This window comes from Girardinichthys multiradiatus, chromosome 9 (assembly GCF_021462225.1).
Source record: "Girardinichthys multiradiatus isolate DD_20200921_A chromosome 9, DD_fGirMul_XY1, whole genome shotgun sequence".
Taxonomy (NCBI): domain Eukaryota; kingdom Metazoa; phylum Chordata; class Actinopteri; order Cyprinodontiformes; family Goodeidae; genus Girardinichthys; species Girardinichthys multiradiatus.
In genome coordinates, this window is record NC_061802.1 from 37,095,015 (window position 1) to 37,239,193 (window position 144,179).

At 40.5% G+C, this 144,179-nt stretch overlaps 4 protein-coding genes across 7 annotated transcripts; 2 read left to right on the plus strand and 2 right to left on the minus strand.

Moving 5' to 3' along the window:
• Positions 1 to 3,295: 3,295 nt before the first annotated feature.
• Positions 3,296 to 40,534, plus strand: clocka (clock circadian regulator a). 4 transcript variants are annotated; one of them, XM_047375189.1, is made up of 22 exons: positions 3,307 to 3,533; positions 23,145 to 23,364; positions 23,469 to 23,569; positions 24,794 to 24,853; positions 27,230 to 27,378; positions 27,456 to 27,547; positions 27,633 to 27,722; positions 27,812 to 27,932; positions 28,041 to 28,154; positions 28,244 to 28,362; positions 29,858 to 29,940; positions 31,965 to 32,071; positions 32,174 to 32,321; positions 33,317 to 33,392; positions 33,476 to 33,617; positions 33,705 to 33,805; positions 33,908 to 34,018; positions 35,463 to 35,618; positions 35,766 to 35,975; positions 37,559 to 37,746; positions 37,894 to 38,134; positions 39,412 to 40,534. In XM_047375189.1, exons 3-22 carry the CDS (start codon positions 23,550 to 23,552, stop codon positions 39,577 to 39,579), a joined length of 2,496 nt encoding a protein of 831 aa, XP_047231145.1. In that variant the 5' UTR covers positions 3,307 to 3,533; positions 23,145 to 23,364; positions 23,469 to 23,549; the 3' UTR covers positions 39,580 to 40,534. The 4 variants fall into 4 exon arrangements, with proteins under 4 accessions (XP_047231143.1, XP_047231145.1, XP_047231146.1 ...); XM_047375187.1 differs by having other exon boundaries at positions 3,296 to 3,533; positions 33,476 to 33,805; XM_047375190.1 differs by lacking the exon at positions 24,794 to 24,853 and having other exon boundaries at positions 3,309 to 3,533.
• A 10,732-nt stretch (positions 40,535 to 51,266) lies between these two features.
• On the minus strand, positions 51,267 to 56,369 carry tmem165 (transmembrane protein 165). The gene is made up of 6 exons (XM_047375776.1): positions 56,026 to 56,369; positions 55,455 to 55,680; positions 55,189 to 55,364; positions 53,260 to 53,442; positions 53,065 to 53,170; positions 51,267 to 52,807 (listed from the first exon to the last, which is right to left on the minus strand). The coding sequence occupies exons 1-6, from the start codon at positions 56,164 to 56,166 to the stop codon at positions 52,731 to 52,733; spliced, it is 909 nt and encodes a 302-aa protein (XP_047231732.1). The 5' UTR covers positions 56,167 to 56,369; the 3' UTR covers positions 51,267 to 52,730.
• A 6,277-nt stretch (positions 56,370 to 62,646) lies between these two features.
• Positions 62,647 to 66,777, minus strand: srd5a3 (steroid 5 alpha-reductase 3). The gene is made up of 5 exons (XM_047375376.1): positions 66,494 to 66,777; positions 66,191 to 66,342; positions 65,933 to 66,118; positions 65,724 to 65,849; positions 62,647 to 63,131 (listed from the first exon to the last, which is right to left on the minus strand). Exons 1-5 carry the CDS (start codon positions 66,715 to 66,717, stop codon positions 62,872 to 62,874), a joined length of 948 nt encoding a protein of 315 aa, XP_047231332.1. The 5' UTR covers positions 66,718 to 66,777; the 3' UTR covers positions 62,647 to 62,871.
• A 5,979-nt stretch (positions 66,778 to 72,756) lies between these two features.
• Positions 72,757 to 102,728, plus strand: kdr (kinase insert domain receptor (a type III receptor tyrosine kinase)). Its single transcript, XM_047375397.1, has 25 exons — positions 72,757 to 73,029; positions 74,319 to 74,412; positions 74,506 to 74,708; positions 74,917 to 75,038; positions 77,527 to 77,695; positions 77,857 to 77,996; positions 79,015 to 79,189; positions 82,453 to 82,573; positions 82,717 to 82,886; positions 83,726 to 83,879; positions 86,478 to 86,595; positions 86,708 to 86,819; positions 88,080 to 88,415; positions 88,565 to 88,711; positions 88,803 to 88,928; positions 92,820 to 92,926; positions 93,306 to 93,441; positions 95,608 to 95,712; positions 95,888 to 96,001; positions 100,040 to 100,128; positions 101,787 to 101,934; positions 102,027 to 102,118; positions 102,222 to 102,344; positions 102,434 to 102,545; positions 102,625 to 102,728. The coding sequence occupies exons 1-25, from the start codon at positions 72,963 to 72,965 to the stop codon at positions 102,726 to 102,728; spliced, it is 3,384 nt and encodes a 1,127-aa protein (XP_047231353.1). The 5' UTR covers positions 72,757 to 72,962.
• The last annotated feature ends 41,451 nt before the right edge of the window (positions 102,729 to 144,179 follow it).

Sequence of the window (144,179 nt, forward strand, 5' to 3'; positions counted from 1 at the left end):
ACCAGGACATGTCATTTAAATCCCATATTAAACAGGTTTCTAGGATTTCCTTCTTTCACCTCCGGAACATTGCCAAAATTAGAAATATCCTGTAAACGAGTGACGCTGAAAAACTAGTCCATGCATTTGTTACTTCAAGGCTGGACTATTGTAATTCTTTACTATCAGGATGTCCAAAAAATGCAGTTAAAAGCCTTCAGCTTATTCGAAATGTTGTAGCAAGAATTTTGATGAATATTAAAAAGATAGATCATATTTCTCCTATTTTAGCTTCCCTTCATTGGCTCCCTGTTAAATCCAGAAAATTCTCCTCCTCACATACAGGTCCTTCTCAAAATATTAGCATATTGTGATAAAGTTCATTATTTTCCATAATGTAATGATGAAAATTTAACATTCATATATTTTAGATTCATTGCACACTAACTGAAATATTTCAGGTCTTTTATTGTCTTAATACGGATGATTTTGGCATACAGCTCATGAAAACCCAAAATTCCTATCTCACAAAATTAGCATATTTCATCCGACCAATAAAAGAAAAGTGTTTTTAATACAAAAAACGTCAACCTTCAAATAATCATGTACAGTTATGCACTCAATACTTGGTCGGGAATCCTTTTGCAGAAATGACTGCTTCAATGCGGCGTGGCATGGAGGCAATCAGCCTGTGGCACTGCTGAGGTCTTATGGAGGCCCAGGATGCTTTGATAGCGGCCTTTAGCTCATCCAGAGTGTTGGGTCTTGAGTCTCTCAACGTTCTCTTCACAATATCTTGACACTGGACTTCTGACATTTTGGCATTTCCTTCTCCCCAGTCTTCCTCCAGACTCTGGCACCTTGATTTCCGAATGACATGCAGAATTTGCTTTCATCCGAAAAAAGTACTTTGGACCACTTAGCAACAGTCCAGTGCTGCTTCTCTGTAGCCCAGGTCAGGCGCTTCTGCCGCTGTTTCTGGTTCAAAAGTGACTTGACCTGGGGAATGCGGCACCTGTAGCCCATTTCCTGCACACGCCTGTGCACGGTGGCTCTGGATGTTTCTACTCCAGACTCAGTCCACTGCTTCCGCAGGTCCCCCAAGGTCTGGAATCGGCCCTTCTCCACAATCTTCCTCAGGGTCCGGTCACCTCTTCTCGTTGTGCAGCGTTTTCTGCCACACTTTTTCCTTCCCACAGACTTCCCACTGAGGTGCCTTGATACAGCACTCTGGGAACAGCCTATTCATTCAGAAATTTCTTTTTGTGTCTTACCCTCTTGCTTGAGGGTGTCAATAGTGGCCTTCTGGACAGCAGTCAGGTCAGCAGTCTTACCCATGATTGGGGTTTTGAGTGATGAACCAGGCTGGGAGTTTTAAAGGCCTCAGGAATCTTTTGCAGGTGTTTAGAGTTAACTCGTTGATTCAGATGATTAGGTTCATAGCTCGTTTAGAGACCCTTTTAATGATATGCTAATTTTGTGAGATAGGAATTTTGGGTTTTCATGAGCTGTATGCCAAAATCATCCGTATTAAGACAATAAAAGACCTGAAATATTTCAGTTAGTGTGCAATGAATCTAAAATATATGAATGTTAAATTTTCATCATTACATTATGGAAAATAATGAACTTTATCACAATATGCTAATATTTTGAGAAGGACCTGTATAAAGCCCTTAATGATTTAGCTCCATCATATATCAGAGATCTGATTGTTCCATACGTTCCTAACAGAGCACTTCATTCTCAGACTGCAGGTTTACTGGTGGTTCCTAGAGTCTCTAGAGGTAGAATGGGAGGCAAATCCTTTAGTTATCAGGCTCCTCTCCTGTGGAACCAGCTCCCAGTTTTAGTCCGTGAGGCAGACACCCTGTCTACTTTTAAGGCTAGGGTTAAAACTTTCCTGTTTGATAAAGTTTATAGTTAGAGTGGCTTAGGTTATCCTGAGCTATCTCTGTAGTTATGATGCTGTAGACTTAGGCTGCTGGAGGACACAATGACTCATTCCCTCCACTCTGCTACATTCTCATATTCTCCAATCTCGCATTCTTCGCTGTTTTCAGCTTTTAACTCTATGTTCTCTCTCTGTTTTTTCCTCTTGATAGAAGCAACCTCTGAGCTGGTTCTGTGTTTATCTGTTGCACTTTCCTGGAGGGGGGCATCGTCCTGGCTTCTGCTGCCAACAACTTAATGCTCACCTTATACAGATGATACACTTGGTCCTGTCTTTTGATATTTAACCCCGTCTCTCTCTTAGACATAGCTAATGGCTGAACTTCGACTGTGTCTAACTGTAAGTGCTCTCTTTCATACTGGCTCAGTTAATCTGTTTAGCTATCATTCTCTCCTAGATGAAGCCACTAAAGGAACTACTATCATTATTGTTTTACTTTTCTTTCCTGTAGAAAGTACTCCTGGATCAGTGCTTCTGTGTTCTTTTTGTGTCTCTGCTCTGTTCTCTCAAACTCCCAGTCGCTCGTGGCAGATCGCGATGGCAGCTGCAAGTCACTGACTGGATGCAATCTGCTGGGTTTCCTTAGATAGAAAAACTTTCTATCTTTCAGTTTCACTGAATCTGACTGCACTGTTTGATAGTTAGGATGAATTGGAATGTATGTACCCGACTTGAAATCTTTATGATTCAATTGAATTGATTTGTAAAGTGCCTTGAGACAACGTGTGTTGTGAATTGGCGTAAATAAAACTCAATTGAATTGAATTCAAATGTTTATATTTTTCTTCATATTTAAGAATTATTCAAAATACATAGGAAAAAATCCTTAGAAAGGTTTAAATAATTTATGCATGAAAGAGTCGTGTAAAGCCTACAGTAAAGCTCTTAAAATGGAATATTTCACAAGTTATAAAGGAGAATAAATAAATTAGAGTGGCTTGTTTTCCACAGTTTATATAACCTTTAAGAAGTGTAGAAATAGCGCCACATTTTCCATCTACTTAATTTTGTGGTCAAACAGAGAACTGTGGCTCTCTGCGGTTTGTCTGTTGCCATGGTGATAATACCACGCTGAAGATGGGAAAACATTCAAAATACAACATTTTAAAAGCCAAGTGACTTAAAGACACTAACATACTCTGTTGAAGTTAAATATATAATTATAAATATAGTATTTATATTGAAAAAGAACTTATCTATAAATAATAAAATATCCACTTTGTATAGTGTAGTTTTTTACTACTATTTTTCCCTGTGAAAGAAAGAAAGAAAGAAAGAAAGAAAGAAAGATTGCATTAGCGGAATAATTAATGAGTGAAAGAAATTGGTGAAAGATTTAGTAGAATCTACAAACGGTCTTATTTCATAATACACCTGAAAATATTATAAATTCTTCCAGTATATATTTCATGTTAAATGATATAAGCAGTCTAAGTAACTAAGTGCTGTGTTTGAGTCTTCGCAGGGGCGTGTGTGTTTTCTGGAGAACAGCGGCAGGCCGTTTTGGCTCCAGTTCCAACTCCATCCAGTCTGCGCAGTCAACCGCCAGCAGCGCCACTGGGTGCTGGAGTATCCCGATGAAAGACTAGACTCCACGGAGGTAAGTGTGACGGTTCTACCCCCGAAGCCACTCGGGACTGTTGCATCTTATTTGGCGTGGTACGTGTATACTTTTAACAGGCTTGAACGGATTAAAAAAAAAAAAACGTCCAGCTTGTACCCGTTTAGTAACAGAGACCAGCCGAAGGCCCGGTGACCCACATTCTTATCTAATGCTAGCTAGCTAGCGTCGGCTAAAACTGGGTTAACTTGAGTGCATCACGTTTATGCGGACGAGTTAAATACAAACGATGTATTGCATGATAAAGTTGCTTGCCACTTATAAAAATGTTTCTCTTTAACCCTTCTACTTAACATCGGGTACTTGCGGGTGCCATATGTCGCTGTGTTGTAAACTGAGGAGCTATTGTTTTATTTCTGTAAATCACGTTAGCCGGTAAACTGGGTGGCGATAACAGCCCTCTAGCGGTCTCTTCCCGGTTTTGTCGGCCGGTGTGATAGATTAAATGGTGGCAAGATTAACTGGTTGAAATCTATGCGCACCGCAGATGTTTCGAAAGCGTAGGTGGCTGTGTTGATGCCTGATGAAAATATTCCCGACGTAACAAAACTGTTCGCAAAAAGTTAATCAGACATCATAGTGTCTTTCCTCTTGCTCACCATATGCTGTAAAGCGAAACAAACATTTTTGAGCAACAAGTCCTCCCCATTATGTAAATTCCTGAATGCAAATATAAATCCACGTATTATTCAAGACACACAAGTCTTTTGCACACAAGTGCAAATATGACAACCATGGAACTACTTCAGACACTGAGTTCTGCATGACCCCTGCAGGGTCAACCCAGGCAGCTACACATCATAGAACGATTAGGACGTGGAAATACGGTTTAATCAGAATCAGAAAAGCTTTATTGCCAAGTACGTTTTTGGACATCCAAGGAATTTGTTTTGGCGTAGTCGGTGCAGTACAATACAAATTAAACAGTATAAACATATCTACAATATAATGTAAATATATGTGCACAGTTTTAAGTGAGTGAGAGTAAATGTAGAGCAGTATAGGATGCAAGAGCAATACAACAGTGCAGGTGATCATTGTGCAAGTATGGCAGGAGTCCAAGCTGAGCGTTAATGGCGTCTCTTTCAATCGCAACTAAGCTGTGAATATAGCTAGATCCTTTACCATATCTGCAGTTCGTGAACTATGCTCACATTTGTGCCGAGAATAACAGTGCAACTGTATTTAGCAGATCCAACCAGATTAACTAGTGATAGTCGAGGTCCGCACGCAGATGTTTGTAAACTTTAGGTGGCTATGTCGTTGCCTGTTCAAAACCCTGCTAACGTCACAAATAGTTTGGTAATTTTTTTGTATCATGCAAACAAAGCCTTGCTTATGTAAGGGGAGCCCCTCAATTGCGCCTTCGCGCAACAAAAGACACATTGCTGCAGACTCATCACAGAAATTAGAAGGCTGCGCGATTTATATATATTTTACATATGGTTACTTACGTTACTATCAGTTTCACTGTAAGAATGTGTGGTACTCTGTTTTTGTTTAAAGCATGTGAATAAGGTATAACCCTCACTGGCGAGCCTATTTAATATGTCAAACGCTGACAGCAAGCATTTTTCTATTCCATAAAATAAACCTCCAAAAAAAAAAAAAAAGATCTAGATTCGAACTGGTGCCAGCATCAACTACCAGTTGAAATGACGCCGGGTTGACCACTAGACTATCATGGAGCGTGCTCCATAACCATCCCTGCCTGTTATCAGTTCGATATGGACTGACAGCTATTGATGCTTTTGAGAACAGACTTAGATCAACAGGTGACAGTCAGTTTAAAACAGTTACGAGAACATTTTGAGGTAATTTGGATGGAAAAGGGTAAATATATATTTCTCCCCGGTGTCTCTTACGACGGAGTATTAAGGTCACTTGATGAAAAGAATAAAGACGAACTTTATTTTAAGTAAAAGGATGAGAACAACATATCAATAGGTGAAGATGAAACTGGTGCAAAACCTGTGGTAGCAATGTCTGCTGTTAATGAGTTAGGAACTTTGGTATTAAAGAAATTATTTCTACTTAATCCTGTGGAAACACTTTAATCAGCAAAGGACCGCTATCCCGACATATCACTGACTGCGAACAGAGCAGTTTAAGCTTCTCATCCTTTCTTCAAACTATTCCCACTTTATTTTTCCAATTTCGAGTTGAAGTTCTTTTTCCTCACCATTTTCTTGTTATTAAATTCTAAGTTTTCACTTTACCTTGATTTTGTCATTCTGACACGAACACAAGCCTCTACAAAGGTAGTTTTTTTTTTGTTTTCTAAGAGACCTCAAAACGCCGTCCTGTGTGGTGAACTGTAACAAATGACATAAACAGAAACTTGATTTTTATTGCTATTGTTTCAGTCAGTATGTAATTTAAATATATCATATGAGGGAGATATGAGAAATAAAAACCCCAATCGTTCTTTTAAAACCTTATATTTTATTTGCCATGGTTTAACACTAATTTCAGGGATTAAGTAGTACTTTGGGATCTTTTTATGGCATCTTGCGATCTATTTCAATCTTCCTTTGATGATTTTCAAGCTCTCAAACAACACATAAAACCAGTATAAGTTCAGCGTAATTTACAAGCTCTGTGTCAGCGGTTTTGCAGATATTATTTCAAAAAAAGCAACATACAATATTAAAGCAATAAAAAGTCGTTTTAATTAGTTATTCTTGAGATCTTTATGGATAACCTATGGAAACAGATAGTATTTTGCAAACATTTGTAGTTCTTTAAGTTGAACTCGCATTGTTTATTTCCTGGTTCGGTAAAGGGGTCCTAAAAAGCCACACCCACAAAAACATCTGCCTCTACCAGTTGCCACCACAAGATAATCTCGCCACCAATTAATCTATCACGCTGGCATCGGGGCAGGGACAGACAGACCTGCTGCACCTGTATCGGAAACTGACAGGCGGACCAGACTTGAGTTAGATTTGCTTAACCAACAACATAATCAGCAGTCAGATTTCAAAAACTGTATGAGATCCAAACAGGAGTTGATTTGGAGGCCTTTAAATTTAAACATTACTAACATCCCCTCCATGTTACCCATGGTCAAATGTTAATACTTTATATGTCTAATGTTGGAGTTGATCCCAGGAACTCCTGCGTGTTCGTTTGTTTGGTAAAGCTAAGACATCCTATACTGTTACTAATAAAACAAAGTAATAAAAGAACGAGGAGGCAGTCTTTAGATGCCTGTACAGGGAGAAGCTCGTCCGAAATACTTTTGAAACTTCTGATTACTTCCCCCCGAACAGTAGTTTTTATTCAAAATCAAGGCGTGAACATGACAAAAATACATTACAAAGAAAAAACATACATTTTAATCGAGTTTCAGAGCTGTCTGGCACTTCTGACATGACTTTTCAGCACTTCCTGTTTTTCTACAAATATCTTCTTGTCATAGGGCAGATCTTACAGAGACACATCCAAAAATATCTTCTTGTTACTGAGCAAATGATATCCAAGTCAAACACACACAAATATAAGCCTGTCAGCGGGCCTTTAAGTTACACTCATTTTCTTATTTCACACATTATTAAACATACTTGAGCATAGCAATACAGATCCTTTAAGCATAGCATGAATATTTTCCAACACTAACATAACTGTTATTATAATTTACAACTGGAAAGTAATATCAGCACACAATCTAATACATTGATTGACTTTATACCTTGATGTGGCAGCTTGACTCTAAATAGTAGAAGTGTGTATGCTTAAAAATAATAAAATAAATTGGAACTGCACTATTTAAATAGTAATAAGCCTGAATTGTACCACCTTATTCAAAAAATGCATTAAAAATGAGAACTCCCACCATTTTTGCTCTATAAATGCATCAACCATGAGAATGTACCTTGATTTAGTTTTTTAAGTTTAATTTAAAGGTTAATGACGTATGCTTTGATGCAGTTTCCCAGTCCTGGTTTTCAAGGCCATCCTCCATGTTATAAACACGTCTATGCTTCAGTGCACCTGATCGTGGAAAAAGCCAAGAAAAGCCTAATCGGTGCATGTCTAAAAAATGTTTTTTCCTCTTTGAAACCCTTTTTTTTGGTTTCATGAGCTCAGTTATATACTGAATAAGTACAGCTTTGGTTCCCAAAGTTGAGATGGAGATCAGTAAATGATCCCCATCTCAACTTTGAACTGAGCAACAAACATATTATTGAAAAGGAAAGCTGTTTTATGTTAGTAATCTTGGAAGAGATAAAACAAAAACTGCATTTGCAATTAGGAAAAAGTAATATATTTGCCATTATATTGGTAGTAGGTGCTGTTTGTGTCATCATTGTCCCACTGTTTAATGACTTGGTAGTAATGTTTGTATACTCAACCAAGAGTTGGGGGTCACAAGTGTCTTTCCCTGTTATTTTTTGGACCAGAAGCTGAAAGGTTTAGAAGCTGCTGGAGTAGAGGTCGAAAGGTGTCTCCTTAAAACAGCTAGGCTACTTCTAAAACTCTGAGAGGAATTCATGACGTGGCAACTACGTCTAACAGCAGAGAAATTCCTTTGTCACACAGGATTGTTTGTGTCAGACTGACATTTTTCTGAGAGCTAAGGGAATGTTGTTGATCTTGAAGACATAGCAAGTCTAACTTAATGCCTTTGTCAGCGGTTATTTCTTGGCAGTTAAGGAAAAAAAAACAATCTAGGGGTGAAAGAAAATTGTTTAAATAAATGAAAATAAATATAATGAAAGTCTGCTCCATTGTGTGTAGTTTCTTGTTTGCTTTCTAAATTTGACACAATTTAAGTGGTGGAAATATTTTTCAGTATTACTCTCATTTGTACTCATGTTAGTTCTCTTAAGTAAAATTTGGGTTAATATTTTACACTAAAATGTAGTGTAAAACCACAAATATGTTTAATGGATCATTACTTCTAATAGTAGACATTAGAAAAATGCTTTCATGAGACCAAGGGATTATGGTTCTTGTAAACAGGAACAAGCTTGTTACAGTGAGGGCTAAAGTCATTTTTACACTTTGCTTTCTGCCTAAACAGGTTTCTCTTTATAAGTAACTAGGTTTCTTACGATACTACAATTCAAATAAGATACCAATACTAAGAAAAATACTTGATATGCAATACCATTTTTAATACTGCGGCAACATTTTTTGAAGGCACAGGGTTCTTTCTAGTTAAGAGCAAAAACCATGATTACGGTAATTACAATATCACAATATTTTAACTTCCTCAATGAGGGCAAAACTAATAAGTAGGGAAAATGCATCCATTGTTTAGAAAAAATTTATAATTTGAAAGTGTCACTTCCCTGTTTAGCCAAAACAGTAGACAAGATAACGCTTTATATAATTGTGAATATCCTTTATGGAAGTACGTATGTTTGATTTAGTCGTGAAAATTGTATATTATTATAATTGCTTACCTTTAGTGTGTCACTATGTGCTTCCATTTGCCCGTCAACTAGCTGTTGATACAAATGAATTTTACTACTTGGGGGCCAACCAGCGACGCATGGAGAACGTCATTTCAGCAGTGTGCGTCATTTCCGCTCCTTCTTTCTGTACGGCGGAAAAAGAACAGTGCGGCAGCGGTCGCCTTTCCTTTTGTCCTCTGTGTTTTTGTCTTTCATGATGACATGGACATCATGGCACTTGTAGATGATAGAAAGTACCGTTGTATGTCCAAGCCAACACCGATGTTACGTTGACTATATAATGAGGTGGGTAGAGCTGGCCGAGTTGCTCCGTCGAAGGTCCACTGGCCTCAGTGACATCGTCAACGGAATGTCAAAATTGTGAAATGATTCTTCTCTTGCTTCAAACCCGGCTGATGGCCCGCCCCTGGAAGCCATATACCGTACTGTGATTGGTAGATTCGTTCAGCTCTAGCTTGCTCAATAAAGGGACCTTCCAAACACAATGCAATAAAGTGCCATTCATAAAATCTCACAGGCCGCACTAACAATAAACTTTCATATCAAGGTGGGGCCACAAACCTTTGCCAATGGGCCGTGAGTTTGAGACCCCTGACTTAAAGCAATAACATAAAGGTTATTACAAAGGTTGTAACCTATCCATATTTTGCAGTTAATTTGATGCACTGAACCATGGTATCTGAGGCCACTCTTGCTAACATTGCCATAAGGTAACATTCAAGGCCTTTTATTGCAAACGGTTGAGGTCTGGAAGCGGATTAGCTTTGAACAGAGTTCAGAGAGATGTGAGTGATTAACGTTGGAGACCCGAAGCTGTACTTCTGCTTTTGCAGTGCTGCAAGAGCCTCAAGATGACCTGGAGGTTTTAGTTCTGATTCAGTAATACCAGAGCCTCTGTTCTGATTGGTATATTGTGTTCTTGTAAGTCTCAGGAGAATTCACCACAGTTATCTGTAATGAGGTGAAGGAGTTGACTTTTTAACAATAGCCTACTAAATTGTGCTTTTAGTCGCGGAGGTGCTAGGTGGAAAAAGTTTATTTTCAGAGACACCCGGTCTGGGCTAATTAAGCTGTTTGAATCTAATTCATTAAGTGCTGTGACAGAGTTGCTATTCATCCATGTTTCATTGTGTTCTATTTTTGCTCCACAATCTGTCGTGAAAATAGAAATATTAATCCGAGAACGATGTTGACTGAGTCACCAGAGCCCCAATTGTTTTCTTGTGTGAAGAAGCAGCAAGATGTATCAGGATTCTATGAATGCATGTGCTGGAAGAAATTTTGATTATCACTTATAACTATTGTTTGTCTGTTTAAGTTGTTGAAATATTTTTGTTTTGCTATGCTCTCCAAATGTTCATATGAAGAAAATCTGAATAATTCTGTTACAACAACACTATGAATCCATATCTTTCAGAACAAATGCAAAATGCCTTTTAAAATGACACAAGGTTTTAATGCCAGAAGTGAAAGTAATTTTTAAAAAAAGCACCCTTGAAAGGTATCCACACCAGCAAACACAAAAACAATATTAATCATATTTTAAAGTTGGATGTTATTGATTATTTCAATATTTTCAACTCTGGTTGTAGTTATATTTTATGATTATACGACATATTATTTCGTCCATAGCTAACTCGGGCATGCGCTGTGCTTTTTGACCCAGTTTTGCGTGTCCTTGTACTGTTTTCTTTGTGACATCCTTGCACTTACTCTAGCCAGCATAACAATAAAGCGAACTTAACCTTAAACTTGGCATGGATGACTTGTATAATTAACTTAATAAAAATACAATGCTCAAAAAAATAAAGGGAACACTCAAATAACTCATCCTAGATCTGAAGGAATGAAATATTCTCATTGAATACTTTGTTCTGTACAAAGTTGAATGTGCTGACAACAAAATCACACACAAATCATCAATGGAAATCAAATTTATTAACCAATGGAGGCCTGGACTTGGAGTCACACACAAAATTAAAGTGGAAAAACACACTAGAGGCTGATCCAACTTTGATGTAATCTCCTTAAAACAAGTCAAAATGAGGCTCAGTATTGTGTGTGGCCTCCAAGTGCCTGTATGACCTCCCTACAACGCCTGGACATGCTCCTGATGAGACGGTGGATGGTCTCCTGAGGGATCTCCTCCCAGACCTGGACTAAAGCATCCACCAACTCCTGGACAGTCTGTGGTGCAACGTGACGTTGGTGGATGAAGCGAGACATGATGTCCCAGATGTGCTCAATCGGATTCAGGTCAGGGGAACGGGTTGGCCAGTCCATAGCTTCAATGTCTTCATCTTGCAGGAACTGCTGACACACTCCAGCCACATGAGGTCTAGCATTGTCCTGCATTAGGAGGAACCCAGGACCAACCGCACCACCATAAGGTCTCACAAGGGGTCTGAGGATCTCATCTCGGTACCTAATGGCAGTCAGGCTACTTCTGGTGAGCACATGGAGGGCCGTGCGCCCCTCCAAAGAAATGCCACCCCACACCATTACTAACCCACTGCCAAACCGGTCATGCTGAAGGATGTTGCAGGCAGCAGATCACTCTCCATGGTGTCTCCAGACTCTGTCATGTCTATCACATGTGCTCAGTGTGAACCTGCTTTCATCTGTGAAGAGCACAGGGCGCCAGTGGTCAATATACCAATCCTGGTGTTCTCTGGCAAATGCCAAGCGTCCTGCACGGTGTTGGGCTGTGAGCACAACCCCCATTTGTGGACGTCGGGCCCTCATACCATCCTCATGGAGTCAGTTTCTAACCGTTTGTGCAGACACATGCACATTTGTGGCCTGCTGGAGGTCATTTTGCAGGGCTCTGGTAGTGCTCCTCCTGTTCCTCCTTGCACAAAGGCGGAGGTAGCGGTCCTGCTGCTGGGTTGTTGTATGGCCTCCTCCACATCTCCTGATTTACTGGCCTGTCTCCTGGTAGCGCCTCCAGGCTCTGGACACTATGCTGACAGACACAGCAAACCTTCTTGCCACAGTTTGCATTGATGTGCCATCCTGGATGAGCTGCACTACCTGAGCCACTTGTGTGGGTTGTAGAGTCCGTCTCATGCCACCACGAGTGTGAAAGCACCACGACATTCAAAAGGGACCAAAACATCAGCCAGAAAGCATCGGTACTGAGAAGTGGTTTGTGGTCTCCACCTGCAGAACCACTCCTTTAGTGAGTGTGTCTTGCTAATTACCAAAGATTTCCCCGTGTTGTCTTTTCCATTTGCACAACATCATGTGAAACTGATTGTCAATCAGTGTTGCTTCCTAAGTGGACAGTTTGATTTCACAATTACTTGGAGTTATATTGAGTTGTTTAAGTGTTCCCTTTATTTTTTGAGCAGTGTGTAATAAAGCAGTAGAGAAAATCTGCATAGCCTTTGATAGCAATGAATTTAAAATGAAAACCAGACTTTTCAGAAGGCTGGATAGTGTGTGGACATTTGAACTCATTCCTCAGATGTTTATAGTACACTCCAGTATAGTACATCCTAATTGTGTCAAGCACAGTCGGACCTTAGCTTCTCTCATATTGGGTAGATTGGTTTAGACAGCAGTATTTTTTATTAAATGGTGCAATTTGCATTCGTTTTGTAGGGTATTTCTTGTTTAACTGAGAAGGATTAATCCTAAAGGATAAAGGAAACAGCCTTTTTAAATTATAGTAAACAACGGTTACCTTCGCCAGGTTGTAAGTTAATGAAGAGTTAGGCTCAAAGTTATAAATCCAGATTTAGATTTAAAATAATTTTCATTCAACCAAGAAGTTTGTTTCTGATTAGAAATAAAATGCACAATGTTAGAAATAATCTATTTTAATGTCAAAAATATGTCATCATGGAAAAAAGGTCATTGATGCTCTTGTTCACAATCATTTGAAAAGCCGCTGAATTTATGCGAGTCTTCCTGCGTATCGGATTGCGTTCCTACTGTCTCCAAAATGCATGGGGGTGGGAGGTCCCGCTGTTGCTACTTAAAAGTTCAAGAAGGAACTGCTATTAAGAGCAGTCCTCTCAATTCTTTTGTGGCTAAATATTAGTTTTGCACTGAGAAATTAGTTGGTAACTGCAAATTATTTACTTAAAAATCACACAATGTGATTTTCTGGATTTTTGTTTTAGATCCCTTCACTCACAGTTGAAAAATACCTATTGCCCCTTTTCCACTGGCCAGCCCGGAACAGCTCCGCACGGCTCTGCACGTTGTGTGTTGCATTTCCATAGACCCGCTTTCGCTCTGCTGAAGGGAACACCTCCTGGAGGCGCGGCTTTAAAGCAGCGTGTGTCATGCTGGCCATTGGATCGGCTACATCAGCAAACACCTTTTCATTCCTTGTTGGCCCATCCAGCTGCCGCTGAATACTGCAGTCTCCTATGATCGCCAGAAAAGCTCGTTGTTGCTCCAAGGGGTGACTTTTCCGGAGAACTGTGCGGACTCCATCATATGTTTCTCTCTCTCGCTTGAATGCACGTTTGAAAATGGCGGGTTTTTGTTTTTTTTACGCTGGTCGACTCTTACGGGTGGCCGCGCCTACGGCCAATCAGTGAATGGCCGTTTGTCCACGTCACGTACAGTACCGACTCGGCCTCGCTTAGCCCTGCTAAGAAGGAGGTACCAAAAAAAGTAGGTACCGGTACAGAAAGCGAGCCGAGTGGAGTGGAGCCGAGTCGGGCCAAATCGAGCCAGTGGAAAAGGGGCATATGATAAAACTTAAAGACTTCTACATGCTTTGCAAGTGGAAAAACCTGCAAAATCGACAGTGTATCAAATACTTGTTCTCCCTCTGTATAGCAACAGTCTTTGATATGGAAGTGGTTTTTGAGTAACGAAGACTTAAACTTAGCTATTTTTAGTATCAGTGTGTCTAAAATAAAATCAGAGGAAGCCCAAAATGTGTTATAATTATATATATATATAAAAAAAAAAACATTTTCTATAGAGGCATGTTCATTCAGGCTACAACAATAGTTGTAGTCTTTGTTCTAAATTTGTAAACAATTTTGTGAAAAAAATAGCAAATTTTTCATATCACATGAGTGCACTCATGACACACCTTATGGGGGACTGAATTTACGTAGGTACGTAAAAAACACTAGTAAGACACAATCAGGCAGAACATGTTAGTCTCTTTATCATGGTTTTAAAAGGAAATGGTACTTCCCAAGAGATTCCCTTTTTCTCAGTGAGCAAAATGCAATAATCAAATTGGACTGTTACCATACCAACTTTAAATAGAAGAATTCAAAAACTGTATAAAAGAGTCAAACCCAACAATTACATTCTGACTAACAAGTTCACCTCCCCCTTAAGGAAATTTCTTAATGAGTACTCCCCTGTTTGGAATCGTTCTGTCTTTGTCTGGTTCGGTTTGGTGATTAAAAAAAAACTTTTAATTTTGACAATAGTTTCATAGGGTTCTAGACCCACAGTGATTATTGATTCCCCCATACAGCCTGTCATCCTCCTGAACCACACTGACCCACTTGGCACCAGGACAAGGCCCCTGGCAGAGGTCCTGCTCCTCTGAGACCTGCAGCCAACAGCAGTCGAGGGGCGTTCGCCAGTCATCGCTGCTGGCTTCTAAACCCTTCTTGTCTGAGTGCTGCCGAGTCAAAATACGATACAAAGCCTGCCCTTATATTTCTAGGCCTGCGGCAGTGTGTGCAGTAAGTTGAAACACAGCTGGCTGCCCACTGTTAACACTGAGGTTAGTGTATCAGTTCAGCTGCATTGTGGATAGTTGGTAAAGTTGTGGATTTATTAGCTTACACAAAAACTTATATTATTAAAACTTTGTCAGATTTATCTTTGAAGAAGGATTTTTATCTTTGATCTGATAGGTGGACCTTGAAACGGCTTCTCACATGACCTTATTGATAAAGCACCGTGTAAATGAAGTGTTTTTAATAATCATGATCTCCTTGGCAGACAGCCTTTTGATGGCTGGTTGTTATGAGTACAACACATTTTTCAGGATATTCCCAACTAAATCTGCTTAGAGGAAGATGTTTATCATCACGTGTAGGGTTTAATGTTGTAGGTGCTGGGTTTTGGTTTGTTTTGTTATACCTGGGTTCACTGAGAGTTCACAAATCCCCGGGTCTCAGGTATCATGGAGAGAAAACAGGGGTTGCTGTGCTACCAAACAAAAACAGTTCTCACTTAGCTGTGGTGAAAATGTTCATTTTTATCAAGGTCTAAGTGTACCACAATTCATAATAGCAAATACATATTTAGATTATTACTTAGCTGCACCAAAATTGATCTTGAATTTGAAACAAATGCCTAATTTACTACAAATATAGGTAAATAAAATGTCATAAATAAATGTGTTTGATTTTCCAAAAGCAGATTTATTTCGCTATTTAATAATACTTTAAATCATAAATTGTATCCATCAGAGTCGCTCACAAAGTCAGTTGGCAAGGCTAAAATTGCTATGGTCAAGATAATTGATCTGAAGGTTTAACCCACCAGATGTTAGAAAATATTTGACAAGAAACAGTGACAGATTAAGTTGCTTAAGTTTGACATTGCATCAACAAAGCTATGAAGTCTTTGAATAAATACTGAAATAACTATATGTGACTTTAACATGACTTCAAAAGTAATTGTAAAAATGTTCCCATTTATTTATATAACCATGCAAAATTGGATTCATTTATTTCCAGTATTTATCTTTGACACAGTTATCTTTAACAAATATTTTAATGATTTACACATTTATGACATTTTGGCACTCCAGAATCTTTTATGCATATTAGAATTATATAAATGTCGTGTTTTCAATAAGACTAAATGATTCATTTGCCAGCAAAAGTGAAAATGGAAAAGGACCCTTAGATTGCACAACAGTTAAGATTCCAGCAGGATCTGCTTTAGTACTCTTTGTCACCTGTGAAAGTTATAATAACTTCTTCATTACTATGACTTACAGACAGCTTTCTCAGGGGTTGCATGCACGCTCCTGTCATAAAAAAAACCGATTCGTTTTATGACAGAATAGAAGCGTGTGTTTGCAGAAAACATTGCCACTGCAGTGTCCCAGTATTTAGTATTTAATATTTAGTGACTCAAGTTCATGACAGAGTGGTGATCCCGGTGGTCTGTTCATTTTTCCGCTACATGACAGAGGGAGTGTTAGCTGTGGAGGAATTCATCCAGGTTATTTTTAGTCTGCGCAGCGAGGCTGGTTGCTGTGGTGTTGCCCGTTGGCACCGTTGCTACGCTGGCATCCCAGTGCTGGGTGTGGTGCGTTGCGTGACGAGAGGCGTCATAGATCTACTTCACAGTGACTCATATCCTCAGAGCTCTGCTGCCCTAAATCTGAGCTGGCTTGCACACACCCACATACATGCAAACACTCGAAGCATCCCACATTGCTCATTGAGCAGTAAAAAACAAAACAGAAAAGATAAGTCAGTCGTCTGTCAGAGTGAAGAACACTCTTTACATTTTCTGTGCTTATTTGGAAGCATTTGATGGCTGATGTATAATATTTCAGTTTTTCGGAACGTCTTCATCCCTTTACTTGACCGTCTGTTCTGTGTGAGGCTTCGAGGCACCAGGAAGTCTTTGTATGTTGTGTGGTTTAATGACAACACACAATGCTGGATGTGTGAAGGTACTTGGCAGGTAATGTGTTGCGCTTTTAAGGTTTTCATGTTGACAGCATGCTGGGCTTTTTGCTTAAAACGTAGAAGGTTTTGCCTGTGGAGCTGTAATTAAGTTAGATCGGAGGAGGAAAAGGAGAAGGGGGAAAGTAGGTCAATGGGCCAGCAGGTCAGTGAATCACACATGATATCATGGTTATACAAGCCTTGCTCTCCCACTTGCTCAACACTCACTCAGCAGTGAACATTTTTAATATTTTCCTTTCATCACTCATTTTCAATATGTATCACTAATGCTTTTATTTCGTTTTCCTGCATGTGGCGATTTTCTTTCCTAATCTCTTGTTATCTAGTAATCTCGGCCATTTTCACTCTGAGACTGTGGAGTCGAGAGTGAAAAGCTACCTGTGTTTGCTTGTCAGGAGAACCTAAGTAAGTTTATAGATAGTTTTTTATTACCATTCCCAACTAGGGCTGCAACTATTTTTTTTTAATGAAATTCATCATCGCTGTGTGACTGAACCTGACGCTTGGGTCACTTAAAAAATGCAAGCAGTTAATTGTAGCTACACTGGTTCAACGCAAGCAGCCGTACCAATGCTGTACATTTTAAAATACACACATCCTCCCTCTTGCTATCTCTACTCCGTCCAAAAGAAGAATTAATCTCAGTTAAGTTGACTTTTTAGGGAAACCAAATGAAGGAGTTAATCTTTCACTTAAACCTAACTTACTCTTCAGAAGCTGGCATTACAGAGAGGGCTGTAGGGTGCTTGTGTTTCAGATGCTCCTGCATTTGATTGATTTCTGTTGCAGACTCATGTTCCATATTACATAAAACAACAGACAATAATGAATAAAAGAAAAAAAATCAGAACAAGAATATAAACAACAATCTATAAAATAGGTAAAAATCAAAATTACTTAATCAGTGTATACACAGACACCTCAACCAGTGCTTTCTTAGACTGGATGGGCAACGAGAACTACTCACTATCGGGTCTGTGAGTGCTAAAATTATACTGTTACCAGAATCATCCAGTCATTCTCTAAAAGTAAACATTAACTTTCTTAAAAGTGCTTTAAAGGTGGAAACACCCACAGCTACAAACATCTGACGGGCACTTCCCCCTCTGGGCATCCCACAAAGGATTCTCATTGTATCCATGTATGCAACATGCAGCTTCTTCATGCTACGTTGCCTGCAGGATGCCCACATGGGGGCAGTATATAGCGGCGTGCAATAAGCTTTAAACAAAGATACTTTTACTGAAACTGAAAAGAAAATGGAAATTTAGCTATCCTGCTTGGTTCTACATATTAAAATAGCACTTTTAGCAGCATTGTACTGTATTAAATTTTGCACACCGTATTGAGTACAGATATTAAATAATTGCTGTAAACCAGCACAACTCGGACTGAATACTACCAGGTCATCTGCATGCATAAGATGGTTTATCAATGTTTCACATAGTATACATGCAGTATAACAGGTTCTCAGCTGTATGAACAAATCATCAACATATAAATTAAATAAAACTGCAGATAAGATCCCGCCTTGTCTAACACCATTGCCAACTCCAAAGGGTAAATTCTGGCTGCTGCAATCGGCCTGTAATTATCCTTAGAGCTCACTTTTCCAACCTTGTCGTTAAGAACTGGGACAAGCAAAATACCCAGCATTGAGTCTGGTATGTCATGAGTCATAAAACCAGAGAAACGGAGTACTAAAAGAGGATCTAGCCTTAAAGTAGTATGTTTTAAATGTTCTGTGGTAATGCCATCCAAACCACAGGCTTTATTGTCCGATAAGCTATGAATAGCTTAATTTACTGTCAATCTGTCAATATACTTATAGATGCGTCGCCGGTGTCAGGATCGTCATCATATGGTCAATTTTTATTTCTTTTGAACAATGCACAATAACGCAACAATATTATATGCCCCTGAAACTCCTTCAACCATTGATGGTAAAGATGGTTTATAGTTATTAAGAGCTTTCACCTCTTTCCAAAAATCAGTGACATTTTCACACAGAATTTTCCAGGTCAAAAAATCTGCTCTCATCATTTGCTCATTTTTAGATATAAAGCGAATATCGTACTTATATCTGGCATTCGCATATTTTTTGTGGTCAAATTCAGGTCCTTGCTTGGGTCTTCCAGCCATGTGCCAACATTTATAAGCTACACAAGCTTCATCCTGGTAGATGGTTACATGTTCTTTCCAGCCAGGTCTGACGTTTGCTTTCTCAGGCTCATTATGCCTAGCAAGGGGTTTACCACTTTCATACAGAGCAGCCACTATATTATCATACATAGAGTAAAGTTCATGTTTATGCTCAACATCTTTACACTTGACATCAATGCACAAAATAGTTTCTTTAGGTAAATAAATGTTGTTCAGATGGATATCTGTTATTTTAATAAGCCAAGAGGTCGTCTTTACTAAATGCAGACCAGTCTAATTTTACACTGGAAACACTCTTAAGTGTTATTATTTCTAGTGGTTGCAGCAAGTTGTTCCACATTTACATTACACCCAAAAGGTATATTGCCTGACACAGCTACCCCATACATTGTAGTCATGCTTTGCAATGCTTCAGGTCCGTCTGCTGTACAGATGCAATGGTCCAGCCATGATGTACTATGCCAAGCTTCACTTATCAATGTTTAGCTGTCAGTGGGCAGTTTGGTTGACATGATAAAATTATTATTTTCACAAAAATGAATAAAGTGGTTAACAAACCGAGAATTACTGTCAGACAGATCAGCATTAAAGTGACCCACAGCATATATACTGTAAATACTATTATCTTGGATAAATGCATTAATAAACGGCAGTCTGCTAAGTTATTCCTCCTCATTTTCACAGGATTCAAAGGGAGTATTAACATTACGAATAACAAAACTATTGTTATTCTGTGTATATTGTCAATGCACCAGTCTACACCCAGTCTAATGGGCTCTATCACAGGGTCTATTCTTTTGTCCCAAAGCACAGCACCCTCCCTGGTGTTCTACCTCTTAACTATAGCTGTGCTGATGCTGAAATCTCTTGTTGATTCTCCCACTCCCAGAAATCGTGCACTGAGATCATCGAGTTCTCCTTGGTCTTGGTTGGACAACCATGTCTCTTGCAAACATAAAATGTCATATTCTGCAAGCAGACTGTCCACAACAATCTGTCGGGCTTTATCCCCTGCACTCTGTCCCAAATGCAATCCGCGACAGTTGTAAGATGGCGCCTGAAGAGACATCTTCGTGTTATGTTGGCACCAGAGGGTGCAGTTATCACCCCTGCTGAATCCACTATGTTTGACAGTCCAAGGCTTGTTGCGTGGTTCATAATAGCGCCGGACCAGAGCCCCTTTTGGCCAGAATTGGCATTGTACATTTCACTAATCAGAATCAGCTTTATTGCCAAGTTTGTACATACAAACAAGGAATTTGACTCTGGTACACTTTGCTCTTTGGTTTTGTTTTTGTATTACAGAATATACATTGTCATTACATTATTACATTATTGTCATTACATTCATTGTAACCTTAAAAGAGCCAAACCTGCTGCACATGGGTTGGCACATATTTTCTGACAGATCACATTTCTGTTTAGATTCTCTCTAAGATGCCAAGAAACCGTTTCTGCATCTACATCTGAGGCACATTTAGTGTTGAACTCGCTCACTACTTGAGTTTTTATAGTTTTAATGGTAATCACAGGTCCCGTCCCAATGATCGATACAGGTCCAAGCCTCCTGCTGCGTTCAGTGGTAGCAACATGCATTCCTGAACCTGAATCAATCATCTTTGGCTTCCGTCGAGGCCTGCCCTTCTTAACAACTTTACTCCATCGAGGGGAGCACGTAAGGAGCTCCGTAACAACAGGATCCTTCATCATTGTATTTTCCATCAGAGCCCGATCTTGACTGCACAGCAAAATCTTGGGGCAAATCGCTGATGCGTTACTGGTCCCAATCCTCGAACCAGCCACTTCTCCAGCTTCCTGCCCCCTGTGCAGGCTGCCATTACCGTAGCTCCGCAACAGCCCCTTGGAGTGCTTCCCCAGTGGAAGGAGGGAAGCGGTCCTAGGCGCCTGATTGCTAAGAGCAACGCCCACAGACCGGCACTCAAGAGTAGTCACGCGTTGGTTGACCGCCGCACTCGGGCAAAACAAACAAGCATCATGGCTTCAAATTTGATTCATGAAATAAACCACTTTTACTTGTTGCCAGTTAATTTACAGCTTGGGTTGCAGTGTGGGAAATTTGCACTAGCAGGAGGCCAGGGGTTAGCAAGAGGTCGTTTTTGCACCTAATTGTCCATTGGACCTGGTGCAATTGAGGAATCATATTGAGGTTAGCACATTCTGCTGGTCTTGGTTTGCTTTCACCACACAGTTATGAAACAAACCAGACCTATTCAACTGGGCTAGTGTGTCTTGATCTGCTGAGCAAGAATCCTGGCAGAATACTTTAAAAAAGATTTCATTAATTATACATTCCAGTAATATCACTGTGACTATTTGTTTTAGTGTGTTTAAAACGTGATGTGCTGTAGTAGTTGAGCAGGACCACCACATACAGAAGCTAGTCCCAATCTTTGGACTATTGGTGCTCCTTTCCTGTCTAATAACTGTGATTAAAGGCCACAAAACTTCCTAATTAAATATACTTTTTAGCATGTTTTTTATTGTTGGATCACTCAAATCTTAGTCAACGCAGCATAGGCTTTGAGTGCCATTTTATATCAAATGGAAACACTAACCCCAACTTTATGCCTCAAAAAATCTATGAATATATACATATATATGTATTTTTCTTTTCTATATTCTGCTTAATTGTGTAGATTTTACTCACTTTGATAGTAACTATTTTCCATTCCCATGACAGCTTTATATTTTTTAACCTATCTGGGGAAGTGGCATGTAAGCCAGTGTCATTTTACATAATTTATTACACCTACAGTGTTTGTTCGTTACACTGTAGCAGTTCTTTGAAACTGCAATTGTTTCAAACCCAGCAAGTCAAGGAGTGTTATTATAATTAAATATAACTACACTAGATTTTACCACGGTCTCATTCAGCATACTTTCAGGCTACCGTTTAGTTCTTAAACTGTTTATAAAGTGCATATTCTGTATTTTTTACAATTATCACATTTGAACATCCATGGTAATGTACAGGGGTTGGACAATGAAACTGAAACACCTGTCATTTTAGTGTGGGAGGTTTCATGGCTAAATTGGACCAGCCTGGTAGCCAGTCTTCATTGATTGCACATTGCACCAGTAAGAGCAGAGTGTGAAGGTTCAATTAGCAGAGTAAGAGTACAGTTTTGCTCAATATTGAAATGCACACAACATTATGGGTGACATACCAGAGTTTAAAAGAGGACAAATTGTTGGTGCACATCTTGCTGGCGCATCTGTGACCAAAACAGCAAGTCTTTGTGATGTATCAAGAGCCACGGTATCCAGGGTAATGTCAGCATACCACCAAGAAGGACGAACCACATCCAACAGGATTAACTGTGGATGCAAGAGGAAGCTGTCTGAAAGGGATGTTCGGGTGCTAACCCGGATAGTATCCAAAAAACATAAAACCACGGCTGCCCAAATCACGGCAGAATTAAATGTGCACCTCAACTCTCCTGTTTCCACCAGAACTGTCCGTCGAGAGCTCCACAGGATCAATATACATGGCTGGACTGCTATAGCCAAACCTTTGGTCACTCATGCCAATGCCAAACGTTGGTTTCAATGGTGGAAGGAGCGCAAATCTTGGGCTGTGGACAAAGTGAAACATGTATTATTCTCTGATGAGTCCACCTTTACTATTTTCCCTACATCCGGGAGAGTTACGATGTGGAGAAGCCCCAAAGAAGCGTACCACCCAGACTGTTGCATGCCCAGAGTGAAGCATGGGGGTGGATCAGTGATGGTTTGGGCTGCCATATCATGGCATTCCCTTGGCCCAATACTTGTGCTAGATGGGCGCGTCACTGCCAAGGACTACCGAACCATTCTTGAGGACCATGTGCATCCAATGGTTCAAACATTGTATCCTGAAGGCGGTGCCGTGTATCAGGATGACAATGCACCAATACACACAGCAAGACTGGTGAAAGATTGGTTTGATGAACATGAAAGTGAAGTTGAACATCTCCCATGTCCTGCACAGTCACCAGATCTAAATATTATTGAGCCACTTTGGGGTGTTTTGGAGGAGCGAGTCAGGAAACGTTTTCCTCCACCAGTATCACATAGTGACCTGGCCACTATCCTGCAAGAAGAATGGCTTAAAATCCCTCTGACCACTGTGCAGGACTTGTATATGTCATTCCCAAGACGAATTGACGCTGTATTGGCCGCAAAAGGAGGCCCTACACCATACTAATAAATTATTGTGGTCTAAAACCAGGTGTTTCAGTTTCATTGTCCAACCCCTGTATCTATGAAGGTAAAGTGTTAACATTACCAGCTCAGGTGTTGCACGCTTGGAGCTTATATCTGATCTTATGCCTGTTTTTTTTCTTTTATAGAAACAGATGTTGCTGCCATGTACAACACCTGCATCCAAAGGAGACCAGAAACTCATCTGACTGACGTCCTTTTGCAAGCTTTCAGCTCCTTTATTGTAGAAACATTCAGTGACTCTCCTCCCAGACTGAAGTCCAACATCAACCACTGCCACAGCCCACCCACTGAGACTCTTCACTCATCCAGACATACTTTCCTCTCACAGGACTGGCTTTATTTTTGGTGAGGATATGATTTTGCTCTGCCCTGACTGCATTATATTCGGCAATGGTTTTCATTCTTTATGGCAACACTGTAAGTGGTTAATTTGCTCTCTTTCTTTAAAGGTTCATTCACAAATGTCTACCTCACGATTAAAAGACTACACTCCAACTCTGCAACCCTGAAAACCCTGAACAGGCTACAAAATGACCTCAAGCATTGACCGGTGAGATTAACAATTTAAATATATATATTTATTTATTCAGAATGCCATCAATTTGTGTTATAGTGAACAGTCCAAATGTTCTACATAATGATGTCCTGATCAAGATTATAAAACATATTTTATTAGGATCCCAATTAGTAAGAAAATACAGGTAAAGAATCTCAGTCTGATACATTATTAAAATCAATTTCACCTACTGCATATTAAGGACAGCGAGCTTTCTAAGTTTCCTCAGTATTACATGGTCTACATTAGTATTGTTTAACATTTAACTAGCTAACAGTAGAGTTGTCACTATACTTGAAGTTCAAACTTAGTTACTAATACTAAGAAGAACACTCAATGCCATTTTTAATAATGTGGAAATGTTTTCAGCAGGCATAGGGATCTTTCCAATAATTACCAGAAAAATACAACCAATTATCGCCCAACAGTGGTTTTATTGTCTTAATTGGTACAGAACAAATGCATAGTAGGCAGTATAGTAAACATTAGGAAAAGCAAAAATGAAAACGTGTTGCTTTACTGTAAAGCTAGTTGACAAGAAAACAGCTGGTAGAAGCTGGAGCTACTCATTATATTAAATCGCAGTGATCATCACAGTATCAAAGTGGGGGGAGGGGCGAAGACTCTGGGTGTCTGCAGTGCTGCTCTTCCAAATTGTATGAAAACACCCCAGTTTATATTGATTGAGATGGAAACAAGTATCTTCAAATATTATATATATTTTTTTCATGTTGATAATTTAAAAATTTCAGCATTAGTTTTGTTGGCTGGTGATTCCAGTGCTGGTTTTATTGTGCTGGGGTCTACATGTTTGTTGTTGCTAGAAATTAATTTATTGTAACCTAACAAACATTTTCTGTGGGTAGAATGAGTACTGGGCTGATTAAGTTTAGAAAACATTTTTTTTTTAATGTCTTTTTTGGGTGGCCTGTAATGACTTTGTTCTGGATAGCTCACTACTAGTCCTCAGTCAAAAAACATCCATGTGTGACTCTAAACTCTTGGTTCATAAACTCTCAAGATCTAATCTGTTGTGTACAGATGAGACTTCTGTATTTCATGCTGCCACTAATCCTGTAGAACTGTGCACAGAATGTCAGATAACTTCAGTTATGCTCCATCTACATTGGAAAAGTGTTGTTGTGCCCCACTGTAACTGAAAAGTCTTATTTAGGTGCTTATTATAGTGTTTAAACTGCTGTTTTGTCCACTGTTTAGAGATGACAGCAGCATTTTTGATGGGTTAATGGAAGAAGATGAAAAGGACAAGGCCAAACGGTAATAACCCCATCACACAATTGCGTTTCAGCCTTTTGTTGGAATGGCCCTGGATAGGGGTCGCCGATATGGCACAAATATTAAAAAACTATTTTATATACAATAAAATCAAAATCATGAATTTCCTACATAAAAGCATAGCTGTAAAAGAAAAGAACATAATTGAGCACAGAGGCTGTTGTGCATTTCTACACATATATTCGCGCTTGACACTATATTGCTGTTGGGAGTATGATTATTGATTGAATAATCTTGATCAATAATTATAATTACAAATCATAATCTGACGAAAATCAATTTCTTAACCATAAATCCTCATTTACGAATCGAGACCAGAGATGTTTCTGGTGTTGTAATTGTGGCTCAACGCCTCTGACAATTACAACCGTTAAATACTCCGTAATAGTTAATAACTATTGCCGGAGATGTCACTGTTTAATCGACCGTTTCTGCTGAAACGTGTGGAATTTGAACCTTATCTTGACTGACACATCACTTTTTGCACACAATGAAACACCAAACGCTCTCTCTTTATCTATGTGAATATTTATTAATTTTCACTTACTCAACATGCAAAATTCTACAAACACAGGGGTAACACATCTAAATAAGCAAAATCAACAAACGGTAGTGGGTATGTATTGAGTCAACCAGCAGTTTATGGCACTACAGACGAAGGGAGAGGGGGATATGAGTGGTGGCGAGTGGTGGGGGTTGGAGCGCAGCTCCGACTGTCCTTTATGATCTTCTGATCATAAAACTTCCCTCTAACTCCTGACCACAAAGGATTGATAACTTTTGGCGGCAAGCTAGCACAGTGAGATTGAAGACAAAGGTAAAATGGAGAATTTTACCATGAGGTCGTTTTAACAGTCCAGTCTTGCAACGCACCCGCGCTCAGATAGTAAACACAAACAGCTCTGGGGGACACGGCGGATCCCGATATTACATAACACATCAAAGTTTCAACAAGCAAGGTTACATGCACATATTATTCAGAACACATGAGATCCTAACCAGCGATTCTGATCGCTTCTACAACCTCTGACCCTGCCCAGGCCTTCTAATAAAGAAATAAAAGATGGGTTTTACTTGTGTCGTCTTCTTCCGAATGAGGGAATTCAAGCGAGGAAAAGTGGGGCTAAGTTAATGTGCGTCCACAATTAACTTTAGGGGAGAGGTCAGTCTTTGTCCTTTGGTCTTCTTGACAAAAAGGAAAAATATGATCTGACCATCAAAGTCGACTTGAAAATGAAACACGGTAGCGGTTCGTCTCTCCGAAGCTTCGTGTCTCCAGTTACGTGTTAACTCACATCTTCGATCGGCAAAGTGAAATCTCTGGCCTTCTTAGTTCAAAAACTTCAGTTATGAATGGTTCGTTGTCCAACGAGAGAGAATGAATGAAACTCTTCACAGAGTTCTTCTCTTAAAGTGACGCGCTTCAATCACCAGATCGGTTTCCAGCAGAAGGCGGCTTTTCAAACATGGGCGCCTCCTATATAGCACCCTATGACGTCAGACTGGGGACGCCCAGTCATATCAGTCGCAATGCTCGATGGGATATGTAGGAGCGGGCTGTCTTGGGTGCAAAATGGCCGATGCCATTGGAGGGGCACAGTGATGTCCAACAACGTGCAGATAATCCAATACTCAGCAAACAAGTGGTCCAACATTGCCAACTTGTCTCATGCACGATTGACATTTAATAAATACATCGGCATTCTAACAACTTAAAGTACACTGCCTAAAACTACATGCCTAACACCCAAATAATAATTTTAAATTTGAATGACAACACCACTAAAATAACGGCATAGCACACTGCTATATGTGCTATCACGGAGCACTGAAATATAATATCTAGATGGTCAGTGGATCCATTAACATAAAGAAATAAATAAATAGGATGTAATCAGACATGATGCAGCAGAACACTGTGAACTCCACCACATTCTTTTGAGTATACATGGCACTGGAGCACATCAAAAGCAGCACAAATACTTTAGAGACATGACAAGATATTATAACTTATTAACTTAACTTACTAACTTAAAAATAAATATTTTTTCATATGTAGACCCCTGTAACATTGATTCTTTTCAAAACTTCTCTATATGTCAAGATCAGTGATGTTAATGAGAGATTAGCTCTAAAAAAATTGCTTGTCTACTAGTAATTAAGGTTTATGCAAATGAACAACATAGGAATTTAATTTCTGTTTTGTGAACTGAGGGTTTATGACAAATCATTTGGAGACACAGGTATTGTAGCAGGGGTTTAGCTTCAGATCCATAGCCAGAGTTGACTCCTTTACACAACAGTCAAATCTTGTCATGAATCTAAAATCTGAGGTTCGTCTTGTTCCTTAATCAACAGCGTGTCCCGTAACAAGTCTGAGAAGAAACGCAGAGACCAGTTCAATGTCCTCATTAAGGAGCTGGGCACCATGTTGCCAGGCAACACCCGCAAGATGGACAAGTCTACTATTTTGCAGAAAAGCATTGACTTCCTGCACAAACACAAGGGTGAGAAACAGTCAGAATGCTGAGAAAATTGTTCAGCCGGGACCTTCTCTGACCTGCATGTTTTGTTTCCTGAACAGAAATTGCTGCTCAGTCAGAATCAACAGAGATCAGACAAGACTGGAAGCCTCCGTTTCTTAGTAATGAAGAGTTCACTCAGCTGATGCTGGAGGTAAGGCTGTTTCTGTGCTTGTTGAACTTCTCTTTCAATAGAAAAAGACATTCGCTAAATAAAGCTAAACATTTTTATCCTTCAGGCCTTGGATGGATTTTTCCTCGCTATTATGACTGATGGAAATATTATCTATGTTTCTGAGAATGTGACTTCTCTTCTTGAACACTTACCTGTGAGTTTTACCTGTTCACTTCAGCTTTTAACTTGATTTCACCTGATAGGTACATCACACATTTGAAAAACCCATGTTGTGTGTTTCAGTCGGATCTTGTGGATCAGAACCTTTTAAACTTTCTGCCCTCGGGGGAGTACTCTGATGTGTACAAAGCTCTGTCCTCACATGTCATAGAGGGAGAGACTCTAACACCAGAGTACCTGAAAAGTAACCTATCTTTTGTTTACTATGTTGTTTTCAGTATTCATTATTGTACTTGAAAAGTTGGTTTTTAAAATACGTTTTTTGGTGTATTTTATTTACTATTTTTATCAGCAAAGAATCAGCTTGAGTTCTGTTGCCATATGCTTCGAGGGAAAATCGATCCCAAAGCGCCTCCTGTGTATGAATATGTCAAAGTCATAGGAAACTTCAAATCCTTGAATAATGGTAAGATGTGTTGCACAAAGTCGCTGCCTGCGGTTTTGATGTTTTGTTAATTTTCTATTGTTTTAACTTTCCTTCCTTGTTGTAAATAGTGCCTAACTGTAACCGAAACGGTTATGAAGGAGTGATCCAGCGATCGCTTCACTCTACAGTTCAGGACAGAGTGTGTCTGATTGCGACTGTAAGACTGGCCAAACCACAGTTCCTAAAGGTGAGAGTCGATTTCTTTTCTTCTGCTAGATGCACAATCAGTGAATTGCTTTTGTTAGTGCAGGGGAATCCAGAAGAAGAAGAAGTTGTCTGAGGCACTTCGGTTTGACCTGTGTGATTATTTTGAGTTGTTAGTGAGGAACAGGTTAGCCTCTGCCATGCAGTAAACCCCCCGTCACCCAGAGTGGTGATGCTCCTGAACTGCACTACACATATTTTTTCAGATTATTTTTATTCCTCTCACAGTTATTAAAATGTTCTATTTCTTTTGTTTTTAAAGATGTAAAAAAAAAAACATGTTTCAGACTTTTTTATTTATTTCTGACTGTGGCAACAACAGTTTCTACATTTATGCTTAATAGTCGAATATTTAAGACAGCTGTTTGAAGAGTTGCAAATTAGTTCAGAAACAGTGCTTCTGAAGCCACTCTCACAGTCTTTATCTTCATATATAATTTGATATAGTGAAAAACATGTTATGGTATGTGGGTGCATACATGAGGAAATTAAGCACATTTAGGCCTAGTATACATCATGTTTTTTTTTTTCTCTAAAAATGGCACAATTTGAAAACGGGTTCCAGAGTGTAACGTTTTGGAAACATCCCAGTCTCCTTTGTGTAGATGGGGAAAAATGTGACATTAATGCGCACATGCACAGCACAACAGATGCCGACCAGTTTAAAACCCTCAGAACAAGATGTTAACAATATCAATGGCGGATTGCAGAGTACTTACTTGTGCTGCTGACTCTTTTGAATCTAACAATGGTTCTCCAACAAGGTGCTTCGCACATGTTGTTCAGTTGTTGTTGCGTAATGTCTCGACTGTTGCCATGTGAACATCTGTTCCATCTATAATTAAAACGTCATGTAGATGTTTTCAATGGGTGTATGTCTTGTAAACAGGCCTTAAGTGTAACATCAAGTTCGGTCTCTTCTATAAATAATGCGTGGCGGTAGGGCTGGGCAATTATAGTATTGTTTATTGTTGTTGTGAGAAGATTGTTAACATAATAAGAATTGTTATTTATTTTGGCAACTATGGACTCTGATGTTTGAAAACCTCAAAACTAACCCAGTTTTTCCATAGTTGGTTCCGTGAGTGCGTCAATAAATGTCAATGTAGTTGATCTGAAAATTGATTAAATGCTGGTATCGCTTGGCTGGTTTCCTATTGTAGCCTATTTCATATTGTAGCCTCATTCATGATTACATTTTTAAGAGCACTACTTGTGTTTTTGGGGCTTTGACTGCAGTGATATGCAGCCACAGCCATACATTCTTTTTTCAAAAAAAGGCTGTAAAAAACGTTTTAATTGCTTTTTATTGTCTCTTTCATCGTTTTTCCAATAAATACCACAACATATTGTGACAACGTTTTAAGGCCATGTCGAGCATCCTTTTAGATGTGTCTCTGTGTTTGTGTTATTTCCACCATAAATGGCCTTGCACATCTTCAGGCCTTAATGTGCTGCTTTATTCTTCTCTCTAACAGGAGATGTGTGTTGTTGAGGAGCCTAATGAGGAATTCACCTCCAGACATAGTTTGGAGTGGAAATTCCTCTTTTTGGACCACAGGTATGATCATTTAAACATTAATGATCACTATTCTTCTAAACTTGTTCTGTTTTCTGTTTTCTGTCATTGTTTATCACATGCATGTGTCACTTTTTCACCCTGGCTTACAAACAGTGGCATCTATTTTTTTATTTATTTTTTTTTATACATGCACGTTGTGTTTCCAGAGATAACAATTAAATATGTAAAAGAACAGTAGGCACAGCCTGAAGTGCAATCAGTCATCAGTATTTTCCCACAGTGATTTATGTGGCATTGCTGATGCCCAGAAACCTCACAAAAACCGTTTAGCCGAAGGGTCAAGATTCACGCTGTGCGACCTCGAGCTGAGTCCTCTTGACCCGTTTGCCAAAAACTAGTTTTATTTTCACCAGAACTGAACAGCATAGCTGTTTTTTTTAATTCTGCATACTCATAATATGCAGAGCAGCAGCCAGTCAAGCTACTTAGCTTGAATTGATTGGTATAGTTGTCGTGTGAAAAAGTAGTTGCTCTTATCAATTATAGGGCCCTACCTGCCAGGGCATGATCTTGTTTTTACATGCTGCTAACATTATTTAAATCTAACCTCAAATGTACAAAAGCACCCAACAGATTGCTAACGGTCATTATTACCTGAAATCAGAGCCGAAATAAAGGAGCTCTGTCAGGTGCTGCTTGTTAAATGCTCTAGATTAAATGATGACGGCTTTTGACAGCTTTGGAGAATGTAGGTGTGTCCTAATACAAAGCTTCAGATGACAGACATCATAAAGACTGCATGACCTGTCAAACAAACCAACGTCAACTAAGTTCACAAATTTTGTGCAAACTCTCACAAGGGTGAAAAAGTTTAAACGGTAAACCAACAGAACTTTCTTTCCCAAGCATATTTTGTTTAAAACTTCATCAGAAGTAAATTTAACAAACAGTCAAAATTCAACAGTTGAGTATAAAATTCGAACACATACATCTCCTACTGCTGTGTGAAGGACTTATGGGAGAAGATGACATTTTTACATAGTTGTCTGTTTATAGTTTCAACATTCAGGAGAAAGAAAAACAGAAATACTGACATATTTGCAAAATATCAGGAAAAATATTAGGTCATCTTATTTCTAGTATTTTGCTGTACCTAGATATTGCAAAGAAAATAAGTTTACCCAGTTTCAGGTCATTGGAAGAATTCATGTCTATATTAATTGATCTACAGCACAGCCTTTCATGTGCTGATTGCCAAAGAGTCATGTTACAGTATTAAATGTTCTGTTCTGCTGTTTCTACAACAGATCGCCTTTGTGTACATGAAATAAATTAGTTCAATTGGTTTGAAGAATTGATTCATGTTTAAAATAGATGCCCTTATGCTGCAGATTTGAGATAATTATAAAGAATTGAATACATTTGCTGGTTTGGAGTTAGATCTATCAAACGGTTCACACCATCATTTGTATGATGGAGTATTATCTCTGCTGCTTTTAACTAAGTGAACGAGTAAGAAACCCACCAGTGGTGGTAATTCAACATTCTGTGGTGGGCCAGCCATAAATAAAACTGTAGGAAGGAAAAGAGAAGAAGAAATAAACATAAATAAATAACATAGAAGACAGTCTGCTGTCTGATGCACCCCTACAAATAGCTTAGAACCACCTGCACTCATAAGTCCAACGGAAAATAACTACTTCAACTTACTGCTGATAAAGGTGGTTCTTCATGCTGTTGAATCATGGGGTGTACTTACTTTTTCCTCACAGTTTCCATTTTGGCCTCGTTGTTTTAAAAATGATAGCAGTGTGGAATTTGTTTGTATTTTGTGCACTTGAGGTTAGATTGAAATAATTGCATAACTCGTTGAGGACTAAATGGTTATTATTTTCCTCATATATGTGTCACACCCCAGGGTGTACAAACTTTATTTGGACTTAGTGAATAATGGCTTCTAACTGACCATAGTGAGTTGTTGGACCAGGTGTTCAGTTTAATTGTATGTAAAGGTTTACAGAATGACCCCCAAATTATTCATCCCACTACCTTGGTTTGTCCAGAGCGCCACCCATCATAGGGTACCTCCCATTTGAAGTCCTGGGTACTTCAGGATACGACTACTACCATGTAGATGACCTGGAGACACTGGCCAAATGTCACGAACACTGTAAGGGCTCCTCTGCCTGCAATCAGTATCCGGACCGCTTACCGACACCAGCTTCTTTTCGAATGCCCAAAGAATAAATGTCACTTCCATTTTTCTGTATAGTGATGCAATATGGGAAAGGAAAGTCCTGCTATTACAGGTTCCTGACCAAAGGGCAGCAGTGGATTTGGCTACAAACCCATTACTACATCACTTACCATCAGTGGAACTCCAGACCAGAGTTTATTGTCTGCACACACACTGTTGTGAGGTATGTGTCAGAGCAACATGATTTTTATCACATTATTCACAGTTATTCATGAATATGTATTGATACTTATTACAGTGGCCGGCAAAAATATTCAAACAGCTCAAACGTTTTCACATTTTGTGAAGTTATAACCACAGATTTCTGATGTGTTTTACTGGGATTTTTCCATAGAACAACACAAACCAGTGCATAATTCTGAAGTGGAAGGTTTTTACAAATATAAATTATGAAAATTATGACATTTGTACTGACCCACTTTTACTCTGATACCCCTAAAATAAATTTTATGCAACCATTTGGCCTCAGAAGTCACTACACTTAAAAATATGTTTTATTTTTTTTATTCTTTATTTAACCAGGAAATACCTTTTTAAAATGTAGAATCTCATTCACCAGAATATTGTAAATATTTATTCATAAAATGCCCATTAACAACAAACATCATTTCAAGGCACTTTACAAAACCCACAGATTCTATTTAAATAGTGAAATATAGTCTATTCCTGTACAGTTAATTCAAACTAGAACCAGAGACGTTCTGGTTGTCAGTATATTTATCCTATTACCTGAACAAACCATCCTTTTGGTGAAACATGGTGGTGGGGGTATCATGCTTTGGAGGTGCTTTTCTTCAGGAGGGACAGGGATGTTGGTCAGAGTTGATGGAAAAATAGATGGAGCTAAAAACATGGCATTCATGAAAGAAAAAACTGTTAAAAGCTGCAGAAGACTTGAAACTGGGGTGATAGTTCAACTTTTAGCTGAACAAACAACTTTTCAAACTTTAATTTGCAAAATTAAAAAAAATAGAAAACTTTGTCTTATTTTTCTTTCACCTCGAAGTTATGCGCTTTGTGTTTGTCTATCACCTAAAAACCCAATAAAACACATAAAGGTTCGTGGTTGTAACGTGACAAAATGTGAAGTTCTCGGGTTATGAAAACTCTTGTGAGGCACTGGACATATGGATTTCATCCAATGTCTCTGCTCTACAGCTACGCTGAAGTACGAGCAGAACAACGGCGAGAGCTTGGAATTGAAGATTCTCCCCCTGAGATCACAGCTGAGAAGGTGAGACATTTGCTCAGCATGTGTTCGCATTCTGTAAAGAACAAAGATGAGCACTGACGTCTGGTGATGCTTTGGAACACCAGTCCCATGATTCAGGCTCCGAGTCCCAGCTCAACGCCTCCAGCCTGAAAGAAGCCCTGGAGCGTTTTAACCACAGCCGGACTCCCTCAGCCTCATCACGCAGCTCCCGCAAATCCCCCCATACTGCCGTTTCGGACCCAGCCTGTGAGCACAATCTACACTGCTGTTTATCATCGCTAAATATATCCAAGAGGATGAGTTTCTGTTTATCTGATGAAATTTCTATTTCAGCATCGCAGATACGGATTCAGGGAGATAGAAGTACACCAGGTCGACAGTCTGTCTCTGCTGTGGAAATGACATCACAACGAAGATCGTCAGTCAGCAGTCAGGTCAGCAGAAGGGATAGTTATGATTTCTAAGTGACCTTGTCCTTGCCTGAGTTACAAGGCTTTATCTTTTGTAATTGTTATGAGTCACTTCTGTTTCTTCAGCAATCAATGAGCTCCCAGAACACGGGTCAGAACACGGCACCCTTCATGGTTTCACAACAATCACAGCAGCAGCCTCAACAACAGCAGCAGCAACAACTTCAAAACAACCAAGTAAGAAACATCACGCTTTTATTCAAAGATGATTATTTTCTCTGATCCATCAGCAGTCAGTTTAGTATCTGCTCAGATAGAGAGGAACCTTTGCTAAGGTGCTAATGAGAAATGTATGAATATGGCATAGTGCTTTGAAAAACATTGAAACATGTTTTTATTCTGCAGCCTCAAACTTCAATGTATTTTATTAAGATTTTGTGAATAGACCAAAACAAAGTAGTGAGTATTTTGGAAGTGAAAGGAAAATTATCCATGGTTGTTTCATCCACCTTTTTCCCTGATACCAATACATAAACTCCAGTTCCACCAGGTGCGTTCAGATGCCACCTGTCATCCATTAATCTCAGTATAAACCTAGCTGTCCTGCTGGTGCCTCAGAGATTTGTTTGTGAACAAAAAGCATCATGAAGACCAAGGAACACAGCAGATAGGTCTGGGAGAAAGCTGGAGAGACGTTTATAGCAGGTATGGACTACAAAACCAAATCCCAGGTGTTTAATGTCTTACAGAGCACTGTTAAATCACAACTAAAACTAAAACAGATATGAGAATGAACAAACAACAAAATCCTGCCACACATGACCATCCATCTAAACGGACAGACAGAGCAAGGAGAAAATGAACTAAAGGAGCAGTAAAGAGGCATTTGCTCACTGGAGGAGCTGTAGCCATCCACTGCTCAGGTGGAAAAATCTGTTGATAGGACAGGTGTTTGTCATGCACCCCACAAATCTGGTCTAAAGTGGCAAGAAGACTCTCATTTTATTCAATTTTCTCCATCCCTTGTGGAGGACAAACCAAACATGTGGAAGAATGTTCTCTGATCAGATGAGACCAAACCTGAAGTTTTCAGCCCGAATACAGTGGCACGTGGTGCAGAAAACTGATCACGTGCATCATCCTGAACACAACATCTCTATGGTGAAACATGGTAGTGGCTGCGTCAAGCTGTGGGGATACAGTTGGGACAGAAAAGCTCTTTGGAGTTGACGGGAAGATGGGTGGAGGTCTATTCTGTAACTTTCCGTTCAAACCGTTTGAGCTTTGACTGTTTGGCAAAGAAGAATGGGCCAAATTTCCATTTTCTAGATGTGTAAAGCTGGTAGAGATGACCACCAAAAGGGTCGCCGCTGTGGTTGCTTTACTTGTTCGGGTGGGGGGACTATGGATGCATACCATACTTCTCTCAATCTTCTATGTAAAAATGTTGAAACAAATCATCCTTTCCTTTCAGTTAACAGCTAAGCAATACTTTGTGTTTGTCTCTGACATAAAATCCAATACGATAGATTAAAGTGTGTGGTGGCAATGTGACAAAATGTTGAAAGGTTCCTGGGCTGTGAATACTTCTGCTTTGCAGCATTCCTGGTCTCTGTGCACACAGTGGACAGTTAGCACCTCTGTCTCTCTGCCATGTTTATGTGTGTCCACTCTTTGACAGTCAGTGCAGTATTCTAGCCAGCTGGAGGCCATGCAGCACCTGAAGGAGCAGCTAGAGAAGAAGACCAGGATGATCGAGGATAACATTCAGCGGCAGTTGGATGAGTTGCGGCAGATCCAAGTGGAACTGCAGAGCGTGCAGGGACAGAGTCTGCAGGTGCTGCTTAATTGTTGCTTTGACGTTTGTTGGAAAAGAGTATACATGGAACCACTCACTATAATTTATTGTTTCCTTTTCTGTTTGGATGCAGGAATTATTGTTCTACTTTTTCTTTTATATCTGAATTTGAGATGTTTGTCTCAGATGTTTCAACAGAATGGGGGTGAAGGACTAAACCTCACTTCTGCTCAGACTCTTCATGGCAGCCTTGGTCAGCAGGGAGGTGCACTGAGCATGCAAGGCCAGGTGGTCCCTGCAGCACCTCTACAGAACAGCATCCAGCAACAGCTGCCAGTCCAAGCCCAGTCCCAGCAGCAAACACTACTAAGGGACCAGAGCACCGCTCTGGCACAGGTCGGATAAACTATTCAATGTCTAAAAACATAATAATTACATTTTTTGGTTTGAAATAAGCATAAAACAAAAATCTGCCAATGGATCAAGTAAAGATTAACTTGACAAGATTTCTAGAAATAAGACATTTTATTGAAGCCTCACAACATAAAGGGAATCTTGACCATGAGCAATATTTTACTATAATGGTGAGCTTTTGAGTCTCATATTAAGCTTGTGATGCTTAAAATAACCAACCCCCACCCAAAAAAAAAAAGATAGCATATTTTTTTCTTTTGCAAGTCATCTTGTTTTAAAGTTTATTTAACTCCTTCTTAGTTCCATAACTGTGGCGATGCTCTGTATCCAGGTCCACAGCCTACTTTAATCAAGATTAGAAAATTGCATTTTAAGACAAATTATAAGTAAGCATTCCTGACGACTATTAAGAATTGCATTCACAGCATTATAAGCCTTCTCCAACCCATTTTCATCTTAGTATTTAACCAGAAAATGTAATAACACAGATGTCTTGTCATAATTCAAAACATTCCAACATTTTACAAAAGACAGCAAAAAAATAAAAGCTGTTCTTGTGCTTAAAAGCATTTATTTTAAACAGACTGACATTGCATCCAGTATCCAATGCAACCACAATACTGCTATGCTCTCTTTACAATGGCTTAGTCAGTTCACTCTTCAACAAAATAGATAATAAAACACTCTCAACAAAATAAAAAATGTTAACTGTTCCCTACCTAGCTTAAGCCAATATTTCCATGGATGCTGACAAGCACATTGATTCTCTTGTGTGAATTTCAATAATAGCAAGTACATTATAGTGAAGTATGACCTCACAGATATCATCAAATATCAATACCTAATTAGTGGTGAGTCTGGGTATTTAGACCAAACAATGTTTTAAAGCATTGCCAGTTACTTGTAGTATAGGACAGCATTTGTACTCATTACCGTTGGAATAATGTGGTGGAAGCTGTCCAGAGTGGAACAGGACAGAGAATGAAATATTATTTTAACTGTCTTCTTTCCAAATCACTTGGACGTTTGGTTTGATGGAAATTTATTACAAATGGCCACACTTATGGAAGGTTTTGCAATGTTGTTGTTATGCAGTTATCATTAAAGCAGATTTGTCTTAATTGAGGTAAAGTATTTTTCTTGAAACAAGATTTTTCATGTTTTACAAACCTCACGGGAGCTTCAAACTCTTATAAAATGTCAAATAAGGCCTGTTTCATTTAAGAAATGACTGAAAACAAGATGTTTTTAAAACTATTTGAATTATATTAAATTTGATGAGAGGTTTTGATCAGAAATTATAAAAATATACTTAGTAAGATTTTAATAATAATGCTAACTCTATCCAAAAAGTCCCCAGGCTGGGATTTAATCCAGGGACCTTGCTGCAAGGCAACAGTGCTACTAACTGTGCCACCATGCTGCTCTACTATAAGATTTTAATGAATATATGTATTTCACACACAGTCTTTAACTTATTCCCCTTGCCTGCCACCATGACTGTTAAAGATGTTTCCACAAGTTAGTTCTAAATCGTCACTTATTCAGGCTTTTTGGTTTTTCAGTGTCAGCACTCGACACTAACTCTGCAGCCTCAACAAAATCCCCTCCCTGGATCCATCTACAATACTATGATGATCCCGCAGCAAAGTCCAGCCAACATGGTTCAGATTTCCACAAGCCTGGCACAAAACACCGGACCCAGCACTCCAGCTGTGGCAACATTTGCACAGGACCGTGCTGCTCCAATAAGGTGATGAATCTGGTTTTTCATGGCTCGGTCCTTGGTTGATGATTATCGCTCCCACTTCAGTTGGAGTGGTGACGGCCGGAGAAAAATATTCAGACCCTGTTTTCTGTTGATCAAGCTAATACTTCGTGATCTGCGTCCACTTTACAGGTTTCCTACAGCTCCTCAGCTGCTGACTAAACTGGTCACGGGACAGATTCCATGTGGGGCAGTCATGGTACCCACCACCATGTTTATGGGTCAGGTGGTGACGGCCTTCGCTCCTCAGCAGGGCCAGACTCAGGCCATCAGCATTTCTCAGCAGCAGCAGCAGTTACAGGCACAGTCCCAGGTTTCAGCCCTGCAGGCGGGACGGGCTCAACTGGCCCCGCAGCAGCCACAGTTCCTACAGGTATGACACCACTCGAATTATTGGCAGCCTCTTATTTAATGTTTCCTTTCACATTTCAGTGCTGCACATCTTCTTCTGTTTTACATTATCTCAGAAATAGATGATCTTGTTGACAATATTTTATAAAGAGCTGTTCCAAAATATTTATACCCTCACAACGATCATGTTACAATTTCAAGCTTCAGTTTATTTTACTGGGATTTTACACGATAGACCAATACAAACGTAGTCCATAATTGGAAAGTGAAAATGAAAAAAGTATGGCATGCATTTGTAGTCAACACGACCTAGCCAGAATTTTGTAGGAACAATTTTCACTTTGATTACAACTGCAGGTATTTTGGGATATGTCTCTGCCTGCTTCGGCACCTATCTGTGTTGGTCACATCGGACTAGAACACGTTCTTCCACATGCTTGCTGTGTTTCCTACACGGCTTTTGGCAAAATGCAAACAGGACTCTTACGGCTCTATTCAACAATAGCTTTCTTCTTGCTACTCTTCCATAAGGAACAGATTTGTGGAGTGCACACCTACTAGGTGTCCTGTCAACAGATTCTCCCACCCGAGTTGTTAATTTCTGCAACTCCTCCAGAGTTACCATAAGCCTCTTGGCTGTTTCCCATATTAATAGCTGGTCAGTGTAGGTGGATGGTTTCCAGTTGTTCCATATTCGTTCCATTTATTTATTTTTTTATTACCAATTGATTGAACAGTGCTTTGTCCGGTGTTCAAAGCTTGGGATATTCTTTTATAACCTAACCCTGCAAGCTGTCTGCTGTGTTCCTTGGTCTTCATAATGCTGTTTGTTCACTGATGTTCTCTAAAGAACCTCTGAGGCCTTCACAGAACTGCTGTGTTCATGCTGAGATTACACAGGTGGACTGTATTTACTTTTGAAGGCAATAGGTTGCAGTGGATTTTATTTAGTGGAATCAGAGTAAAGGGGTGTGAATACAGATATACACCACACTTTTAAGAATTTCACAATTATTTGCTACATTGTTTTTGTCAGAAAAATGCCAAAATGTTGACGTTTGAGGTTGTAATCTACCAAAATATGGAAAGGTTTTAGGGGTAAGAATAATTTTACCAAGCTCTGAAACTTTAATATTCCTGTTAAGAACGTTTTTCAGTCATTTAACCCGTTCAAGTTCAACTGATGAACTTGTTTAGCTTGTGAGATGATTACAAACTATTTTGTTTGACTGTTAATCAAACATCTTGTATTAAATTGACACTTTCTTTGTCATATTAATCTAAATGTTGTAACTCTAGGCTCCTCGGCTGCTTCATGGAAACCAGTCCACCCAGCTAATCCTCCAAGCAGCGTTCCCTTTGCAGCAGCACAGCACCTTCACTGCCCCGGCCCAGCAGCAGCAGCAGAAACAGCAGCAGCAACTGACTGCTCACCGACCCAACGGTCTGTCTACTCAGCCACAGTAGCTGATTGAAGTAAAACTCAGACATGGAGGTTTTGAAACATCATTGGTTCTACAGAAAACACAGATGGGGTCCTGCCTCTGAGGCAGAAAAGAGACTGATTAGAGACCGTCAGGCTACTCAAAACGACCTATTGTTTGCAAAAAAAAATTCCTAACGGGAAGAGTTTAGCAGAGAACCGGGACTGGGCTCGCTATGACTCCGCCTTTAGATTTGGACCACTATGGATTTAGGGTTTTATCGTCAACATCGCCTAGCAGCGCAGCAGGAGGATCAGGCGGTTTGGATGTTTATTGCTGTTCTTGTGTTTTCTGTATAAAAATAATTATGGGTCAGAAAATATTTTTATGAATGTGGTGTAGATGATAGTTTAACTGTACAGAATATCATGTGTAATATATAATGTAAATATACAGAAAAAGAAATACCTAATATTTTATATGATGCATGAAATGCATAGTTGTTCTTTGCAGCTTTCAATATGCATTTTTTTTTTTTTTTAAAGGATTCTAAGAAAAACGATCTTAAATGCTCAGAGGGTCATGTTTTCCAACTTGCTCTCTCCCACAGGGAGGTGTTTGTGCGTCTGCATAGCAGACAAAGCAGATACTGTTTGTTGTGTCCCATTATTTTAATTCTTGACCATTATTTTTCGCAGTTTACATCAACTGTTCAACTGATGGGCACATTTTTGTCCTTTTTAAAAGCTGTGCTAAACATCCAAACAGTGGAGGCTGTAAACCCTGAGTGTCAGATTTTGTTCATGAAATACAAACTACCTACTACCAAGATGAAGCTAAAGCAGCTGTAAGATTTGTCATCACTGTCATTCATATCGTAATTTATTTGTCTCACTTCTTTTCTGATTTGTGCTTTCAGTCTCTCATCTCTGATGTGTCATTCTTCAAATTGCTCTGTTCCACATTTCTAAAAATATATGGAAATATTTAAAAGGAAATTTGTCCCGTGATATTTTGTTTTGTTTGCAAATGGAAATACGTCAGACGTAAACAATTTTCTTATTTGTACCGTCATTCATCTATACTCAGTTATTTAGACCTTGGAAATTCTTATATCATATACATCTTAACATAACATATCTTAACATAAATGACTTACCTAAACTGACAGGCCTGGCAGGGAGAGCATTAGTCAGAGAAGCAGCCAAATAAAACCTGTGGTAACTCTGGGGTAGCTGCAGACATAAACATCTCAGGTTGACAAGACAACTATTAGTTGTGCACATAACAAATCAGGTCTTTAAAGGAGAGTAAAGCTTCTGTTGCCATGAGCGGACACAAGAAAAGGTGGTCTGATGAGACAAAACCAAAATTAAACTTTCTGGATTACCTGCAAAAGGGTGAGAGCAGCATCATGTTGTGGGGTATTGCTTTAATTCAGGAGGGAGAGGGAAACTGCTCAAGAGATTATGGAAAAAATGGATGGAGCTAAACATGGGGCAAGCCTGGATAACAACCAGTTACAATCTTCAAATCGTTGTTTAGAGACGCTCTTCATCCAGTCTGACAACATGAGAAATTTTGCACGTGTATGTGAGCAAAAGCTGTGAAAGGCATAACCCAAAATACTTGAAAATCTTCACCATGAAATGCTAGATAGATAATTAGTTTGAAGATATGCAAGTGTCCTTTCGCATCTCTGCCTAACGTCTCGGCATGCTTGTCAGATTTTAAATGGACATCCAACATGACATCAAGATGTTTTATTCTTCATTCCTGTCAATGATCAGGCTCCTGAAGGAAATAAAGCTAACATTTAGTGTGAGACATGGCTTTTCAAACCATGCTGCAATACACTCATTATTTTGAGACAGTTGTGTTGAAACAGATGCTACATATAAAACTTTCATCATCATAAACATGGAAACATGCACCAGGACACAAAAATGACAGCTTAATGTATAATGTGCCCTTTCTTTTGCTCTGTAGTTCTCCAATAGCAGTCAAATATTTTAACTTTACATTATTTTTCTTTACACAGCAGCATAAACACATAGACCCACTTCCACTTCAAGATGAAAAGGTCATCGAGACTCACTCACATTGCAGGGACCGATCAAACACCTTAACTGACATCTCCCTCCTGGGTATCCAGAATCATTCTGGCTCTGTCGGATTGATCCTGACAGCCTTCTCACCATCTGATCTTATTCACTAGCAGATGGCTCTGTGGCCTCTGCTGTAATGGGGAATGATGCAGTGAGCTAAGCGAATGGCCACAAAGTGCTTAACCTTTGTTTAAAGATGTTTTCTGATACTGCTAAGCATCTCCGGAAGTTACTGTACCACTAAAGTCCTACAATATCCTCTATATTTGCAAAAATATTTGCTTGTCCACCTTCACTCACATTTGAACGTGAGTGAGAGCCCATATTTAATCCATAGGGTTTAGTTTGCATCTAGAGCGTCTTCAACTCTTCTAGGGCTTTCCATAAGGTTTAGTGTTGTGTTTTGTCGTTAGTTTTGACCATTCTTCAATAGTTTCAATAATTGATGAGGTCAGACAGTGATGTTGGTTGTGAATGCCTAGCTCACAGTCTTCTCTAATTCATCTCAAAGGTGTTTTATCAGGTTGAGATAAGGACTTTGTGCAGGCCAGTCATGTTGTTTCACACTGCTGTACAGCCATGTTGGAACAAGAAGGGGCCATCCTTAAACTGTTCACACAAAGTTGTCGTCGTCGTCTTCCGCTTATCCGGGACCGGGTCGCGGGGGCAGCAGACTCAGCAGAGACGCCCAGACGTCCCTCTCTCCAGACACCTCCTCCAGTTCCTCCGGGGGGAGCCTAAGGCGTTCCCAGGCCAGCCGAGAGACATAGTCCCTCCAGCGTGTCCTGGGCCGTCCCCTGGGCCTCCTCCTGGTGGGACGTGCCTGGAACACCTCCCGAGGAAGGCGTCCAGGAGGCATCCGGTATAGATGCCCGAGCCGCCTCAACTGGCTCCTCTCGATGTGGAGGAGCAGCGGCTCTAGTCCGAGCCCCTCCCAGATGGCCGAGCTCCTCACCCTATCTCTAAGGGAGTGCCCGGCCACCCTACGGAGGAAGCTCATTTCAGCCGCTTGTATCCAGGATCTCGTTCTTTCGGTCATGACCCAAAGTTCATGGCCATAGGTGAGGGTAGGAACGTAGACCGACCGATAAATTGAGAGCTTTGCTTTTCGGCTCAGCTCTCTCTTCACACAAAGTTGGGAGGATGAAATCGTCCAAAACCTCTTGGTATGATTAAACATTAAGAGTTACTTTCACTGGAACAAAGGGGTCTAATCTTAACTCCCAAAAAAACAGTCCCACCTTATTATTGCCCCAGCACCTAACACTTCACACAATGCAGTCAGGCCGAGTCATTCTACTGAAAGCCACCAAACCCAGACTCGTTCATTTGATTGCCAGATAGACATGATTTGACACTAAAGAAAGCCCATTCCCAATCACTTACCATGATGGAATTCATTGAGCTTCTTAAATCAGAATCAGAATCAGCTTTATTGCCAAGTTCGTACATACAAACAAGGAATTTGACTCCGGTACACTTTGCTCTTTTGTTCTGTTTTTGCATTACAGAATATACAAATTTACAATGTACAATATACACATATCTAATAGAAAAGGTGCATTTGCAACATCTGTATGCTGTTGTTTTGTACTATATTGAATGTTCAACAGAGAAACAGCCTGGGGGAAGAAACTGTCTTTGTGGCGGCTGGTTTTAGTGAACAGTGCTCTGTAGCGGCGGCCTGAAGGTAAAACTCTGAACAGTTTATGTGCAGGTTGTGTGGGGTCTGCAGAGATTTTGGCAGCTCTTTTCCTGACCCTAGAACTGTATAAGTCCTGGATGGAGGGAAGGTCAGCCCTGATTATTCTCTCTGCAGTCCTGATTATTCGTTGCAGTCTGGACCTGTCCTGTTTTGTGGATGAGCCAAACCACACTGAGATGGATGAAGACAGGACAGATTGAATGATGGCAGTGTAGAAGATGACCAGCAGCTCCTGTGGAAGGTTGAACTTCTTGAGTTGCCTCAGGAAGTACAGTCTCTGCTGGGCCTTCTTCCGAACAGTGTCTATGTGTGAAGACCATCTCAGGTCCTCAGAGATGGTGGTTCTTAAGAACCTGAAGTGGTCCACGGCCGATACAGTGTTGTTGAGGATGGTGAGGGAGGTGTATGGGGGTGGTGTTCTCCGAAAGTCCACCACCATTTCCACAGTCTTGAGTGGGTTGAGTTCATGGTAGTTCTGACCGCACCAGTATACCAGCCGATCCACCTGCTGTCTGTATGCAGACTCATCACTGTCCTGGATCAGTCCAATGACAGTGGTGTCATCTGCAAACTTAAGGAGTTTAACAGACGAGTCTGATGGGGTGCAGTCATTTGTGTACAGAGAGAAGAGGAGTGGGGATAGAACACACCCCTGGGGGGCACCAGTACTTATTGATCTGGATCGGGAGAAGATGCTACCCAGTCTCACCTGCTGCTGTTGGTCCATCAGAAAGCTGTTGATCCACTGACAGGTGGAGGCTGGGACGTTGAGCTGTGTGAGCTTCTGGTGGAGGATGTCTGGTATGATGGTGTTGAAGGCCGAGCTGAAGTCTACAAACAGGATCCTGGCATACGTCCCTGGGTGGTCGAGGTGTTGCAGGATGAAGTGTAGACCTAAGTTAACAGCATCATTTGCCGACCTGTTTGCTCGGTAAGCAAATTGCAGGGGGTCCAGCAGGGGGCCTGTGATGTCTTTCAGGTGCTTCAGCACCAGCCGCTCAAAGGACTTCATGACCACAGACGTCAGGGCTACATGCCTGTAGTCATTTAATCCTACGATGGTGGGTTTCTTGGGCACTGGGATGATGGTGGATCGTTTGAGGCAGGAGGGGACCTCACATTTCTCCAGTGATTTGTTGAAGATCCTTGTGAAGATCGGAGCAAGTTGATGTGCGCAGGCTTTCAGGCATGATGGGGAGACGTTATCAGGTCCTCCAGCTTTCTTTGTTTCATGCGCTGAAACAGCCTATTTACATCTTCCTCGGAGATCTTTAGTGCAGGCAGAGGATCTGATAGTAGGGGGTTGGTTGCTTTATGGGAGGAATTTGTTCCTGAATGGGATGTGGAGGGGATGATTTGAGGAGTGAATGGCTTCTTGTCATGTCTGCAGTAGAAGCCATTCAGACAGTTGGCCAGGAGACGACTCTGTTCAGGATGGGTGGGGGGGCTCCTATAGACATTCAGGTTTCTGAGACCAGTCCATGCAGCTGAAGTGTCACCAGTAGAAAGGCTGTTCTTAAGCTTCTCTTAGCTGCTTTGATCTCTTTTGTTAGTTTGTTCCTGGCCTGCCTGTACCGCACCCAATCTCCACTGCTGTGAGCTTCTTCCTTTTCCCTGCGCAGATTCCTGAGGTGTGGAGTAAACCATGGCTTGTTGTTCCCAAAGGTGCAGAAGGTCTTGGTCTGCACACACGTCCTCACAGAAACTGATGTATGATGTCACCACATCAGTTAGTTGGTTTAGGTCAGTGGCTGAGGTTTTAAAAACAGTCCAGTCTGTGCATTCAAAGCAGGCCTGTAGCATCTGCTTTGATTTCTCAGTCCACTTCTTAACAGTGTGAACCGCGGGTTTGGAAGCTCTTAGTTTCTGTCTGTAGGTTGGGATGAGGTGGATAAGACAATGATCCAAAAAACCCAGAGCAGCCCTGGTAACAGCATGATATGAGTCCTTTAAAGCTGTGTAACAATGGTCCAGTGTGTTTTTGTCTCTGGTGGGACACTTAATATCCTGTCTGTATTTGGGGAGTTCATTGGAGAGGTTTGCGCTGTTAAAATCTCCCAGTATTATGATGAAAGAGTCCGTGTATTTTTTCTCCACGTCTGTAATCAGCTCAGCAAGATGTTTTTCAGCAGCAGAAGTGCATCCATGCTGTGGAAAATATGAGCCGATTATAATAAACGAGGAAAACTCTCTCGGTGAATAAAACGGTTTACAGATTATGGAAAATGACTCCAGATCCGGGCTTCATGTTTTTCCCAGCACTTTTACGTCTCTGCACCAACCTTCATTTATATAAAAGCAGATTCCGCCTCCTCGCCTCTTCCCCGATAGCTCCGCGCTGCGATCCGCTCTGAACAGCTGGAAGTCCGGCATCAGCAGTGCGCGGTCCGGGATGTTTTCACTCAGCCATGTCTCGGTGAAGCTGAGAACCGCTGATCCGCGGAGGTCCGTGTTTTTACCGGTGAGGAGAAGCAGCTCGTCCATCTTGTTGTTTAGAGAGCGGACATTTGCCAGGTGGATTGAAGGCAGTGGTGTGCGAAGTCCTCTTTTGCGGAGCTTTACCAGCGTGCCAGCACGTTTCCCCCTCCGCCGCTTTCGGCGCAGAATCCCATATAGAGCCGCGGCTCCGCTTGCCAGGAGCTCAGTGAACCTCGGATCAATGAAAGATGGTGAAGTGACCCATTCTTTCACACCTGCCGCCATGGAAGTGAATGAAATACCTGAGTTCAATGATTAGGATTGGTGACCCAACACTTTTGGCAATGTAGGGTACATTTGACTTTAGTTCCAAAACTGGGAATTTTGTGCAAATCAGGCCAATTTCCATTGTTTTCTTTCACACTCAGGTAAAAATAATCAATTCATTTAACTAAGTGATGGTTTACAGGATGGTTTTAAGTGACAGAAAACTGTTGTTTTTTGGTCTTTCTCAGTTACAACATTACACACAAATGCATGCCACACTTTTCAGATTTTTATTTATCGAAAGAAAAAGAGAACCATCTATCTTTGTCCAGTTAGAGGCTACTTTGTGTTTGTCTATTGTGTAGACAAAAGAAGTTCAAAAGGTAAGAATGCTTTTGCAAGACACTTGAATGCCTACAGCTAATTTTTTCTCCACAAATGTTCCTCAGTGTTACAAGTAAAAAAATTTAATGACATAGCCTGTCTGTTTATGTTTCCTGCTAAATTCAGGAGGACTAGCAACCTTTTTCACAACTTCTATAACTGCTTGTCGATTTACTGAACGTGAATGTCTTGTCATACAAAAAACTAATTTCTATTGGGCCTCTGGCAAAGGTTTTTAAGCTCTCAAATCCCACTACTGCCACCTGCTGTTCATCTTGAGTTTTAACACCCTTTATATCGGCGGTTTTCAGACTGGTTTTCAAACCTGTTTAGTCTCCGTATTACATTTAAAAAAGAAACCAAAATGTTTTAATTTTTTTTACCTGCAAACCGGAGCCACACCCCCAGCTCCTCTGAAGAGATGGCTGTAATCTATTACTCGTACTCGTACTCGTCGTCTTCCGCTTATCCGGGACCGGGTCGCGGGGGCAGCAGACTCTGCAGAGACGCCCAGACGTCCCTCTCTCCAGACACCTCCTCCAGTTCCTCCAGGGGGAGCCCAAGGCGTTCCCAGGCCAGCCGAGAGACATAGTCCCTCCAGAGTGTCCTGGGCCGTCCCCTGGGCCTCCTCCCGGTGGGACGTGCCTGGAACACCTCCCAAGGAAGGCGTCCAGGAGGCATCCGGTATAGATGCCCAAGCCACCTCAACTGGCTCCTCTCGATGTGGAGGAGCAGCGGCTCTACTCCGAGCCCCTCCCGGATGGCCGAGCTCCTCACCCTATCTCTAAGGGAGTGCCCGGCCACCCTACGGAGGAAGCTCATTTCAGCCGCTTGTATCCGGGATCTCGTTCTTTCGGTCATGACCCAAAGTTCATGGCCATAGGTGAGGGTAGAAACGTAGACCGACCGATAAATTGAGAGCTTTGCTTTTCGGCTCAGCTCTCTCTTCACCACAACAGACCGGCACAGCGCCCCCATTACTGTGGCAGCCGCACCGATCCGTCTTTCGATCTCCCGCTCCATTCTTCCCTCACTCGTGAACAAGACCCCGAGATACTTAAACTCCTCCACTTGAGGCAGGAACTCCCCTCCAACCTGAAGAGGACAAGCCACCCTTTTCCGGTCGAGTACCATGGCCTCGGACTTGGAGGAGCTGATCCTCATCCCAGCCGCTTCACACTTGGCTGCGAACCGCCACAGCGCATGCTGTAGGTCTTGGCTAGAGGGGGCCAGCAGGACCACGTCATCCGCAAAAAGACGAGACGAAATCCACTGGTCCCCAAACCAGACCCCCTCTGGCCCTTGGCTGCATCTAGAAATCCTGTCCATAAAAGTTATGAACAGGACCGGTGACAAAGGGCAGCCCTGCCGGAGTCCAACATGCACTGGGAACAGGTCCGACTTAGTGCCGGCAATGCGGACCAAACTCCTGCTCCGCTCGTACAGGGACCGGATGGCCCCTAATAAAGGGCCCCCGATTCCATACTCCTGGAGCACCCCCCACAGGGCATCACGAGGGACACAGTCAAATGCCTTCTCCAGGTCCACAAAACACATGTGGACCAGTTGGGCAAACTCCCATGAACCCTCGAGTACCCTGTAGAGGGTATAGAGCTGGTCCAGTGTTCCACGGCCGGGACGAAAACCACACTGCTCCTCCTGAAGCCGAGGTTCGACTATCAGTTGGACTCTCCTCTCCAATACCCTGGCGTAGGCCTTACCAGGAAGGCTGAGGAGTTTGATCCCCCTGTAGTTGGAACACACCCTCCGGTCCCCCTTCTTATAAAGGGGGACCACCACCCCAGTCTGCCAGTCCAGAGGCACTGACCCCGACCCCAACGCAATGCTGAAGAGGCGTGTCAACCATGACAGTCCTATAACATCCAGAGACTTGAGGTACTCGGGGCGGATCTCATCCACCCCCGAAGCCTTGCCACCGCTGAGCTTTTTAACCACCTCGGTGACTTCAGCCTGGGTGATGAAAGAGTCCAACCCCGAGTCCCCAGCCTCTGTTTCCACCACGGAATGCGTGATGGCAGGATTGAGGAGATCCTCAAAGTACTCCTTCCACCACTCGATAATGTCCTCAGTCGAGGTCAGCAGTCTCCTGCCCCCACTATAAACAGTGTTGGCGAAGCACTGCTTCCCCCTCCTGAGGCGTCGGGGCCAACCGTTAGTCCTTCTCCATGGCCTCACCGAACTCCTCCCAGGCCAGAGTTTTTGCCTCTGCCACAGCCCGGGCCGCAGCACGCTTGGCCTCACGGTACCCGTCAGCCGCCTCAGGAACCCATAAGCCAACCACAGCCGATAGGATTCCTTCTTCAGCTTAACAGCATCCCTTACTGCCGGTGTCCACCACCGGGTTCTGGGAATGCCGCCGCGACAGGCACCGCAGACCTTACGGCCGCAGCTACGGGCAGCAGCATCGACAATAGATGCAGAGAACATGGTCCACTCGGACTCTATGTCTCCAACATCCCCCGGGATCTGGTCGAATCTCTCCCGGAGGTGGGAGTTGAATACATCCCTGGCCGAGGGCTCCGCCAGGCGTTCCCAGCAGACCCTCACTATGCGCTTGAGCCTGCCAAGTCTGTCCGGCTTTCTCCTCCTGCAGTGGATCCAACTCACCACCAGGTAGTGATCAGTGGACAGCTCAGCTCCTCTGTTCACCCGAGTGCCCAAAACATGCGGCCGCAGGTCTGATGATACGACAACAAAATCGATCATTGACCTCCTGCCTTGGGTGTCCTGGTGCCAAGTGCACTGATGGACACCCTTATGTTTGAACATGGTGTTCGTTATGGACAATCCGTGACTAGCACAGAAGTCCAATAACAAAACACCACTCGGATTCAGATCAGGGAGGCCATTCCTCCCGATCACGCCTCTCCAGGTGTCACTGTCGTTCCCCACGTGGGCGTTGAAGTCCCCCAGCAGAATAATGGAGTAGCCGGGAGGGGCACTATCCAGCACCCCCGACAGGGACGCCAAGAAGGCCGGGTACTCTGCATTGCCACTCGGCCCGTAGGCTGAAATGATAGTCAGAGACCTCTCCCCAACCCGAAGGCGCAGGGATACGACCCTCTCATCCACTGGGGTAAACCTCAACACAAGACAGCTCAGCTGGGGGGCAACAAGCAAACCCACACCAGCCCGCCGCCTCTCCCCGTGGGCCACCGCAGAGTAGAACAGAGTCCAACCCCTCTCACGGAGATGAGTTCCAGAGCCCACGCTGTGTGGAGTCGAGCCCGACTATTTCTAGTCGATATCTCTCGACCTCCCGCACCAGCTCAGGCTCCTTCCACCCCAGCGAGGTGACATTCCACGTCCCTAGAGCCAGCCTAAGCATCCGGGGATCGGGCCGGTGAGGTCTCCACCTTCGTCCGCCACCCAATCCTCTTTGCACCGGTCCCTCACGGTTCCCCCTGCAGGTGGTGGGCCCACTGAGGGATGGCTTCGCGTCTCTCGTGCGGGCTTGGCCCGGCCGGGTCCCGCGAGGAGCAACCTGGCCACCAGGCGCTCTCCGACGAGTCCCGACCCCAGGCCTGGTGGGACCCTGGCTCCGCCGTGCTGGGCGACGTCACGTGCCTCGATATTTTGTTCTTCATGAGGGATTGTTGAAGAATCTATTACTTTAAAGGCTAAAACTTTGGAATCGCTTAAAAATGTGAATTTCATTATTAAGACTGATGCCAAATTAAAAAAGAAGGCAATGAAATGCATTTATAGACATATATGTAAGTTTTTTATTGTTTTTCTGTCTCCACAAAAAGTATTTGTGGATAAAACCTATTAGTCATTAACATGCTGTAGTTATGATTAAAAAATAAATCAGGTATATATTTAGTTAAAAACTGTTTTTTCTGCCTAATTAACAGTATGTCATCTATCATGCATTTAAAATAGTAAAAATTCTGAATCTGACAGTTTTTTTTTTAACAAAATCCTTATTCTAATCTAAAATAAGTGTTTAAAGTGGAAAAATATTAGGATCTGTAGTAATTTTACATGGCAATGCAAGACAGGGGGAGCATTTGTTTGGCCACCAACATACTGAGTGGGTGTTTTTTGCTTTTACAACTCAAAAATAACTGCGTAGTAACCAGTGTTTTTGTTAATTTGTTACATCTCCCAGATTGTGCTGCTACCAGCACCAGTTAGAGCAGAAGTACTGCAAATAAACCAAAAGGTGATATCTTAGGTTGTTTTCCAAAAATGTATGGAGTGATGGGTATTTATTGTATGAGATGAGAAGTGGTGCAAAAAAAAAAAAACCCATTAAAAATAACACTGTAGAATTGATGATTTTGATAAGGGTTAAGCTGCACAGCTGTAGGTCCTCTTGTAGTTTGTTCCATTATAGCAAAATGTTCTTTTCCCCATATCGTAACTTCTGAAAGGACACGAAGTATCCCACTAATGTAACAAGGGTTTGAATGGAAATGTAACAATATTCTGATTTGAGGTTTAATTTCTACTGTTGAGTGATCTATAAACCCATTATTGATTTGTTTCGTGTAGATGTTACATCAGGAATGTTTCTAAACTGAAAGAAACAAGGGTGTTCTTTTTGTGTTTTGTTAAATAGTTCGAGGTGGAACCAATGTGACCACAACAAATTAAACCTGCAAACAAACAACAGGGAAACAGTGTTTGCTTGCAAATAAACCAGCTGTGTCATCAGCATAAGGACAGAGACAAGCAACCTTAACCCACATCATCTATGCAAATTGTAAAAAATAAAAAGTTCTGGACCTATCACACAGCCCTGAGGAACTCATTTAGTGACATTTTATGAGAGTTTTCTGGTCCTGTTTTAAGATTGGACTCAGTTTTGCCACCCAGAAATGAGACAAGTAGCATTTTATTAATCTTCCTAGGTTTATAGACATTTCTTTAAATCAAACAAAGGTGTATTTCACAGGTCGGTACAGCCTGTCAAATACTGACAGCACAACTGAAGTCCATTCATTAAAAACAAACAAAAAAAACAAACAAAAAGAAAATCACACCCCACTTACAGAAACCTCTACCACTGTCTACATGACGAAAAGAAATGAAGCTAAATAAATACACGACTTTAAATAAGGTTTTTAAGAAGTGGTGAGTCACTGATCCTTTACCTGATGTGTTTGTTTCTCATCGGCATTAAACTGACTTTATGATTTGGAGCGTGATACAAACAAGAAATGGTCAAACTGAGGAGGTTGATGACTGGCCATTCCTCATTATGAACAGCTCATTTTGATCATCTGCACTGGGAGCTATTCAGAAATAAAACATACCTGAAGAAGAGTGTGTGAAAAGTTTTTTTTTGTTTGAAATAAAACCAATATGTAAAAACTTTACAAAAACTGTGCTTACATGATACAGAGGTATTAAAGTGGTTTAGGTATTTCTCTATACGTAGACCTATGACAGACTTCCAGATTTTGCAACAAATAAAACATTTAAAATTGGAACAGGCATCAATATGTGCCTTTGTTCTACTGCCACGGTATTCTTGGCAGCGGGTTCGATTTTAATGCATAGAGGGAAAAAAAAGACATTTTAGTGGAAGCTAGAAATATAAGAGCAAGTCTAACTGACTGATGCAGACGAGGCAGCTGGTAGATCTGTCAATAATAGAGGCTCATATTAAACATAAAAATTTCCTTCACATTTAAAAACCAAAGAGTTTATGCTCAACAGACTTGAGGCTTCTTGCATAACACGGTACAGTACGGCTGGCCTATTCTAGATAAGTACCGTTGATACCAACACTCAGCAACTTGTTTACTGTTACAGTTGACCGAAACAAGGTACTCATGAATGAAAGGTACAGGAGATTCACTAGGTCTGTACTGTACCATGCAATTCAAAGATGTAAGTGTCTATAATGAGACTACAAAGTAGAGGGAGTATTGCATGTCAGGTTCAGTTTGAAAGACAGGGTAGAAAGTTGGAGGTCCTCCATCAGCTTCAACAAAGTGTTTCTCCATGTGATGTGAATAAAGCTCTTACAGAGAGCACAGCTACTCTTCCTCTTCAGGCTGCAGCCTGTTCCACCAGCCGCAGTAACTAAGTGTTTTTGTTACGCTTAATAAATGCTTCAAGAAGATTTCTGTTCCAAGATGAATCCAGAACGTTTTAATTGAAGTGAAACACATTGTTGAAACTGAGCAGCTGCACCTTCCATCAGTGTGATGTGTACATGTTTGAACCTGTGGGAAAATGCAATCAGACACCTGAAGTCTCTCTAAAGTCTCTTTACAGCAAATTGGCCATGTCTAACACTTATTTACATAACAAACTGTTTCTCTTTTCCACCAATTAAAGTCCAGCTTCTGGCTTGATGAACAGAGCAGATAAGGCAAATGCCAGAAAGACAATCCCTCCAATGATTGTGACTGTGGAGACAAGAACATCAATCATTAAATGAAACTCTGCACCATGAGGTTTTTTCCTGGAAACAGGTGCTCATCACTTCTCAGAATCTACAGAAAATTATACTGACATCTCAACAACCAATTTCAAAAAGTATAACTTCAGGTTTAAAAATATAAATAGGAATCTCACATTTTAAGAAAATGAAATGTTACTATGGAAGCACCACATAACTTCTCAAACAAATCTAACTGGATTATAGTGACAGAAAACATCTTACCTGTCCTCACGGATATTTTCTGAGCAATCATTCTTCCTCCAATCACAGCCAGTCCTGTACACAAACAGTGCCCAATTGTGCCACCTACTGCAACTCCAAATGGATTCTGTTAATTACATATGAAAAAAAACCCTCTTTAGATTAAATTAGGAAACAACAGAACAGTGATCTGCCAACAGCTGCACTGTGACAAACCTCTCTGGCAGCCAGGATAATGGTGGTCAGCTGTGAACGGTCCCCCCACTCTGCCAGGAAGGTAAGAGTGAAGGCTTGGATGAAGATTGGTGAAATTAGTGTGTGCCACTTTGACTGTGGTAGGGTGGTTCCTGTTCCCGCCTCCACATCTGCAGTGCCATTGAGCAGCTTTGAGCGCTGGAGCTGCAGACAGAAACAACAAGGATCACAACAAAAACAGTGTGTGAAAAATCTAGGTTTTATTCTTTGAAGGATGTGAACACTGTTACCCGACATCTCCACTGTAGTCAATAGCGGATTTAAGGTTTTAACTGCAGGCTGAGCTGAACGTTTCAGAAATAAAAACAATCTAGAGAAGCACACAACTGCAGATCTTCTCAGATTTGTTGAACAATCAAACAGAAAGACTAGAGGGCGGTAATTTTGCATGTTGAATAATAAACACATTATCTGTCTTAAATTGAATAAGTTTGTGTTGACAAAGCATCGCTGATACCATGCTGTTTCCCATGTCTAAATCAGCAAAGGAAGCTTCTTAACAGCGACTTTAAGGAAACAATCAGCACCAAGGAACCGTCCTGCAGGATTTTGTAGACATTTGCACATAAAAGAGCAATCATTTAATCCTCACATTCCCACTGCTTATGTACAATTAACATCAAACCCCATGTTAACCTCACGATTGACTGATTGAAGCCAATAAAAACTAAAATTCAAAGGTGATATTTAAGCTCTTTTGGACAGTTCTCCTGCTTCAGTTGGCTCATAAAAGCTGAGTCACAGAAAAAGCCCGTTTAAATGTTGATTGCAAACGGTTCCTTTAAAAGGCTGCCGAGTATGCCTTTAAAGAACGGTAATAATCAGAGATGCACCAAAATATCAGCAGGTGACCGAAATCAGATGATATTTAGCTTCCCTGGAGAGGTTGGTCAGAAATTCAAAAAACTTTACCGACCGATGAACGCAGTGTACCCATGTGCTGTGAGGTGGCGATAAAACACTAAACTCAAGACTTTGTGAAAGCTGTCACAGGGCGCAAAAGATTGAACATTACCCATTTCCAGTATGTGTGAGGTGTTTTAAAAAGGAATTTAAAGAAAGCACAAAAGGTTTATGGTTTTTGAAAAATGGTAAATGGACTGAACTTATATAGCGCTTTTCCAGTCATACAGACCGCTCAAAGCGCTTTACACTAGAGCCACATTCACCCAATCGCAAACACATTCATACACCGATACGCAGATCGGTAGGCAACTTGAGGTTAAGTGCCTTGCCCAGGGGCACATCGACATATGGCAGGAGGAAGATGGAATCGAACCCACAACCTTCTGATTGCAAGACAACTACTCTTCCTACTGAGCCACAGTCGCCTCAAGGAAACCTTTCTCCGTCAGCGGTTCATTCAGGCTGCTACAGACAGATTTTGATGGTTGCTGGCCCATCACCAATTTGCACTTTTCACCCTTTATACCATTTTGGATGTTTTATGTCGGAGAAGGAACCGTGTGCCACAGAATATCCATCCGTACCCACCTGTGGGATGTTTTGTCCAACTGCTGAAAGAGCAAATTAACTCAATAGGTACAAGAAAGGTTGAACGTTTAACTGCAAAGTTGCTCTATTTGGTTCTTTAAAGCTTTCGAGCTCTGACTATTAATGGTTCTGTTCAAAGCTGAAATGTTGGCAGTTGTTCAGAAATCTCATCATTCAAGGGTCCACATTCTCCAGGGAAGACAAAGAGGGACGTGATGTCCCACTATGCTCTCTCTTTTACTGTAAATGATGGATGTTTGCTCACACCAGGAGGGCTTGTCAGAGAGTTCTTGAAGAAATTAGACTCAACTAAACTTGTATCGGAAGGGAAAAGCTTCATGTACAAAAATGTACATGCCATGGATGTATTAACTTAAACAGGCAAATTGTACTCACTTCCTCATCTTTCTTCTTGATCTCTGCTTGCACCTCCTCGAGTTCTTCCTGCCCTTCATCTGGGCTCATTTTCAGCCCCTCTCTCAACATGCGCACCCCAAAGATGGCAAACAGCGCAGTGGACACATAGTATGTGTAGATTCGAGGGATGATTGTGGTGGCATAGCCGAACAGTACTGAAAAGAGAAGGCAGGACCTTTTTTTTATTGCCATTTAGCCAGCAATAAGTCTAAAGTACACGTAGGTTAAAGAAAGCGGACACAAACCTGAAAGACAAGTCATAATCCCCAGAGCCAGCATTGCACCTGCCAGCACTGTGAGACGGTTATAACGCATGGCCATGATGGCTGCAATGAAAAACGTCTTGTCTCCCAACTCTGAGACGATGATGACGGAGAAAGAAGCCACAAAGGCATGGATAAAACCCAGGTTCCCTTTCCTGGAGCCATCCACGGTAACGATCGGCCCTACTGGATGGGGACTGGAGGCTTTCTGTGTAACAAACAAAACAACCAAGTTACAAAGTTTAGAGTAGAAATCAATACTGGATCCCAAAATCAGGTCACATGAGAACATAAATAGTAAACGAAACTCACGAAACTGTGGTACCACCTTAAACCAGCCATGATCCCTGTTTATCTGTGCTTTTAGCAATGGCTTTGCTGACACCGACTAGAAACTATAGAGAAAATTGGTCCACTGCAGAAGCATCCCACCCGGAAAACGCTCATATGTATTGATTAGCATGTGCTAATTCAGAGGTGCTAGCTGTTTCAGAGAAACACCCAACCGGACACAACGAAATATCAAACCGGGCACGAAAAAGAACCCTTTTACCTCCTGTTGGGGCTGCTCCTGTATTGTCTTCTGCTCTTCCTGTATGGCAGCAACTCCGACCGACAGCAACAACACAACAGCGAGCGGATAGAGCAGATTTCTGTTGGCTCCTCCATGTCTTCTCCCCACCAACACAGGCATTATTGCTGCCGAAAGCGACCCCAAGCGAGCTGAATGACTGTCTTCTTCCCCGGAAGTCACTTCATTTCGCCCTAAGCAAAACGAACAAACTTCATTTTGAGAAACTGCTCAGCTTGACGGACTGCTGGGTGCTAAACGTCACGGTGAAACCAACTGGGCCAACTCAAAAGGGAAGTTGCAATGTCGCTCCCGCATTTAGTTAACAAAGCCGACACCTGATTGGACAGCGTTCTACGTATTTGATGACGACCTGAGTGGAGAGCTTGGTGATTGGACGGTATCTTTGTCGATATTAGCTGACATTTAAAGGAGGTTTTTAATGGAAAGTTATTCAAACGGGTTACAAAAGTATGAATTTATCAGTGTTGGCTGTATGTGTGTGTGTGTGTGTGTGTGTGTTAGAACAGTACAAAGAACCTACAGTAACAATATAGGTGCATCTCAATAACTTATTTTATCAATGAAAAGCTTTTCTATTTATGAATTATGATGATTTCCCATTAAAAGCTAATCAAACACAACATTTATTTGATAACAATATTGCATTAAATCAATTAAAAACATTTTAATACAGAAATGTGGGCTTAATGAAAGGTCTGTTTAATACCTGCTTAACGGTTGTTGTCAAAAGGTACTTTTAATCTGTCTAGCCTCATTATTCACAGAGATGCACTCCTTTATACCATTTAGTGTATTTTCATTTGACCTCTAAATGGCTCAGCTCTATATTTGCATTATTGAGGGGTTCTGAGGCCAAGGGAAGTCATTGAATTGTGGCAATTTCTGGTGATTTTAACCATGCTTCACTCTCTGCTACACTTCCAACGTCTCAACAGTTTGTCAGCTGCTCTACAAGAGAAAACAAAACATTGGATTTTTTTTATGCAAATGTCAAGGACTCATACATCTCTACAGCAAGACCTCCTCTAGGCAAATCAGATCACAATCTTGTTTTTCTCTGCTCGAAATATAAGCGCCTTGTTCAGAGACAACCTGTAATAAAGAGGACTGTGAGAAAATGGTCACAGGAAGCTGAAGAAGCTCTGCAAGGTTGCTTTGAGGTTACAGACTGGGATGCACTGAGCCAGCCACATTGAGAGGACATCAATGCCTTAACTGAGTGTGTAACCGACTATGTAAACTTCTGTGTGGATAACATCAACCCCACCAGAACCGTGAGATGCTTCCCCAATAACAAACCTTGAATCACCAGTGACCTGAAGGACCTGCTTAACAAGAAAAAAAGAGCCTTCAGAAAGGGAGACAGATAATTATCTTGACTTTAAGCAACTTAAAGTCAAGATAAGAGACAGCAAGGAGGTGTACAAGAAGAAGCAGGAGAGCAAGCTCCAGCAAAACAATATCATGAACTAAACACATTCTTCAATAGGTTCAGTTTAGAAACAAAGTCAGCATCGTTCTCTCCTGCTCACAGCTAAAACAGACATCCCACCCTCATTTGACCCACAGCTTTCCTATCACACCTCAAATGTTTTATTTTCCACCTCAGCCATGGACCCTTCTGCTTCTACACGTTTGCCTTCAACCAAATCAGAATATGCTGATACTCTTACCATTCCTCTTCACGCTGTACACCTCAGACTACCAGTACAAAACAAACTCCTGTCATCTACAACTGAGAAGCAACTGTGAAGCCGTCTACAAGAACGGACAGAGCAGACTACTTCTTGAGGAAGCTTAGGACCTTTGGCGTTTCCACCAAGATGCTGCATATCTTCTATAAGTCTGTTGTGGAGAGTGTGATCTCTTCTGCCATCATCTGCTGGGGAAGCAGCATCAGAGCCAGGGTCTTAAAAAGCTCAACAAGCTGATAAAAAAGGCTGGCTCTGTTCTGGGGACTCCTCTGGAGATCATTGTGGAAAGACGGATTCTTCATAAAATGAAGAACATTATGGAGAACCCTGATCATCCTCTTCATGAGACTGTCCTACAACAACAGAGTGTCTTCAGTCAGAGGCTTCTTCAGATCTGCTGTAAGACGGAGCGCTACAGGAGATCCTTCCTGACCATCAGCATCTACAACGGCTCTTTGAAGAAACCTTCATAATATGAGCTACAACATTTCATATTCTTTTGGGATGAATAAAGTATTTTTGATTTGAATTAAAGTAATAATCTTAAATTGTATTAATGTACAAACCCCTGGCTGGAAAATTGTCAAATTTTGAACGGTAAATTACTTTAGATCTAATTATGTATTTAAGTAGAGTTATATAATAAACACTTAGCATGTATGCATTGTGTTTTACAAAAGCCACCATTTTTATGTTGTCATAAAAATACTAAGAAAAGGTATAAGTACTGTGTTTCTTTGAAGAAAATCTATCATGAACATAAAAGCAATATTGCTGTTTGCAAATCTAAGTAATGTTCAGTTTGTTTATTTTTATAGCCATTAAAATAGCAATAAAACAAATTTCAGAGCATATAATCAGTGATTGCCAATGAACATCAGACAAGGGCACTTATATTATCGTTTTCAATTACCAAAAACAGGTGTGCTATTAATGATTAAAATACACTCTAAGTAATGATGTCAACAAACACCAAAAACTGTTAGTATGGTCAGCATAGTTATTTTTGCTATTTGAAGAACATCCATACATGCTGCGCTTAGGGTTCAAAATATGACTGAACACAAATATTATGCATTGTTTAGCACATGGAAAGTGTTAGTGAAATACCTTTTTCAACAATCGGTTTTACATTGAACAGTAAATGATTTTTAAAGGCTGTATGCACTGAAAAAACCCACAAACTATGCTGATAAAACTTTTAGTCTACATGGTCTATCCCTGTTAAAGAATGTAAAGTGTTCTGTGAGTATTTGATACTTAAGTGGGATAAATAATTTGCCGTTATTACTAAAGAGAATTAACATTTAAATAGGAAAACATCAATATTTAATTATGCAATTTGTAAGATTATTTTAAACACCACAGTCCTACTTTGCAAATGGATCTTCAAACGATGCAACCATTACTGTATAAATGTTTGTGCAGTTCCAGCAGTCTGAACTGACCGGCCCGTTTCTCATTTAGTCATACTTCAGTTCTGACAGCATCACAGATATGTGACCCAGACAGCTCAGTTTACTGACTGGTTTCACATCAATGCTGGGTGAAAATGAGCTAACAGCTCTCTGAAGTAGGTGTTCATTTCAAGGAGTGTAAAGAGTTGGCATCCAGTCCTCTCTGGATCTAGTCACCCCAAAAATATCTAATCAAGACTGGTGGAGTTGGGAAAATACCTTTGTTGTATCTTGATTGTTTAAATATATTTTCTCAAATCTTTATTCTTATTTGAACAAAAATACCTTCTAGAGTATTCCAACATCTCTGAATAAAGCAGGCCTGTTGAAGACTGAACCAAAGTAGTTTTTTGTTCAACTTTAAAACAAGTACGGTAATGCAAGCACAGTATGCTGCTAAAGATGAACTAGAAATCAACTTAGTCCAAGCATATAAATCTTTTATTAGCCAGTGATTCAAGAGACTCCAACATTTAGTTGCTTTTAGAACTTCCAGCTGCTTTTCTTTCATTTGGAGCACTGTGTCTATACATGCATTGTAGTTGAATGTTTTTTATTCTCCATTTACATAATCCCTCGAGGATCCATTAAAAACAATTAACACTCTTTGACTGTTTTTCAAAGATCAAAGCTTGGACAGCTTCTATTTTCAGCCAGGAATAGACGAGGTTATCATCTTTAACCCAGTGGAAATTGCACCAGCCCTCTCTGGAGCTTTGAGGCTCTTTTAAAATCTCACATAAATGACTAAAGTGTGGGCCTGACTTTAGCAGGTGTTACTCGTGCTGGCAGCTTACAGCCCCCGATGTTTTGGGGCCCCCAAAATACTTTACATTAATTTCTAATCTACTGCAATTAATCAATGTTTTACAAACATAATTCTTCCACAGATGACTGATCAGTTCTTATCACTTTGGGTTGTTGTAATTTTTCAGATTTTGGTGCACATAATCAATATGCAACTTGATCAAAAATTGCCAGGAACTTCTGTCACTCGCTTCTGGACCCAAGCTCAAATATTATCAGGGTCCGAAATTTCTGTCCAAAATAGGGAGTCACAGTATTTTAAAATCCTGGACACAAAGTATTTCAGGGGTAAAAAAAAGAAGCATGTGTTAACATACCAAGTGGATTTTTGGTATAAAAGACCTTAAAATACAGTTTTGTGGTTTAGTTTAAAAATTCTAATGAGGAACAATTTATATATATTTTATGTCCAGGCCTGAATTTCCCACCACACCAGTTAACCTAAATAACACTCTTGACATCATGGCTTTTGGTATTCTTCTGCCCCCCCAAAGATTATTAATGGCCCCAATCAAGCCACTCCTTAAAACATTTTCTGGAAGCTCCCCTGGATAAACAGATACTAAAACCTTGGCCCCAATCCAACAACAGCAAGCTTTAAACTTCAAACCTTCTTCTTTGTTGGTGCTGTATGTCAGTGGTGACATTATATCGCCACACGCAGGCCTGGCATATTTACTGTAATATTTTGGGTCTTTTTTTTTGCATGCATGAAATGGTGCCATTAAATAGGGATTTTGTTTTAGAAAAGACAACCAAAAAGCTGGTTTTGGACTAAAAACAGTGGAGCTAATGAATACCTACAATTTTGCCCAAAATTATTCATTCCCTTGCAGATTTTTATTCAAAACTAACTTCATATAACTGATAGAAACCAGACTTCTCTTAAAAGACAAGATGTTGTAAAAGGGCTGTCATCTTTTTTTATAATTTATTGTAATCACAAATTTATTTATACCCTTCTCCATAATTAAGGAAAAGGACTTTACTTGCCTTAGAGCAATCAAACTGTTTTTATTTGCTGAAAAGCTTTTTGCAAGCTTCTACTGGTATTTATGATGAGTTTGTGAGGCTGGAAGCCCTCAATGTCAACACCCTAATCTTTAGCTCTGTCCACAGATTCTGTATGAGATTCCAGATGGGACTTTGGCTAGGCCACTCCAAAACATTTTTATAACCTTCTGTAGGAAGAGTAGGAAGCCCTGAGAGGCAAGTGAGAAAAAAAAGGATGCCTCCACAATGATCTCCAGAGGTTCCAGAGGAGTCCCCAGAACAGAACCAGCCTTTTTTATCAGCTTGTTGAGCTTTTTTAAGTCCCTGGTTCTGATGCTGCTTCCCCAGCAGATGATGGTAGAAGAGATCACACTTTCCACAACAGACTTATAGAAGATATGCAGCATCTTGCTGCAAACACCAAAGGACCTAAGCTTCCTCAAGAAGTACAGTCTGCTCTGTCCCTTCTTGTAAATGGCTTCACAGTTGCATCTCCACTCTAGTCTGTTGTCCAGGTGAACACAGAGGTATTTATACTCCTCCACCACCTCCACTTCTTCTCCAATGATGGAAATAGTTTTTGACTTATTCTTGTTTCTCTTAAAATCTACAATCATCTCCTTAGTTTTAGTCACGTTCCAGATGAGATGATAGTTTCCACACCATGCCACAAAGCGGTCCACCACCTTCTTGTTCTCAGCTTCTTGTCCATCTCTGATCCACCCCACGACTGCAGAATCATCCGAGTATTTCTATAGACGACAGGAGTCTGTCTTGTACTGGAAGTCTGAGGTGTACAGAGTGAAAAGGAATGGTGAGAGTACAGTCCCCTGTGGTGCTCCTGTGCTGCTGACTACCTGGTTAGACTCACAACCCTTCAGTCTCACAAACTGTGGTCTGTTTGTCAGGTAGTCTTTGATCCAAGAGATTGTTGAGGCCTCCACCTGAGTCTTCTGGAGTTTCTGACAAAGTAAATCAGGTTGAATTGTGTTAAATACACTGGAGAAATCAAAGAACATGATCCTCACAGTGCTGCTGGCTTTGTCCAGATGACAGTGGGTTTGTTGAAGCAGATGTATGATGGCATCTTCATCTCCATTGCCACGTGATAAGGGAACTACATGGCATCCTGATATGAAATGTGATTAGTTTAATATCAAAGATTTTTAAACTGAAGTGTACCGTAAGTTTTTTTTTTTTTTTAAATCTTTCTGGAGTGTTAAAAGAGCCATGCTTTTGTCACATCCGACCTTTGTTTTAGCAAATTTCTGTATTTTCGTCCAGAAGCCGGACACTGTCCTTGCAACACAAACCTGAGTGAGTCCTGCCTAAAATCTTACCCAAAAGCACGAACATACCTCCCTAATGCTAACTTGTCTTCACTGGCTTTCTGTTTCAAGCTCCTGTATATCTGTCTGATCTCCTGCAGCCTTATGCGTCCTGCAGATCTCAGATCTAAAGATCACCTTTTTCTAACTGTACCACTGTCCAGACTGGCACAGAGGTGAAGGGGTTTTCACAGTTGTGGAATAAATTTTCCCTGTATATTAAATATACAGGCTCCAAATCTTGCTGTATTTATTTCTGTATGACAGAGAAATTCGGTTTTGCTTTTTTCCCCTAAATCGTTTTAATGGTTTTTATGGTTTTTATTGTTTTAATATAAAGCACTTTGGAATCAACATGATGGAATTCTGTAACAAGGAAAGATATGCTGGCATAAAATAAAAGTATTTATGTTACGTTTTGTATTCAACAGGATCTGGCTGTAATGACAATATTGATTGAAGGTTCATTCCTTTTATTTTCTTTACTTATCAGTGTCTTCAGGTCTTGTTACTGTTGTAGGGCACTCAGAGCACAAAAGGTATAAATGCTCTTCTGTGCTTTGGGTATAACTCATACTTGCTAATGTAAAGGTCGTGACAAAGCTGTCCTGCCAGCGCCTGGCTGAAGAGCACATAAAGGACCACAAGCCACCAGGTGAGAGAGAGTCCGCCGAGAACGAAGCCCAGTGAGATGTAAATCAGCAGCTCGGCGAAGTAATGTGGGCATGAAACCAGGTCGAACCAGCCTCCCTCTGGCACCCTGTGAGCCAGAGTCTCCACTCTTCCTAAAAGCAGATACAAACAGTTCAGTACAGTGTTATTCCAACTTTAGATCAAGCATTTAGATTTTGCAGACATTTCTCACAGCAGTTTCAAGGATAACTCAAAATTTGAAAGATTCAGTTCAGATCTATTGTAAAGTCTCTCCAGCTGACAACCCGATAGCAGAATCTGGCAGTAAATGAGTGAAAACATGTATTTTTATTCATGTTGATAAATGTTGCTGCAATGGTATCTTTACTGCTTGCTGCCTACTCATGTGAGAGTGGCTGGGTAGCAGCACAAACTGAGGATCTAGATCTATTGACGCCATCCTATGCTTCTTTGTATCAGCCCATTATGTTTGCAAAGCACATCAATTGTATCTTTGTTGCCAGGCTTCTATTTTAATTTCAATACTTCTGTCTTAGTTTTAATCATATTTATTATATTTAAGAAAAAATTGTCTATTTGTCTAAAAATTATTATAGTTTTGTTTACATAGATTGGCATTTTCTAGTGTGACTGTTGATTGTTGCTCACCTTTGTTGTAAACCTTTATAAAGTACTCTTTGTTACATTTGATTGTTTGTTGTTGTGATCTGATTGTTAACAAATCCACTATTTAGTAACTTGGATGCCTATGTATCAAGTCCGTGATTTTATGTGATACAGCTGAGAGAATGCACTGAAAATGTGTATCTAACTTTCTTTGTTTAAAAAGAAAAACAAACATTTCATCGGTTAAATAAATACTTTTCTATGAACTCTTTGTTTAATGAAGAGTTTAGATCATTTAATTTGAGTTTAATTTCCTGACACATGATTTGTTCGTATTAATTGGAAGGAGAATAGCTTTAACTACACTTTTTGGGGTCAGGGTTTTGCTATTCAATTAAATAGTGTCTTTGTAATAAATCTTACGACTGAAATAAACTAACCTGAATTTTTTTAATACTATTTGATTATTTGACTGACTGACCGCATTATTACATTCAATGGAAATAGTGATTTAAAAAAGTAAATGAGTGTCACAAAGTATTTACAAAAACTTGTAATAAAAATCAACTTTACTAAATGCATAATCAATTTTTTATTAAAAATAATGTTCTTTATATGAAGCATGTGTAGTTTTATCAAGATTTAATTATTAGAAATTATTTCATGTTTTTCTGCTGGAAAGCATGATGAATGTACTTTATCCTCCTGTCTTGTCTTAGTAAGATAGTAGATGGTGCTAAATAGCAGAGATAGTATTATTGTATTAGCCAGATATAAAAAGCTGCCTATTACTTTTTATGTCACGAGTTCCCACAGCGGCTGTATCAGGTAATCCATGTTGTTGGACATCACCCCTCCAGATGAAAGGCCTGCTTTGTTTTTGCCTCCAGCAGCAGGGTTTCTCAGCTGTGAGAACCACTTGACAAATGTTTTGCTCCAAAGACTTACACATTAGCTAGGACATTTAATTCGCAGGTGTGTAACAAACAACCGAAGGGCTGTGATAACGCATTTCTGATGTGTTTCTCACTAAATGCGGCTATAGTCACAACAAGTTATCTGGTCTTTGGTGGAGGCGTTCAATGTGACCCAGCTCCTGGCAGAGGATGAGTCTGATATTTATTGTTTATCGTGAAAAATTTCTTATCATAATAAGAATTTAGATTTAACATGAGAACGATAAATTCCAATTAATGATGTTGGAAAACTCCAAAAACTGGCTGTATTGTTGGGATTGGTGCTTTTTCTATTTTCTCTACTGTTTGTTCCATGAGATCATCAATTAACATCAATAAACCAGAAAATATGATTAAAATGCAGTTACTGTGTGCATTTTTGTGATGAAAATCACACTTTATATAACTGATGTCCTGAAGAAGCCTATTTCAGCAGTATTTGTGGTTGTGGCACTATGATTGCTGTGACACGCAGTCACAGCCACACAGTTACCTAAAAAAGACTGAAAAGGTTATAGTTCTTATCAACAATTTTATTGTTATCATAAAAGCACCTCAAAATATTGTGATTTTAAGTCCATATTGCCAACCTCTAATGTGGTTATTGCGAACACAATCAAACAATTAATAAATCGCAATGAAATTCAGAATTACTGAAGCTTCTATTACTTTATGGTCAGTATTAACACTATATATATATATATATATATATTTATTTTTTTTTTGCCAAGAAATTACAACTAATATCTTGATAGCTTTTACCATATATGCACTTTCAAACTAAACTTTTCTCAAGGATATTTGCAAACTATTAAAGGATTTTCATGCACAAATTTTGATAAGCTGAAAATTATTTCCCCCTTTTGCATTTATGACAATAAATGTTATAGATAGCAACAGTACTAATAACTATACTATTTCAGCAGCAGTAGAGATAATTGTTTAATCTCTGTTTTAAATAAAATGATCCAAATTATTTTAAACTTTTTGTTTTAAAGTGTAAATACCATGATAATATGGTATTTTGCCACAAGGTTATTATAACATTAGAACTTCATAGCGGCAGATGCCTATGTTTTGGTGTTTCACTGACACCTAAAGTCTCTTCAGTCAATTTAGACGTGTCAGTAGTGGTGGAGTTAAACTCCATCACAGACTGACCTGATTTCCCCTTGCGAAGCCTGGCCAGCAGGACCGTAGACTGATGCTGCAGCAGAGAGGCTGCGATGAAGAGAACAAATCCAGCCACATGAATCCAATCCAATTGAGAGAGGAGAGTGCCAGGACCTAAAAAAGCAGCATAGGCCTTTACAGCACCATAGCAGAACGACATATGACAGGATTAACACAAGATTAGTAGAGGATCTAACCTTTTGCCATTTGATCCGAGCAAAGCACAGTCAATCCCAGCACCATGTAATACCCCAGACCAAACAAATACTGCACCAAATGCATGACCCCATCAGAAAACACGCTGACAAACAGACACTCCAGCAGCCTCCTGAGGGAGTGGACACACAGCAGCAGCTGCACCAGGACTGTGGCCAGCTGTGGGGCTGCAGAGAGGGGACCATCAGCAAGGATCAGACAGCAAATGCGCACTTTATAGAAAAGTTTAGGCAGTTTACCTTGGCCGTCAAAGCTGGGCACACCTGTTAAAATCTTCAACATCCCAGTCAGCCATGATGGGTAAGACTGCAGCTGGTAGATGAAGTTAATAGACAACAGCAGAAGGAAAACATTCCAGAAAACAGAGATGGCATAAAAGTGCCAAAACCACCTGTATGAACAAAACAGGCTTAAGTAGAGGTTTTATCCACAATAGTTAACGATATTTCACTTCAAAGACTCGTCTTATTTATAGTAAACAAACAAATAAGACACTATTAGTCAATATATAGAACAGTTTTGCTTTTTTGCCTCTCTGTTACCGTTTCGGGACGTCAAACACTCGAAGCCACTCTGCTCGGTTCAGCTTCTGTTTGGTTTTTCCGTAACGAATCAGATCCTGAAACAATGTAAACAAACTGGACTTCCGGTACAATCCCGGCAGCTGAGCTGAGGCTTTGTGGACGCAAAAAGCTACAAGGAAACACAGGGCCAGAAATAACCAGAAAGTATCTAGCAGACTAAAGCTGACTGAGCTCCAAGTCATGTTTGAGTTCTGCTGGGCGTGGACATTGTTTTGTGCAACGCAGTCAGCGAACCCCTGGAAAACGGACAGAGTTAATGGTTCCGCTGTCAAATCAAGTTCTGAGTTTGTGACTCCAGAGGGCGCCCTTTCGTCTTTTTTATCATGTCGCGTATTTTATCGGAATGTGATGGCTCAACGCAAATGAGGGCATGGATGTGAAGTGGATGAAAAATGATAAAAATCTAAAGTGTGTAGATATATATATTTATACAGCCACAAATCGTTTGGGACATGTCTGTATTATCTTTGCAAATCTAGAGATGCACAGTTCTTCAATGAAAAATAACTCAAATTCAGGCATATTGAATGGAAAGCAACTGTAAACATAAATTTTCAAGTCTTGACAGCAATTTTCAATTGGATTAAGGTCTGTGCTTTAACTAGGACAGACTAATACACAAATTAGCTTTGAGCAAAACCCTTCCATCCACCCCCAGTCTTATTGAGGTTTTTGCTCCCAGTTTTCCCTGTTTTTAGCTACATTAATCTTTCCATCAACTCTGACTAGTGTTCCCATCTCTGATGAAAAAAAAGCATTCCCCACAGCATGGTGCTGCCACTACCTTCTGTCACTGTGGGGATGGTGTATTCAGAGTTGTATGCAGTGTTAATTTCTTCCACAGATAGAGACAGAGAGTTTTGCATGTCTCCCAAAAAGTTTATGTTTTGTTTCATCTGATCAGAGCACGTTTTTGCAAATCCCAAACACCATTGACATTGACCACTGACATCCGCACGACTTAATGGAGGTTTAAGATAAGAAGTTCAGGTTATCTTGTCAAGCATATTTAGTGATGAAATAGTTTTTTTTTTACAGTACAGAGACAAGCCAAGCTTGGTTTTTGATTCAACCCTTTTTTCGTTTATGGAATGGTGAAATTATCTGAGAACAGTAATCAGGATATCTTATTGCCTGTAATCAAGGCGTACATGTCATGTTAGAGGTAAATACGGTTTTGTTCTCAGCTTGAGCTATATAATTATAAACAACAGATCCTTTCAGTTATGCAGTTAACCTAACATTTCTCAAGATGAAGAAATCAAGCAAGGTTTTCCATTTCAGAAGAAGATTTCAGTTTTGTAGAATGTATTTGTTTTTTTGCATATAGGTTTTCTTTGCGTACTTTTTCTATATATTTTTAGTGAAAACCGACTTCCACATTTCATTAGAGACATCATTTTTGTTATGCAAATGCATTTTTTCCATGCATGCATCAATATAAGCTACACTGGATTTTAAATCTGACTCTTAAAGACACCACCCAGTAGTATATTTTCTCAATTAATAACTTTTGGTACACTTATAAAACCACAACTTTGTGACAAAGTATGAATTATCTCTGCAGGATTTACAAAATACAAAATTTTAAGCTCAACAAAGTAAAAAACTGCTAAACCTGCTTTGTGCATATGTGTCTAGATGACATCACTGTAGACAGAGGAATCTAGCTGAATTTTCCTGGAAACCATTCATTGTTCCAAAATAAGGCTCTAATGTTTTGCAGGAGCCACACAGAATACAAGTAAATCTTTGATTGAAGATTCTGATAGTGGAGCAAGGACTGTCCAGCAAGCAGTAGGATGGGTCAAACCAAGTCAACGTCTTTTTATTTCACAGATCAGGAGCCCCTGGCATGAGTGTGTACGTGTGTGTGTGCGTGTGTGTGTGTGTGTGTGTGTGAACCGGTGGCTGAGAGACATCTTGTAAAGTCCACCTAACCAAATATATATAATAATAGAAATCATTTACAACCTCAGTTCCAGGTGAGCTTTGTTCTCACAGGTTGACCAGTCATCAGTGTTTATTCCCTCTTTACAATGTGACGCTCAAAGTCAGTTTGTTTGAGCGGAAAACCTGGCCTTTGAGACAGTAGATTCCAGGATGCCTCTTGGAGGAGCATGGTATCCTGTCTGAGGAAATATGGACTGTTTCCTGTTCTCTCCCCTTTCCTGGTCCCAGTGTCTTTTTCTTTTTTCTAGAGCCAAAAAATAGGACCCTCAGGTGGCCCTCAAAGGTGTTTGTTTAAATAGTAGTTGCCAAACATTTTATAAACAAAATTTTGAAGTATCCCATACTGACATATTTTAAGTAAATATTACAACAGTAGTTGGACTTCTTCCATTGTTATATTATGTCATTTTTTAAATTTTTACTTTTTTAACTTGGGGCTGTATAATTTGCTGGGATGCAGTTCAGATATGTTTTTACTCAGATGTTGAATATTCCAGGTGTCAAGTAGAAAAACCCATAAGTCCAAGTTGGGTAATTTTGAGGTTTCTTATCACACCCTGATTTCAAAATCCAATATGCCTGGCATGTTACAATTTAGTGATATGCACAGTAAACAGTTTTCACTGTTGAAGGTTTTTATATATTTTTTAAAATCTAAATAAACCTTCCACACATTAATACAAAAACCTCTTGGGTTGTTCTCATTGCCAAAAGTAGTTAGCCTGGTCACTGAGTATAAAAAGAAGCAGGTCCAGCTGATTTGAACTTGAAAAAAGAACCTGGTTAAATTGGATTAAGTGTTATTCCCAGAACCAAGTTTTAGCAGGGGTGGAGAAACTGTACACGGATTAAGTAGCCACTAATAGTTGCTGCTCATTTTCTGGTGTCTGATTTAGTTTGTGCTAGGAGTTCTTGTGACTTTTACATTACAACTCTTTTTTGGGACGTTTCTGATGCAGCAAAGACCGACATTCTTGAACAGCTCTTCTTTGGGGGGTGTTATTGGTTAGTTCTAATAAATTGTTTACCTCAAAAATAATTGGACCAAATGTCTTTTATGACAATCTCTAACAAATGCCCATCAGCATCACAAAATAAATAAAAAAAACAAAAACTGATACATTTAAGAAAACATTAACCTGCTGCAGCTGCTTAGGGCCTCCACACCAGCAGGGGTCACCCATGAGCTCTAGAATTCTCTGTAAAGTCAACAAATGTATGTTTTTCTAAAATCTGTAATTTTTATGCAAATGAATCATTCCTTTAGATAATTTTCCTCCACAAGTAGTTAGTATTTTGTTCTGAGCTCCAACAGTGTTGAATATTGAGAGAAAAAATGTTGAAACTGTAAAGGCATAAAAATATTCTTAATATGTGTTTTTAAACATTTTCCATGGAAGTGGTAAAGCCTTGCATTTTAGCAGCATTGTTCTCTAGTCTAATGCCCAGTCCACCCATTTTAATGTTTCCCTCACAACAATTTAAATGTTTCATACAAATGGTTTCCCTCTCTCTCAGTTTTCTCATGTAAATGTTTTGTGTTAATTTCTTTTGCACTGAATTGTGGGATGCTGACCATTAAAATCCAACCAGAGATCTGAGAATATAAACCCATGCAAGATGATAAGAAACCTTCTACAAGACTCGATCTTTCAATATGCGATTTTGATGCAAGTTTGAGTTTTGAGATAACTACTCTGTCAAAATGTCTCTGAAGTGGAGCCGTCTATTGCGAGTCAATTTCATTGAGATCAGAACATAAAAATGATACATATTTAGAAAATGTAATAGTTACCCTATACATGCAATCATGGTATGAAGAAAGTGCATCCTGCTGTGGCAGAAATTTAGTACTGAGTCAGGAAAAACAAGTACGTTGATTTTGAGTTTTTAGCTTGGGTGAAACAGACATGACCCATGGTTATACCGTCATGAGCAAGTTTTATACGCCCCAGCCCAGAACCAGCATCACCAGGTATTTGGTCTCACTGGATTTTATTTAGGGGTAATAGACTAAAGGGGCTGGTGCCACACTTTTCAGATTACTTGTGCAAAAAAGAAAAAAAAAACATGAAATAATTTTGCTTCCACTCCATAGTTTACTTTACTTTATGTTGGTATACCACATAAAATCCCAATAAAACACATTATAGTTTGTGGCTGTAAGTGACAAAATATGGATAAATATCTTTGCAAAGACACTGTAACGCTGGGTTAAATAATTTTGTAATCTGGTAATGGCCTGATTATTTTCATGGTTAAACCACAGAATGAATAGTGGACTTATTTCCTTTTTACCATGACTGTAGAATGTCTAACCCTTGGATAATTTGCTGATCCAGTCCTTTATTGACCTTTGCTTCTTTTGAAGAACAAAAAACTTAACAACTCTCTAAGGGCTCTACTATTAAAGCTATATATCTGAAGCAAAGATAAACATAGAAATCTTCCACATGAGCTCATCTGATTGTTTATACCAAGAAAAATGGAATGACTCAAAACGAAACCTGACAAAAAATGTCACAATTAGATCAACTGACAACATAAAAAGTTTACATGTGTAAGTCCACTCAAATTCTTTATAGAAACTTTAGATCAGTAAAGTGAATAAAATATACCAAAAAATATGAAGTATGAGGTATCCAGCTACACTGGCAGCTTCCTCTAACATTGCATTTCGCTGTTCTCCATTGGCTTCACTGTTTTAAATATAAACAAGCATATCATCAGCATACATTTGAAGGTCTGAAAACACATCTGGAGGATGCTTAATGAACAGACTAAAAACAATGGAGCCTAAAATGATTCCATGTGGAATTCCTGTTTTAATTTCTCAAGGATTAAAAATAATTAAGGATCAAGACTAATTATGACTTACTGTATCAAATACCTTTTTATGTTGCCCAAGATATTTTTACTGAGGAATTCTATTGTGTGCAGGTAATGGTTTATCTCTATGTGGTTTCTCTCTAATGATCTTCTTTTTACACAGGACTAGAAGAAGACTACAGGTCTATAGTTGTACCATTTTCTTCTTCATTTCCAGATTTTAAGACAGGTTTAATCAAGGAATGTTTCCATTTATTTTGGAAGTTTTCCAGTTTTATTGTAAGAATTGATAGGAGGAGTAAAACGCTGAACTAGAACAAAGTTTTTTTGTTTAGTTCTTTCCTAATCAAGTATTTCTTTTGAAGGCTTCAAATAAAATTGTATTTTCTTTGTCTGAGTCTGGGCCACAGTTCAAAGTAATCACATGATGCTAAAAGCAAATAAATTGTGAAAATGTTCATTTTGATTTAGTGAAAGCAGTGTTTTGCATTGAGGTTTGTGCTGTAACATGACAGTTGCATGAATATTGTTTGAGACACTGTGAATGGACTGAATTTCAATAAGGCTTTTCTAGTCATACAGACCACTCAAAGCACTTTTTAGAGCCACATTAATTTAGTTGCACTCACATTCATACAACAGTACACACATTAGTAAACAACTTAGGGTTAAATATCTTGCCCAGGGGCACATGTGACAGAAAGAAGCTGGAACTGGACCAACAACTTTTTTGTCTTTTTTGTTTTGGATTTCAAGACAATTATTCTTTCCTCTGATCTACAGGTGCCCTACTGCATGCATTATTGTTGTACACATAAATAAAACTAAACTAAACAATTGTCTGCAGCTCTGTAATTTAATTCAATTCAATTCAGTTTTATTTATTTAGCGCCAATTCACAACACTTTACAAAGTCATTTCAATCGAACCATACCGATTTCAAGTCGGGTACATACATTCCACTTAATCCTAATTATCAAACAGTGCAGTCGGATTCAGTTTATTATTCAAATTGGTTAAAAGTTTTTCTATCTAAGGAAACGCAGCAGATTGCATCGAGTCAGTAACTTGTAGCATTCACTCCTCCTGGATGAGCATTCTACCTAGACTCTGTTTAGATTGCATCACTTTTCTTGTATATTCGTGGCTTCTGCACTTTTTTCCTGCTAATATTTTTAACATACAAGCAGTTATTATATAAGGATTGGATTATTTTTCATAAACCAGCACAAAACCTAGGCTACATTAGCCTAAACGGATTAGCAAAGAAGACAAACATTTCATATTGAGTAAATTGAAAATCTCTTGGTAAAGTTCAATGTTTTGCCCCTCAGGAATAGGTTCAGCAGTGTTGTTGTCAGTATTTTATAATTTCAGATGCTCCTCCTTCCCTGCGGGCCTCTCACTGAGGCACCTCTCTGCATCCTCAGCAGCAGCAGTAGCTCAGTGAGAAACAAGCACAGGCGCACTGCACAGCGTTTTGACCACTGGCTGTGTCCATAACTCAAACTTTACCTGAAGTGGAATATACTGTAAAATCTCAGTGCCTCATGGATTCCTAAAGAGGCAGTTGGATACTTTTTTATTGTTGCTCTGAAGTTTTTATTTATACTTTGATGAGGATTCAGTCTTTGCTTTTTGTCGGATGATGAAGCAGGCGGTCTCAGTGCTTCTACTGCTGGGCATTATTCTGGAAATAACTGGTGTAGCTGGTAAGATGATGAAATAAAAACCTTTTAAGATACTCTTTTCTCTTGATGTTAAGCTGAATAAAAAGTGTCACACATGTTGTACTATGTCATATGAAAGTACAAGAAAAAACAAATTAAGTTTAGTTTTAACTGCAGTAGCAGTTATTCAACAAATTTAGACTTTTTGTCTTCTGTTTAATCTCAGACTGACTTTTATGTTGATGTTTTCTTGAGGTCAGATCATCCAAATTTAGCCCCTGTTTTTGGAGCATTTTCGGACATTCAGACCTGTTGCTAAAGAAAAATTATTTGTTACCAGTGAGATGTTTTTAATATTATTTCTGACATGGTTACATTGCTTCACATGCATAAAAGTGGCTCAAATTATACGATATGTTCTAAAAATCCTCTGTGTTGTAAAAGTTTTAAAAGTTTTTACAATTTTCTTTAACCCTTACTTTACCAGGAATAATCCCATTAAGTTTCCAAATCTCTTTGGCAATGGAGTCCAGAGTGGGAGAAAATAAATAATAAATCACAATACAAACAACTAAATTTAGCATTGGTAAATTTATGTTGTATTGACACAGTGAGTTAAATCTATAAACTTCTGCTTTCGTTTTGTAGAACATAATGTCACATGGTAATTTATGATCATTACTTTGCATTCACAGTTAAAAAAGTGTGTGCTGTGGTTCTGATTGGCCACCAATATAGACTTTATTCCATACAATCAAATGTGTCCTTTAGGGTCGCACAGGGAGGTGGTGGTCAGCCTATATCCTCTGTAACAGGAACCCCCACCTAGGTCAAACTGTGCTAGACTATTGAGCCTGACCCAGCCCATCTTCCCCCGCTTCCTGTTTTGACATAGCTTTCGCCATTTTCAGTGGCAGTGGAAAAAAAAATGTCCCAGAGCACCAGTTCAAAAACATAAGATACAATGGAAAATTGTTTTTCTAGATTGTGCTCTCAGTTTCTGCCTTACAATTCCACCTAGAAAACCCTGAAGGTCCTTTAGCCTCTACTTTATGGCTACTTCAATTTAGCCAGTCCTTGTTTAATCCAGAAAATATGCTGAAAAAAAACACTTTTTCTGCCCACATGTACTGTCCAGATTCAGCATAAGCAAAGACGTAAAAAAATCCCATTTAATCAACCTTAACCACATTTAGACTTCAACAGTAATCTTTTCTTTTTTCTTCCAAATTGGGGGGTTAAATCATGTTCGTTGGGTTTTACAGATTGATTTCATGAGGGCTGATTGTATTTTGAAACAGTTGTTTTTGCCATTAATTCTCGTTTTTCAGCCATCCAGCTGCGGTTTATGCCCGATCCACCAACGCTGAACACCTACGGCACCCACCGGATGAACAAATCTGACAACCTCGATCTAACATGCAGGTTTGTTAAACTTCTCTTCTTGTCATTTCATCCATCAGCTTGCTAATATTTCAGAGTATGCAGAAAAATCTTGTGTGTGTGTTGTTCTTCCAGAGGTCGGCAGCGCCTGCTGTGGTCCACCCCTCCTACGAGCACTCGACTCTCCACCAGTGACTGCAGTGGTTCAGGACTTTTCTGCCTGACCCTGACCATCACAAATGCAACCGTGAATGAAACTGGACAGTATCAGTGTTATTATAAAGACCTGAAAGTTGAAGATGGCAAGACAGCAGCAGGAGTTTATGTCTTTGTCCATGGTATAACTCCTTGTTTCATGTATTTTTAGGACGGTTTTTATTATAAAGTTAAATCAAAATCCATCCTACTCCAGTTAATGAAGGAAAAGCTAAGATAACACATTTGTTAGATTGTCTTAGACACCTTTCACATAAGTCATATTTCCCATTTCACTTTTTCTTAATTTATACTGAAAACATGTTTAATGATAATTTTGTTCCCTTTAAGATTCGAAGGTGCCGTTTGTGCCCTCTGAAAAGGAATATGAGGTAGTCTTTATCCGTGAAGGCGAGCGGGTGGTGATACCCTGCCGAGGCTCAGTGGAGAATCTCAATGTGACACTCAACACTGTAAGGAGGATTCTTTTCTGTTTTATTCTCTCCTACAGAAATTCAGAAACATTTACAACATTTAGCCATGTAGGGTGTAAAGTACTTCCCCCATACAGGGTTCTTCGGGTTTTCCTTGTTTGTCACAATTAAATATTTTACACATTCAAACTAATTTGATCATCAAATAAAGACACAAAAAGCAGCCTTTTTTCACACAGGATTCCATTTATTTATTTATGGAAAAAAAAGAAATCCTGTGTGAAAAAACATTTTCCCCTTAATCTAATAACTGGTTGTTCCACTCTTGGCAGCAACAACTACCATCAAGTGGCCTTAACTTGCAATGAGTCTTTTTACATCACTGTTGAGGAACTTCGGCCAACTCTTCTTTGCAGAATTGTATTCATTTAGCCACATTGGAGGGGTTTGAGTATGATCAGGTCGTTTTAGGTCATGTTACAGCATCGCAATTGTTTTATAAACCAAGTGCACTTTAGCTTAAGTTAAAGAGGTGTTGGGATTTTCATGGTTGGTCCATTTACAGCAAGTTGTTCAGGTTCTGAAGAACCTGTCCCAGACCACTACACTACTTCCACCATGTTATTATCAGTATGATGTTCCTTTTGTGAAAAGGTGTGTTCATTTAACACCAGATGATTTTTAGAACGGGGCATGACGGGTTTGTTTTATGGGATATTTTAGCCTTCTTCGGGTAGTCAGACTAGTTCTATTAAATTCATTTGCTAATTTTATTATTCTGGTAGTAATGAGGCCTGGGTGTGAATAGTCAAATTGACAAAAGTTTTGCTTAATCACAGTAAATTCCTTATTTAGCGAGAGATCAATAACTTTTTAATAGAGGGCCAAGTTGATTTGGAAAGGTTTCCCCCTTAAAATTTTGAAGCATCATTTAAAAACTGCTTTCTGTACTTATCTTTTCTCTTTATCTCCGTCTGATATAAAAATTTGTTTGAGACACCAAAATAACTTTTTGGTGTAAAACAATCGATAAGGGAAAAAATACTTTTTCACTTTACTACATTATGTAAATTACACAATGTCCCTTAGAACATCAAACCATTTTTTTGTTCCAGAGGCATATTTTCTGTTTTGTCATTAACTTGAAAGATGAAGGCATAAGAAGTGGTTTCCATAGAACATTAATAAAAAAAAACTCACCAGAAAACAAAGCTAAAATACATTATTGCAGTTTTTGCTTTAAGGTTTGGCTTTCAAAATTCTTTTAATTATTACAGTGTGATCGAAGCAGACACCTGATAATCATACATCTTTAAGCAACTCCAGTCCTAGTTCGTAACGCGGGGCTTCTCTTATATATTCTTAGTCTCCAACAGCACTTGGAAGGAATGAGGGGCTTTGTTTGGATCATTGGCACAGTGACAAAATGTTTAATGTGGGGAAAGCTAACAAAGTGAAAAATAAATTTTCAGAGTAAGGCTATTGCATCATTTTAAACATACCTAATAACATTTTGTCTTGTTACAACCATAACCTTCAGTGTATTTTTTGGGGATTTTATGAGATAAAACAACACAAAGTAGTGCATGATTGTGAAATGGAAGGAAAACATATTCTTTGCAAATAAAATTCTGAAATTTGTATTTGTTTTCATCTCTCTTTACTCTGATGCCCATAAATAAAAATTCAGTACTAATAATTGCCTTAAGTAGGGTTGGGTTATCAGAAAATATGCCAGGCTTTGTACATCTCTTGGAAGCGTTGTTCAATTTATCATCTAAAAATTAAAATAGTAAATACCTCTACTAAGACTTAAATTAAATTAACAAGATGAGGAAGGAGAGCATTAATTAGAGAAGCAACCAATCGGTCCATGGTAATTCTGAAGGATTTTCCACTTAAGTTGCAAGACTAAATACAACCATAAGAAGCAAACATGTGGAAGAAGGTGCTCTGCTCAGATGACACAAACTCTTTACCCTATATGCAAAATACTTTCTGTGGTGGAACAATAAAAGTACACACCCTGAGTTCACCATTATAACCATGATAAATAGTGGTAGCAGCATTATGCTGTGGGGTTGCATGTCTTTAGCAAGGACAGAAAGATTGGTTGGAGTTGGTGAGAAGCTGGATGGAGCTAAATACAGGGCAATCCTGGAGGAAAACCTATCGGGGGCTATGATAAACTTGAGATCACAGTGAAGGTTGACCTTTCAGAGGAACCACAACCCACAGCATACAGTCAGAGCTACAGTGAAAATAGGATTTCCCTGTCCCAGTTATAGTCCAAAAATAAATCTAATTTTGATTAGGCCTGGACACAACAATTATGTACTGCTACGTGCTGGATTATTACATAAAATCCCAATAAAATACATGGTAATTCATGGTTAAATGTGACAAAATGTGAACGTTTCAGATGTAAGAATATTTTTGCAAGGCTTTCTTTGCATCATAATGAAGGCTATCTCTTTCTTTATCTACACATTTAGTTTAAGAATAATGAACTTTCTCTGTTTGTCAGAATTACCCGATCAAGGAGATCCATCCTGATGGGAAGGATTCCGTGTGGGACCCCAAGAAGGGCTTCATCTTACCCACCCATCTGATAAGCTATGCTGGGGTTGTGTCCTGTCAGACTCGTATTAAAAATGAGACATTCAAGTCCCCTCTCTACATCGTGGCTGTTGTTGGTAAGATAAAGAATGACAGAGACATACGTAGATCCAAATATTACTTCTGAAAATGAGTAGGGGCTTTGTGTTGGCTGGATTGGGCCTGTTCTGAGCGTGTGTAGTCTCAGCAGAACAATAGCATGTCCACAACTGTTGTGCCTTCCCTCCCTTTTCCGCAGGATACAAGATTTATGACCTCACCCTGACCCCCGTTCAGCAGAGGCTGTCTGTAGGGGAGAGGTTGGTGCTAAGCTGCACTGCCAACACGGAACTTAACGTTGGCATTGAATTCAACTGGACTCACTCTGGAGGGGCCCTGGTCAGTCCACAAGCCTCTGAATCTACAGTACTGTTGTTGTAAATCTTTAGTGAACTCATGTGACACACCCTGGAGTGAATCGCTTTGACTCACTGAGAAGGACAGAGACAGAAATCAGAAAAGCTGTCCCTCTCTTCCTCTGTATCTTGCAAATATTTGTGACTTCGTGCTTTCAGGAATCCATGAGTCTATCTGTGCACCAGCAGGTGAAAGGTGACCACTAGCGTTTTATGCTCAGACTGCTTACAGTGGCTGATAAAAGTATTTATTGAGCCTTTTCACATTATGAGATAGAGCAACAAATATTGTACCTGACTGTGAATGGTGATGTATAGTTTTGAAAACTATACATCATGTATAGTTTTCAAAACTTGTTCCAAGTGAAAATCTGAAAAGTTTACAATTCACTGCGGGTCTTTTGGGTTATGTCTCCATCAGCTCTGCACATTAAGAGATTGAATTATTGTCCATTCTTCTATGCAAAATGAGTCAAGCATAGTCTTTAGAACATATGTGTATATTAATTTCAGGCCTATTTACTCACAGATTCTGAATTGAATTTAGGTTTGCACTTTGACTGGGCCGTTTTAACACAGTCTTGTGCCTTAGATTAAATTGCATTCATTTGGACTTGGTGATTGGTAAGAAAACATTTCACTTGGATTTTATTTCAATGTATGAGGGTAAAGTTAAGATAAAAGAACAACAGCTTTTACAGATTTTTATTTGTAAAAAATAAACTTTGAAAACCAGTTATCATTTATCTTATGCACCACAAGTATGCATTACTTTAGTTTTTGTTGGTGAAATCTGAAAAAATAAAAACACTCAGGTTTTTGGTTGTAAAGAAAATGTGAATAAGTTCAAGTGAACTCTTTTTCGAGGCACAGTGCATAAGAACAATGTATTTCCTTAAAAAAAGAAACACATGCTAACATATTTAGATTACTGTGTGGCTGTAAGTCATCTGTCTGTTTTAAAACACAAACTATCTGTTTGTTGTGTGTTCCCACATCAGAACTTAGGCAGTGGTTTCCACACAGTATCCCACAAGAAGAAGCTGTGGGACTCTCTGGAGCTGTCAAACACGCTGATAGTGGAGAATGTGACAGTGGATCACTCAGGAGATTTCACCTGCACAGCTTCCAGCGGACAGATGGAGAAAAGCGCCTCAGCTTACCTCACAGTTTTTGGTGGGTGCACTGAAAACATATTGTTGCATAATGTTATTTTGATTAAAAAGAGTCAAGAAATGGACCAGGGTGGAAGCAAATCCTTAGTTTGAAACACAAATGAAAGAGCTTGTGTGGAAATTGTTGTAATTTTTGTATTAGTGTTTCTCTTATCTGTGTTGAACAAACCTCGTACTCGTCTTACGCTTTATCCGGGACCAGCTTGCGGGGGCAGCAGACTCAGCAGAGACACCCAGACGTCCCTCGCCCCAGACACCTCCTCCAGCTCCTCCGGGTGGAGCCCAAGGTGTTCCCAGGCCATCCGAGACACATAGTCCATCCAGCGTGTCCTGGACCGTCCCCTGGGCCTCCTCCCGGTGGGACGTGCAGGAGGCATCCGGTATAGATGCCTGAGCCACCTCAACTGGCTCCTTTCGATGTGGAGGAGCAGCGGCTCTACTCTGAGCTCCTCACCCTATCTCTAAGGGAGTGCCCGGCCACCCTATGGAGGAAGCTCATTTCAGCCGCTTGAATCCGGGATCTCGTTCTTTCGGTCATGATCCAAAGTTCATGGTCATAGGTGGGGGCAGGAACGTAGACCGACCGGTAAATCGAGAGCTTCGCTTTTTGGCTCAGCTCTCTCTTCACCACAACGGACCGGCACAGTGCCTCCATTACTGTGGCAGCCTCACCGATCCGTCTGTCGATCTCTAGCTCCATTCTTCCCTCACTGGTGAACAAGACCCCGAGATACTGGAACTTCTCCACTTGAGGCAGGAACTCCCTGTTCTGTTCTCCGATATGTCTATCTAATAGAATATTGAGGCTACACAGAAGCACGTGTGAGACATCTCCATCTTAGCTGGTACTCCTTTATTTCGCTCCCCCCCTCCAAACACAATACAGCACAAAGGTTCCTATCCACTGATAGCCTGATACTACATCCCCCTTTCTGAATGGGATTTGTTATAAATGTCTGTATAAGAACATGTAGAAATGTAAACTTAAATAACACCAGAAAGATGCATCTTGTGAGATACCCAAGATTAACTCAGTACCTTACTAGTATTTTTCCACAGCAGAATGTGCTAGAACCTTAACTTGTTATTACTGTTTATTTATCTATTTTACACTAACAGCGCACAAACTTAAATCTCGTTCCAGTCACAGTCCAGCATTAGAACTAAGGTATATATAAATCTCAGAACATTAAAGTTATCTCTATAACATTTAACTTTAGCTACTAAAAGGGAGGGGTGGACTACCCAAATCCTCTATCTGAGTGTGGGGATTATTTTGCCCCATGCAGGAAACTCACTCAGTTCGTTTGAACAAATATAATCATCCAGATAGGTTGGGGGTCTCCTACTTCTCAGTGAAACTCGACACTCAGGTGGTGGAGTCTGATGGCTAACCTCCTGCTGGTCTTCATCTGGAACAGGTGTGTGTGGAGAATTGTGAAGATTTTCCCAAGTTTTTACCTTTGCCACAGTCCGGGCCACGGCACGCTTGGCCTCACGGTACCTGTCAGCCGCCTCAGGAGTCCCACAAGCCAACCACAGCCGGTGGGACTCCTTCTTCAGCTTGACAGCGTCCCTGACTCTATGTCTCCAACATCCCCCGGATTCTGGTCAAAGCTCCCCCGGAGGTGGGAGTTGAATACATCCCTGTGCGAGGGCTCCGCCAGACATTCCCAGCAGACCCCTCACTATGTGCTTGGGCCTGCCAAGTCTGTCCGGCTTTCCCCTCCTCCAGCGGATCCAACTCACCACCAGATGGTGATCAGTGGACAGGTCATCCCCTCTCTTCACAGCTCTCTAGTAGTCTGCCAGACAGAGAGCTATACATCAGATGGTTGGAGCTGTCTGGGGGGCAACAAGCAAACCCACCCCAGCCGCTGCCTCTCCCCGTGGGCCACTCCAGAGTAGAAGAGAGTCCAACCCCTCTCGAGGAGATGGGTTCCAGAGCCCACGTTGTGCGTGGAGGTGAGCCTGACTATTACTTGTCGATATCTCGCGACCTCCCTCACAAGCTCAGGCTCCTTCCCCCCCAGCGAGGTGACATTCCATGTCCCTAGAGCCAGCCTAAGCATCCGGGGATCTGGCCGCCGAGGTCTCCACCTTCGTCTGCCGCCCAATCCTCTTTGCACCGGTCCCTCACGGTTCCCCCTGCAGGTGGTGGGCCCACTGGGAAATGGTCTCGGGTGTCTCCTGCGAGGAGCAACCCAGCCTCCAGGCACTCTCTGACGGGTCCCGACCCCAGGCCTGGCTCCAGGGTGGAACCCCGGCTCTGCCGTACCGGGCGACGTCATGTGCCTCGATTTACTAGTCCTCATGAAGGATTCTTGAACCGCTCTTTGAATGACCCGTCACCTAGAGCCCGTTTGCCGTGGGAGACCCTACCAGGGGCATTTAAGCCCCAGACAACATAGCCTCTAGGATCATTCGAGCACTCAAACCCCTCCGCCCCGTTGAGGTGGCAGTTCAAGGAGGGGTTTTGAACAAACCTAATCATGTTAAAAGCAGGAATACTAACTCTGTGTTTCTTAACTGTGCTTGACAGAAAACTAATAACAGTCTTGGAGGATCTAAACTCATGCTAAAAACTCCACAACTGTCCTCTTAAATATTCAGTTTATTAAGGTGTAAATGTTTGTCTACAACCTGGAAAAGTATTTTTACTTTTTGATTCTTTTTTATAATTTGTGTTACTACCATAAACGTCAATATGCTTTAGGGCGCTTTAGGGTTTGATGTAATAGTGTACCACAAAGTGGTGCATAGTTGTGAAGTTGAAGGAAAAGGATACTTAGTTTCTACAATTTTCTGCAAATGGAAATCTAAAACGTGTTTACCCCTCTTTACTTTAATGCCCCATGCATTAAAACCTTTACAACTAATTGCTTTCAGCAGAAAGGACTGTAATTCAATCTCAATATCAGTACAGCTGCTCTGCAAAGGCGTCAGAGATTATTTAGATTAGTTATTTAACAAACATTATATTTTAGATTTTTATTTGAAAGAAATTCACACTATATATTTATTTTTCTTCTGCTTTGTGTTGGTCTGTCACATAAAGTATTATAAAATACACAGATAGACAAACACTGCAAATCTGCATTAGTTTAACTAACAAAACTGCACTGACCTGACAGAGTGTTTTGTCTGTCTTCAAACTTTCTGTTTATGGTTTGTTAGAGTTGATCTCCCCCATAAAATCTTCTGTGAGATTAGTTAAAATAGCAACTAAAAGAGAACAGTAACATACTGTGTTTATTTCTGCAGAAATGCCTTTTATTTATATGACAGAGCCATGGGCAAAGGTGTGGGAAGTAAACGTGGGCGATCAAGCACCCACGGATATCCCTGTCAAGTATTCAGCCTACCCTGAGCCCAACTTGAAATGGTATGTCCACAGCACAGAAATTGTTTTAACCTCAAATGAGAATAATTGCTACTTTGGATGCACTTCTTCAGCTAGATCTCTCCTACAATGTGTGAAAATGTTGCACAATGCATGTTGCAGATGGTTTTCATGTGATCCTTCAGGTTAAAAGATGGCCAAGCTCTGGCCAAGGATAACTATAGAATAAAGCACAAAGGTGATCTTCTCATAATCCGTGGAGCAACTGAGGATGATGCAGGCATCTACACTGTGGTCCTGACCAACAAGATCACTAAAGATGAACAGAGACGCTCCTTCAAACTGCTGGTCAATGGTAGGTATTCTTTGCATCTACACCATGTTGGCTTGAACTTGAAAAGGTACTGTAAAGTGAAAAAATACTTGCCCGCTTACAGATTTTGTCTGTTATTGCCAAGAACAAAGCAACACATCATGCCCCATTTTAAATACATTCAAAAACAGATAAGAAGCAAAGTCATCTATCAACCATTGACATATATTAGTCTGAAAAGGGTTCTAAAGTCTTTCCAGACTAATAGATGTCTGGAAAGACTTCTGGGACTTCAGGAAACCACAGTGAAAGCCATTGTCTACAAACCGAGAAAACATGGAAGAGCGGTAAACCTTCCCAGGAGAGGTCAGCCTACCAAGATTACTCCAAGAACTTATCAACGACTCATCCAGGAGGTCACAAAAAACCTAGACTAACATTTAAAGTGTTGCAGGCCTTCCTTGGCCCAGTTAAGACCAATGTTTATGATTCAACAAAAAGAAAAGGACTGTGCAAAAATTGCTCCCATAATAGAGTTTCAGTGAGAAAAGAACTGCAACAAGAACACAGAAACCTGCCTGTATGTGTAGAAAGACTTCTGGGCAAACATTTCGGGGACTGATGATGACAAAAGTGTCCTTTTGTGTGAAAGGTGTGCTCCCCGTTACATCCGGCCTCAAACAATTTTTTAACAAGAACATTGTACTGACAGTCAAACATGGTGGTGGTAGCGTGATAGTCAGGGGCTGCTTTGCTACTTTAGTACCTGGAGGACTTGCAGCAATTGATGGAACCATGACTCTGTAAGAGGGCAAGTACTTTTTCATGACAGTGTGTTCTGTCAAGAGACATTGGGAACTTGACTTTGTTGTCTTCTACAGTACCTCCTAAGATAATCGAGAAAGGGAGTGGCTACAGTGATGTATATGAGTATGGCAAAGGCACTACCGTGTGGTGCACCGCCCATGGTATTCCGACACCTGAGTACATCCAGTGGCAGTGGATGTCCAAGGACGACTGTCCGGCGGTCTTCGTGTAAGTCACCCTTTGTTTCTGTATGCATGAACAAAAGAAGCTGACAAGGAGGAGAGGACAGACTCGTGTTTCTGAATTCAAGCAGTGGGGCATTTCCCCTCATTCACTCCTTGTCAACAACTTGTTAATTTAGAAGAGGAATAGCTGCTGTCGTGATGTTGATAAAAACACGAGAAGGGACAATGAGAGTGCACTTTGACCTTGATGCAGATCAGCGGATGTGATTCGTTCCCATCACAATGTCCATTTTTAAAACAACATCAATTATTGAGACTCAGAATGTTCTCAAATGTGCTCAAACAAGAACTTGCACAACAATTGTTGTAATTTCGTCTGGTTTAGGTCGCAAGTTTGTCCACATGCATCCTGGACATTTTTGCAGTTACACAAAAACATCCCTATTGAATCCAGCAGTGTTTTGACAAGTGTTGATAGAAAGAATATAGCCTCTGTGCCTGTGAGATGACAAGGCCGGCAGCTCATTCCTTATCTTCTGCCTACACGTCCGAGTGTTTCCTTGGTCTGGATATATATTTCCTGTTGTTTCTATCTGAGTCACTTTACAAAGAAAAAGTGTTTCCCTGCTGGTGCTGTATCTTCTTTTGGGTGCATTATTTTTTTCTATTACCATTTAATTTTACAACTTTGTTTGTCAAAACACTCATACGTTTTCTATTTTTTCCACCATCTTTGTCATTGGGCATGGAGTGTATGTCAGCAGAAAAAGTTCATTTAAGAATGACCGAGTAAAAATCTAAAAAAAAAAATCTTAAGCGAAAGTATATAAATATAATTTAACCTTTTGATTGTAGAGATATTGTGATGATTTAAAAAAAATCAAGGCATGATCTGGTGTTTAGAAACAGCACTATGCAGTGACCTTTTGATGGCCACAAATGCTGGAAATTGTTCTATGCTTAGCCTACTCGGACTCCATTATTTTTGTAAACAGGCTTGAACATCTGGCTGTTATCTCTGGCACTTTACTGAATGGATTTTCCTCCTATTTAAAGGATAGGAGTTACTCTGTAAAGTCCAGTGCAGGGGTCTGCAACCTATGGCTGTAGAGCCCATGTGGCTCTTTAGACCCTCCACTGTGGCTCTTGATCATTTGGCCAAAAATGCTAATCAATTGAGTAATGTTTTAAAATGCAAAGGTAATTTAAAAAGTAAAGTTTTTTGCTAGGAGTTTTCATGCCATATATGCACAACATTTCCACAAAGAATAAAACTAATCATGTATTATGAACATTCTTTTTTATTAAGTAATTATTTTGTCAATAGGTTGCAAAATGCATACTTTAAAAAAAAAAAACGTCATTATTGCAGACAATGTATAAAATATAAAATTGTTGTTTAATTTAAAGATCGAAATAAATTTCCTTAAGTGTGTATTATAAAAACAAACTTTTGTTTAAAAGAGTCATGTATCTTTGTGGCTTTTAACAAATTTTGTTTAGGTGGACTGAATGCAGAAATGGCTCTTAGGGTTGTAAAGGTTGCAGCCCCTGTCTGGTGAATACTCCTTCATGAAAACTTTAAGTTGTGGGGTTCCCCAAGGTTTGTTCCTTGTTCCACAATAATTTTTTATTTTATGCACTTCTCCCGACAGGTATTATTGAGTCTTTTAATGAAACTTCTTATCACCAGTTTTATCTATTTCTTATATGTGCTTTTTAACCACACTAGCTTTATAAGTTATCCTCCTTGAGCCACTGTCTTGCTCTGATGAAGGGATTGGCTGGTTCATAATTACCTTTATCAAAATTCCAGTAAAATAGAAACAATGATTACAGCCCCACCTGAAATATATTTAAACATTAGTCAAGCGAATAATATTAAATCCACCTGTTTCGGTATTCATAACACTGAGGGTAATTTTTGATTCCAATCTAACTCTGGATTAACAAGTAAAACCTACTTTACTATCTTGTTTCTTTCAAATAGGGAACAATGCTAAACTCAAACCTGTTATGCTGTTCACTGAACTAGAAATAAGTTGTTTATTGTTTTTTGGTGCTTAGTTTAATATATTGCATTGTTCACTGGACTTGACCAGCAACACTGGAACGTTTACAAGTTTACACGAATGCCGTGGGCAGGTTATTAACACGTTCTAACAAGCAAGACACAACCATTGTCATTACCTACAGAAGACTGAGAACTTCAGTCAGTCAGTCAGTCAGTCATTTTCTACCGCTTATTCCATAGTGGGTCGTGGGGGAGCTGGTGCCTATCTCCAGCAGTCTATGGGCGAGAGGCGGGGTACACCCTGGACAGGATACTGAGAACTTTCAGGTTGTGGTTGAATCACTGGATTCTTTAGAAAAAGGTGTTAAAGATCTACATATATAGTCAGACATTTACCCAGGGTATATTCTAGCATTTTTATCTGTTTATATATGCCTTATCATGCTTGTTCTGACATGTTATTTTAAACTCTTATAGTTTTTATGCCCATGTTTTCATATCCTGTGTTTTGGATTTTACATATTGTACAGTGCTTTGTGATTATGTCTGTGAAAATTTTGTTATAAATACTGTAAATGGTATTCACATTTCAGTATTTACTGCATGCTGTTTTATTCTGTATATCAGGCCAGGGCTAAACAACATTGAGGAGCAGCTGAAGAACTGCACAGCATGGAAAAATATCACCATTAGCGGTGTTCACAACCAAATAGAAATCATAGATAATATTAATCGAGTTCAAAATGTAAGTAGTTCTCCAGTTCCATCCTTTTCTCATATCTACCCTAAATCTTTATTTTTTTCATTTAAAAATGTGGGGTAAAACTGCAAATTAAAATTAATTTCTTCATTTGTAGAAATTTATAAGCGCACTGAAGATTCAAAAAGCAGAGACCCATGCCCTCTATAGATGCAAGACTGCCAACAAAGTAGGAAAGGATTCCCGAAACATCTTTTTCCATGTCACACGTAAGTTTTTATTTTTTTGTTTCATGTTGTGTTTTTTGTGAGCTCAGTTAAAGCATTCACAATGCCTTCAAAAGTGCTCATGCTTCCTAAATGGTTTCAAAATGTGTCACATTAAAACCACAAACCTTTGGAACCTTATGTGACAGACCAAAACAAAGTAGTAACTGTGAAGAGGAACAAAATAAATGTATTTTTTCAGAAATAAAATCTGAACGGTGTGGCATATATTTGTATTCAACCCCCTGAGTCAATACTTTGTCAAACCACATTTTACTGCAGTCAAAGCTGTTACTCTCTTCTAGCTTTACACATTTAGAGCATTTCTGCTCATTCTTTGCAAAACAGCTTAAGCTAAGTCAGATTGGATGAAGGGCTACTAACAAGTTGTTTTTCCAGTATTACCCTATATGTAGCTCCATTCATCTTCCTATCAACTCTGACCCGTTTCCCTATCCCTGCTATAGATAAGTAGTTGCTGCTGCCACCAACATGTGAAGTCTGGTTGTCCACAGTGATGAGCAATGTATATTACCCCTAACATTTTGGTTGCAGGCCAAGAATTTATGTTTTGGTCTCACCTGACTAGAGCACCCTCTTCTATATGTTTGCTGTGCCCCATACATGACTTGTGGCAAACAGAAAATAGGACTTGTCATGGCTTGTTTTTTCAACAGCAGCTTTCCATTAAGGGCAGATTTGTGACGTGCACAAGTTATATTGTTGTTGTGTCTACAGATACTCCCACCTTAGTTGTGAATCTCTGCAGCTCCCCCGGAGCCACCAAAGGCCTCTTGGCGGCTTCTCTGATAAGCCTCCATGCCTGGCCTCTCTGTTCAGATGGATGGCCATGTCTTGGTAGTTTCCTCCTGCTCTCTTTTAGTAATGGCTTTGTTCTTGCCAGCCTTTATGTTTCAACAAACCTCTCAAGCCTCCTGCATAAAACCATCATATTCATACTGAAAATAAACTGCACACAGTTGGACTATATTTACTAATAAGGTGACTACTGTAGGCAACTGGTAGCATTTTGTTTGTGTGGGGGGTGTAGGGAGTAAAATGGACTGCATATAAAATTCAAAAAATACTTTTTAGACTTTGTGAATTTGTTTTGAAAACCTTGTATCTTTTGCTTCTACTTCATATGTTCTTCAACAGCTGTAAAATCCCAGTAAAATACTGTGAAGTCTGTATTTCAGTGACAAAATTAATACTTATGCAAGGCACCTTAACTTGTTTGATCTACAATCTGTACACCTTTAGGTGACGTTGAGGTGAGCATGTCTCCCTCCAATAAGCCCATGGAGCAGGACGATGTCATCCTGCGGTGTAAAGCGGACAATGTGCTGTATGATAAACTAGCTTGGTTTCGTGTTGCCAACCTGTCTAAGTCAGAGCACGCTGAGTCCACCCTGCCCTGTCGCTTGCTGACTCTGCAGCCCTTGCCGCAGGCCGTGATGTCCAGTCTGCAGGGCAACATCACCCTGGAGCTAAGGCTGCACAATGCATCCCGTCAGGATGAGGGTCTGTATGCATGCCAGGTGAAAAACACCAAGACGGCGAAGAGCACTTGCATTCTGCGCCATCTGTCTCTCAGAGGTCAGTGAAGATTGAAACGCCTAAAAAACAAACCATATAAATATTTTTGTTAAAGACAGGCAGAATAAATATTTTAATAAAACCTGGCCAATATCAAATTGTGCAAGTCATTGTCAATTCTCACATTTTACTTTGTATTTTTTGCTCAGATCTTGAGGCTCCAAGAATACTCAACAATTTCACTGACCAAAAGGTCAATGTGAGTGCGACCATCACTCTTCACTGTGACGCTGTTGGGACGCCAAACCCAAAAGTAGTATGGGCCAAAAACAATCACACAGTGGAGAAGAGCTCAGGTGGGTCAAGCACTGCTCTGCTGCCCTGCACACTCATCACTCCATACGTTACCACACTTATAGGAGCAATTTGTCTATCTGCTGCTTTCAGGGGTGATTCTGAACCGGAACAACCTGACAATTCAGCGTGTGAAGAAGGAGGACAGCGGTCTGTATACTTGTACGGCATGCAACACCCGTGGCTGTGATACCTCACAGGCCTATTTGAGTGTTGAAGGTCAGTTTGTGCCACAGCTAGTATCTGTGAGGTGTCTTTCCAGGATGATCTGAAGTCTAGCTGATAACAATAAGTCTTATAAATATGGCAGTGTAAGTCTTTACGGCTCTGCAAGTTGTTAGTTTTTGAGATTGTTTTTAGTGTCTCTTTGTAGTTGATCCTTTCAGTCTCTGTTTTCGTGTCTTTGCATGAAAGCTTTAAGGCCTCTATACTCATTGGACATCTGGGTCTGTGCACAGTTAGCCAGCTCGCTGATGGCCCATGGTTCCCAGTAGGAACAATTTTACAAAAAAGATTTGAGCCTTTTTTTTTAATACACCCACAAGTGGTTTATTTTTATGACTGACATCAAGATTTTCCCCCTTCACATAACACTTGTAAAATTTTTTGATATCAAAGAGCGCAAGAATAACTTTGCTTCCACATGACAGGAAGCTGGCCCAGTTAACACACATCCTCCTGCATAATTTTAAATCCAAAACAATGAGGAGACTGCAAGACAAAGGGAGAGGCCAGCCCTGCCCCAGCTTCAGCCTCTACTCTGTGCCTTTCTGTTCAAAACGCAGAGACGGAGCAAAAACAAGAAACAAACAAATACTCTAACTAGAAGGGTCTACGTGATCCCGTTCCCGTATATGGAGCCAATAAAGGAGCTCACTGATCTTTTCCAGGGAAAAGAAATCATGCAGTGTGACTGCTGCAATAAACATATGATTGTTGACCTCTTCTGCTGCCGTTAGCTCTGCCACAGCTGTCTCTTTTTCCACATTTTGTCATATTGCAACTCAACACAAAGTATTGCACAGTTGTTAAGAGGAAAAGAAAGAATGTAGGATTTTCAAAATTCTGTAAAAAAATAAAAATAAAAAAAGCATGCCAGGGATTGGTATTCAACCCCACTGGGTCAAAGGTTTCTAGAACCGACTTTTGCGGCAGTTACAGCTGCAAGTGTTTTGGGGTTGGTCTCTACCAGCTTTTCCCATCTAGAGAAAGTTTTGTTCATTTTTCTTTGCAAAATAGAAGAATAGTTTCAGAGTTTAAAGAAGGATAGGTGGAGCTTAATACAGGCCAACTCTAGAAGAAAACCTGCAAAAGACTTAAAATTGGGGCAGACGTTCACTGTCTAGCAGAACAACAACCGTAATCATTCAGACAGAGCTATGACAGAATAGCTCAGATTGAATGAAGATTATTTATGTCTACCAATTTTCAACTCTTGCCACAATGTCTCAATTGGATTTAGGCCAGACTTTATCAAGGCTATTGAAACATAATATGAATATGCTTTGACTGAAGCCATACCATTGTAGTTCTGGCTAATAGACTAATAGTTTTGCTGTCAACAGATTGTCCCTTCTGACCTGTAGCTGAAGTCTGCCAGTTTAGGTACATGGCAATGTCTTTGTATGTTTACAGTTGTTACAGTTGTGCTTCCTCCTATTTTCCAATTATGGATTGAACCGGGCTGAGGTGTTTTATAACTTTACCCTTCATTAAACCTTTTCACATCTTTATCATTGACCTGTCTGCTGGGTTCTGTGTTCTTCATGATACTGTTTGTTAACAAATGGTCTTGAACAAACCTCTGAAACTTTCACAGAACAGCTGTGAAATTAACTTACACACAGTGGACTCCAGTTACCAATTAGGTAACTTCTGACTGCAACTGGTTGCACTAGGTTAGATCAAGGGGTATGAAAATAAATGCAAGCCACACTTTTAAGATTTTATTTAAAAAACTGTTTTGAAACTATATGTCATTTTCATTTGACAGTACACTCTACTTTGTGTTGGTCTTTTGCAAAATGTACATTCAAGAATGAGGTTGAGGTTTTATTTAAGTTATTCTACCACCATACTGAAATTTATAAAAAACTTAATACCATTAGCCAAAATCAGAAATGTTTCTTATTCAACAGAAAATACTGAAAACTAAACACATACTTTAGCTACAGATAAAATGTATGTAACTATGTGGCTTCTAATCTACTTACAGGGGTTGGACAATGAAACTGAAACACCTGTCATTTTAGTGTGGGAGGTTTCATGGCTAAATTGGACCAGCCTGGTAGCCAGTCTTCATTGATTGCACATTGCACCAGTAAGAGCAGAGTGTGAAGGTTCAATTAGCAGGGTATGAGCACAGTTTAGCTCAAAATATTGAAATGCACACAACATTATGAGTGACATACCAGAGTTCAAAAGAGGACAAATTGTTGGTGCACGTCTTGCTGGTGCATCTGTGACCAAACAGCAAGTCTTTGTGATGTATCAAGAGCCACGGTATCCAGGGTAATGTCAGCATACCACCAAGAAGGACGAACCACATCCAACAGGATTAACTGTGGACGCAAGAGGAAGCTGTCTGAAAGGGATGTTCGGGTGCTAACCTGGATTGTATCCAAAAAACATAAAACCACAGCTGCCCAAATCACAGCAGAATTAAATGTGCACCTCAACTCTCCTGTTTCCACCAGAACTGTCCGTCGGGAGCTCCACAGGGTCAATATACATGGCCGGGCTGCTATAGCCAAACCTTTGGTCATTCATGCCAATGCCAAACGTCGGTTTCAATGGTGCAAGGACTGCAAATCTTGGGCTGTGGACAATGTGAAACATGTATTGTTCTCTGATGAGTCCACCTTTACTGTTTTCCCCACATCCGGGAGAGTTACGGTGTGGAGAAGCCCCAAAGAAGCGTACCACCCAGACTGTTGCATGCCCAGAGTGAAGCATGGGGGTGGATCAGTGATGGTTTGGGCTGCCATATCATGGCATTTCCTTGGCCCAATGCTTGTGCTAGATGGGCGCGTCACTGCCAAGGACTACCAAACCATTCTTGAGGACCATGTGCATCCAATAGTTCAAACATTGTATCCTGAAGGCGGTGCCGTGTATCAGGATGACAATGCACCAATACACACAGCAAAACTGGTGAAAGATTGGTTTGATGAACATGAAAGTGAAGTTGAACATCTCCCATGGCCTGCACAGTCACCAGATCTAAATATTATTGAGCCACTTTGGGGTGTTTTGGAGGAGCAAGTCAGGAAACGTTTTCCTCCACCAGTATCACGTAGTGACCTGGCCACTATCCTGCAAGAAGAATGGCTTAAAATCCCTCTGACCACTGTGCAGGATTAGTATATGTCATTCCCAAGACGAATTGGCCGCAAAAGGAGGCCCTACACCATACTAATAAATTATTGTGGTCTAAAACCAGGTGTTTCAGTTTCATTGTCCAACCCCTGTATATTCTATAAGGAAAATACAAAAGAAATACTGTGACCTTTATTGTGGAGCTATATGAACAATAATACTTGTCCTTCCAATCAGTCACATGAGTGACATATGAATTGTTCTTCACAAGAAAAAATGGGTCTGGAATGAGGGAAAAATCCCCTAATATTGTCCCAGACTAACGTTCCCTTAGAAAATGAAAGAATACAAATAACTCCCTGACCCCGGCTCGCCCACCCACCCCAAAGAACATTCTACAGCACTCCCCACTCTGAGTGGTAGTGGAGAGAAGTGGTCTGTTATGCTGTGACAACCTACTGCGTTCTTAGTAAGCCTTTTCCTAGTTGTTTTTGGCAAAAACCTTTCCCCCTGACTCTAGAGCATTTGTTATAACTGGAAAAAATATCAGCTTGATTACAGTCCAGATTCCAACAGTCTCCTTCCTATATCCAAAACTCAGACATGCACACATACAAGCCAAATAAAATGACCAACAACCCTGCTGAATATCATGCAATGCTGCAAAGACGTGCCACTACAATCATGATCAACATTCTGACTCTCTCAAAGACTGGTTCTTAAACACATATGTTTGGTCTGATCTATAGCTTTGAATTATCACTTAAATTACATTGTTTGTGTATATCCTAGGTGCAGAGGAAAAAACTAATGTGGAGCTGATTGTTCCCATTGGCTCAGTGGTTATAGCCATGTTTTTCTGGCTTTTGATCGTCTTCGTCATCCGTGGACGAAAGAAAGTAAGTATTTTCTACTTTCTCAGTGTTTTCACACTTTTCACTCTTCCCTTATTGTGTGTTCCCACCAATAACAAGAAACAATTAGCAGAGCACACTCATTTGCACAAACACACACAATTTTGGAGGGTTTATGATTGATTAGAAGCGACTGGTTTGGCTCTGAGGGGACACTCTCTTTTGTATCCAGGAACAACAAGTCCAAACTCAGATTCCATAAGTCACGTAAGCCCACAACAGTGAATGGGCCCCATTTATAACAATGGCAACAGAGGCAGTTTATTGTACTGGAAATGAAGAGCTGAGACAAACAGCAGTTCATTAGCTCTCAGTTTTCTGTACCTCGGTGCTCATCTTTGAGATTTCCTCATCCTTATTTCAGCCAACTGGAGGAGACTTGAAGACCGGCTACCTATCCATGATTCTGGACTCAGAGGACCTGCCCATGGATGAGCAGTGTGAGAGGCTCACGTATGATGCAAACAAATGGGAGTTTCCTCGTGACAGGCTGAAGCTTGGTAAGATGTGATAACCATTAAGTCTGGAGAACATTTTGAAAACATGGTCCAGTTTTGTTTAAAACCAATGTGAAAGTGTATTAGATATCTAGATCACATCACGCTGTTAGAACATTACTTTTAATTTTGGACAATCAGTGCAGTGTGCAGGAATCATACTCAATTTATTCACTTTGTTAACCCAACACAATATCCACTGAGGCAGCTGATGATCAGTCTGCAATGAAAAAGAGTTTTACACAATTACATGGCAAAGTGGCAGAAGCCCTTGCCAAGATTTTTGCCTTTGTTAGTGGTCAAATTAATAAAATATGACCTGATTTTCAAAAGAGAAAAAGGAAGAAAATACCATGAAGCAATTTCAGGAACTCATATTCATGGAGTATTCAATTCACCTTTTAAGGATTTTCCAATTGTTACCTGCAAAAAGCTTCAACATGAGTAATTTCCTTGGCTTGCCTAGACTTGTCCAAGGTGTACGTCGCCTCTCCCGCAATGACCACTGGAACAGATCTTCTGTGACCCTGCAAGGCTTGTACAGTTACGAAAAATTAATGGATGAAGTTTGGGGGTCATGTAAAAACCTTTAACTTGCAACTCTTAAGGCAATCAACTGGCACCTAGGAAGAATGTATATGTTCATTATTCTTTTGTAGAACTTTTTGTTTTTCTATCTACATTATTTTTTACAGACAGTGAGTTTGTTTTCTGAATACAGAGAACATTCACACACTTTCAAAATTCCATATTTTTTAAGACTCAGCTTTCTAGAGTTGTCAGTTCTTTATGTTCATTTTAAAACATTACTGATTTATAGCAAACATTACAAAGCATACACTTTAGAAACACAAGCTTGAAACCTCAGATATTGACAGGAAGGAAGGAAGAAAAGCCAGAGGTTAGTTGGACACCGAGAAGATAAGAAAGGAAGGAAGGAAAGAAGGAGGGACACAAGAAAGGAATAGAGAGAGAACACAAGGAAGCAATGAAGGGATTACAAAAGGAAGGTAGAATAGAAAGAAAGAAGAGAGGTGGGTCACCAGGAGAACAAAAGGTAAGAACCAAGGAGAGAATGGAGTAAAGGCACAAGAAAGAAAGGGAGGATATGGGTTGCAGGAAACAAGGAAGGAATTAAGTAAGGTAGAACACTTGGCAGAAAGTACAGAAGAAATCAACTTCCGGACTTTTCCAAACTCCTTAGGTTAATGCTGTTAATATAGTGTATAGCTAAATCTAAGAGTAATCCACTCCCGTGCCTACCAGTTGTACCTTCCCTGACTTTGAATCCTTTTGTCGTCAAGCTTATCTCCACTCACTGCTGCAGAAATTTTCACCTTTAGCTTGGCAGGAAACAGTTTTTCATATGGCTCTTAGAATGTCACATTTGGTTATGCATAATGGAACAGCACACTATGAACCTTAGTGTTTTTTTTACTTTCTTTGTTCTTTTTAACTCTCCTTTCACAATCTAATTTCCAACTGAGAGAATATCTATCAATCCATCCAATTTCTATACTGCATCCTCTTATTTATCGATTGGGAGACTGGAGGAGGGGTGGGAGTAGGGTTAGGAGTTTGTTTGGCCAGTGTACAAGAGGCGGGGCACCCTGAACAGATTACAAATGCATCACAAGGCAATCACAGAGATGTACAGAACAGATAAGCAAGCATGCATACATTCACAGCAAGGCCAGGTTTGGAGTGGCCAATTACCTAGCATTCATATTTCTGGGATATGGGACAAAGAATTAGACATTTCTACGTGGGCACAGGGAAATGACCAACTCCACACACAAAGGCTCTTGATATTCATGCCGTTGCTCAGTCTTGCTCAGTGAGAATATGGCTATATGACTTGGTTTAGCCATCTCTCCTATCCTTCATCACTATTCATGATTATGACAAGTGGTTGACCATACAACCTTACCCAAGGTCTAGGTAAAAGTTGCTTCAGACCTTAGATTTCATGGTCTTCCCATACTTTGTAATTGGGCATTTCTTGTTTACTGTCAAATTTACAAAAAAAAAGCAAATCTTGCTTAATGAATTGAAAACACTGTATATCAAATCTTGCTTCATGCCCTCAAGAAAGGAGATGATGATTAATAATTACTGCAACAAAGCTAGCACTGACTGTTGTCTTTGATGAATATTTTTTTGATAAAGGTGAACCACTGGGACGAGGGGCATTTGGTCAGGTTGTAGAAGCAGCTGCCTTTGGTATCGAGAAAGCTACTACATGCACTACTGTTGCAGTCAAGATGCTGAAGGGTCAGTATTTTCTCTTCCTTTCCTGAGAAAAAAACTGTTATTGCAATAGAAATCTGTGAACACAAAGACTGTATGCTTCGATTTGTCACGTAGAGATTCCCCACTGAGAAACAATTAATTTTATTTATTATTATTTTGTTATTTATATATTATTTATTTTGTCATTCTGTTATAGAGGGAGCTACTTCCAGTGAATATCGTGCCTTGATGTCAGAACTAAAAATTCTTATCCACATTGGGCATCATCTCAATGTTGTCAACCTGCTGGGAGCTTGCACCAAACCCGGGGGTAAGTCATGATGGATGGAGTCCTTTAATAATTTGTTTTTGTCTATCACTCTATATGAGGTAAAGGTGTTGCTAGAGTTATATTTCCACAGCTTAATAAAGCATTTCACTCAGCACACATTTTGTATGTAGGTTGTCTAGTTTTTATTTGTCTTTGCATACACTTTCAAAGGTAAAATGATTTTAATCAGATCCATAGCAGGTAATCCACAGACAAAACTTTAAATTGTCTGCTGCATTGTACAACAATAGGTTTGGTTTGACTATGAATACCTATTGATGAATTAATTAAGGGCTAATGGTAGATATTAAAAAAGGTGGTAATTTTAAACAAAATTATAGAACAAAAAAAAGGAGGGAATTCCTGCACTGGTGTTTTCAAACAGCAAGCCCTGCGCCCATATACAGGATAAACGAAAATACACACTTCTATCCAAATACAAGAATTTACTAACAAAATACTTCTGTCAGAATCTGCCTGTGTTAGAGTTGCTGTTTAGTTTCTCTTTACTGCCCTGTTTTGCACTTGCTTTATTTCAGTTCATTCAGATTTATTAGATTCATGTTTAGGTGTTTGTTACTCCCTGGTTAAAAGTTTTAGTTTGTGTTCTCCTTTAGATCTGTTTTCCCCTTGTTCGTGTAAGTCTCAGTGTTTACTTATTTCAGTTTCATTTAGATATTTTCTGTTACCCCCCTGCACTCCCTGCTCACCAACAAAAATTAATCACATTTCCCTCAACACCAGATGCACCCAATTTTCTCCGTGATTAATTCCCTTAGTTCATTTGTCCATTCCTCACCTCCCTTAGTATTTATTCTTTCTGGTTTTCTGTTCTTGCCACTGGGTCCTTCTGCTTGCTACCCGTCTGGGTCTCTGTTGTGCTCTGATCCAAGCTTGTGTTTCCTGCCGCCATTCATCTCAGAGACTCTTATGAGATATTGCTCAGTTCAAAATAAAACACTTTCTACTCACCATGCCGCATCCTCACTCAAATCTGCCAATTGGTCACACCCTCAACAAACCCTGACAACTTCAACTTTAAGTTCAAACATGTCAGTCAACAAACCTTTTAACCAGACTAGTAACATTCATCTAAACAACCTAGTAAAAATAAAAATAATGTGGAAAACTAATAAACTATGAGAAACCATTTATAAAAACAAATTTCTGAAAACTAGCTCTGAACACTAACAGAGAACAACAGCCAAGGTGTTCAAACAACAGTTCACAAGGCAAGGCAAAGGGGAAAATAAAACATTATTTTAATAAAAAACCGCTTCATTCTGTAATTAGAGACCACCCGTCTCTTCTTGGAGAATCTTTGGCTCAGATTCTTTTCTCTGGGAACTCAGATAGCTAGGTTCAGGCAGCTAGTCTTATTTTCAGCCTGTGTACGGTTACCAGATACACATACAACAGACAGTACTTTGCTTTGGATCCAAGGTTTCATCGAAGATACAGTCTTTTATTAAGCTAGCGAGATGAACGCGTTAATGCATTTGTCCTCCCCAGTGCAGAGCTGCAGACAAAGAGAAAGAAATGCTGCACACACAGAGTTTTGCAACGGGAAATTCCAGCTGTGAAACTCCTCTTGGGAGCTTTCATTAAAATAGGTTAATGCTATGTATTTTAGGATTCAGAGTCTCTTTTGTTCTCTGTATGTTGTTAAGTCATTGTTCTCCATCCATGTCTGGTCCCAAAAGCTGTAAGGATGTGCACAGGTGTTCTGCAAGGATCTGTCTTTGGACCACTATCGTTAACCTTTTATTTTAAAGGGAAGAGAAAGTATGCGTGTTCTAACTGTAAGATTCATATGTATGCAGATGATACTTGTTAAAAAATGGTACCAAAATGACACAAGATTCAAAAGGACTTAAGCTCCATTGTTCATTTGAAAACATAGAGTGGTGTTGCTTGCAACGTAGTGTCCAAAACAGTTGGTATTTTTCTCACAGTTACATACTGGTCCTTCTCAAAATATTAGCATATTGTGATAAAGTTCATTATTTTCCATAATGTAATGATGAAAATTTAACATTAATATATTTTAGATCCATTGCACACTAACTGAAATATTTCAAGTCTTTTATTGTCTTAATACAGATGATTTTGGCATACAGCTCATGAAAACCCAAAATTCCTATCTCACAAAATTAGCATATCATTAAAAGGGTCTCTAAACGAGCTATGAACCTAATCATCTGAATCAACGAGTTAACTCTAAACACCTGCAAAAGATTCCTGAGGCCTTTAAAACTCCCAGCCTGGTTCATCACTCAAAACCCCAATCATGGGTAAGACTGCCGACCTGACTGCTGTCCAGAAGGCCACTATTGACACCCTCAAGCAAGAGGGTAAGACACAGAAAGAAATTTCTGAACGAATAGGCTGTTCGCAGAGTGCTGTATCAAGGCACCTCAGTGGGAAGTCTGTGGGAAGGAAAAAGTGTGGCAGAAAACGCTGCACAACGAGAAGAGGTGACCGGACCCTGAGGAAGATTGTGGAGAAGGGCCGATTCCAGACCTTGGGGGACCTGCGGAAGCAGTGGACTGAGTCTGGAGTAGAAACATCTAGAGCCACCGTGCACAGGCGTGTGCAGGAAATGGGCTACAGGTGCCGCATTCCCCAGGTCAAGCCACTTTTGAACCAGAAACAGCGGCAGAAGCGCCTGACCTGGGCTACAGAGAAGCAGCACTGGACTGTTGCTCAGTGGTCCAAAGTACTTTTTTCGGATGAAAGCAATTTCTGCATGTCATTCGGAAATCAAGGTGCCAGAGTCTGGAGGAAGACTGGGGAGAAGGAAATGCCAAAATGCCAGAAGTCCAGTGTCAAGTACCCACAGTCAGTGATGGTCTGGGGTGCCGTGTCAGCTGCTGGTGTTGGTCCACTGTGTTTTATCAAGGGCAGGGTCAATGCAGCGAGCTATCAGGAGATTTTGGAGCACTTCATGCTTCCATCTGCTGAAAAGCTTTATGGAGATGAAGATTTCATTTTTCAGCACGACCTGGCACCTGCTCACAGTGCCAAAACCACTGGTAAATGGTTTACTAACCATGGTATCACTGTGCTCAATTGGCCTGCCAACTCTCCTGACCTGAACCCCATAGAGAATCTGTGGGATATTGTGAAGAGAACGTTGAGAGACTCAAGACCCAACACTCTGGATGAGCTAAAGGCCGCTATCGAAGCATCCTGGGCCTCCATAAGACCTCAGCAGTGCCACAGGCTGATTGCCTCCATGCCACGCCGCATTGAAGCAGTCATTTCTGCCAAAGGATTCCCGACCAAGTATTGAGTGTATAACTGTACATGATTATTTGAAGGTTGACGTTTTTTGTATTAAAAACACTTTTCTTTTTTTGGTCGGATGAAATATGCTAATTTTGTGAGATAGGAATTTTGGGTTTTCATGAGCTGTATGCCAAAATCATCCGTATTAAGACAATAAAAGATCTGAAATATTTCAGTTAGTGTGCAATGAATCTAAAATATATGAATGTTAAATTTTCATCATTACATTATGGAAAATAATGAACTTTATCACAATATGCTAATATTTTGAGAAGGACCTGTACATCTACTGTAGAACCAAATGCTTGTGTTTCAGAGGAAAGGATAAAAGTTGTTTCATATGCCAATAATACTTTTTCAGAACTATTACAATTTATAATAAGCAAACATAAATTTTTCCCATTGTTTACTAATAAAAAACATATAATTTGTTGAATTGGGAAAATAAATTAACAAATACTATTTATCTGATGAACAAGGTCATTGACGGTCTTGCTTCTCCACTTTGCAATTGCTTTAAACCTGAATTATAAAAACTATTTCGGATTCTTAAACAAAAAGTGTAGTGAGATAACTTCTGCTTACATTTATTATTGCACATTGCCCCTATTAAATACACACACACACACACACACACACACACACACACACACACACACACACACACACACACATGCACACACCCCACTTGCAGTTTGGAAGCATTCTCTTTTTCCTTGAGATTTGTACATATATATCTTGTTTCAGGACCACTGATGGTGATTGTTGAGTACTGTAAACATGGAAATCTGTCCAGCTACCTGAAGAGCAAGCGTGGAGAGTACAGCCCCTACAAGGTAAGGGATGTGAGAGATATACAACCCACATGCAGCATGTTAAACATAGCCAGTACTATAATGTGGCTACCTACATCCCAGAAGAAGTTACAACATTGGCCACACATTATTGCACAATCTTTCAATGTCACCCACAAAGAGCAAACGTGTGTATGTATATATATATATATATATATATATATATATAGTTTTGGAAAACAGGAAGAAATTCTATGTGAAGTCAAGCTAACTGCTAGTTAGAGCAGAATGCTTTTCAAATTTCAATTTTCTGCTGTCAAACACTAGGCAAACTTCATGTTCAGGTTTGAGGTAATCCTGTACCAACCAACATGAGTTGGTTTTTAATGAAATGGTTGTTTACATTTTCACACAGCTAAAACATCTCCATGTTGGGCTGTGTAGTTACATGTAGTTACAAATGCACTCTGCTGATTGTATTTTGACATGCTTCCCCAGCTAATTCCAAAATAGCTAAATACAGTAAAACTGAATGGTTGTCAAAGCAAAGAGAACATCCTTTTTGGGAAAAAATAAGAAGAAATCTGAATGACTCAGAGGAAAGAGTGCTACTTCAACAGATGGAACAAATACTGCCCAAGGATATTTAGCCACAGAGCTCAAACCTAGCTAACCAATACCCGTGCTGTAAGACAGACCGAATAAATCCAACTTAAAGATGTTTCTTATGCAAATTTAATGCTGTGTAAAATTAATTAAGGGCGTGATTCAGAATTTTTGAAGAGAGGTACTATGAAAATGTTATCAGATAATTACTTTGCTGCAGTAGATTACACTTTTAGCATCTTTATTTAGTATGAACCCAGATTATCAGGTTTCATTGGATGAAACTAAGGGCTAGTCCAAGTGGGGCCAAGACTGCTCACGGACTAGCTGTTAGCTTGAGCCTCTGGGACTAACTAATCTCAATTTATCCTAATTAAGAAATTCAAGAAAGTTACAGTTAAACCTAAAGTAATTCGTAGCTCTGGCAGATTTAGGTTTAAAGGTATTTTCATTCAATCAAGAAGTTGCTTAGTGATTTGAAATAACATCTTGTGGTTTTTGGGATGGAATGCTTTTTAATGGCAAATGAAAGTAAAATTAATCTGACAACAAGACAGTAGACCAGAAATCATATTCTTTGCCCAGATGAGGCCTAGCGTGGGCTTTTGTGTACCTTGGAAAAGTGGCTTCCTCCTTGGCCTCCATCCATGGAATAAATCAGTTTGAAGTGTAAATTGGACAGTTTGCTTTGAGATGCTGCCACCACTGCCAGAGCAGGTGTTCCTTTTGACTTCCTACCACATTCTCTCAGATTTTCCAGCATGCATTGTTGTATTTTTAATAATACTTTGTACTCTGGTCACCGGAGCTTGAAGACATTCAGATATGGCCTTGTAGCCCTTTCCTGAGTTGTGAACTACCAAAATGTGCATCCGCAAGTCTGGTTACATTTTATGTAAAACAGCAATGTGAATTTTTACTGAAATCTATGGCAAGTTGTTGTATTATATTTTGACACATATACCTATGCATTCTAGGCAGAAGAAACATGCTGGTCAAGTAAAAAGATGAAATTTCTCTGACTGCTAAAACTCCATACAACAACTGTACATTTAATAAAATGTACCGATGCTCCTATTTACTGTGGTGAACAGAGAAAGCGAGTCAGTAGCCAGAGGTGGGCACCTGCTGATGAGGATGTGGCTGAAGGGGATCTTGGTTTGGGGAAGGTCGCCCAGCTGGACATCTGCACGGGAACAGCAGAGGACAAGGCTTCAAGCACCAGTGGTGACCCTAACGAAGGTTGCGAAACAACTCACAATGTTTGCATCTGTTCACCATTTTCATTCTTTTTGGGCAGTTTAAGCATTTTTGTCATTAAAATGTGATTTCAGAGAGCTCAGTTGACGACCATCTCAACATGGAGGACCTGATAAGCTACAGCTTCCAGGTTGCAAAAGGAATGGAATTCCTGTCTTCTCGAAAAGTAAGAACATGGGGTCTTTCTGCAGTCATTTTGGCCACCAAACTGGAGGTAGTAATCTATCTTTTCAGTGCTTTGACTGTAATTTCCTTTATTTTCTTTTTAGTGCATACACAGAGATCTAGCAGCCAGAAACATCCTGCTCTCAGAGAATAATGTGGTGAAAATATGTGACTTTGGTCTTGCTAGAGATGTCTACAAAGACCCAGACTATGTTCGCAAAGGAGATGTAAGTCATCTGAAATCATGCATGCAGTATAAATCATATAATTAAATGTAAATTGTGCAGTAAAAAGTAACTTTTTGCTGTTGTTACAGGCCCGTCTTCCTCTGAAGTGGATGGCTCCTGAGACCATTTTTGACCGGGTTTATACAACTCAAAGTGATGTTTGGTCCTTTGGAGTTCTCCTCTGGGAGATATTCTCCTTGGGTAAACCTAACATTGATCACATGTTGCAACATGCATATATACTTCCGGATTTCTGCAACACCATTTGTCTCACCTACAGGGGCTTCTCCCTATCCGGGTGTTTGCATCGATGAGTCTTTCTGCAGGAGACTGAAGGAAGGGACAAGGATGAGACCTCCTGAATATGCCACCACCGAAATGTGAGTTTAAGGTATAAAACATCTGCAGAACAGCCCACAACAACGTATCTTGCTTCAACACTCATTCCCTTTGCGATCCAAACAGATACCAGACCATGTTGGACTGCTGGATGGATCGCCCTACAGACAGGCCCACGTTTGCAGAACTGGTTGAACATCTGGGAAATCTTCTTCAAGCAAGTGCACAACAGGTCTGCTCCAGACATAACCAAAACATCCTGAATTCTTAATTAAATCTTCCTTGTTATGTGGAAGCCCAGGTCTTTCCAGCAGAACCAGCAGATCATGAACGTACAATTTATTACAGTGGGTTTAATTTTAAAACTGTTTTCTTCATCTTATTGTAGTCGCCTTTATGCATGAGTGCTACAGCTGTCCGTGTGTTCTGAGCACTGATGTACAGCACAGTTACAGATACAATAAACTGATACTCAAACTACTTTCATTTATTGTTGCAACAAAAAACTGGAAAATATACAGTATATTTTGTTTTCTCAGCATGAAAAAGTAAAGAACTGACTTTTAATTGCAATAAAAGAGCCGTAAATATACACTACCAGTCGAAGGTTTGGACACACCTTCTTATTGAATGTTTCGTCTTTATTTTCATTCCTACCTCTGGAAACTCTTCAAGACTGTTGGAAAACCATTTCAGGTGACGACCTCACGAACCTCATAGAGAGAATGCCAAGAGTGCAAAGCAGTAATCAAAGCAAAGGGAGACTATTTTGAAGATTGTAAAATATGAAAGATGTTCTGGTCTTCACTAAGTACCTACAATGTAGAAAGTCATAAAAACAACAAAAGCCATTGAATGACAAAGGTGTGTTCAAACTTCTGGTGTGGTGTATATAATGCATTCAGTTGATTTACAGTATAGAGTGCCCTCCAGACTTATTGGAATTACTGGTAAAGATGTGTTAAAATAAATAAATTGTTGAGAAACAATTTTAAACAAAACAACAGGTGTGCCACAGTTATTGGCACACCTGTTGTCATGGCTTCCTACAACCACCTTTTGCCAGTAGAACAGCACTTATCTTCTCATATAACATTTCCCAAAGATGGAGAATACAGAGAGAGGAATCTATGACAAAATCCCTAAAGATCAGTTAGATTCCTGTGTCCTCTCTTATACCACCTGCAGCTCACTCCACAGTTTTTCCATTGTTTTAAGATTGGTTTTGCTTTTAGAGAACCATTTCTATGTTGATTTGGCTTTGGTTTTGTATTTGTTACTCAAAAAAACCCTTATTTTTCTCATCTGACCAAAGTACATGGTTCCAGTTAAAGTCCAAGCAGAGGTTTTTTGAGTTTTGTGCTCGGTTTAAAAGATGGATTTTACAAAAATCTTCTATGTGAGATAATGCTACAACAAGAAAATATTATTTTATTTTATGTTTTTTTTTTTTTACATTTTTACCATATCCATTTCAAGTAAGTGTGAAGAACGTTGTTAATGTTTCATCTCTAAAGTTTAAAATTCTTATTCGACTCCTTTATGTAAAACACCTTAAGCAAGTGTGTGTGAGTTTGTTTTCTAAATCCTCTTGATCTCCAGGATGGGAAGGATTACATCCCCCTGACAGCAGGTGAAGCAGAAGGTTGCCTCCTTTCCGCTGAGCCGAAGGGCCCCTACAGCTGCCATCAAGGTGGGGAAACCCTGGAAACTCACTATGACATCCCATCATCTCTTGGGTCAGCATGAATCTCTCATCATCTATCACTGGTAAGAGTTAAATCACTCTGTTGGAGCTTTACTGACTTTTCCTATGTGCACAGGCTGTCCCAGCAGAGCAAGAGATGCAGTCGGTCTCTCAGTGTGAAGACATTTGAAGACATTCCTCTGGCGCACAGCAGTGTAATGGTGAGAATCGATTTACCTGCTTGTTTTGTGATGAAATTATATTTTTCTGACATGTAACTTTTCTATTAAATAAAGTTTAGAAAATATCAGGAATGTGCTGATTATAATATGATGCAGTATTTTGGAACTGGATTCCAAGATCATAAGACATAAGACAACGCATTTACAGGTCCTTCTCAAAATATTAGCATATTGTGATAAAGTTCATTATTTTCCATAATGTAATGATGAAAATTTAACATTCATATATTTTAGATTCATTGCACACTAACTGAAATATTTCAGGTCTTTTATTGTCTTAATACGGATGATTTTGGCATACAGCTCATGAAAACCCAAAATTCCTATCTCACAAAATTAGCATATTTCATCCGACCAATAAAAGAAAAGTGTTTTTAATACAAAAAACGTCAACCTTCAAATAATCATGTACAGTTATGCACTCAATACTTGGTCGGGAATCCTTTGGCAGAAATGACTGCTTCAATGCGGGGTGGCATGGAGGCAATCAGCCTGTGGCACTGCTGAGGTCTTATGGAGGCCCAGGATGCTTCGATAGCGGCCTTTAGCTCATCCAGAGTGTTGGGTCTTGAGTCTCTCAACGTTCTCTTCACAATATCTCACAGATTCTCTATGGGGTTCAGGTCAGGAGAGTTGGCAGGCCAATTGAGCACAGTGATACCATGGTCAGTAAACCATTTACCAGTGGTTTTGGCACTGTGAGCAGGTGCCAGGTCGTGCTGAAAAATGAAATCTTCATCTCCATAAAGCTTTTCAGCAGATGGAAGCATGAAGTGCTCCAAAATCTCCTGATAGCTAGCTGCATTGACCCTGCCCTTGATAAAACACAGTGGACCAACACCAGCAGCTGACACGGCACCCCAGACCATCACTGACTGTGGGTACTTGACACTGGACTTCTGGCATTTTGGCATTTCCTTCTCCCCAGTCTTCCTCCAGACTCTGGCACCTTGATTTCCGAATGACATGCAGAATTTGCTTTCATCCGAAAAAAGTACTTTGGACCACTGAGCAACAGTCCAGTGCTGCTTCGCTGTAGCCCAGGTCAGGCGCTTCTGCCGCTGTTTCTGGTTCAAAAGTGGCTTGACCTGGGGAATGCGGCACCTGTAGCCCATTTCCTGCACACGCCTGTGCACGGTGGCTCTGGATGTTTCTACTCCAGACTCAGTCCACTGCTTCCGCAGGTCCCCCAAGGTCTGGAATCGGCCCTTCTCCACAATCTTCCTCAGGGTCCGGTCACCTCTTCTCGTTGTGCAGCATTTTCTGCCACACTTTTTCCTTCCCACAGACTTCCCACTGAGGTGCCTTGATACAGCACTCTGGGAACAGCCTATTCGTTCAGAAATTTCTTTCTGTGTCTTACCCTCTTGATGAGGGTGTCAATAGTGGCCTTCTGGACAGCAGTCAGGTCAGCAGTCTTACCCATGATTGGGGTTTTGACTGATGAACCAGGCTGGGAGTTTTAAAGGCCTCAGGAATCTTTTGGAGGTGTTTAGAGTTAACTCGTTGATTCAGATGATTAGGTTCATAGCTCGTTTAGAGACCCTTTTAATGATATGCTAATTTTGTGAGATAGGAATTTTGGGTTTTCATGAGCTGTATGCCAAAATCATCCGTATTAAGACAATAAAAGACCTGAAATATTTCAGTTAGTGTGCAATGAATCTAAAATATATGAATGTTAAATTTTCATCATTACATTATGGAAAATAATGAACTTTATCACAATATGCTAATATTTTGAGAAGGACCTGTAGCTGCATTCTAAGCTGCACATTTGTTGCCAAATACAATCTATGAATGACATGAGGCAGAATGTGAATGAAGCCCATATGGTAAAACATTATAACCACTGGCTTTATATTGTTTTGGTCTCCCTTTTGTTGTCATAACAACCTTGACCCTTGGTTGCCCAGTCACTTCCGTTCCTTCCTTAAACTGCTTTAGGCACATACTGGCTGGGAACACCTCATAAGAGCAGACATTTTGGAGATGCTCTGATCCAGTTGTGTACCTATCACAATTTGGTTCACATCAAAACTCGCTCAAATCCTTGCAGGTGCTAATTTCTCCAGCTTCTGATGCATCAAGTCCAAAGACAAAATGTTCTCTTCCTGCTTAATACACCTAAAACACTAACAGGTGCCATGGTGAAGAGATAATTAGTGTTATTCATTTTAACTGTCAGTGGTCATAATGTTTTCCCTGATTGGTGAATATTTAGATACCATAATGGAGCAATTAAAACTATTAGCTCTTCTGCAGGAGGGTCACACAGACAGTGGGATGGGCTCCTCTCCAGGGGAAGTAAATCAACAGCTCCCAGCCACACCCAATTTCAGGTGAGGATGAAACTTAATCACATAAATATATATATATATATATATATATATATATATATATATACTAGCTTGCAATATAATTGCCATTCTTTTTATTGTCCTATTTAATCTGTGTTCCCTACATGATTTCAATTGACAGTCAACTGCTGCGTTGCAAAAGCAAAGAGTCCGTAGCCTCGGAGTCATCTAATCAGACGAGCGGATATCAGTCAGGGTACCACTCTGACGACACAGACACTCCGATCTATGCAAACGAGGAGGTCATCATGAAGCACAACATGCTGAAAAAGCCTCCGATGCCCAAGATGGCGGACAAGTTCAGCGCTGAGATCCGCTACAGCACGCCACCTGTCTGACCCTATGTATTCCTCGCCTGTTTGACCTTGGGTTCCTTCACTATACAGTTTATGTTTCTACTTTTCACAGGTATTTACAATCCAGTACCAATGACAGAAGACATAACTGAAATTACATTAGTGCTTGGACATTTTCTTAAGAGGAAACCCAGTAAGTCAGCAGAGAACAAGGACGGTTGTATGATAAGGTTGTTGTCCATCTCTCTTTGGACAACCAGAGGAATGGACGTTTGCGCGAAATGTTAAATCAGTGGGCACGCCCACTTCCTGAAGCTCATTCCAGCAACTTCCTCTACCGCAGGATGTATATCTGGAGTTTTAGATAATTAAATCAAGAATTGTTTTTTCTTCATTATGCTTTGTTTTGTGTCATTTTGTTGGCAAAATGAATGGCCAGTCTTCAAAAAGTGTTTCTGCAACACATTTGTACAGTTCTGTTATTCACTTTTCTAACCCCATTTTCTCAAAAATGGATAACTAAACCTGAATTTAATGTAACTAGTTTTATAAAATTAAAATACTTACCATCTGCTGTTGTTGAGTGTTTCTTTTACTTGTATAAGCATTTATTTGACATAGAAAGTTTCCATCACTATCATTGACAATCCTTGAGGCTGTTTTGTCCTTTTCTCTGAACCATAAATGTCTAATTTCCTCTTAAAGTGCCTTGCAAAAGAAAACAATACTTTCTCTGCTTTGGCCTCTTATTTTGTGTGTGAGTGTGTTACAGGAACAATGCTGTGTCAACCTCGGGCATTTTATTGGGTTTATTCAGCTCCCAAAATTGTAATAACCAAACAAAGGCAAGTGATTTGGGGTCAATATGTCAACAGAGCTGCAGCTCAAACTTAATAGTAAGCGTTTTGGCCGCAGCAGTGGCGCAGGGGTAAAATGTGCGACCCATATTCAGAAGCTTCAGTCCATAACGCAGCCCGTTGCGGATTTGACTCTTTGCCCAGGGTACCTCTACTGTATGTTTTCCCTCTCTATCTTTACCCCTTTCCTGTCAGCTTAGTGTTTGAAAAAAATTAAAATAAAGGCCGCTAGTCCCACAAAACAAACAAAACAAAACAAAATCACTCAACAGAGTGTGTTTGCGGATGAAAGAATTTGTCATATTCTTTTCTGGATGTTCTTGCTGAATGCATTTTACTCAGAAACAGTTCCTTTTGACTTGTTACAACCTCAAATGTTTTGTATGTCATAGATCAACACAAAATAGAGGACAATTATGAAGAGGAAGGAAAATGATGCATGGTTTTCAAAAAATGTTTTGTCTCATCTAACCATAGCACCTTCTTCTGCATAATTGCTGTGCCCTCTACATGGCTTGTGTCAAACAGAATTTCTTTTGTCTTTATTTCAGCAATAAATTTCTTTTACCACTCTTTGATAAAGACCTGATTTGTGAAGTGCACCACTTGTAGTTGTCCTGTCAGCACATTCTCTCACCTGGAATCTGGTTCCCTGCAGCTCTTTAGAATGGACCTCTTGGCTGCTTTACTGATTAATGTTCTTCTTGCCTGGCCTGTTAGTTTAGGTTGATTGACATGTCCTGGTAGGTTTGCAGTTGTTGCATATTCCATTTACAGATGACTGATGAACAGTTGCTGAAATGCTGGAAAATCATTTTATGAACCCAACGCTACTTTAAATTTCTCAAAATTTTTCTCCCTGACCTTTCTACTGTGTTCCTTGGTCTCCATGATACTGTTCACTAATGTTGTTATTATTCCATTTATTATATGAAACTGCACACAGGCCAACTCTGTTTACTAATTAGGCGATATCTGAAGGCAACTAGTTTTACTAGATTTAATTTAGTCTTATCTGACTAAAGAAGGTTGAAATCCTTTGTTGTTTTTACTGTTTATCACATAAGATCCCAATAAAACACACTGAGTTTGTGGTAAGGGGTATGAATACTTGTGCACCTGCATTGGTAGCTGAAACAGTAAATAGTTTGTGCTTTTACTGCAGACAGTGACGTCTAAAAGCCTGAGGGGCTACACGCAGTCTGAGAGGCTGATGAATGAGAAGCATGAGAACAAAACGTATTTTGTCTGCAATCAAGGGCAACAAGCTTTTCTAATTATGGCACACTTCCACCTCTAATAGTAGATGTATATTTAGAAAGTCCTCCCTTTTCCTGTTTGTGGAGGCCGGACGAGCAGGTTAATGACAGTGTATGCAAACTGAAGACAATGACTTTTATACATATGCTATAGAGTTCATATTTATTCTAGTAAGAGCACAGATGTGTGTGTTCAGGGTAAAAGCCTTAAGTAATATCAAAATTCAAAGATCTACGTAACTCAGTATAACTGCCCTACTACTAAACTCAAAGATTGACAATAACAAGCTCTTGGATGTTTTCGGATAATCAAACAACAGTGCCCTCTGCTGTGCCAACAAGGTAATTACACACTCAGGACAAACTTGCATGAAAGTAGTATGAAAAGAGTATAGTTTCGTATTACAGTCTTTTGGTCCTTTATGTAAAATTCAGACATGATACTAGATCAGTAACAAAACAGTATGTCTTTCACTGCAGGAACTCAGTGTAATTTCCTCTAGAATAAGCTAACAAGCTGCAGGGAGAGTTTTGAGGAGCCAGGAAATCACTTGGCATTCAGAAACAATCTGTTTTTGGAAACAACTATTCACAATGCAGCTGAAAATATAAATCTTTCCTGCCAGCAAGCTCATTTGATGCAGATAGATAGGAAGGAAAGGCATCAAACAAATGAAAAGAATGCAACTGCAGGATTTGTATCAGCTGCTGTTCTGAAGGAAGTGCCAAGTGTTTCAGATGACTCAAAAAAAAGGCATTTTTCAGGACCTGTGTTGTTTATTCCATACTTAGCCCAAATCAAACTTTGCTTTATTGATTTTGTTGAAATATCATTGCATGGGCAATAAATAGTATCGTTTTAATATCTTATGGCACCCGCATTTGTCAACAGGTAGTTTAGCCCTATTTTAAGGAGCAAATTATTTAGGGTGTCTCGGGTTTTCAAAGTGGCATTCTTTAGATATTTACTTAGATGTTCAATAAACTATGATCTGGGCTCATGGAGGGCAATTTAAGAATAACCGGTTTATTGTTTCAGCTGTTCTTGAGTGCTTTTAGCTGTAGTCATCAAGTTAACATTGGGTGATTATTTACAAAATAGGTTATCATTATTTACAAGGGAAATGAAGGAAGGAGGTGGTGTGTCAGCAGTGATGCTCCTGTGTGAAGCAGATACTGCAAACACAACCTGTAAAGCATCACAATATTTATTTGCTTTTTACAGAACTTTACTTTTACATCAAACGCTTTAAATTTTCCATTCTAACTATGCGTTTCACACAGAGGAATCGTTGATGCACCAGCTCCTGCTATCATTCCCCATGTTTATAATTATTAGCTTCTTAGTAAATAACTATCCAGTGCAAACCTGAGGATGATTAAACTGTTCTCAAAACAGACTACTGTGATGTTTTTAAGGCTGGAGTTGTTTTTAGATGGCTGAAGACTTTGGACTTGGCTTCTCTATGTTTAACAGTTTTAGCTTCAGCCTCCAGGACCGACTAATCTGGGTTTATACCAAATGAGAGCACAAAAGGAAATTTCTAGGGCAGGTGTATTACCTGCCTTGAACCTTCTAACAGACACCTCATTTCAAAAACTGTAAACTATCATTTACTAATCCAAAAAGTTTGACACTAAAAGTTATGGGCAAACAGAAATATAAAATTAGGAGACAGATTTGAACCCCATGCTGAAAACAAACAAGTTTGTGTTTCTTACCTTTTCATTGGAGTAAAAGTAGAGCAATTGTTTAAGAGCCATTTTTTAAAGCAATCATTCATGTTAAAATATGAAAATGCTTTTTTGAAATGAAAACATTTCCAACAGATGTCATTATGAAAATAGATAAAATCATTTAACTGACGGGTAACACCTAACAAAAAAATGTAAGGAATCATGAAAGTGGACACTGAGAACAATAAGGCCAACAAAAGTTGTCACGTTGTTTACCTTCACAGTGGTCTTGGAGAAGAGGCACACTGCTAATTTAAGCTCTAATTTCTATAATTTTAACCACTAAGTGGTAGTCAAGCTCTAACATCAGACCACCAGACTCTACTAAGATCATAAATGCACAGATCATAAACAACACCAAAGTAACATAAACCTACACTCTGCATCTCAATAAGCTGCTGATGTCTGACAATTAAAGGAATGAAACTGACACAAGGAAACATCGCTCTGCAAAAATTTTTCTCAACTTTTTTTTTTCCCGCTCATGTGTATAAGTCTGAAAATAATGAACTGGCTAGGGAAGCTGTCAGGGATAATTAGCATGTCACCAAGATAGCAAATTGCAGTTTCATTTTATCTGCCACTGTCAGTAAACTGTCACTTCACATGTAACGCCCCTACCTAGACAGAAAGACAGACGAAGTCTCCTTGTTAATATAGTGCTAGAAGTGCACAAGATGTACAGTACACATTCAGATTTGTCAGATATTGACAGGTTCATCGCAACTTGATCTAATATGGATGTCAGATGCATGAGGCTTTACCTACGCAAACCAGTCACTCACTTGCATGCAGTCGAGATTGACTCCAATGATATCCAACAGCATTTTAGCAGCAAATAATCCTCTGATATTTGGAAACGGAGCAGGTTGCATCTCATCAGAATGATTTTACCCAATCTCCTTTGCCATAAAGGTCAGTGGAAACAAAGGTTGAAGTAATTTAATTAAATAAGCCATCATCTGCAGGAGCAAACATTAATGATATGTTGTGTGTAAGGGCTGATTTCTGTGCAGCTCCCTGAGGCTAGAGGCTGACAGTGCATTGTATTCAGCTTCACAGCAGCAAGTATCTAAAAGTAGGACTGAGGTCTGGCAGGAACAGTAAAGCGACATGCTCTGTTGAAGCCTGTGAGGTAAAGCGTTAGGCAGTATTTCCATGAGTCTGTTGCTCTGACATGCTGCCCTGCAGGACTAGAACTGCTGGGTGGCACATATAGAAACACTATCTCTTTAGCTGGATGAAGCTCTGTTGCAATAAACCCTTGAAATTGTGGTGCTCAAGTTCTATCTCTAGTTAGAGGGTAATTTGGGATGGTATTCTATTCTAATCCTGCTTCATGTAGGAAAGTCAGCCAGAAAAATATATTAAAACATATTGAATCTGTTGTGAGGAGTGGCTTAGACAATCTTTCCCTTTTTCATCTGTTTTATGACAGATACCCCCCCCCCCCCCCCCCCCGCCCTACACACACACACACACACACAAGGAAAGGTGAAGTATTACATCTCAGACATTTTGATAAGTCTTCGCATGATTAAAGTCTAAACACTTTGTATGCAGGACGTATGGGAGATTTAAGCTGCCATTTTCTTGACCCTAGACCTGTACGGAGTGTCCTGAATGGAGTAAAGGTAAGTCCTGATGATCGTCTCTGCAGACCTAATTGTTCGTTGTAGTTTGGACCTGTCATATTTTGTGGATGATTCAAACCACAGTGATTGTTGCGCACAGGGCTGAATAATGGCAATGTAGAAGATGACCAATAGCTCCTGTGGAACGTTGTACTTCTGGAGTTGCCGCCTGAAATAGTCTCTGCTGGGCCTTCTTATGAACAATGTCTATGTGTAAGGACCAGTGATGCGAATAACGGTGTTAAATAAATGGCGTTATGAACAGCGTTACGTTTTTAAGTAACGTGTACCGTTTCCGACAATTAAATGGGGCGTGTTATAAACTAAAGCTACTCATTGATGTTCTTGTCATCTATCGTGGCTCACAGCCACCGGAGCTAAGCTTTTTTTCTTTGGTGAAGGGAGGAGCGAGGGGCGAGACAGTTGCATAAGTGATAATTATTGGCTAAGGTTGAATAAGCTTTCATGGTAAGCCAATCAGAGGCAGTGTTCAGTTTACACACAAACTACAAACACACACAGCAGCCCTGTTCAGGCAATTTAGCAGATAAGATGCAAAAATCGTGTGTCTGGAGGCAAAGATTGCGTTTTCAAAGTGAAAGTACAGGCACTACATTATTATCCTTGAGGTAAAAGGCAAGAATGTACTGGTGTGGTACATAATATTAAAAGTTCATTGTAAGTAGTCTACTTGTCTATGTAATTCCACTTTATGCAACTGTCTTGTGAAACCTTCTAGACATATAATATAATCTAAAAAAAGTAACGCTGGGAATGCGTGATGCCAGGATTGAGGAGATCTTTGAAGTACTCCTTCCCCACCCGATAATGTCCCCAGTCAAGGCCAGCAGCTCCCCACCCCCACTGTAAACAGTGTTCGTGAAGCACAGCTTCCCCCTCCGGAGGCGCCGGACGGTTTGCCAGAATCGCTTTCAGGCAACTGGTAGTCTCTCCATGGCCTCACCGAACTCCTCCCAGGCCCGGGTTTTTGCCTCTGTCGCAGTGCGCTTGGCCTCACGACACCCGTCAGTCACCTCAGGAGTCCCACAAGCCAACCACAGCCGATAGGACTCCTTCTTCAGCTTGACAGCATCCCTTACTGTCGGTGTCCACCACTGGGTTTGGGGATTAACGGTGTGATAGGCCTTTATGAGGACCACACATTTGAGGCACATGACATCGCCCGGTACGGCGGAGAACATGGTTCCCACCCTGGAGCCAGGCCTGGGGTTGGGACTCGTAGGAGAGCGCCTGGTGGCCGGGCTTCTTCTCGCGGGATCCAGTCAGGCCAAGCCCAAACGAGAGACGTGAGGCCATCCCCCAGTGGGCCCACCACCTGCATGCGGAACTGTGAGGAAACAGTGCAAAGAGGATCGGGCAGCAGACGAAGGTGGAGACCTCAACAGCCCGATCTCCAGATGCTTAGGCTGGTTCCAGGGACGGGGAATGTCACCTCACTGCGGGGGAAGGGGCATGAGCTTGTGCAGGAGGTCAAGAAGGGACAGAGTAGAGTGGAACTACCTTTATGAGACTTTAGCAAGATTTGGGTTTGGTATTTATATCATGGATTAAATTATTAAATGCCTGCCCTTCAGCTAAGGTCCTGACAAATGCCTTCCATTCAAAGTCTTCTCGGTCCCCTTCTTTTAGTGATAGCTACTGAGCCGTTGTCTATGGCCACAAAACCTAACAGTTCTATCCATAGTATTACTAGAGTCTTTATGGAACATAAATCATCCCTCTATGCTGATGACCTTCTGCTTTATTTTTCCAAGGCAGAGACAACTATTCTTTCTGTTTTTGAGCTTCCCACTGTGTTTGAGAAAACTTCAGTGTATAAATTAAACCTACACAAAAGTGAGCTCTTGCCATTAAATTTGGATTATACTGCTCTTGTAAACAAGGTATTGCTACCTATGTATTACTGTAATTAAGGTTTTCTCCAATATTCAAAAAGACAACTTTGAGAAATTATTACTTGCAATTCAACAGAGTTTGGCTATCTTGTCTCCCAATCCACTTTCCTTCCTGCTTCCGAGGTATCTGTATCTGTTCCAGGTTCTTTCTGTTTTTCTTTCAAATGCTTACTTTAAGGGCTGCTGGTAGCACTGTTGCCTTGCAGCAAGAAGGTTCTGGGTTCAACTTGCGGCCGGGGGTCTTTCTGCATGGAGTTTGCATGTTCTCCCCGTGCATGCATGGGTTCTCACTGGGTACTCCAGCTTCCTCCCACAGTCCAAAGACATGCCTGTTAGGTTAATTGGTCTTTCTAAATTGCCTTTAGGTGTGTGAATGAGTGTGTGCTTGGTTGTTTGTGTGTTGCCCTGCAATGGACTGTCGACCTGTTTTGGGTGTAACCCGCCTCCCGCCCATAGACTGCTGGAGATAGGCACCAGCTTCCCGGCAACCCACTATGGAAGAAGTGGTATAGAAAATGACAAACTGACTGCTTACTTTAAGAAGCTTGATTCTGTATTGTTAACATACATCTGGAATAGCAAAAAGCCACATTTGCCAAAAGGTAATAAGCAGCAGACTTCCCATGATGCCACTGGGTGTATAAAAGCACCCCCTTTCCAATGGTCCGATCTCTTCCACACCAGTGATCATCGGGATAGGGGAGGCAAGCGCGCTAATGTCTCTTTGCTGGCAAACAGACATAGCTCTTCAACTGGATCTGAGAGTGTCATACGATCATCGATCATATGCACTAAGAAGTACAAATGAATCACTGTCTGTATCCGGTAGATTCATTCATGAACGGGAATTAAGGTACAAGCCTGGCTTTACTTTCTCTCTGAGGCCTACAGAAGCAAACGGTGTCCCAGAGAGTTCTCTGCAGAGATGCTGTCTCTACAAATCAGAGTGGAGCAGTTTCCCAGTCTGAAAGGAGGACAACAGGAGCCTCATCCTGTGGTAACGTGCAGTGTGGTCAGCGGACAAAACGGGCCGCCCAGCCACTGCTCCGGAGGTTAGCTGGAAGCTAACCCTTTGTTCACAGAGCTTTCTTCAAACTTCATCGTCACCCGGACAACTCCTCAACACGTTCATACGAGGTTTGGTGTTTGGGTAGAGTAATAGAGAAAGATTTATGATCTGAACGTTTTTCATTTTATGAAGTTTGGTTTTGTTTGTGTGAAACTCAGCTATTTTAGTGCTAGCAGGCTAACTGCAGCACACGAGCTCAGGTTGTGTTCTGTGTTTGTGTGTGTTGAGGTAAAATAATTCCACCAGATATCATAATACAGCCTCAACACCCCTGTTAGAATTCTGATTATTGATTAATTAATCTTTATCAACAATTATAATTAAAAATCATAATTTGACAAAATTAATTTCTTAACCAAAATCCTCATTTATGAATCAAGACCAAAGATGTCTCCTGGTGTTGTAATTGTGGCTCAACGCCTTTGATAATTATAACCGTTAAATACTCAGTAATAATTAATAACTATTACCAGAGATGTCACTGTTTAATCGACCGTTTCTGCTGAAACGTGTGGAACTTCAACCTTATCTTGACTGACGAGTCACTCTTGCACAAAATAAACACAAAACGCCTTCTGTTTATCTATGTGAACATTTATTAAATCACAGCCCTGATACAATCCGCTCTTCCGATTTAATAATCTTCACCTACTCAAACATGCAAAGTTCTACACAAAAGAGGCAAAATATCTAACTAAACAAAATAAAGCAAAACAGCAGTGGGTGCGTATGGGATCAAACCATCAGTTATGACAAAAATGATATGACAAAGAGATGTGGTGGTGAGTGGAGGTGGGGAGCGGAGCTCAAACTGCAACTCAGTCATAAAACATCCCCCAACTCTGCGTGGGGTGAGCACACAAAGGGTTATAAAACTTTTGGCGGCAAGCTAGTAGGCAGTAAAGTTGAAGACAAAGAAAATGGGGAATTTCACCATGAGGTTATTATAACAGTCCAGTCTCACAGCGCACCTGCGCTTGCTCTCAGGTGGTAAATAACCCCGCAAAACACACACAAAGCTGGGTAGCACAGCGGCTTCCAGACATCCAACAGGGCACGTCAAAGTTTCAATAAAAAGGTTACATGCACATATAATTAAGAACACATTAGATTAAATGGCGAATCTAATCGCAGTAAAAATCTCTTCTACCCTGCCCGGCTATTCCTAATAAAGAAATAAAAAAAATAATAAAAGGATGTGTTTTACTTTGTTGAAGCCTTCCTTCTGAGCGGAGTTGAGAGAGAGTGGGGTGGAAGTTGGAAGTTAATGTGCGTCCACAGTTAACTTCAGGAAAAACGGTCAATCTTCGTCCTCTGGCCTCCTTGGCCAAAGGGAAAAATATGATCTGACCATCACAATCGACTAGGACAAAAACAAGGTGGCGATTCGTCTCCTTGAATCTCCGTGGTTTTTTCAAAGTGAAATTTCTGGCCTTCTCATTCCAGAAACCTGTTATGAATTTTTCGTTGGCCAACGAAGGAGAATAAATGAAATCCACTCGGGACTCTTCTCCAGATGATGCTTCAGTTGCGTGGTCACCGCGTCACGGTTTCCAGCTGAAGACGAGCCCTCAAAATGGGTGCCTTCCTATATAGTGTCTTGTGACGTCAGACTTGGGACGCCCCGTCATATCAGACGCGGTGCCCGCCGGGATTTGTAGGAACAGGCTATCCTGTGGTACAAAATGGCCGATGAAGGTCATAGTGGCGTCCAGCAACGTGCAAATGGTCCAGTATTCAGCAAACAAATGGTCCAACACCCCAGTCCGAATGTCGTGAGAAAGAACAGATGAAGAGCAGGAAATTAAGATTAACACAAGTTTAATTTGGTAAATGATAAGTCCAATAATTCCCAATGCATATTGAATACAAAAGAATGATACACAAAAGAAAGAGTTTACTAAAGGGCCCTCTGGGAGAGACTCAGTCAGCAAAACGAGGCTGTATCACAGAGTGCTCTGTCTTACAATAAATGTTAAAACCTCTTATACCTTTTGCTTCAAAGCTTACTGACTGACCCTCCCCTCCAGGAATTATTACAAAGTCTGTGTCTGCGCTGTAAATTAGCTAACCCCATGTGAGTACTTTATTATCTATACCATGCCCAACAGCCGACATTTATTGCTTTACTGCCCATACAGCCGGCATTTTACTGCTTACAGCTGCTGGGAACATCCTAACCTGAGATTAACCCTTTCTCCAACCTGAAGTCTGCTGTGACCTTTGACTTCTCCCACTCAGGCTCACAATACATGTTATGTCAGTTTTTATGGTTACACATGCGAACTGAACTCATATATGAAACTAAATTATTTTAATCCTCAACATGTGTTTTTAAAGTTAAGAAAAACTTTATTTAAAAGGTGATTTTAAACACAGAAGATCAGCCATAATGCAATGTTAAAATGCATCATGCATTTTAACCCTTTTATTAACGGTAATTTTAAAGGTGTGTGTTTGATTCTGGTGCTAAGCTATCAGCTTCCTTTGTTAGCTTTCACTGCTAACAAGCTAAGAACACGTGCTTGCCTGCTAGGGAACATTTAACAGAAAGGTTGTTAGTTTTCAAGCTAGTAAATAATGTGTCCCTAAACATTATTTTACTAAATCTGATAACTAAGTAAACACCATTAAGCCCCATTTCTCCAGAAAGATTTGACTCTTTTCCAAAATATTCCCTTAATAATATTTCCTTAAATATTATTTTAATAAATAAAGGCAGCTAATTAGACACCGTTGAGAATTAGTCATCCAGAAGGTTGGTTTTATTCAGCAGATCATTCTTTAAACATTATTTAGATAAAATAATATTTTATCTGATCTTGCATTGTGAATGGTTGTCTAAACGTTTGCTGATTACTGCCTAAGTTAGTTCCAAGACTAACTTAACTTCAATTCCAGATTCTTCAAGATAATCCTTGGTTCTCAACCATAAACATTGCATGGTAATGTTGTATCACTTTTGGTCATGGTTTTCAATCATCTTTAATCAACTTGTTTATATTGTACATAGCCCATTAGTCTTTGTTATTCTTTAATTCTGCTTGGTAGTTTAGTTGGATTGTTTTAGCATAGTGAAGAGTTTGTTGATTGAAATATGTTTGACTTTGAGTTGACTTATTTTTGTTAATAAATTCTTGTATTTTAAGAGATTGTGTGAATTCATTCCATGTGTGTGCAGAGTTTTGCTGTTCAATAATGTCAGAGCTCGTCTCACACCTTTCCATTTTGTCCTAATACCACCGCCTTAATGGGCAGCTTTTCACAGGACCACCCTTAACAGACCGAAATATTATTTAATAAAATATTAAAATATTAATATTAAATATTAAATAATATTCTCAGATTCATAATCACAACAGCAGCAAGTGGAGTATCATCACCTTTATCCCTAAACCGGACAATCACTAACCCCATAGTTCATATTTATTCAAAGTTTAAGAAACACTTTGGCCTGTCAAATATGAGCCTTTCTAGCATAACAACATCAAATGATTTCTTTCCTCTATTGATGCAAGACACTACTTTCAATATGTGGTTTAAAAAGGGCCTGAGGCATTTTAAGGATCTTTTTATTGAATACAGGTTTACCACGTTTGCACACCTGTCTTCTAAATAAAGCTTCCCTACTTCTTATTTTTTTAGGTACCTACAATGTAGGTATTTATGAGGGGTCAAAGTAACAAAAATTAACTTGAAATTAATTGAAGGTGTGAAATACTGAACATGGTAAAATTGAATGCCGCAAAAACCAACATGTGATTAATATCACCTCTGTGAAAATTAAAATCCGTGAATTTGGAGGTCATTAAAATTATAACATGGTAAATATTAATGTTAAGTAAATATTAAGGTTATCAAATTTAACATTACCCGTTTTTATTGACTGAATTGATTTTACCCCCTCTGTTTTTACCACTTTAGTTTTATTATTCATCGCGTTCACTGTGTAATTTTTGTTACTTTCGGTACATCTCCCTGCGGAGAACTTGTGGTCCATCGCCATTCCCAACCATTTTCAGTAGTAAGCATTGATATCGCTCACCCTTGTATGGGAATGGGACAATACACAATTTGCTGGAAGTTCTTTAGGGTCCAGAACTCGACATACAGCGCTCTCACAAATTGCCAATATAAGTGGGATTCTGTAGGATTATTTTCAGATAATGTGTGGTGACTATTAGTCAAAGGGAACAAATCAACCAAACTAAGGATTTAACTCAAATAATCATTGATAATAGTGGTAATGTTTACCATGTTATCATTTTAATAACCTCCAAATTTACAGATTCTAATTTTCACAGAGGCGATATTAATTACAAGTTGGTTTTTACGGAACTCAATTTCACCATGTTCAGTATTTCACACCTTCAATTAATTTCAAGTTAATTTTTGTTACTTTGACCCCTCATAAATACCTACATTGTAGGTACCTAAAAAAATAAGAAGTAGGGAAGCTACCTCCCCCTCCTCCTGCAGTTAAAATAGCTTGGGTGCAAGAATTGCAAGTCACAATTAGTACATTGGACTAAAGTTTTGAAGTGAAACCAGTCCTCCTGCATGTGTCCAAGACACTTCCTTATTCAATTTCAAGTGGTCCACCGGGTGCCCCTTCACAAATACAAACTGGCTAAGATTTATCCAGAAGTGGATCCAACTTGTGATTGAGGTAAATCTGAGAAAGCCACATTGAAACACATATTCTGGTTATGTTCTGAAACACAAGAATTTTGGGGAGGTGTTTGTGAAGCTCTTTCTACTGTGCTTATTGTGAAAATGATTATGAATCAGCTCGCGTTGCTTTTTGGAGTTGTTCCTGAAGGTTTAGGTTGTCTGTCGGAGGGCACAAGATTATTGCTTTATCAGCTTTGCTGGCTCATCGCCTGATCCTTCTGAAGTGGAAGGATGCTGCCCCTCCCACGGTATCACACTGGATGAGAGATGTGCTATCCAATTTAAAACAGGAGAAAATTAGATATGTGATGAGAGGCTCTAAAAATAAATTTTTCAGACTTGAAAATCTATTTTACATTTCTTTAATCAACCCTCGAAACAGGTTAAAAAATAAATGGTTTTAAGCTAAACTGGTTGATTTGGTGTTCATACTCGTATTCGTCGTCTTCCGCTTTATCCGGGACCGGGTCACGGGGGCAGTAGACTCAGCAGAGATGCCCAGATGTCCCTCTCCCCAGACACCTCCTCCAGCTCCTCCGGGGGGAGCCCAAGGAGTTCTCAGGCCAGCCGAGAGACATAGTCCCTCCAGTGTGTCCTGGGCCGTCCCCTGGGCCTCTTCCCGGTGGGACGTGCCTGGAACACCTCCCAAGGAAGGCGTCCAAGAGGCATCCGGTATAGATGCCGAAGCCACCTCAACTGGCTCCTCTTGATGTGGAGGAGCAGGGGCTCTACTCCAAGCCCCTCCCGGATGGCCGAGCTCCTCACCCTATCTCTAAGGGAGTGACCGGCCACCCTACAGACGAAGCTCATTTCAGCTGCTTGTATCCGGGATCTCGTTCTTTCGGTCGTGACCCAAAGTTCATGGCCATTGGTGAGTGTAGGAACGTAGACCGACCGGTAAATCGAGAGCTTGATTTTTCGGCTCAGCTCTCTCTTCACCACAACAGACTGGCACAGCACCCCCATTACTGTGGCAGCCGCACTGATCCGTCTGTCTATCTCCCGCTCCATTCTTCCCACACTTGTGAACAAGACCCCGAGATAATTAAACTCCTCCACTTGAGGAAGGAACTCCCCTCCAACCTGAAGAGGACAAGCCAACCTTTTCCGGTCGAGAACCACAGCCTTGGACTTGGAGGAGCTGAGCCTCATCCCAGCTGCTTCACACTCGGCTGCAAACCGCACCAGCACATGTTATAGGTCTTGGCTAGAGGGGCCAGCAGGACCACGTCATCTGCAAAAACAAGAGACGAAATCCTCTGGTCCCCAAACCAGACCCCCTCCGGCCCTTGGCTGTGCCTAGAAATCCTGTCCATAAAAGTTATGAACAGGACCGGTGACAAAGGGCAGCCCTGCCGGAGTCCAACATGCACCAGGAACAGGTCCGACTTAGTGCCGGCAATGTGGACCAAACTCTTGCTCCGCTTGTACAGAGACTGGATGGCCCCTAGTAAAGGGCCCCCGATTTCATAGTCCTGGAGCACCCCCCACAGGGCATCACGAGGGACACTGTCGAATGCTTTCTCCAGGTCCACAAAACACATGTGGACCGGTTGGGCAAACTCCCATGAACCCTCGAGTACCCTGTAGAGGGTATAGAGCTGGTCCAGTGTTCCACGGGCGGGACGAAAACCACACTGCTCCTCCTGAAGCTGAGGTTCGACCATTCTGCCGGACTCTCCTCTCCAATACCGTGGCATAGGCCTTACCAGGGAGGCTGAGGAGTGTGATCCCCCTGTAGTTGGAACACACCCTCCGGTCACTCTTCTTATGAAGGGGGACCACCACCCCAGTTTGCCAGTCCAGAGGCACTGTCCCCGACCGCTACACAATGTTGAAGAGGTGTGTCAACCATGACAGCCCCACAACATCCAGAGACTTGAGATACTCAGGGCGGATCTTATACACCCCGAAGCCCTGCCACTGCGGAGCTTTTTAACCACCTCAGGGACTTCAGCCTGGGTGATGAAAGAGTCCAACCTCGAGTCCCCAGCCTCTGTTTCCACTGCAGACTCTATGTCTCCAACATCCCCGGAATCTGGTCAAAGCTCTCCCGGAGGTGAGAGTTGAATACATCCCTGGCCGAGGGCTCCGCCATACGTTCCCAGCAGACCGTATGCGTGGAGGCGAGCCCGACCATTTCTAGTCGATATCTCTCGACCACCCCGTACAAGCTCAGGCTCTTTCCCCTCAACGAGGTGACATTCCACGTCCCTAGAACCAGCCTAAGCATCCGGGGATCGGGCCGCTGAGGTCTCCACCTTTGTCCGCCTCCCAATCCTCTTTGCACCAGTCCCTCATGGTTACCCCTGGAGGTGGTGGGCCCACTTGGGGACGGCCTTGCGTCTCTCGTTCGGGCTTGGCCCGGCCCAGTCCTGTGAGGAGCAACTCCGACGAGTCCCGACCCCAGGCCTGGCTCCAGGGTGGGACCCCGGGTCGATTGCAGCGATCAGCTGATAAAACGGTGGAGCCACGCCCCTTTAGCCACTACCAGCCGAACGCCCCAAATCTTGAACAAAGAGTCATAAAATCTGAGGCGGGAACTCAGTGGAAAACTCCAGTAATAGAACTGGAACAAAAGAGTGGTCGGCGAGGCCCAGACCACAGTTGCTTTGAATGAAAAACTTTTATTTAAAGTCCAACTTCTAACTCCTGGCTGATTTGGGATCAGCCAGACAAAGCATGCACACGCACGATTCAGCACCGCTTGCGCAGCAAATCAAAACACAGCTCAGCATAAAACACTTCAATCAGTATTGCATGCAACAAGTTGATACTTTAGGTGATTCTAAATCACCTTCACTATGCCTCATCCTCCCTAGACCTCTAAATGCACCTATCCGGTTTAATATATATATATATATATAAAAGAATGAAATTACTTTGACGTTGATTTCTTCTCTCCAGCAGCTGAGGATGGGTCAAGTCAGAAAAAAATGTGGGATTATGAAGAAATGTTAGTCGACTGAATCAACAAGGAGGAAACTCATCTCCTTGGAAATAAACCTCTGTGGGTTTTCACCTGCGCCGGGTGTCGGCGTGGTCTTTGATCGGCAAATAAATCTTCTGATCTTCTTGTATCTTGTATCTTTCATGCTCTTCCGGGAATGGCCTTGTGGAGCAAAGGTTCGCCTGCGAGCTTTTGTCTCTCCAGATATGCGCCTCCTTTGCGTCGTCCTATGAGACACGCTGGAAATGGCAACAAAACTTCATCTTCTGTGGGTTTTACAGTCCCGGGTGATGTCAGAGCAGCGACGTCTGTTGAGCTGCGCATGTCAAAACGTGCAACCAAAATTGATGACTCCAACAGGCCTGACTAACGCCCCTGCTGTTTTTCAGGCCCTGGCAAATGACTTTCTCAGGAATTTCATTAATGTATTTGTGTTTGCTTACCTAGATGATGTCATAATCTTCTCCAAGAATCCAACCGAGCACTTAAGACATGTTCGATCAGTCCTCCAGTGACTTCAAGAAAACTTCCTGTTTGTCAAGGCTGAGAAGTGCGAATTTCATGTTCCTTCAGGGACCTTCCTGGGATTCGTCTTCGAGGGAGGACAGGTGAAGCCGGATCCCAAAAAGATATCAGCAGGGGTGGACTGGGCCATTCCCACCAACCGTAAACAACTTTAACGTTTCCTTGGTTTTGCAAACTTCTACCCCTGCTTTATCCATGATTACAGTCTCCTCGCTTCTCCCCTCACAGCACTCACCTCAGTCAATCAACCATTTACATGGTCCCCTGAAGCCGATAAGGCATTCTTCGATCTCAAACAGAGGTTCTCCACAGCACCTATCCTCAACTCCCCTGACCCCAAGGTACAGTTCATCATAGAGGTTGACGCTTCTGACACAAGGCTTGGAGCTGTACTGTCCCAGCACTCTTCCACTAATGGTAAGCTCCATCCTTGTGCATTCTTTTCAAGACGTTTTTCTACCACAGAGAGGAATTATGACGTTGGAGACCGGGAGCTTTTTGCCTCAAAAATGGCCCTGGATGAGTGGAAATATTGGCTGGAGGGGGCGTCCCAACCCATTATTATCTGGACTGACCATAATAATCTTGAATACATCCAGAAGGCAAAACAACTGAATCCATGCCAATCACGCTGGTCACTATTTTTCTCCTGTTTCAACTTCACAATCACAATCAATGCCCAGGTTCCAAAAATATAAAACCTGATGCCCTGTCCAGACAGTTTTCTGCCACTGATGAAAAGGCTGAGCCAGATCCTATCGTCCCTCCGTCCTATGTCGTGGTGCCCTGTCGTGGGATCTGGAGGATCGCATCCGCCGAGTGCAACAGGACGTGCCCGATCCAAGAGGTGGTCCCCCTGGTCGCCTGTTTGTTCCCGCTGTTACCAGGTCCCCAGTTATTCAGTGGGCTCACTCATCCCGATTTGTGGGCAACCCTGGTTTCCAGTCGGAACATTGCCCTCATCCGAAGTTATTTTTGGTGGCCCACCCTGAACAGGGATGTTATTGAGTTTGTTTCTGCCTGCGTTACATGCGCCCGAAACAAGTCCTCCTATGAACCTCTTGCCAGGTTACGGCAACCCCTGACCATTTTCTAAAGCATGTCATTTCCTGGCTTTAACCAGACATCCTTCCGCTGCTGTAATCTGTCAAACTATTAATCAGTCATGTTTCCGGTTCAATGGGGTCCCTGTGGAAATCTTTTCCAATGGGGACCCCAGTTCATCACTCAAGTGTGGCAAGACTTTTGTTCGGCCTTGGGAGCTAAGCCTCAACCTTTTCCTGGTTTCCACCCCCGGACAAACTGACAATGTGAACGGCTTAACCAGGAACTCGAAAACATTTTTCATTGCCTGTGCAATAACAACCCCACTTCCTGGCGCAAGCATCTGGCCTGGGTAGAATACGCCCGTAACTGCCACATTTCTGCAGCCACAAGCTTATCATTCGAGGCCTCCATAGGATACCAACCCACACTTCTACCTGCCTCTTTTTCTGATTCCCTCCTCCCATCCGTCAGAACCCATCTTCACCACTGTCAAAGTATCTGGAATCAAACCAAGTCTGCCCTGCAATGCACATCCACCCAAAAAAAGAGGTTCGCTGATAAAAGGAGGGTCCTGGCTTCCATCTACTTGCCTGGACAAGAAATCTGGTTATCATTACAGAACATTCTCTTACAGCTTTCTCCAAGAAGTTGGCACCCAGGTTCCTAGGTCCTTTTAAGATTGGCTCTGTCATCAGTCCCTCTACTGTCCGTCTTAAACTGCCCTCTCACTATCGGGTCCATCCCACTTTTCATGTTTGGCAGATCAAACCCGTCCCTTCCAGTCCTTTGTGCCCTACTTTAGACACCCTCCACCCACCCGCGGCCATCTAGGCTTCCAGTACCTTGCAGACTGGGAGGGTTACGGCCCAGAGCACTGCTCATGGGTGCCTTGTAATTTTATCCTGGATCCCTCTCTCATCAATGATTTTGAGGGCTCTTCGCTGCCATCCACTAGTCAAGAGGGTGAAGCCATTAACCCCCCTTAACTTCAGCAAGATTTGAAGTTGTCATGATATGACATCCTTGGACTTGGTTTGTGTTTTGTGTTAACTTTTGTTTAGTTCTGTTTCCCTGTGTTGTTAATCAGTTCCACCTGTCCCCTCTGCCTCCCTGCCAGCTTGTCACACCTGTTCTTAGTTCCTGTGATTACTTGCCTTTGTTTTCTCCCTGTATATTAGTTGGTCTGTGTTCTTTGTTCCCTGCTGGTTCCTCTGTTTATTTACTCACTGTTCTGCCATGTTTCATTTCCCTGATCAGTTCTTTGTGTTTTGCTACTTCCTCGAGATTGCTAATTAAAGATGGAGATTCCTTTAATTATGCGGCTGCCAAGCTCTTATCTGCACTTTGGTCCGATCCAAACTCAGAACTTGACAGAAGTTGTCGAATTTGTTGTTGAATTCAAGCAACAAAGTTCTGCTGGTTGTATGTCCTACTTGATTTGTTGGTTATCTATGGGGAGAGAGTACTGTATATCTTGTTCTTGCTGAGACTGGCATCTATGCTAATAGTGGGATGGTGATTGTATGGACAGGCAGGTACATGTTTTTCAGGTAGCTGGTTAGAGGAGTGGCAAGGACCTCAGGACTATCTTCAGCAGGGTTTTTTTTTTTTTGCCTTGGCCTTGCATGGAAATGACAGAGGAAACCAAGGAGATGTTCTAGTGTGAATGCTTGAAACCAGAAAGCTATGACATTGAAAGGACAACATTAAATTGCCATGCAAGACAATCTCTAGCAGTATGGGAGGCTACCTCTAAATATGTGGGAACAATTAGGCTGTTCTGGAACTTCCCCTATACTGCACCCTTATTCAATTCAATTCAATTCAATTCAGTTTTATTTATATAGCGCCAATTCACAACACATGTTGTCTCAAGGCACTTCACAACAGTCAGGTACATACATTGCAATTAATCCTAACTTGTGAGCTGCATCTGCTAGCAGAGCGACTGCACAACCAAGCACACACACAACAACCTGCACACAGACCTGCAGATATTACTGATAGATAAAGAGAATGATTTCAACAATGTTCTTGAGTAAACATTCAATCCCTTTTTTTCACAAGGAGATTTCACAAATTGCTGCTGAATTCAGTCAAGGTTTGACCAGTCAGTAAATTCCACATTACATTCTTGGTTCAGTTGGCACATTCAGAAATAAATATTTACAAACAATTTAAGTAGTCTAACTAAAAGATTCATATTTTTTAACTATTACTTGCTGTCACCTGCTAGTTTACACATTTTATTTCATCTGTTTATTTAGTGTTGTTTCAGACTTCACACACACTCCATGATGGCTCCTATCAAATGGACCCTTCCGATGTGAAGCAAAGAAAAGTCAGCAATAAAAACATAGCAGCATTTTATACAAGACCAAACCAAACCAAAGCAATTTTTATAGAGGGTTCCCATTCCTTTTTCAGGTGTTACACATCTTTTCACTAGTTCAAGAAATGGGACATGAACTTATCTGTCTAAGAGGATCTGGCCTGAACTAAAGTATTATCTCAAATAATTTTGCTGTAAAACAAACATTTGAAGGCAGAAATTATTGCTTTCATTTGGTAAAATAAAAATAAGAGTATAAATGACACCTTGTTGTTCCTTGACTGAATTAAGATGTATTTGAAATAGACTTTGAGTGATAACAGACCATAATCGATATGAGATTTAAAAATCATGTGGCACCTTTTATTTTTAATTCTAACACGTTGTCACTGCTTCTGTCCCTATGCTGCCAGTATAGCTTTTCTCTGTCAAATGAAATGTTAAAAAAGGACCGTTTTTCTTTTCGATTTAGCTGTCATTTTAAAAAAACTGTTGCAGGAGTAGCAGCATAAATAACATAATCTGCGTACCTGGGACTGCAGAATTCCAAGTTTCCAAGTTTGTAGGGATTGTATATCTCAAGTGAAGCAGGTAATCCACAATTCAGCAAAAAGAAAAGATAAACAAACTTGAAAGATATGAAAACGATAAATGGCTGTTCAGTTACATCAAGCTTTGAAACTGGATTTGAAAATGTAAACATAATAAGGATTAGCAGACCCTCCCTTAAATTCAAACACCCATCAGAGCCAGGTGGGTCTAACCAGTGTTAAGAACTGCAAATTTACAGCCCCAGGTCAAAACTGCTTTTGTGCAGCTTCAGGAGAGCTTAAAAAGCCAAAACCATTGAAAGATTTTTCAAACAATCTTTAACTTGTTTTCCAGTGTCATTTAATCAGGTTCAGACATATCATTCTTGCCTGCTTGCCTCAAAGAAGGGTGTAAAAAGGGCTTAAATAATCTGTGTGAAACCTTGTTAAAATTTCTTGTCACATTGCTTACATGAAAGAAAAAAATCAAATTAAATTAGGTACAGGAATGAGATAACATACATGTCTACTTCTAATTATTCAATCGTCTGTCAGCACAAGGCTGAGCAGAAGCCTTAAAACTAATTTCCTGTAAAGTAAATATAATAAACAGTAGGAAATTTTTGTTTTAAAAGATTAGTTTTCCTGAAAGAGTTGCTCTTGGTTATGAAATTTCTTCATCATGTCCGATAAAGCAAAGTAGTAACACTTTAAGCTTTCAGACTTAATTGTGCACGTGGAACAGATTTTAAAGTAAAGTTTATGTAATTAAACCGAGTGTCTAATTCCCCACATCCTAACACTGTTACTTTTGTGCAGTTATCTAAAGCTGCCATCAGGGCATAACCAGAGTGATTCCTACACAACTGCACTGTATGCCACCAACAATTGATTGCAACAAAATCCACTGAGCAGAGCAGGATGTGCTGCGTCACTGTTATTGTGAGTCATAGACCTACAAGGGGCTGAAACCTGCAGAGCCAGATAAGAGCACCGGCCCTGTTCTCCATTCACAAATTTCTCATGAGGTCACTCAGCTGTTGGATATTAAAAAACAACGGGTGGCAGTGTGTTTGTTGGAAGGATGGATGCAGATTCTGGAGAGTGGGGATGTTATTTTTACTGTCATGATAAAATTGCTGTTCCTTCCTTACATGATATATGCCAAGCCTCCAAGGGCCTTATTTCACATCAAGGAGAAGAGAACCATCAATGCCAGAGTTAAATCTGGAATTGTGTTTATGTGTGCGTTTGTCTTTGGTGACTAATTCATTCATGAGAGTTGTTGTGTTGGTTAAGCCCAGCTGTACAGGAAGGAGACCCTCTCAGGTTATCGCTGCTCTTACCGGACACTCGCGTCATTCCCCAGGTCCAGTGCAGATGTGTTACAGACATGCCAGGGAAATTACAGTGGTGCAGCATGGAGGGGGAAGTCCTGGGTGATGTTGCAACACAACTCTTGAAAACATGTTAAAGAATAATCATTGAGAAGGTCCCACAGCCACACAACCTCTATAAGAAATATTCTTTGTTAAATCTATATCTAAGTTTATCTTAGGATGTTTTTCCAAAACGACTTTTGGCCTAAAATGACAGTTTTGTGTCGAACATGTTCATCCATCATACCATTTACATTTTTCAAGGTTTGGATGAAAATGTGTTAAAATAACAAATTCCCATAGCTAGGACTTCAGGAATAGTAATTTTAAACAATAGGACTTGAGATGCATCCATCTGATGCTTTGACCTGCTGTAACAGATTTAATTTTATTCTGATTTGAGCTATAATATAAGAAGATATAAAAACAACACTGAAAATATTTTGTGCTTTCCTTTAGCAGTCATTAATTATTTCTATTTGGAGCAGAGGCAATGTTGAACGGCCTTATGAGAGAGAAGTCGTTGTAAAACAGTTTAATGACATTTAAAAACAAAGATAGAGTGACTGCTGAGTCAACATTTTAAACCGGGCTTAGGTTCTTACATGATCGATTAGGAAGTTTAGAAGGCTTGCATACCTACAACCAAAGTGTGCTTATTCCCTAGAGAATATAGATTCTGAGATTTCCAAAATGCTGGCAACATTTCTAAATCAGTTCTGTTCCATGAAAATCAGGTTGAAACCTTAAATGGGAAAAACAGAGCAGCTCGGCTGTTCTCCGTTCACGCTTCCTGTTATTTACTGACAGCCTCGTTCTCTCTTGCTCTCTTAGAATGACCTGCAGATGTTTCTTGACAAATCATAGAAAAGAGTTTCCTTTTTAATAGCTTCTTACATTTCTGATCCCTCAGTAACGGCACCCACAGTTAATACAGGTCCTTCTCAAAATATTAGCATATTGTGATAAAGTTCATTATTTTCCATAATGTCATGATGAAAATTTTACATTCATATATTTTAGATTCATTGCACACTAACTGAAATATTTCAGGTCTTTTATTGTCTTAATACGGATGATTTTGGCATACAGCTCATGAAAACCCAAAATTCCTATCTCACAAAATTAGCATATTATTAAAAGGGTCTCTAAACGAGCTATGAATCTAATCATCTGAATCAACGAGTTAACTCTAAACATCCGCAAAAGATTCCTGAGGCCTTTAAAACTCCCAGCCTGGTTCATCACTCAAAACCCCAATCATGGGTAAGACTGCCGACCTGACTGCTGTCCAGAAGGCCACTATTGACACCCTCAAGCAAGAGGGTAAGACACAGAAAGAAATTTCTGAATGAATAGGCTGTTCCCAGAGTGCTGTATCAAGGCACCTCAGTGGGAAGTTTGTAGGAAGGAAAAAGTGTGGCAGAAAACGCTGCACAACGAGAAGAGGTGACCGGACCCTGAGGAAGATTGTGGAGAAGGGCCGATTCCAGACCTTGGGGGACCCGCGGAAGCAGTGAACTGAGTCTGGAGTAGAAACATCCAGAGCCACCGTGCACAGGCGTGTGCAGGAAATGGGCTACAGGTGCCGCATTCCCCGGACCTGGGCTACAGAGAAGCAGCACAGGACTGTTGCTTAGTGGTCCAAAGTACTTTTTTCGGATGAAAGCAAATTCTGCATGTCATTCGGAAATCAAGGTGCCAGAGTCTGGAGGAAGACTGGGGAGAAGGAAATGCCAGAAGTCCAGTGTCAAGTACCCACAGTCAGTGATGGTCTGGGGTGCCGTGTCAACTGCTGGTGTTGGTCCACTGTGTTTTATCAAGGGCAGGGTCAATGCAGCTAGCTATCAGGAGATTTTGGAGCACTTCATGCTTCCATCTGCTGAAAAGCTTTATGGAGATGAAGATTTCATTTTTCAGCACGACCTGGCACCTGCTCACAGTGCCAAAACCACTGGTAAATGGTTTACTGACCATGGTATCACTGTGCTCAATTGGTCTGCCAACTCTCCTGACCTGAACCCCATAGAGAATCTGCGGGATATTGTGAAGAGAACGTTGAGAGACTCAAGACCCAACACTCTGGATGAGCTAAAGGCCGCTATCGAAGCATCCTGGGCCTCCATAAGACCTCAGCAGTGCCACAGGCTGATTGCCTCCATGCCACGCCGCATTGAAGCAGTCATTTCTGCCAAAGGATTCCCGACCAAGTATTGAGTGCATAACTGTACATGATTATTTGAAGGTTGACGTTTTTTTGTATTAAAAACACTTTTCTTTTATTGGTTGAATGAAATATGCTAATTTTGTGAGATAGAAATTTTGGGTTTTCATGAGCTGTATGCCAAAATCATCCGTATTAAGACAATAAAAGACCTGAAATATTTCAGTTAGTGTGCAATGAATCTAAAATATATGAATGTTAAATTTTCATCATGACATTATGGAAAATAATGAACTTTATCACAATATGCTAATATTTTGAGAAGGACCTGTAGTATTGTTGTAGGCATTAGCTGGGACCGTATAGTGTTTACAGATCGGAAAATAGTCCGATTTTTACTTTTCAACTGTCCGTTCCCCTGTCAGACTAATCAAACTGAAAATCCCGACATTCTCGTCACCAGATGATGTGAAGTGGACAACCTGTAAAAAACACAACTGAAAACCCTGAAAAAAAGTAATGAATGATCGGATGTTTTGATGAAATAAGTAGTGATCAAAAAATCAAAATCCAAAGAAAAGTAATCCTAGTACTGGACTGAGTTTGTGGGAGGTAAATTAAAATGCCTTCACTTAACCATAAACTATCTGTTCCTTTAATAGTTCACTCATTACACTTTCCAGGTGCTTAGTGGGATTTTAAAAGGACTAACAATACTTTAAAGCAATCTATAGATTAGATAAAATCAATAAAATCAAATGACTTCACATCTCTAAATTAAAGTGGCTGAAGAGGAAAGAGAAATACTGGTCGTTTTGTTTTGAATAGTCAAAGAAGGAAAGAGGCCTGATAGTAGTCATATGGCCTCTGTTCCTCCAACGTGTCCCTGTAAATCCGGATGTTGAAGCAGCAACAAAGAATACAATTGCCATCACCATTCACTTGCATGTGTGTGTTTCCTGTTGGGGGAGGTCAAAGTCTTCCAGTAATTAATGTGTTTTGTAGAGGGTCAGTTAAGAAAGCTTGTAATACTGGGATGGTCATAAACCAACTGAATTATTTAACCCTTCTACCAACAAACTGGATTAATTGACCATATATAGCTTTTTTAGAGAATATCTAATGTTTGCCAATGTTTATTTATCTAATAAAACTACTTTGTTGGGATTAGAGATCCTGGATTAGGTAGAAATCCTTTATTCAATTCAATTCAGTTTTATTTATATAGCGCCAATTCACAACACATGTTGTCTCAAGGCACTTCACAACAGCCACATACATTCCAATTAATCCTAATCATTGAACAGTGCAGTCAGAGTCAGTTATTTATTCAAATTGGATAAAATGTTTTTCTGTCTAAGGAAACCCAGCAGATTTCATCTGTTCAGTGACTTGCAGCATTCACTCCTCCTGGATGAGCATGTAGAGACAGTGGACAGTCACCGACGTTGACTTTGCAGCAATCCCTCATACTGAGCATGCATGTAGCGACAGTGGAGAGGAAAAACTCCCTTTTAACAGGAAGAAACCTCCAGCAGAACCAGGCTCAGTGTGAGCGGCCATCTGCCACGACCAACTGGGGGTTTGAGAGAATAGAGCAGAGACACAAAGAAGCGCTGATCCAGGAGTACTTTCTATGGGAAGGAAAAGTAAATGTTAATGGATGTAGCTCCTTTAGTCGTTTCACCTAGAAAGAAAGAACAGATAAACTCTGAGCCAGTTTTCAAGGTTAGAGTCTGAAAGAGAGCATATATAATTAGTTACAGTAAAAGCTCAGTCAATTGTAATATCTAGGAGAGAGAAAGGGTTAAACACTAAAAGACAGGGTCATGTGGATCATCGGTAGAGGGTGAGCATTAAGTTGTTGCCCGCAGAAGCTCGGACAATGGCCCTCTCCAGAAAGGTGTCACAGGTAGACACAGAGCCAGGCCAGGTGTAACTTCTAGGAAGTGAAAAGAGAGAACAAGGTTAAAAGCTGAAATAACAGCAAATAATGTAAAAGTGGAGAGTAGTGTGAGAATGTAGCGAAGAGGGTGAAAGTGGTCATTATGGTAAATGGTAAATGGACTGAACTTATATAGCACTTTTCCAGTCATACAGACCACTCAAAGCACATTACACTAGCACCACACCCAATCGCACTCACTAACACTCACACACCATACGCAGATCAGTAGGCAACTTGAGGTTAAGTGCCTTGCCCAGGGGCACATCTACATATGGCAGGAGGAAGCTGGAATCGAACCCACAACCTTCTGATTGCAAGACAACTACTCTTCCTACTGAGCCACATTCACCTTATTATGTCCTCCAGCAGCCTAAGCCTATAGCAGCATAACTACACAGATAGTTTCAGTTCAGATTATTTAGTTAAACGGCGATTATTTACAACAATGTCGTCTCAAGGCACCCCACAAACGGTCCCACTGATGTTGTTATACTAAAAACCACAAGGATTGGGATACCTCCCTCTGTCAGACTGATTATAACCATTGGAAAAGAGAGGGGATCATACAGGTAGCAGAAATTGAGGGTGTGTTTGCACCTCAACCATAACTGAGCCGGTTTAGGCTAAACCTGACTCCCCCTTACTCCAACCAACAGGGAGGGAGGAAGGCTCCCTCCCTGATAACCTATGCCACTCTAACTATAAGCTTTATCAAAAAGGAAAGTTTTAAGCCTAGCCTTAAAAGTAGACAGGGTGTCTGCCTCACGGACCAAAACCGGGAGCTGGTTCCACAGGTGAGGAGCCTGATAACTAAAGGATCTGCCTCCCATTCTACTTCTAGAGACTCTAGGAACCCACAAGTAAACTTGCAGTCTGAGAACGAATTGCTCTGTTAGGAACATATGGAACAATCAGATCTCTGATGTATGATGGAGCTAGATCATTAAGGGATTTATATGTGAGGAGGAGAATTTTAAATTATATTCTGGATTTAACAGCCAATGAAGGGAAGCTAAAATAGGAGAAATATGATCTCTCTTGTTAATTTTCATCAGAAATCTTGCTGCAGCATTCTGAATCAGCTAAAGGCTTTTAGCTGCATTTTGTGGACATCCTGATAGTTACGAATTACAATAGTCCAGCCTTGAAGTAACGAATGCATGGACTAGTTTTTCAGCTTCACTCCTGGATAGGATATTTCTAATTTTGACAATGTTCCGGAGGTGAAAGAAGGAAATCCTAAAAACCTGTTTAATATGGAATTTAAATGACATGTCCTGGTCAAAAGTAACACCAAGGATATTTACTTTATTACCGGAGGTCAATTTAATGCCATCCAGGTTAAGTGATTGACTAAGCAGTTTCTTTTTTAAAGACTCCGGTCCAAAGACGACAACTTCTGTCTTGTCTGAATTTAGAAGCAAAAAATTTAAAGTCATCCAAGTTTTTATATCTTCAAGACATGCTTGTAGTCTATCTAACTGGTTGGGCTCATCAGGATTTATGGATAAGTAAAGCTGAATATCATCAGCGTAACAGTGAAAATGTATCCTATGCTGCCTGATAATTTGACCTATTGGAAGCATATATATAGTAAAGAGAATTGGCCAAAGTACTGAACCCTGTGGTACTCCACAACTAACCCTGGAGTTTAAAGATGATTTATCATTTACATGAACAAACTGGTAAGTGTCAGACAGATAAGATTTAAACCAGCCTAGTTCCCCTGATCCCCACAGCATATTCCAGTCTTTTTAAGAGAATATTATGGTTGACTGTATCAAATGCAGCACTGAGATCTAACAGAACCAGTGCAGACACAAGTCCATTATCTGAGGCCATAAGAATATCATTAGTGACTTTCAGCAGAGCTGTTTCAGTGCTATGATGAGCTCTGAAACCTAACTGAAACTCTCCAAACAGGTCATTGCTGTGCAAATGCTCACACATTTGATCAGCAACTATTTTCTCAAGGATTTTAGATAAGAATGGAAGATTGGATAAAGGTCTGTAATTTTTCAAGTCATCTCGATCGAGCAAAGGTTTCTTAAGTAAAGGTTTAATTACAGCTAACTTAAAAGGCTGTGGTACATATCCATTTACTAAAGATAGATTAATCATATCTAAAATGGGGCTGGTAATCAGAGGGAACACTTCCTTAAATAATTTGGTCGGGATTGGGTCTAACATACAAGTTGAAGGTTTAGATGAAGCTAATATTTCTGATAACTCAGGAAGCTTCACAGGATCAAAACAATCCAAACACAAGTCAGGTTCTGCAGTTATTTCCAATGTTGTCTCACTGCTGAGGATGAAGTAATCATCTTCGGGAGTGTGTCAAAGATTTTATTTTTAATAGAATCAATTTTATTTAAGAAGAATCCCATAAAGTCATGACTGCTAAGAGCTAAGGGAATGGATGGCTCAACAGAGCTATGACTCTGTGTAAGTTTAGCAACTGTACTAAAGAGAAATGTAGGATTATTCTTGTTCTCTTCTATTAATGATGAGAAATAAGCTGTTCTGGCTTGGTGAAGTGTCTTTTTATACAACAGTAGGCTATTTTCCCAGATTAAGTAGGAATCCTCTAGGTGTGTAGAGCGCCATTTTCTCTCCAATTTTCTAACATTGTGCTTTAAAGTATGCAGCTCTGAAATAAACCAAGGACCTAGCCTCCTATGAATGATTACCTTCTTTTTCAAAGGGGCTGCATTGTCTAATGCATCACGCAATGGTGAAGAAACACTATGAACAAAAGAATCAATTTGTGAAGGGGCAGAAACAGAATTGTTGCCCTCCACTGTGCTTTTCAGTGATAATGAGGAAATTAAAAGTGGAACAGATTCTTTAAAGGTTGTTACAGCGTCGCCTGATAATGATCTACTATAATGAAATTTTCTTTCAGGTGTGGAGTACTCGGTTAAATTAAACTCAAAGGTTATTAAGAAATGGTCAGACAAGACATGGTTATGAGAAAATATTGTTATGTCTTTACACTCAATGCCATATGTCAGCACAAGGTCCAGAGAATGAAGACAAAGGTGGGTAGGTTTGTTAATGTTTTGAGCAAAGCCAATTGAGTCGAAGATAGCATTAAACGCTATATTTAGGCTATCACTTTCAGTGTCAACATGAATGTTAAAATCCCCCACTATAATAACTTTATCTGTATTTAACACTAAATCAGATAAAAGGTCTGAAAACTGATCTAAAAATTGAGAGTCCTGGTGGACGGTACAAAACAACAAACAGAAGTGGTTTTAGTGCTTTGCAATTTGGATGAGGAAAACTAAGGATTAAATATTCAAAAGAGTTGTTGCTATTGATTGGTCTGGGACTAATCAATAAAGCGGACTGAAAGATGGTTGCTACTCCTCCTTGCCCAGTATTTTGAGGAATGTGAAATTTTAAATAATTAGTAGGAGTTGACTCATTTATAGTAACATTATAGTAACCATGGCTGCAGCCAGGTTTCTGTGTGGCAAAATAAATCAATCTGATTGTCACAAATCAGGTCACTAACTAGCAATGTCTTTGAAGAGAGAGATCTTATGTTCAGTAAGGCACATTTAATTGTTTTATTTTTCTTTTCGGCCTGAGTTGTGTTTATTTTTATGAGATTTTCCTGATTTCCTCCTTTTAGATAATTTTTTAACCTATTCAGTTTTGGCCGTGAGCAAGACACTGTCTTAATAGGGTAATGGGTGGGTAGCAGTACAGAAGCTGCAGAGAGGAGTATTAAACTACGACCCTGCTTCCTGGTCTGAACCCTGGGTTGTCAGAGTTTTGGAGAACTAATAAATTTGGCCAGATTCCTAGAAAGAAGAGCTGCTCCATCCAAAGTGGGATGGATGCCGTCTCTCCGGATCAGACCAGGTTTTCCCCAAAATGTTAGCCAGTTATCAATGTAGCCCGCATTGTTTTCTGGACACCACCTAGACAGCCAGCAGTTGAATGACAGCATGCGGCTAAAAATGTCGTCACTGGTCAGATCGGGTAGGGGACCAGAGAAAATTACGGAGTCCGACATTGTTTTTGCAAACTTACACACCGAAACAACACTAACTTTGGTGACCTCCAATTGACGTGAATAACAATCTTACTATATTTACGCTTATCCTTAGCCAGCAGTTTCAGGTATGATTTGATGTCGCCCATTCTGGACCCTGGCAGACATTTGACTATGGTCGCTGGTGTCTCTAGTGCCACGTTTCTGACTATGGAGCTGCCAATTACCAGAGTTGGCTTCTCGCTGTGTGTGTTGCTGAGCGGGGAAAATCTGTTAGAAATGCAGACGGGTTGGTGGTGACCTGTGGGCTGGGATCTAGGACTATGCTTTCTACGTACCGTCACCCAGCTGGCCTGAGGCCCCGGCTGCGCGGGCTCTGCTGGAGGACTGCTACGGGGAGCTACCCTCAGTGGCTCCACGCTGGCTAAGGGGCCTCGGCTATCTGCTGGTTTTTTAACAGCACGGAGCCAGGCCTCCAATTCTGACACCCTCGCCTCCAAAGCTACAAAAATGCTACATTTATTACAAGTACCATTATCACTAAAGGAGGCAGAGGAGTAACTGAACATCTGACAGAGAGCAGGAGAGAGGAGGAGACTCAGAGAGAGAAACAGCAGAACGGTGGAGCTAAAGCTAACCCTAAGCTAGCGACCCCTTACCACTACTAGAAAAACCGTGTAAGACACGGAGAGTTCCCAAATGTTAAAAGCAGCCACAGAAAGTATGTGTTTTAACGTGCTTATGTATAACAAGTAAGAGATATCACAATAGAGAGAAATCAGATCAAACGAGAGAGCCTTCACACACCAAACAATTCACCAAGTGCAACAGCAAAAACAGGAAGTGACGTTACCCAGAGTGTTATTTATTTAACACAAATCATTATTGTACAGCATTTTGTAGGCTTTACTCCTGACAAAAACATAATATCACTGAGATTGTTATTTGTTTGTTAAGTGCTTAGTAACTCACTATATAGTATTCTGTCATGGGATATTGCTAGCCTGTTATTTCTAAGTGTCAAATGCAATTTGAGTGCAGATGTTTTTCATATTCCCAATTACATTTCACTGAAGGAAATCTTGGGAGTGGACACCAGACTGCATGCTGAAATCTGAGGTCATAGATTATTGAACAAAACTAGAAATGATCAGATTTTATTTATCCCCAGAATTCAGAATTCACACCCAACTTTAGCGTCTTTAGTTAGTCAACAGGCTTAAGACTTTCAGCTAAACAAACAGCTAACAATGTAGCAATGCTATCACTACATGTTATATGCACTGCAACCATCTTGGATTTTGATATTGAACTTGGTGACACATTTTGACTACCTAATTTATTTTTCCAACTTGGAACTCTAAAATTCTAATATTTGACAACGAATGTAAAATACATTAATTAAGGAGGTAAATCAAAATAAATCTCAAGTAAACGAAAGTGTCATACCTGCTTGTGTTTTTGCCATATTACCTGGTCTAGTCCTTTGTTTTCTGTCTCCCTGCACCCCAAGCCCACACCTGTTCTGTATTTTCCCCTGATTGTCATGTCACGTTTGTCATTGGTTCCCCCTGCTGTTCAGTTTTTGTATTTAAGCCGTTGGTTTCCTTCGTTCCCCGCTGTTCCTTATGTTATGTTATGTTATGTTATGTGCGATCTCATGTGTTGGCTACCTGCCATGGATAATAAAGACTCATCTTACCTGAAAACCTCGAGCTTCAGGAGTTCTTCCCCGGATTTTGGTCCATCAGAAACCAAACTATGACAGAAGGAACCAGCCAATGGGACCAAATGGGAGGAATGGTCAGGGAATTCAAGAGGGGTGAGATTCTGGCCAAATTATTTTCTCACCTGGTGACCTCTCCCAGCTCACCATGGAGAAGTCTGGAAATAGCTGGCAGCCTTCAAGACTGGCTCGAGTCGAGGAGGGATTTTTTTCCTGATCCTCGGATTCACCACATCATTGAGGCTGAGCGACAAAGGGCCCTGGGAGAAATCGCCGCTTCAATGAGGAGGCCTCGTGCCCCCTCCTCGGCTCGCCTCTCAACTGAAGCTGGAGGTGGCTTTCCAGCTCATGGTTTGGCTCCTGATCAGCCATCGCCATTGCTTCCGACTCCTAATCCTGTTTCTGGTCCTGTTACGGAGAGGTCCCAAGCTGAGCCACCCTCACAATTTGTTCCTGTCCATGGACGGACAGCCTCCACTTCCTTCTCCTGTTCCTGGTCCTGTCCTGGAGTGGTCTGAGGGCGAACTGCCTCCATCCCTGGTTCCCGTTCCGGAGGAGTTCGTGGAGGACCTGTCTCCACTTCCGGTTCCTGTCCCTGAGGGGTGCGAGGACGCACCCTCTCCGCCTGCTGTGTCTCGGCGGCTCCGTCGCAGATCTCCATGGCCTCGCCCCGTTTGTTTCCTTTGTTCCCCGCTGGTTCCTTATGTTATGTTATGTTATGTTATGTGCGATCTCGTGTGTTGGCTACCTTGTCTGTGTTCTGACATGGATAATAAACACTCATCTTACCTGAAAACCTCGAGCTTCAGGAGTTCTTCCCTGCATTTTGGTCCATCAAAAACCCACTTTATGACAGAAAGACTTTATCTCTTCCTGTATTAAGTTATACTACTTGGTTAAATGTTAGAAATAAAGAGAAAAAGAAAGTTATGTTTAAGATAAATACTTTGTATTAAGATTGCAAATTGCCAATAATTTAGAAGGTGCGTATTAGGAGAAGAAAATGCTTGTTAGATGGTGATGAGGAGCCCCATCTGGATCCAGGATTTTTTAAGGATTCTTTATCATTTCCAGACCACTGTGAAACAACTTGGGATTCCCAAATGGTTTGTCACCCTGTCAGCAGTTGACATGCAGTTGCCAGAGGTCACCCAGACTATAGCTCATCAGTATGGCAAGCAGCTGACATGTGTCAATGACCCTACTGCCCTGGCAGAATTCTGAGATCTATGAGTGCTTTTCTTGTTAAAAATGATTTAATTAGAATACCTATTCTGGGAAGGGAGATAATGTTTGTTGAGCCTTGTTCTTGCAGCATTTGCAGCTGCAAGTGTCTTGGCTTATGTCTCAAGTTCTAACACATTCTCCCACTTTTATTTTTGCCCATTCCTTTAAACCAAGCAGCTTTTTTGAACTGATGGGGTTCCTCTGCTGTTAAGAAATATTTAAGTCAGACCACTGAATTTTAGCCTAATAGATATTTGGGTATTGACCAAAACATTTTGAAATATTATCTTACTCAAATTGTGTGTTTTGTATGCATATGATCAATGTTATGATAAAAAACAAACCTCATTCTAAGTACCAATTCTATGAAAAAACGAATTTCTTTCTCAACAGTTCCAGACCATTTCACTAGACTGTATGGAGTTATTTCCTTAACCCTGTGTGTGCCTTAACATATAATAACATGGGGTAGAATATAGAACATAATCAGGACCCAACTCTCCTCCAACCTATTCACTTAGGTTTAGTTTAAGAACTGGGATGCCTTTTAAACAATTGGGAGCAGCACGCACAAACTGTATGACACCTGCGTGTCTTTGCATGTTGCTGCGGCACACTTGAAGGTCTTAACAGCCCCCAGATGAATAGGGAACCCCGGCACGTAAACTGATTGCTGCTACAATGACTAGCAACACAGACAGCAGCGAAAAATCTGATATTTCTTTAGATATATTTCAGTCACTATCACAGAGAGACGCTGCAGAGACAGAACAACAAAGTCAAAATCATCAGATGGCAGAGCACAAGTGATGCGACCTGCGGACGTCGACCAGAGTCTATTTTTGCCAGATGCCGGAGTCAATATGCATGAATCATACCACACCACCAGGAAACAGAATGAGAACAACATCCGCATTTTCAAAATAATTCACTGAAGATGGACTAGATCTAGTCTAATTAATACACACATTTATTTTAAATACATACATGTGTATATATTAGCAGTTGATAACGTTAGATCAATTAGATCAGTTACTGGGTTAACTAAGGTATTATAAACCAAGCAATTAAACATGAAAAACACATTAAAATATCTGGATGCATGAATCATAAAATGAAGCAGTTTTATTGGTTTAACTTCCACAGAATGAGTTGTTTTGGACTTGCTACCGCATTTATTACCGGATTTTATTGTGCGATCTGCGTATGGTTCTTGGAGCTCCGCTATGTCCTCCTCTGGACCGGAGCAGACACAGTGTAAATCCAGGGTTACAGTAAATACGGCACTGAGTGAAACAATTGGAGGCGAAGTGAGCAGCATGGAGCAGAAGCAGCAGGTTCTGGAGGACCGATCCTGACAAAATTAAAAATAAAAGCAGAAATATATATATTTTGTTTTTCCTTTTCCTTACACATGCCTTTGTTCTTTTGACATTTCCTCGTCCCTCTTTTTCCTTTACCGTATGCATTTCTCCTTCATTATGCAAATGAGGAGGGCTGCCTTCTTCTCTCCAGCTCCTCTCCTATTGGTCAATACACAGGAAGGAGGAGGATCCATGTGCAGGCCGAGGGTGTGTCCCAATTCAGGGGCTGGATCCTTCCAAGTCCGTATTTGTGGGCTGATTACGTCACAGCGCGGCGCGGAAGGTCTGTCAAATGCGGCAGACAAATGCGTCCTTCTTTTGCCCGATTTGAAGGATGCGTTGTGAGTATCCTTCGCGGTCCATCTTTTCCCATGATTCATTGCGGGTCGAAGTGGTTTGGTCAAACAGGGGCAGCCATGGCGGACCACAGTGGCAAAAGCTGAGAGTAAACTGTAAAAAATTACACTTTCTGTGACACAAATGAACTTTTACAATGTTTTTAGTGCAGGAATATAACTGCGTAGACGTGAAAAATCTGCTTGATTTATCAAGACATCGCTTAATTTCAAATGTGCTCCGACGTGTTCGGAGTTTTCCGATCTATAGTAACTGCCCGCTTGCCTCCGCCAGCAAGCTAGACCCGGAGAGATCTGACCGGACTGTCGGCACTGAGCTCCCGCTGGCAGTCATCACAGTGAACGTTAAACACAAGTGATTTCTAACAGTTTATGTTACTTTTATTTTATTGTGTTATTTGTTCATGTATTTGAACACCTGCCAATCAGCAAAAATTCTGGCCCTCAAAGACCTGTTTGTCCGCCTCTAAACAGTCCACCTCCACTCCACTTATTATTCTAAATTAGAAGCACCTGTTTGAGGTCATTAGCTGCATGAAGACACCTGTTGGACCATCTTCTCCAGAATTGTCCTAAACAAGCAAAAGGAAAGAGGGAAAACCAAAAGAAGTTTGTTAATCACTGGATGGATATTTATGAAAGTTAGAAAGATAGGAGTTATTGAAACTGGACAGAAACTGACTGCAAAGAATGTTGTTATTGTACCTCCAAGCCACGGTGGCTGAGTTTTTAGCTCCAGTAAAAAGGTAGTGGTTCTCACCCCTGAGCTTAATAAACTGGCCCGTCTGCTCCTTTGTCCCTAAAAAAAAAAAAAAAAAAAAAAAAAACCTATCTTGCTTAATATCAGTATAAAAAAAGCCTTTTTTAAATTTTACATTTGTCTTAATTTGCAGAACATATTAAAATATTTCTATGCAAATGCCTAAAACAAGCTCTTTCAAACTTTTAACTTGTTTACTGAGATTTGCTTGCATTTGAAATTGTATTTCTCTTCAGCTGTACATGGAATCACGAATTATAATGCTAGCTGAATTATAAATATACTTTTAAAAACATACATAGCACATTTCTTCATCAAAAATTTATATTTAAAAGCTTATTTATTCTCAATCATTCTCCAGCGATACGGTAAGATTACATAAAATCGTCCATTTATTCAGGTTAACTTTAATATCACCTGTAATGTCAAATCGATTTACATGAACAAATGACACAATACAATAAAATAAAAGTAACATAAACTGTTAGAAATCACTTGTGTTAAACGTTCACTGTGATGACTGCCAGCGGGAGCTCAGTGCCGACAGTCCGGTCTGATCTCACCGGGTCTAGCTTGCTGGCGGAGGCAAGCGGGCAGTTACTATGGATCGGAAAACTCCGAACACGTCGGAGCACGTTTGAAATTAAGCGATGTCTTGATAAATCAAGCAGATTTTTCACGTCTACACAGTTATATTCCTGCACTAAAAACATTGTAAAAGTTCATTTGTGTCACAGAAATTGTAATTTTTTACAGTTTACTCTCAGCTTTTGCCACTGTGGTCCACCATGGCTGCCCCTGTTTGACCAAACCGCTTCGACCCGCAATGAATCATGGGAAAAGATGGACCGCGAAGGATACTCACAACGCATCCTTCAAATCGGGCAAAAGAAGGACGCATTTGTCTGCCGCATTTGACAGACCTTCCGCGCCGCGCTGTGACGTAATCAGCCCACAAATACGGACTTGGAAGGATCCAGCCCCTGAATTGGGACACACCCTCGGCCTGCACATGGATCCTCCTCCTTCCTGTATATTGACCAATAGTAGAGGAGCTGGAGAGAAGAAGACAGCCCTCCTCATTTGCATAATGCAGGAGAAATGCATAAAGTAAAGGAAAAAGAGAGACGAGGAAATGTAAAGAGAACAAAGGCATGTGTAAGGAAAAGGAAAAAGAAAATATATACATTTCATGATGAAAACCCATATCTAAGGAAAAGGAAAAAGAAATATATATATATTTCTGCTTTTATTTTTAATTTTGTCAGGATCGGTCCTCCAGAGCCTGCCGCTTCTGCTCCATGCTGCTCACTTTGCCTCCAATTGTTTCACTCAGTGCCGTATTTACTGTAAGCCTGGATTTACACTGTGTCTGCTCCGGTCCAGAGGAGGACATGGCGGAGCTCCAAGAACCAAGAATATGGGTTACAGATAACAAAATCCCAAAA

What these genes read in the sequence shown, in the direction of transcription:
- kdr (XM_047375397.1), top strand. Translation starts at nt 72,963, where the DNA reads ATGATGAAGCAGGCGGTCTCAGTGCTTCTACTGCTGGGCATTATTCTG. An exon ending in CATCTTTTTCCATGTCACAC is followed by an intron (nt 86,820 to 88,079) that starts GTAAGTTTTTAT and finishes GTACACCTTTAG; the next exon opens with GTGACGTTGAGGTGAGCATG. An exon ending in CAGTGGTGACCCTAACGAAG is followed by an intron (nt 101,935 to 102,026) that starts GTTGCGAAACAA and finishes ATGTGATTTCAG; the next exon opens with AGAGCTCAGTTGACGACCAT.
- tmem165 (XM_047375776.1), bottom strand. Translation starts at nt 56,166, where the DNA reads ATGCCTGTGTTGGTGGGGAGAAGACATGGAGGAGCCAACAGAAATCTG. An exon ending in AGGAGCAGCCCCAACAGGAG is followed by an intron (nt 55,681 to 56,025) that starts GTAAAAGGGTTC and finishes TTTGTTACACAG; the next exon opens with AAAGCCTCCAGTCCCCATCC. An exon ending in TCAAGAAGAAAGATGAGGAA is followed by an intron (nt 53,443 to 55,188) that starts GTGAGTACAATT and finishes TTCTGTCTGCAG; the next exon opens with CTCCAGCGCTCAAAGCTGCT.
- srd5a3 (XM_047375376.1), bottom strand. Translation starts at nt 66,717, where the DNA reads ATGACTTGGAGCTCAGTCAGCTTTAGTCTGCTAGATACTTTCTGGTTA. An exon ending in GTGTTTGACGTCCCGAAACG is followed by an intron (nt 66,343 to 66,493) that starts GTAACAGAGAGG and finishes TTGTTCATACAG; the next exon opens with GTGGTTTTGGCACTTTTATG. An exon ending in CTCGGATCAAATGGCAAAAG is followed by an intron (nt 65,850 to 65,932) that starts GTTAGATCCTCT and finishes CTGCTTTTTTAG; the next exon opens with GTCCTGGCACTCTCCTCTCT.
- clocka (XM_047375187.1), top strand. Translation starts at nt 23,550, where the DNA reads ATGACCTCAAGCATTGACCG. An exon ending in TCACTCAGCTGATGCTGGAG is followed by an intron (nt 27,548 to 27,632) that starts GTAAGGCTGTTT and finishes TTTATCCTTCAG; the next exon opens with GCCTTGGATGGATTTTTCCT. An exon ending in GGCCAAATGTCACGAACACT is followed by an intron (nt 32,072 to 32,173) that starts GTAAGGGCTCCT and finishes TTTTCTGTATAG; the next exon opens with TGATGCAATATGGGAAAGGA.